This window comes from Martes martes (genome assembly GCF_963455335.1).
Source record: "Martes martes genome assembly, chromosome: 16".
Classification (NCBI taxonomy): domain Eukaryota; kingdom Metazoa; phylum Chordata; class Mammalia; order Carnivora; family Mustelidae; genus Martes; species Martes martes.
Genome location: NC_137904.1, coordinates 42,931,147 through 43,039,562, shown reverse-complemented (window position 1 = coordinate 43,039,562; position 108,416 = coordinate 42,931,147). Strand labels below are relative to the sequence as shown.

The 108,416-nt window shown below is 55.8% G+C and overlaps 6 protein-coding genes across 11 annotated transcripts; 2 read left to right on the top strand and 4 right to left on the bottom strand.

Moving 5' to 3' along the window:
- The first annotated feature begins 1,013 nt into the window (after window positions 1-1,013).
- On the top strand, window positions 1,014-15,855 carry PGAP3 (post-GPI attachment to proteins phospholipase 3). Of its 2 annotated transcripts, none has more exons than XM_080827252.1 (8): window positions 1,014-1,250; window positions 2,479-2,576; window positions 3,567-3,719; window positions 12,217-12,279; window positions 12,904-12,965; window positions 13,312-13,448; window positions 13,751-13,955; window positions 14,127-15,855. In XM_080827252.1, the coding sequence occupies exons 1-8, from the start codon at window positions 1,070-1,072 to the stop codon at window positions 14,188-14,190; spliced, it is 963 nt and encodes a 320-aa protein (XP_080683378.1). In that variant the 5' UTR covers window positions 1,014-1,069; the 3' UTR covers window positions 14,191-15,855. The 2 variants fall into 2 exon arrangements, with proteins under 2 accessions (XP_080683378.1, XP_080683377.1); XM_080827251.1 differs by having other exon boundaries at window positions 1,044-1,250; window positions 13,294-13,448; window positions 14,127-15,854.
- A 504-nt stretch (window positions 15,856-16,359) lies between these two features.
- On the bottom strand, window positions 16,360-18,342 carry PNMT (phenylethanolamine N-methyltransferase). 3 transcript variants are annotated; one of them, XM_080827250.1, is made up of 3 exons: window positions 18,198-18,342; window positions 16,961-17,168; window positions 16,360-16,872 (listed from the first exon to the last, which is right to left on the bottom strand). In XM_080827250.1, the coding sequence occupies exons 1-3, from the start codon at window positions 18,319-18,321 to the stop codon at window positions 16,431-16,433; spliced, it is 774 nt and encodes a 257-aa protein (XP_080683376.1). In that variant the 5' UTR covers window positions 18,322-18,342; the 3' UTR covers window positions 16,360-16,430. The 3 variants fall into 3 exon arrangements, with proteins under 3 accessions (XP_080683376.1, XP_080683375.1, XP_080683374.1); XM_080827249.1 differs by lacking the exon at window positions 18,198-18,342 and adding an exon at window positions 17,622-18,073; XM_080827248.1 differs by lacking the exon at window positions 18,198-18,342 and adding an exon at window positions 17,721-18,065.
- Window positions 18,343-19,741: 1,399 nt separating this feature from the next.
- On the bottom strand, window positions 19,742-21,503 carry TCAP (titin-cap). The gene is made up of 2 exons (XM_080825820.1): window positions 20,845-21,503; window positions 19,742-20,601 (listed from the first exon to the last, which is right to left on the bottom strand). Exons 1-2 carry the CDS (start codon window positions 20,952-20,954, stop codon window positions 20,208-20,210), a joined length of 504 nt encoding a protein of 167 aa, XP_080681946.1. The 5' UTR covers window positions 20,955-21,503; the 3' UTR covers window positions 19,742-20,207.
- Window positions 21,504-22,812: 1,309 nt separating this feature from the next.
- STARD3 (StAR related lipid transfer domain containing 3) lies at window positions 22,813-44,301 on the bottom strand. Of its 2 annotated transcripts, none has more exons than XM_080826824.1 (15): window positions 44,198-44,301; window positions 31,927-32,199; window positions 28,858-28,935; window positions 28,396-28,473; window positions 28,221-28,274; window positions 27,706-27,823; window positions 27,401-27,499; window positions 27,140-27,192; window positions 26,686-26,778; window positions 25,961-26,023; window positions 25,706-25,801; window positions 25,302-25,381; window positions 25,089-25,193; window positions 23,983-24,076; window positions 22,813-23,564 (listed from the first exon to the last, which is right to left on the bottom strand). In XM_080826824.1, the coding sequence occupies exons 2-15, from the start codon at window positions 32,146-32,148 to the stop codon at window positions 23,460-23,462; spliced, it is 1,338 nt and encodes a 445-aa protein (XP_080682950.1). In that variant the 5' UTR covers window positions 32,149-32,199; window positions 44,198-44,301; the 3' UTR covers window positions 22,813-23,459. The 2 variants fall into 2 exon arrangements, with proteins under 2 accessions (XP_080682950.1, XP_080682949.1); XM_080826823.1 differs by having other exon boundaries at window positions 28,217-28,274; window positions 28,409-28,473.
- A 518-nt stretch (window positions 44,302-44,819) lies between these two features.
- Window positions 44,820-53,668, bottom strand: PPP1R1B (protein phosphatase 1 regulatory inhibitor subunit 1B). 2 transcript variants are annotated; one of them, XM_080826763.1, is made up of 7 exons: window positions 53,649-53,668; window positions 53,115-53,303; window positions 51,364-51,438; window positions 50,575-50,653; window positions 47,144-47,350; window positions 45,721-45,840; window positions 44,820-45,632 (listed from the first exon to the last, which is right to left on the bottom strand). In XM_080826763.1, exons 2-7 carry the CDS (start codon window positions 53,193-53,195, stop codon window positions 45,583-45,585), a joined length of 612 nt encoding a protein of 203 aa, XP_080682889.1. In that variant the 5' UTR covers window positions 53,196-53,303; window positions 53,649-53,668; the 3' UTR covers window positions 44,820-45,582. The 2 variants fall into 2 exon arrangements, with proteins under 2 accessions (XP_080682889.1, XP_080682888.1); XM_080826762.1 differs by lacking the exon at window positions 53,649-53,668 and adding an exon at window positions 51,038-51,060 and having other exon boundaries at window positions 51,378-51,438; window positions 53,115-53,618.
- Window positions 53,669-73,110: 19,442 nt separating this feature from the next.
- NEUROD2 (neuronal differentiation 2) lies at window positions 73,111-74,531 on the top strand (the record flags this gene model as incomplete). The annotated part of the gene is made up of 1 exon (XM_080826580.1): window positions 73,111-74,531. Exon 1 carries the CDS (start codon window positions 73,380-73,382, stop codon window positions 74,529-74,531), a length of 1,152 nt encoding a protein of 383 aa, XP_080682706.1. The 5' UTR covers window positions 73,111-73,379.
- Window positions 74,532-108,416: the final 33,885 nt, after the last annotated feature.

Genomic DNA, 108,416 nt, shown 5'->3' with positions numbered 1-108,416 from the left:
GTCCTGGTGGTGATGTCAGGAGGAAGGGATGGATATTAGAGCAAGTATCCTATCCCCAAAGTCCTCTTCTTTTTTTTTTTTTTTTTTTGAAATTTTATATCTCAGTGTGGTCTGTATCATGTTGGTGATTTGACAGCCCTGGGTTTAGCACCCAAATTCTTATATTGAATTAACGTTGTTCATTCATTTAAAAAAAAAAAAAAAGGAAGAAGAAAAAGAAAGAAAGAAAAGAAATGAGTTCTCAGCGCCTACCAGAGCCAAATTCTGTCCTAGGGCTGGAAGTAGAGTGGTAAACAAGACTGCAGAGGTCCCCACCCCACTTGGGGAAAACATCCCACTTGTATCTTATATCACCCTGCAGGTGTTACCACCCTCAGAAATGGTGTTTAAATTGAGACTAGAAGAATAAATAGGCGTGAGAGTATGAATGATAGAGACGAAGCAAAACCAGGAGGGTTGACAAACATGGCCCCTTGGGTCTAGCGCAGGGGCCAGATCATGCAGGACTTGTGGAGTTATGATTTTTATCCTGAGGTAATTGGGAGCTAGTAAAGCATTTAAGAAGAAAAGTCACACGGTCAAATTTGAATTTGTTAACGGAACGCTGAGTCGATGGGGTCAAAAGGAGGGGGCAGGGAGACTCGTGATGGGGCCCTGCGACTGTCTCGGCGACAGATGATGATGTCTTTAAACCAGGGTGGTGCCGATGGAGAGAAGTGGACAGTTCCCGGTACATTAGGAAGCGAAATTCGACGGGGCTGGTGACGGAAAAATAACCGTACTTCATAGAAGAAAGCATAGAGAAGAAAAAGGACGCATGTTGATAAAAGACCAGTTTATTTTGCTCCTTAACCCACCTGGCGTCCCCCTTCCCTTAGCCCTGTCGCCTCGGTATATGGAGATGACAGCAAGACGAGGGGCGGGGCAGGCGCCCACAGAAATCCGGGCACTTTTATTTAAAGCGGGCGGACGTCACCCGAGAGCAGAATACAGAACACAAGGCACTTCCGGTTACTCCGGAAGTGAAGACTTCTAAGCTCCTCCGCCGGCGGAGGGCCAGGTTGAAGGGATGGCCGGGCGGACGGCGCGCCTGGTGCTGCTAGCTGGAGCAGCCGCGCTAGCAAGCGGCTCCCAGGGCGACCGCGAGCCGGTGTACCGCGACTGCGTGCACCAGTGCGAAGAGCGGAACTGCTCGGGGGGCGCACTGAGGCACTTCCGCTCCCGCCAGCCAATCTACATGAGTTTAGCAGGTAAGCCCCACCCCGCGGATAGCCCCGCCCCTCATTCTTGGCTCCGCCCCCTTGCGCCCCTAAACCACCTCTGAACCTTCGTTTACCCCTTCTCCGTTATGAGTGTGAATGGAGCCCCGGGGTGATCAGAGCAGCATCAGCCAGTCTTAGTTACTTTTTTATTTATTCAATTAGGTACTTACTTAATATTCCCGGGTACTAGCCCTAGAATGACACTGAAATTGGACCCAGGTTCCTGGCATTCGGGGTCATAGTCTTCACGGGAACATTAGCCTTCTCCAGCCCAAGGGAGAGGATGATTTGAGTCCTAAAAGACCCCTAAGTCAAGCAATAGCGGCATATGGAAGAGGAAGGAATCATTTCTGACTTTGAGACTGTGGGGGCAGTGATCATCCTTGGAACTTTCTGCGAGGGAAGGGCTTCAGGATAGATACATTAAATTTGGACCTGTGGCCATAGTGGTCAGCTGGTGTGTGACAGGAGTCACAGTAGGTCCGGTCATTTTCATAAGGTGGTTACCCTTCACCCAATTTTACAATGCGGAGACTTGGAGAGGTTAAGTGCCCTGCCTTAAGTCACATAGGCAGAAAGTGGTAAAGCGGAGTTTCCAGTTCTGGCCCGTCCGACTACGAGTTTGTGCTCTTTACTCTGCCTTTGCATTCCAGAGGGAACAGAGAGAATGGAGGCCCTGGGCAGATGTGAGCATCTCCGGTAGCTTGGTTTACTCAGGGAGCAGGGTGCCTGAAAAGAAGTATGGGAAATAAAGTTGGATAAGCAGTTTGGGGACTCAAAAGTTAGAGGGAAGAATCTGGACTTCATTTTCATGTGAGTGGGGTAAGATGGCAAGAGTTCCTCCCTGGTGAATGAGAGCAAAGCCTAAGTTCAGCAAGAACAAACATAAGCCCACCTATCCATTGATGAGTCTGTCAGATGCCAAAGTTTCCATCTTGGTGGAAGGAGAAGAGAAGAAACATCTCTGCTCGCAACAGACCCCCATCCCCTAAAACACACACACACACACACACACACACACACACACACACACAACTTTCCTTTATGTGTGTGGCCCACCATCTCTCATACAACCAAGTGGGAAGCTAGAATTTTGAGATATCTGATTCTCTCCAACCTGCAGGCCCTCTTAGCCTGGATTTGAGTTTGGGTCCCATTTGACCTCTCTGTACCTCCCATGTTGGGGAATTCACCAGGTCCCATTTCTGTGTTTCAGGCTGGACCTGTCAGGACGACTGTAAGTATGAGTGTATGTGGGTCACTGTTGGCCTCTACCTCAAGGAAGGTCACAAAGTGCCTCAGTTCCATGGCAAGGTGAGTTGGAGGGTCGGGGTAGGTATATGGTATATGGTGACAGTGCTGTAGGAGAAAGATACCCCTGGGTCAGGCAGTCTGAGCTGGGGGGTGATATGGGTTGGTGTTTAGGGCCAGTGCTTATTCTCAGAATCTCTGGTTTTCATATTATCAGATGGAACCAGTGAGTCTTGGCTCTGGATTTGAACTTAGAAGGTCTGGGAAGCTGTGTGACCTCAGAGAGTGATGGTGGACTTCTTAGGGTGGCTGAACGTCCACCTTGCTACAAGAACGAATTTCCTGACCCCCCTCCCCAGCATGCTTTCGTTTGCTTCTTCAGTAGTAGTCTGGGTTAAAATAGTAATACCGCCTCAGATTAATAATGCTTTTTCTTTTCTTCTTCTTCTTCTTTTTTTAAATTTAAACTCAGCCAATGTAGAATACATTTTTAGTTTCAGAGGTAGAGGTCAGTGATTCATCAGTCACATATAACACCCGGTGCTCATCATGTCATGTGCCCTACTTAATGCCCATCACCCCGTTTCCCCATCCCCTGACCCCCTCCCCTGCTAGTGCTTTGTCACCCAATATGACCTTGTTCTAGACTGTTGAGGTTGACAATAATTCTCCCCAGTTTGTCAGAGTAAGCTAAGGCTCAGAGGCCTGGGGTCAGTGGTAGAAGAGGAACAGAATAGGACCTCAGGTTTCTGGATGGCAAGTCTATGCTCTTTCCACCAGGCCATACTGAGCCACCTACACTGGCCCGCCTGGTCTTCCCAGAGGCCAGGCTTACAGTACTGTGAATGCTGGCCAGCCCAGAGGGAGGACCTTCAGCTGGGGACTGGAGGAGAGCGCAATGACCCAAACAGGGACTGGACCTGAGGCTTTGGCCAAGGTCCAGAGCTAAGGAACGAGCTGAAGACCTGGTGATGTGGCATGTCAAGGAAAAGCAGTTCGGGCTGCCTGGGGGTTGCTTGCCCCTCAGGCCCCCTCCATGTGCTCCCTTTTCAGTGGCCCTTCTCCCGGTTCCTGTTCTTCCAAGAGCCAGCTTCTGCCATGGCCTCTTTCCTCAACGGTTTGGCCAGCCTGGTGATGCTGTGCCGCTACCACACCTCCGTGCCAGCCTCCTCCCCCATGTATCCCACCTGCGTGGCCTTCGCCTGGGTAGGTAACTTGCCGGGACTCCTGCCCTACACCCTCATCTAGGAAGGAGGAACTCTTCGATCCCCGTTCTCACCCAACAGGGCTTGCCTTCCCCTGCCTTCCTCTGTGTTTTCCAGGTCAAAAACTGCAGCTGTGGATGCTTAGGTCGAGGGAGAAAGCACAGAGGTGCTGGATCAGACCTTACCTTTCTAGCAGAGTCCTAGACCAGGCTGTTTGTGGGGGAGGAAAGGAGGAAGGGAGGGAGGGAGGGAGGAGAGAATTTTGTCCTGAGGGCAGAAGCCACTAAGAGACCCAGTAGGGCAGTTTACAAGCACAGAAGGGACACGCGTGGTAGGGAGCATGCTTATAGGGACCCCTTTGGACGAGTCCAAACAACCCTCAGTCCCAGCCCAGGCCTGGAGGTACGGCAGCCACAGGACTCCACTCAGAGCTCAGCCTGGTCTTAGACCCTCCTGGGGAAACTGAAATATGTCCCATGTGAGTTTCCAGAGCAGTCATGGAGCTTCACAGTGCAACTGGGCAGAGGAGCCAGCATCAAGGGCCTGGAATCATGTGAGAAGCATGGACTAGGGTACAGCTCTGCACCATGACGACCTTGGGGAGGGTGTGAGAGTAAGAGGCTGCCCTCAGAACCCCCACTGTAAGCTTCTGCGCTCACTCACCTGCCTGCCACCAAAGCAGCCATTCATTTGTGTATCGAGCACCTCCCATGTGCCCAGCACTTCGCTGAGTGCTGGAGATCCAAAAGTATATAAAAAAAGGGGGCATCTGGCTGGCTCAGTCGGAGAGCATGCAACTCTTGATCTCAGGGTCCTGAATTCAAGTCCCACGTTGGGTGTAGAGCTTACTTAAAAAGACAAAACAAGAAAAGCAAAAACAGTTTCCTGCCCTCCAGTCATAACCACACAGGCACACAACTGAAGGTAAAAGTGTAAGTCTGGAAAAGTGTGGTGGAAGAGATGTGTGCTGTAGGGGCATATGAGGGGGCACTGGACCAGACCAGTACAGGGCAGTCAGGGAGGGCTTCCCGGAGGACAGGGCCTTGGAAGTAAGATCAGGATGATGAATGACTGTTAGCTAGGTGAATTCAGGGAGAGTTGGAGGAGTCATCTACACAGAAGATGCAGAATGTGCACACACAGAAGAGAGTGAGAACCTGAAAGGCCCGGAGGCCTGCCACACTGGAAGCCAGAGAGTGGGTGCGAGACAGGTGGCGGGTGGGCAGGGAGGGGGGCCAGCCCGTGAAGAGCCTGGGGGCACATTAACACTTTCGACCTTGACTCTCTCCAAGCCTCAGGAAGCCCTGAGGGTTGAAGAGGAGAGGTTTCTGGAGTAGATTTGCTTGGAAAGCTCATTTTCTGGCTATTGTGGTAGCAAATAGATTAGAGGGGTGGGAGTGGTTGCGGGGCCTAGTAAGTTTTAGCATAGGGCGCAGCAGCTAGACTGGGGTGGGGCATGGGTCTTAGGAAGGGAGATACTATTTTTTTTTTAAAGATTTTATTTATTTATTTGACAGACAGAGATCACAAGTATGCAGGCAGGCAGAGAGAGAGAGGAGGAAGCAGGCTCCCTGCTGAGCAGAGCACAACTCGACTCCGGGCTCTATCCCAGGACCCTGAGATCATGACCCAAGCCGAAGGCAGAGGCTTTAATCCACTGAGCCACCCAGGCGCCCCAAGAGGGGAGATATTAAAGAGAACTAGTTTGAGCTATGTTTTGAAGTGGTTAACTTTTTTTTTTTTAAGGATTTTATTTACTTGTGAGAGAGAGAGAGAGAGCGCGCCTCTGTGCGCGACTTAGGGGGAGGGGTAGATGCAGAAGCAGCCTCCCTGCTGAGCATGACCTGGGCTGAAGGCAGACGCTGCACGGACTGAGCCACCCAGGTGCCCAAACATTTTTTAAAATTTATTTCTGGGGCAACTGGGTGGCTTGGTTGTTAAGAATTTGCCTTCGGTTGAGGTCATGATCCCGGGCTCCTGGGATCGAGCCCACATTGCGTCTATCTCCCCCTGCTCAGCGGAGAGCCTGCTTCTCCCCCTGCCTCTCCACCCCCCACCCTTGTGTTCCGTTTCTCACTGTCTCTCTGTCAAGTAAAGAAATAAAACCTGTTTTAAAAAATGATTTACCAAACACATACGTAGCTCTTACTGTATGTCAGGTACCATTCTAGGCATTTTATAAATATTAATCTCCTTAACCCCATAATAAGCCTGTGAATAGGTGGTACTATTACCCCGAGTTTACAGCTGGAAAACCAAGGACTGAAAAAGTAAAGTAACCTGCCCCAGGAGCCGGGGTTTGAACCCAGGCTGAGTTTGCACTTGTGTCATCTTGGACAGGCAGATGCACCTCAGCAGGAGGGAGGAGAAGGGGTCTAGGATGGAGCCCCAAGGACCCCCAAAACATAAAGGTCAGACAAAGCAGCATGAGCCAGCAACAGAGACAGGAGTGGCTGGAGGGGCAGGTGGGGAAACTAGGATATTGTGTGGGAAGCCCTGGGACAGGAGCAGGTAGGAGCAGGTAGGCGGTTCTCTGGAATTCTGCTGGACAGTCAAGAGACCTGAAGGACACCCCTGCATCTGGCCACCCCAGGGTCTCTGAGGACCTCGGGAAAACTGGTGACACTGGGGTACTGAGAAGTCCAGGCTGAGCCTCAGACTTAGGAGACAGAGATTGGAAGGAGGGCAGGGCGGGGGGCTGTTAAGTTTCTGGGAAATGTCGACCCTCCCTAATATTTTCTATTTAACAAATATTCATAATAACTGTTATGAATTACATAATAGGCATTGTCCTAAGTACTTTACATATATTTTCTCATTCAATCCTCATATTACCACTGTGCGCTCTGAGCAAGGCTCAGATCTGGAAAACCTGGTCCAAAGTCAGCAGCTCACAAGTTAGTGACTGGGGGAGACAGGCTGCCATCCAGGACTGGCTCCAGGACCATAAGAGGGCTTAGCTCCTCTTCTGGGCTCTTTCCATATACCAATAAATGTCTGCTGAGCATTTGCTATGGATAGAGATCAGGGTTAGCACTGGTGGGAACTGAGGCCCCTGCCCCAAGAAGCTGAGCCCTGGGGGAGGTGCAGGTGTGGCTGGGCCTGGAGGGCAGAATGTGGGCAGAGCCCTGGCAGCAGTAAGGTCAGGAGGGAGACTACGTCCTTTAAGTGGAGAAGTCTGTCAGAGAAGCCCAGAAAGGGGACAGGCTCCATCCGGGACTCGCAGGCCTGATCAGGCTTAGACACATACACGTGAGGGGAGAGGAGCTTAAATTTCTGCGTCTCAGGCTGGAGGCACAGCAGGAGCAGAGGGGCGGAAGGTGGGGGAAGTGGGACAGCCACAGGCAGCCTTGGAAAGGTCAGCGGGGCACAGTGTGGCTGGGTAGAGAGGAGTGGAGGGAGGTAAGGTGGCACAGAGAGGCCCCGAGTGCTGGGGGGCAGGGATGCTTGTGTAGGCCGGGGCCTGGCATCCTCTTACTCTGTCCTGGCCATGGGTGGTCTGGAACCACCACTTCCTGTTTAGGCCTCTCTCAGAGGAGAGAGTTTGGTCCTGGCCAAGAAAGCAGGAAGAGCAGAGAAATTGAGGAGGGTATACCTGTCTCCTTTCCCTGGGAGTTCTTCCAGGGTCACTGCTGTCTGGGCCCACAGCCTGTACCCCCCCGCCCCCACCCCTACTAAAGAGCGCTGGACAGCCCTGCCTGACCTCTCTGAACAAAGCTGAGCACCACCTTGGATAGACCCATGGGTCTGGGGGGAACTCAGAGTGTCCCAGCCTTTGCCAGAGGTCACGTCACAACTCTTTTCTTGATCTCCCTGATTCTTGGGTCTTTGATCTCGCTGGTATCTGCTTCCTTCTCGGGGAGGGCCAGGCCTGCTGGTATCCCGCAGTCCAGTCTACTGAGGACCCTTAGGGACAGAGCAGGAGATGTTAGGTTGAGAGAGGGCAGATACCTGGGGATTGTGCCTGAGGACATCTTACAGGATATGGGGTTCTGGAACATGGAACCCCCACATGCTGGCACTAGGTCCTCGAGAGAACGAGTCTCGGTGCCCACACTCCCTTTGATTTTACGCTTGATCTTTACACTTGGATCTTTAGTCCCCTGTGCCTGTGTTTACGGGAGGGAGGGATCCTGAGCTGAATGGAGGGTGTGGTGGTGGACTTTGTCTAGGGCTGGGTCTTCTGGAGAGAGTGAGGCTCCTGATTGCTGTTGGGGTAGGATCGGAAGGCCTTTTCCAGGTTAAGTCTTGGGAGAGTCGTCTCTGTCTTTTCCCCTGGGAAATGAGGAGCTGCTCCCCCAGCAGGGCTGGCGAAGCTTTGGCACAAGGGAGTAATCGCTGCCTTGACATCTGGTCCTGGCTTGGGCTGGACATCAGCCAGGCTTTGGGAGAGCCTGCCAGAGCTCTTTGACTTCTGGAAACTAGGGGTGCCTGCTCTCTGCAAAGCCAGGAGGCCAAACCAGTTCCCCACCTTTCGTCTAGTAAGGAAAGGTCCTCAGAAGTAGAGGGGCGGGAGAGAATGAGGGGCCAGGAGAGCCCAGACTGTCCCTGCAGGTTGATGGATGGAGGTGGGGACTGACTGTGCTCTGCCTCTGCTGCAGAAACCATGAGAAGAGACAGGTTGAGCCTGCAGCAGAATGATGGTTAGACTTCAGGAAGGACTTCCCACTGGTCAAACAGGAGCCAGTGCAACAGACAAAGGCAGGAAATCAAGGAATCCTTTTTGATGGTGGAAAAAGCTATCTTCCTCCCATCTCATCCGGCTCTTCCCCTCTTCCCTCTAAAGAGGGAGGTGGGGCAGGGTTGCCCTGCCTGAGGCAGGGGGCAAGACACTGTGGCCTGTTGGAGGGGGGGGGGCCAGGATGGCAGCAGGCATCATATTTAACATTCTGCCTCCCCCACTTCTGAGACACCAAGCTATTTAAAGAGCCACATGTCCCCACCGTCACGGTGTCAGTGACAAGCCCCGAGCACTGGGGCTTAGCACTGGGGTCAAATTCCTGACAGATCTGGCTCATTTGGCATCCAACCAGTTTCACGGCTGTGATATATTTGTCTCAATTTTCTTATTTTCCGACAGACTGAAACAGCCTCCTGCTCTCCCTCCCGGAGCCTTCCTTGTCCCCCTCCATTCCCACCCTTGTTGGCACCCTGCCCCTGGCCTCCCCCTTTCCTCAGTGTTTACACAAAGCTCCTGGTGCCTGCTGGGCAGCCCAGCGCCTTCCCCGCCTGGCTGGTTGGCCAGTTACCATCGCCCCCCCCTCCACTTCTACCCAAGCTTGGCGGAGGAGTCCAGGAGCAGACACACACATGTGTCTCTCGGAGCCTCTCCCTTCCTTCCATGTCTGTCTGTCCTCTTCACTTGAGTCTTGATTACAAACTCCGCGTGAAAAGAAATAGTATCTCTTCCGTGAATCCTGGGGGAGACTGACATTTAGGGACCCACTGTGTGCCGGTGGCCACAGCAGCACCCGTCCAACGAGTGGCTTCTTGCTGCCAGGCATTCTGCAGACAGAATCTTCAGGACCCTCTCCTGCACTGGGTATTCTTATTAAGCCGCTCTGGTAGATGAGACAGCTGAAACTCAAGAGATTTTATTGGTTCAAGATCACAGAGCTATTTAGGGACTGGGGCAGAACTTGAACTCAGGGCCCATCTTATTATGGAGGCTATGGACATTCTGCCCCCAGCATGAACAGTTTTGGGGGAGGGGTCACCACGGGGAGACCACCTCTTTTCTTCACCTGGACTTCTCTGGCCTTTGGGGAGAGTGGAAGACAGACTTGGCCTTGTTGGCCTCAAGTCTGTGGAGAGATGTGAGGGTCCCATTCTGGTCAACAAATTGGGAAGAAACGCCCTGTCATGTTTGCCCTGTCCTGTGCTGTACACTGCACTTGTATTGTTCATTAAATCCTTGTGAACACTATGATCATTCCCATTTTACAGATGAGAAAACAGAGGCCCAGCAAGGCTAAATAACTTGCCCAAGGACACATGGGAAATGCAGGGCCAGGATTTGAACCCTGGCAGCCTAGCCCTGGGGGCTGCATTCTTTTTTTTTTTTTTTCAATATTTTATTTATTTATTTGATAGAGAGAGATCACAAGTAGGCAGAGAGGCAGGCAGAGGGGGAGGGGGAAGCAGGCCTGGGATTATGACCTGAGCTGAAGGCAGAGGCTTAACCCACTGAGCCACCCAGGCACCCCATGGGGGCTGCATTCTTTTTTTTTTTTTTTTTTGACTGACAGAGATCACAAGTAGGCAGAGAGGTAGGCAGAGACAGAGAGAGGGGGAAGCAGGCTCCCAGCTGAGCAGAGAGCCCGATGCGGGGCTCAATCCCAGGACCCTAGGATCACGACCTGAGCTGAAGGCAGAGGCTTTAACCTACTGAGCCACCCAGGTATCCCGGGGGGTTGCATTCTTCTTTTTTTTTTTTTTAAAGATTTTATTTATTTATTTGACAGAGAGAGATCACAAGTAGGCAGAGAGGCAGGCAGAGAGAGAGGAGGAAGCAGGCTCCCTGCCGAGCAGAGAGCCTGATGCAGGGCTCGATCCCAGGACCCTGAGATCATGACCTGAGCCGAAGGCAGAGCCTTAACCCACTGAGCCACCCAGGCACCCCAGGGGGTTGCATTCTTAATGACACTTCTCTCCCAAGTCTGAGAAGGTCAGAAGAGGAGTCCCTCATAATGGGACAGGGTCCAGGGGAGAGAGGACTTTTCAGGGGTGCAGAGTCCAGGCTTCAGGTGTGTGTCTGTAAGTGGAAGGCCCCCTGAAGAGACAGTTGAACAGGGCACCAGGCGGCTTTCACTCTGTCGGTGGAGCTAAGCCCTGGTCCCATGCTGTCCCCCAGCCCAAGAGCCACCACTTAGCTCAGTCCTCTTGTCACCTCTCCCTTTCTGCTGTGGGTGACAGGGAGGCCTGGTTGGTTGCCAGTCCCTACCACCTTCCCCTTCACCTCCCTCTCCTACTGGCTTCAAGGCCACTGTCCTCCCTGAGGGCGTCCCTATTTCTGGCCTGCCCTGGGGCCCTGCCTCCAGGCCCAAGTCTCCTCCTCTCCCCATGCTGACCCTGAGCCTCACAGACCTTTTGGGAGCAGTGTCTGAGAAGCCACCCCATGCTGTTCCTGCCTCCAGGCCTTGCATCCTATACCATCTGTGGGGATGGGATAGCACCAGCGATCGGGACTAGATGGCCATCTTCAAAAGAGCACGCAGCCTGGCATGGAATAGTCCCTTGATGTCAGGGCTGGAGAGGGAGGAAGGGTCACTTAAGTTAGGCCCTGATGAGTCACAGGAGGAAGCTCAGGCCGAGGGCAGGGCCTTTATCCAGGTCATGGGGAGCATAAGCTGAGAGAGACTCAGCCTAGGACCCAGGCCAGACAGGCTCGCATGGGGCTACCTGAACCTCCAGAGACTTCTACTACTGACTGCCTTTGCAGAGAGCCTGGCCTGCCTCCACCCCTTTGCTTTTCCCGTGCTCTCGTAAGCCCCTTTGGGCCTGCAGTAAGGGGCACATCCTGCCCCCTGGCCTTCCTGCTGTGGGACTGGGCGGAGAGGCTTCCTCCCTGCCAGTTTTCCTGCTGTCCTGGACCCAAACGAGCAGCTCCTGGCCTTCACCCATCTCAGGCAGGCTTGTTCCCCGCCTCAAGGGCACCCCTCCCTATCTCCAGTGCATCCCAGGCCAGACCTCTCGCTGCCTGTTTTTCCCTTTGACGGGCTGTCCCTGGTTTCCCAGTGTAGGAGCCTCCCCACCCACCTCCGAGCCCACCCTTCTCTCAGTGATCTGGGCATCCACCATGGGTACCGCCCCAGCTCCCACAAGATCTAGGACTCATTTGCAAGAGGTTTTGTGCTGTCTCCTTGCAGTTAATTTCCAGGGGAAAGGCCCCAGACGTGCTCCTGGGCCCGTGCCCACCACAGCCCCTCCAGCCTTCCGCTCCTCCCAGAGCTTGGGAGCAGCAGACACTGGTCTGGCGGGTTGGGCCGGCCCACCCAGGAGGAAGCTGGGCTCCCCGGGCCAGCTTCCTCCGTAGAGACTTGGCCCCAGTGGGATCAACTCGATCTCCCTGCCTTGCTTGCTTTGCTCCGGACACGCCCCAAGCTGGCTCGAGCCCCTCCACCCCACCCACTTCATTCCCGCCCCCAGAGGCTGAGGTCACCAGCTCCCCTGGCCCGGGCGGGGCTGTCATCACCTGCCAGTTGGGGGAGGAGGCGAGGCCCCCCGGGGGCTGTTGTCTTAGTGATTGAGTAAGCAGGGAACTTGGCTCTGCCAGAACTGGTTCCTAGGCCAGGCCGGAACCTGTGGAGGCCCCAGCCCCCGTGGCCTGGGGGTCAGGGTTGCAGCCGGCTGAGGGCACTCTTTGGTTCGGGGCGGGGGGGGGGGGCACTTTGGAGGCAGGGGGAAGCATGTTTCTGTGCTCCAAAGTGAGACCCATGTGGGTGCCCTAGGGCTTCTCCCCAGCTCAGGACACTGTGCTTACTAGCCCTTCCCTGCAGGTCTCCCTCAATGCTTGGTTCTGGTCCACAGTCTTCCACACCAAGGACACCGACCTCACAGAGGTGAGTGCCCCTCCTGCTCCCCCTCCTGTGTGGGGCAGTCCCAGAGGACCCCAGAGGGGTTGAGGTCTCTTAGGTTTCCTAGGGACTCCGATCACAGAGCCCTTGCTCCGTCCCAGGCCCTTTTAACCTCTTCGTGCACCTGAGCCTCCCTTGACCCTTGGGAGGCAGGTGTGAGGACTGGCTCTTAACTGATGAGGCAGCTGAACCTTGGAAAGGCCCAATCGCCTGCACAAGGTCCCCCAGCCAATGGGGGAACCACCGGGACCTGGGCCCACAGCTGTGGGACTCACCTATGCTCTGCTTTCTGTGGCGTCCTGGAGCCCTGGTGGGCACCTCCCTAATGCCCCCAAAGCCTTGCTGCTGCAGACATTTTAACAAGTTCTATAATGTGACTACAGGGGTCTGACCATTAAATTCAGGAGTGAAACAGCGACAGAGGGAGCCCGAGACATTGACACCACCCCCCAGCATCCCCGCCCCATCACGTAGGCCTAGGACTTCCAGACAGTGCCTCCGCCGCCCCACCTGGCCCCCTGCGCCCCATCCGTGCTGGGTCCTCTCGGGGCCCTGCCCACCTCCCCCTCCCTTCACCCTGGCTCCTCATCCAGCTCTCCCTGTCCTCAGAAAATGGATTACTTCTGTGCTTCCACCGTCATCCTACACTCCATCTATCTGTGCTGTGTCAGGTGAGCCCATCCTGGCCCCAGTAGGGGCAAAATCAGGCACTGGGGGCAGAACGGGTGGCCTCACCCATCCCTAGGGGTGTTCCCCCCGGGGCCTTGCAGCCCAGCACACACATGCACACGCACACGTGCACACGCACACACACCCTCCGGGCTGCTCTGGATGGGGACTCTGGGGTAGAGTGAGTGGCCCTGGCCCTTTCCAAGGAGCAGTTGCACTTGGTCCCAGGCCCCTGGAGGAGGAGGGCAGTGGCTTCCCCTTACTGACTCCGGGGTGAAAGGATGCTTAGGGAATGCTGCTCTGGGCACGGGCCGCCCTCCACCTGAGCAGCTCTGGATGGCTGGGCAGGACCGTGGGGCTGCAGCACCCGGCCGTGGTCAGCGCCTTCCGGGCCCTCCTGCTGCTGATGCTGACGGCGCATGTCTCCTACCTGAGCCTCGTCCGTTTCGACTATGGCTACAACCTGGCGGCTAATGTGGCTATTGGTGAGGCAGGAGGAGGGACTGAGGCCCCGAGGGGTTGTGGGGAAAGGGGGGCACTTGGACCATGTGTAAAACTGCTGGCCTGGGGTGCAGGTAGGTATTTGGTGGTGCTCCTAGAGAAGGTTCTAGAGAGGCTCTTAGAGTGGGGGAGGGGGAAAGAGCTTGGGGTGGGAGAGGGGAGGCTGGGAGGAGAGTTGAAAGATGGCCCTGGGGTCAAAGAGCATGAGGACAGGGGAGGCTTTGTGGGGGGCGGGGCAGAGGGAGGTGCAGGCAGTGAGCCTCTCCCCACCCCTACCTGTGCGCAGGCCTGGTGAACGTGGTATGGTGGCTGGCCTGGTGCCTGCGGAACCAGCATCGGCTGCCTCACGTCCGCAAGTGCATGGTGGTGGTCCTGCTGCTACAGGGCCTGTCCCTGCTCGAGCTGCTTGATTTCCCGCCTTTCCTCTGGGTCCTGGATGCCCACGCCATCTGGCACATCAGCACCATCCCCGTCCACGTCCTCTTCTTCAGGTGGGTGCTACTCGCTGCCCAGTGGGCCCCTTCTTTGTGTCCATCCTCACTGGCTTCTTGGAGGAGACTGAGGCCTCTGTGCACGGTTCACCCCCGGCTGGCTTGCCCATGCTCTCCCCCACGGGCTGCTTTCAAAGCCAGACCTCAGCGGGCTCCTCCCTCTGCCCACAGCTTTCTGAAAGATGACAGCCTGTATCTGCTGAAAGAATCGGAGGCCAAGTTCAAGCTGGACTGAAGGCCCTGGGAGTGGGTCTACCCCAGTGGGGATCCTGCCCTCTCCCTGCTGGCTCCCCTTCTCCCCTGAATCCCTGAGATGATTTTTTCCTTTTAGCATCTTGAACTTGGACATGAAGGGTATGGGCCCAGAATCATGTAACTGCCCATCACCTCGCTTGCCCCAGCATGGCCCTCACAGATCTCAGGTTCTGTTCAGGCTTGGCCTGTCAGCATCTGGGGTTGGAGCATGGGCAGTGCCTCTGGTTCCTGGAGAACTGGAGTGGAACTGTGTTCTTAGCTCCTCTGAGAGGGGAGCTGGCTCTGCTTCCCCATCAGCCTCTTCCTCACATCCCTCAATGCCTGGGTGCTTCCCACACCTGTCTGTCTAGCTGGGAGACAGGCCTTTGGGAACACAGCGGGGGTCCCCCCTCTCTCACCCCCTGCCCTCCTTCAGGGCACCACTAGGTGGCAATAGACTCTTGCTCTTTGGCTGCCCAAGTTTCCTGGCAGGTCTCCTCCCCATGGGATCTTGAGGGACCAAGCTGCTGAGATTGGCAAGTGGTCTCATCCCGACTGTTGCCTCAGCCAGACCCCCAGAAGACCTCACTGCATTCCACGTTCAGGGCCACAACCCCAGAGAGCTCAGGACAGGAGTCCCTCTGGCTCCTTGGCTGGTCTCCTGGTCAGAAGCCTGCACATGAGTGTGTAAGGGAGTGTGAGCTAGACTGAGCGCATGCATAGGTGACAGGGTGGCGGGCACAGGCCTGTGTGTGTGGGCTGCTAGGTGGGACAGTGGGTGTGAGCACGTGTGGAGAGTGGGGAGGGCTGTGAGTGGTTTGAAGGTGTGTGTTGCAGGACACGTGGGTGAGTGTGGGGCAGGGCAGTTTGCAGAGACTGGGTGTGAGGTGAGTGTGAGTGCCGTGAGTGTGCCACGTGGCAGGGGGAAGGTTGGAGGAAAACAGGTGCTCCAGTCACCACCAACTGTCTACTGCGTGCAGCTCTGCACGGGGCCCCAGGCCAAGCCGAGAGCCTGGACGTCCTCAGGGGCTGGCTCAGTGGGGTTCGGCTGTCCAGACTGCATGTGTGTCTTCCTATCTGTGGCCCCCACTTTACAGTCGCCCTCCAGATCTCAGAGGACCCACACACAACTCAAATCACCCTCCAGAACCAGCCTCTCGGGAGGCTGAGGGAGGAAGGGCCTCTCCAGCCTTCCTGTCTGTCTCCTCTCCTAGGCGTGGTTGGCCTCCACCTCTCCCCATGCCCTCCCTGCTAAGCCTCTCTGTCACAGCCTGGACCTTGGGGGGCAATCTGAGGGAGTAGTGGCGAAGGCTTGTGGCTGGGTCTGGTTTCTGGCCTTCCCAGAGGCAGGCAGGAGCCATGCTGTATCTGTACCCCAGTAAAGGTGACCCCTGCTAGCTGCCAGCAGCCTGAGTACATTCTTGCTCCGCAAGGATAGCATGTGGAGCTCCAGAAACTTTCCATCCAAAGGCAGTCTCTGTGATTGGAGCAGGGAATCTGGATTCTTGTTCTCTCCCTGCCCCCTTGTCCCTCCCTGGGGTGTAGAGGTGCTATGCTAGGACTCCAGCCGCAGACTTGGGTGGCCCGTGTTTCTTTTGATATTGAGAACTATTTTAAGATAGGAGGGTAGCAAGGGACATTCTTAATAAACCAATTCTCAGCCTCACCTACCCTTGTTTAGCTCCTTTGTGTGAATAGTGTGGGCCGGAGGGAAGGAGAAGACAGCTGGCTGGAGGCAGTAGGCAGGTGGGGTCTCTACCTAGGCACGTGGGGGGTGGGGATGGCGGGGAGCAGATGCAGAGCTGCGGGGAGTGCTCTGGGGGAGGGAACTGGTGCCTGGATTGTCACTCCCTCCCCCTGTACTCTCTACTCAGTCTCCTGATTATCCCTCTCTCCTCCCCTTCTGGTCTAAACTAGGCTCTGCTGCTCTTTGTTACTTAACCTTTCTTAGCTTCACCTGCAAACAAGACAACAGGACCTGCTGAGTGTGAGGACCAAGTGTGCCTGGCACACAGCAGATGCTGAATGAGCTCCCTCTGGCCTTGGCTTTCCTTAATTTGGGAAGAGTGAGTGGTAAAGAAACCTACTGTCATGGAAGCTTCTGGAAAAAAAGGCTAGGGTTGGTGGCTTCCATAGCCCCACAAGCCCAGAGAGAGCCACAGACAAAATTGACGCTCAGCAGGAGGAACTTCTTTATTACGTGCCACCTCACATCCCAGGGGATCTGTGTGCACTGGGCCATCACACCGCCACCTTCTTTTGGGCCCAGGCGAAGAAGATGCCCTTGACATCGTCTACCCCTGTCTGAAGGCAGGCAGGCATGACGTAGGTGCGCAGGTCCCGCACCTCATAGCCGCTGCGGACCAAGGCCTCCATGACCTCCTCCTTCCCCACGGGCACCACCACCAGCCTGGCCTCCCCGGCCAGGTACCATGACTCCTCCAGGGCCCCGATGAGGAGGAGGTGCCCCCCAGGCCTCAGCAGGGTGGTGATGTGGTCTAGGGCCCTCTGGAAACTGGCAAGGTCCGGGCTCACGGCCTCCAGGCAGAAGGTAGAGACCAGAGCATCGGCAGGCAGGGGCGCTGGGCTCCCAGCACCCAGAGGCTGGGGCTGGTGCACATCGATATGCAAGACCCGCTTCACCCTGGCTCGCAGCTGGAGCTCCTTCTCCTGCCAGGACTCCCTGTGCCGGGGCGGGACCAGGGCTCAGGGCCACCCCACACTCAGTCCTTGGTTGCCCCCCACCCGCGCTGCACGGGCAGTCCCCTTACCCCTTGCCTTCGATGAGACAGACGTGCCGACTATAGGTGCTCCAGTCGAAGGCGCCTGGCTCCTCCCGCAGCCAGAGCCCCAGCTCCTGGCGGTTCACCTCCAGAAAATCTGTCAGGGTGATGTCCTCAAAGTGGGCGCAGGCGCTGAGCAGCTGGTATATGGTGGGGCCCGAACCAATGTCGATGAGGCTGTGTCCTGACACCTCACCTGGAGTGGGGGGCAACGGAGGGGGGGTCCTGTGCCAGCCCTGTCCAGGCTCCCCCGCCTCAGTCCCTCCCTCCCTCACCGGCTTCTCCCAGTTGTTCTCCCTTCCTCCAGAAGTGTGCCTCTCTCTGGAAAAAGCATTATCTAACCTGGGTCTGAGTCCTGGCCCTGACGCCGACTGGCCGACCTTGGGAAAGGGACTGAACCTCTCTGAGATTCGGTTCCACATCTGTAGGACCGTCCCTACCTGTGAGGTTTAGGTGGGGAAGTCCTGAGGTCCCTGGCACTTCTACCAGGGGCCTCTCTTCCCTTGCCCATCTCCGCCTCCCTCTCTGTCTCTGGAGGTCTCTGGGGTCTCTTTCCTGCATCTGCTGTTTCACCTCCCAATGAGGGTCTCTCCTCTGTACCCTAAGAGATACTGCTTCTCTTCCTCTTCTATTTTCGCCTCTTAACTACCTGTCTCTGCTTCTTGGTTCCCACAGGGCTCGCGCACGTATCCCCGTTTAGCTCCCCGATGACTTCTTGTCCTCGGGGCCTCAGTTTCCCCGCGCTCACCCGTGGCGAAGGTCTGCGCTAAGCAGCGCAGCTTCCAAGGCCCGACGCCATCCGGGCGGCTCAGGTCCCCCCGAGGGGGCGCGTAGTTGTTGCGGAGGTAGGCGCGGGGCTCGAAGCGCTGGTAGGCCGAGGCGACGGCCGCCGGGCCCGGGTCTGAGTCCCGGGCCGTGCCCGCAGCGGGATTCGGGTCTGCTTTGCTCATGCCGCCGCCGTCGCCCGCGCTGTCCTCTCTCGCCTCGCCGCCCCTTTATCTGCTGCGCGACTCCCCGCCCGACCCTCCGCTGCGGGGGCGGTGGCCGCGCCAGGAGCCGCCCGGGGCTCCGCGCTGCATCTCCCCCACCCCATCCATCTCCCTTAGTGTCCGAGCAGCAGACACTCGGGGCGCGTGGGGGGCGGCCCGGGCCTGCCTGCCACACCCCCCACCCCCCAGCCCCGGCCCCGCAGCTGCTCCCGCAGCCCCCCTTTGCCTCACCGGACCTGGTCCAAGCCAGCTCCGTGCCCCCAGGATCCTTAGATCCCTGTCCCGCCGGTCCGCAGCTCCTCCCGTCGCTCTCCTCCGGCTCCCCAGCCATTCATTCACCCGCTTTCCCCACCACCCCATCCCTTCTCTCTGGCCAGGGTTCGAATCAGCCCCCTCCCCGCACTCTCCTCCCCGACCCCGGGCCCAGCCCCACCCCCGGGCTCTCCTTCCTCAGGGACATCCCGTCCAACATCCACACCTTTCCCTGGTTAGGTCACCTCAGCTGCCCCCCCCGTCGCCCCTCCTCCAGCCCTTTTCCGTCCTTTCCTACCAACCCCTGTCCCCCAGGGCCCTCCACCTCCACCCCCACCCCGGAAAGGACAGTCCGTTCTGGCCTCTGCCGCGGTCGCCCGGGGGCCCCAGAGCGGAGCTCCAGCCCCGCCTGTCCGATGGCACCGGCGATAGGGGATGTGAGCGGAGCTAATGCACTTAACCAGCGGAACAGCAGGGCCTCCCCGCGGCCCCTGCAGGCTCGGAGCCGCTTTTCTGGGGGCTTCCGAGAGCAGAAGGCTCTGGTGGTTCTGGCCACAGCCTTGTCGGGGTCGCATGACCGTGGGGAGGGCAGAGGGTGCAGGCATTCTCCTGGTGTCCCCGGGCCCCAGAGGATGCAGGCTGGGCTTTCTGCACCAAGGGATTTGGGGTTACATCAGTCTGGGGTCTCTGACCCCTCTCCTCCCCAGCCCACACTGCATTCCCCTCTTGGGGAGGGGGCCAGCCCAGGTCTGCAGGTCCTGCTTGGCATTCCAGGTCAAGATGCCAGGGTCTTCCCTCCTATTCCCCCAAATGGGAGGTGGATTCCATGGGGCCATCTCCGTGGTCTTCCTGGAGTTGGACTGCTCCAGGCCAGTCCACTGTCGCTCTGCCCTGGGGAGGCTACCAGCCCCTGTCCAGATGGGCCCCTAGCCTCTTCTGTGCCCTCACCCGTGTGCCTTCCCTGGCCCCCACCTTGTCCTAAGGGGAACGTGTCTCCTTGTTGAGCCAGCCGACCAGATTGGGACAGGAGTCACAGCAGCTGTGGGGGTCACAGACAATAACCTGCGCACAACCCGCCCTGGGCTCCCTGGGCAGGGAGGGTAGAGTGCCTGACCCCCGCCAAGGATTGATTCTATCTGGGTTCAGGTCTGAGACGTAGGTCAGCCTTGGGGTCAGTGACCCCATTCATACCCTTAGGTACAGCCAAGGACAGTCCTGGTGCCAGCCCCCTCCATCTACTCCATGAAATCATTTAAGCAGGCCCTGGATGCCAGCTGGCCTGCTGGGCACTGCTCAGTGCCAGGGGACTGAACACAGAGGCCAGGCACTGACAGCAGACCCATGCTGGACAGACACCCTGTTTACAGCTCTGTCCCGTCTCCCCCACCCCCAACCAGCATGGAGTGTACCCACTAGCTCTGCCATATTTAGCTCAGATGCAAGGCTTATTCCCAGAAGTGAGCAAGGGAGGGGGGCGCGGACACCAATGGGCTGGCCCCCACAAGGAAAGAGACTGGAACAAGAAAAGTCTGGAACACAACTGAGCGTTTATTGCAGCGCTAACAGAGGATGCTGGGGGCTCCACTCTGCCTCTGCCTTCTTCACATCCCCCTCACTCCAGTCTCCTCCAATCCTCCTTCCTAGAGCATTCCAGATCCCCTTTTCCTCGTCCTTCTCTGAAGCTGGAGCCTGGACCAGGGTTACTCCCCTCAGGGACCTCTGTCCTCACCAGCATCTTTCGTCCTTTCTCCTGGGGCTGGGGATGTTTGGCTGTGCCAGCCCCCAGCTCTCCAGCCTTTGTGCCCACTGTCTTTGCTCCCCTCCCTTTGGGAACTCAGGGGACCCAGGCATCCTGGCCTCTGGCTCCCTCCTCCCCTAGCCCCCAACTCTGGGCAAACTACAAAGCATCCATGGCCAGCAGCTCCCCTCCATGGTACTAGCCAGGAAGGGCCCAGCCCACGGCAGGCACATTAGAGCCGGAGTCACCATCCGTCTCAGCCTCTCTGTGCTTCCTGGGACATGGAGCGGGACAGGGAACGACGCAGGGCGCCGGGCTTGCTGACAGGCACCACAGGGGGCAGCTGCTTGGTGATCTCGGCCACGTCCTGGCGCTCCACACACTGGCCACCCAGGGCTGTCTCCAGTGCCAGCAGCTCCCGCAGCTGGATGGGGGTGTCCTCGCGCTCCTCCTTGGCGGCACCCATCTTGGCGGGGGTGAAGATGGGCAGTGGCAGCACGCGCTGGTAGGGCAGCAGATACTCCTGCAGCCCATGGCCGAGGAGGCCCATCCGCATCACCAACCAGGGAGAGCGCTGCACCAGTGCCCGGCACTGGCCCTGCCGGTGGTAGGTCTCATGCCGCTCAGTGTTCTCCTCATGCAGAGACCAACTGGGGAGGAGAGGGCAGGGTGGTACCGAGCTCCTGAGTTTTGCTACCCTCCAGTCCTGAGCGGGGCAGGGGGCATCCTGGGGCTTGCCGGGTCCTGGGGTGCAGAGTGACTCCACTCTCCCCACTGGGACCTCTCCTAGTCCCCACTCCCCAGAAACTTCTGCAGGGCTTTGTGCTCTGGTTTCCTGGGGCTCAGGAGGGGTGTTCTTGGGGAGAGGGGACTCCCAGCTGCGTGGCACTCACCCCTCCTCAGGCCGCGTGGACAGCGTCAGGTCCTTCCATTCAGCCCAGAAGGCTTCTCGCCGCTCACGGTCCTCCTCGGACACCTGGCAAATCAGCTCTGCAGTGGCCATGATCAGTGCTCACTGGCTCTCAGCTCTGCTCCTCCCAGGCCCTTTAAATAGCCCCCTCCTCCACCTCCTCCAGGGGCTATTTTCAGCCCCTCTGGCGTCAGATGCTATAAGCAGAGCCAAGGCTCACCGATGGGGGTGGGGGTCCCTGGGCTCCAGCCGCCGCCTGGGGTCAGCAGTCGGCTTCTAAAGAGATTAAGATGCTCCACTGGGGGCAGAGGTCCTCAGAGTGACACCTCCAGGTGTGTGACACTCCTTTGACACCATCTCAGACCAGGCACATGCCCAGCCTCGTGCAACCTTGGCATCTGCTCTCTGCCCCACCCCTTCCCTCTCGCCCAGGGAGGGCAGCGGCCTGTCTGTAAACAGAGTGGGCAGCGGCAGGAATTGAGGCCCTCTCTGGGCTCTGTACCAGGCCATCGGGGTCCTGCTCCCACAGCTCTCCTCTGCCTAGGACCAAGGGCAGAGCCCCCGGGATCTGCACCAAGACCTGGTCCTCAATGGCCACCATTGCACCGGCAGGAAATGACTTGGTTAGTTCCACACCTGGGACCCTGGGCATGAGCCTTTGCCAGATGCTTTCCTTTCCGGTGGCCAGCAGTCAGAGAAATAGCTTCCCAGTGGCCAGTCAGGGTGGAAAGAGATGTGGGAGGCGGCCCCTGGCTCTGTCCCCAGCGACACCCCAAGGCAGGTGCAATGCGAACCCAGGGGCTCTGATGAGTGGCAGAGTTAGATCTGGCTCTGCCCCCAAATCAGCCATGAATAAGCCTCATAGCCATGGGGCAACCTCTGCCCCTCTCTGAGCCCCATTTTCTGGCCACAAAGTCCTGAGCAGCTCTACTGGGCCATCTGGGAGGGGCCTGGCTCTCCAGGGGAGCAGGACAGCTGCTGGGAAAGCCAGCACCCAAGGGGGATAGCTCATGGTGCAGGAAGCTGGCACATGGGGCGCTGGGCATGGGGGGAGGAGGGACAGGGCATCACCGAGGAGACAGACACAGCAAAGGGCGCAGGAATAGGCCATATAGGAGTTGAGATGAGACCCTGCAGGAGGTGCAGAGCACCCAGCAGCTGGGAAGGCCCGCGGGTGCCAACCCGGGGCAGAACCACATCCTCTTGATTACTGAAGCACTAGCTCTGATTCTTGCTTTAATCTCAGGACAGTCCTCCGACATAACAAGTCTCGTCTTGACAAAGTAGGAAACAGAGGCCTAGAGAAGTAGATCTGTCCAGGGTCACGCACCTGGCCAGACTAAGCTAGGACGCCCTGCCCACGTCCTGGCTCCAAGCTAGCTGAGCTGCCCCCTCGGAAGCCTGCAGGCAGGGAGGGAGGAGGGAGAGAGGGAGAAAGGGCAGGGTGGCTGGGATGGCGGTGGCCTTGCACTGCTCTGGCCATTGCCTGCAATTCCACTGTGCTGCCCCTGGCGAGTGTGCTGGGGCAGAGGGGGCAGGCGAGTGGAGCCAGAAACAGAGATCCCAGAGGTGCCTCAGTGACCCAGAAGCCCAGGCCCCACTCCCAGACTGGCTGTGGGACCCCAAGGACAGTCAAGGCCTGCCACGGATGCTGCCGGGCCTCTCCCACCTCCCCCAAGTTCCTGGGCAGGAGACCTTCCACTGACCTTCCCTCCCAGGAGGCCTGGCTGAGGGCTGGGGCGTTTTCCTCTGACCAGTCATCTGTCCAGTTGGACCAGTCAGGAAAGCAGGGGGCTCCCAGAATGGGGACCCCCCTTGCTCTGCCCTCCCGCTGGCTCCAGAAGGGTGTGAGAGGGTGTGAGAGTGGTCTGGCTCTGTCACCCCCTCCACGGTGTTGCCCCCCTTCCCTCTAGAGGCCAGGAAGGAGGGGCTGCTTTTCTTTCCTTTTTTTGAGTTCATTTTTAATAATTGGCTCAAATTACAAAGGTCCCCAAGGAACCCTGGGGGAGGGAGAGAAACCGGGAGCGGCAGACATTCACTGCCGGCACCCGCCGACCCCACCTGCCACCCGTTCCCCGACAAGTGCATGGGGAAAAAGGTCCCAGACCCTTTAAATAATCCTAAAAAAGCATAACGAGAGAGCAGGCAGACGAAGGTGCTCCTGCACCTGAACATAGGTGACCAGGCCACCCTGACCTCCGTCCTGCTTGGGGCCCCGGTGCTCTCCCACCAGGTCTGCCCCTCCCATTCCAGATCCTGCCCCGGGCCAGGCAGGGCATCTTGCATCTAGTCCTCCTGGAGGCAAGGCCAGTCACTGTGTAAACATCAGCAGAGCAGACCCCACTGGCCTCGGCGGCAGAGCCCTGGCACCCGGGTGCCCGACTGCACAACTTGCTCACGGCATGGCTCCCAGGCACAGCAAAGCATGGAGGACAGTGGTAGCCAGGGGCCGAGGGGCTGCACCAAGAGGAAACATCTTCCTTCCTAGTGCTTGAGGCCAGGTCCTCTGTGGGTGCCGGGAAGCCCCGCTGGCCCTCTTTCTGGCTCTGAAGGCTGTGGTGACAGGACCCTGCCCTGCAGGGTGGTGAGGGGGCACAGTTACGCCCGGGCCCCCAGCTCTCCGACGCGCTGCCGCAGGTGAAAGGCAAATTCAAACATGGTGGCCGCGAGGCTCTGATGGATGAGGTACCGGGGCAGGCGGCCCTGCGGGAAGGTGGGAAGAAGTTTCGGGAAGGCCTGCCCTCAGCCAGCAGGGGTGGGGGGAGGGGGATCCCCTGGGTCAGAGCTGCAGGTGCAGGTGCAGCTCTGGAAGGCAGCCTGACCACCCCCCCACCTCCCCCCGCAGGAAGAACACACTGTGCCGGCTCCTGGCTCCGGCCACACAAACAGACCCAGGAGGGGCCGGCCTGGCAGCCAGCCACCACTCTGTGGGGCCCAAAGTGAGGGCATGTACAGGCCCTCCAGCAACTTGGGAGAGCATCTTGACCCAGCCCCCAATTTGAGCATAAGAGAGGAGGCAGAGTAGGCGAGGTCCTGAGTGTGACAGGTGACCGCCCCCAAGATCCCCCAGCAGAGTCCTCTCTACCACCCTGAGCCAGTCTTGCTGCCCCAGCACCCCCACCTTGAGATCTGTATTAAGGATCCAGATGAAGGTGCAGACTCGGGGGTTACTGGCTGACTTGAGCACAATGAAGCCCCCAGGACCGTTCTCTCCCCTATGAGAAAAGCACAATTAGGGGGGCACCTTGGAGCCAGGAAAGGCCTCCGACCTGACCCCACACCCCATTCCTGGCCCATCCTGGACTGGGGTGAAAGATGGAAGGGAGATACTCGTCTAGCCACTGCCATTCTGCCTGAGTAGGGCCCAGAACAGGTATCCCGGAGGCCACCCGCACCTTGTGAGGCCCAGTTCCCCCTTCTATAACCTGCGGATGTCTCGCACCCCTGGTGGCAGCCATCACCCTCTCTGTGCAGGGATTCTCAGTCCGCTAGAGCAGGGAGGGGTGGACCATGCAAGCATTTCTCAAATCGGCTTGCAGTACAGTGCTGGGGGGACCCAGGAGGGGGCGCCTTCCCAGGAGGAGGGCAGGGCACGACCCATCACCGGGCATTTCCCCCACAGCCCCACTGAGCACGCTCAAGCCCACTCCGCAGAAAGAGGCCCGCCAGTCACCCATGGGTCTTGTGTGTCGAATCTCATATTCATCGCCCAGTGCTCTCTGTGGAACCCCAGGAAGGACGGGGAGAGCGGGGAATCAGGAAGGAGGTCGGCTGAAGCACTGGGGTCTAGGCTGACAGCCGGAGACCTGGAGGATGCCCCGAGACATGGGACAGGAAGACTGAAATGCCTCTTCCTCCGTGGGGACTTATGAGCAGCCCGGGGGTAGGCAAGGCAGCGGCAGGGAGGTAAAGCTCCAGGACACAGAGCCTTCTGCTCAGATCCCCTGGACCAGCGCCACCTCGTGGCTCCCAGCCCCCTTTTCTGGACTGGTCCCTGGCCTTGGGCTGTCCCTGGAGCCGCCCAGGAAGGCTGTGCGTTTCCAGCCCTTAATCCCCCAGTCTCCAGGAGGTAGAGCAGATTAGCGGGCCTAGGGGCTGGGAGGGGCAGAGCCCAGCAGGACAGGGGGCTGGAAGGCGGCCTTGGCAGGACAAAGTGCCCAGAGGTCTACACTGTCCCCTACCCTGCCCTCAAAGCCACCAGGGGACAGGCCAGCCAGGATGGCTCACCTGACGTATTTGTGTGTAGGGGGCCTGGTGCAGTGGGTGGTGGCGATGCCCGAGGACAGGTAGCGGTCTCTGCGTCGCTCAATGCGCCGCACATTCACGAAGTCCCTGGGGGCGGGAGGGTTAGATGGGCAGGAGGGTTAGACGGGCGGGGAGCCAGGCTCAGGATGCAAGGGCAAGAGTCCTGCCTTATAGGAAGGGCTTGGTGGGGCTCACCTGGGGGAGACCACCCCACCCGCGGCCCCCGAAGAGACATCGTAGGAGATGAGAGTGTTGTCCTCTACTCGCTGCAGGATCTAAAGGCCATCAGGGGAGATGTGAGGTACAGCCCAGCCCAGGAACACCCCAAGCACAGGGTCCCAGCACCTCAGGGAACCCCCCAGACCAGCCTCCTCTCTGCCCAAGTCCCTTTACTAACAGCAAATCCCAGGCCCTGTGCTGGGCTCTGTCTGCGTGCTCCCTCTCCAAGAGGCGCCATTACCATCATCCCATTTTACAGACAGGGAAGCTGAGGCACAGGACAGTTCAAGGACATGGTCATGCTGAAGGATGACTGTACCTGCCCTGCCGTGTCGCTCTGCCCTGAGGGGTGGCCAGGCTGGGCCCCCCAGTTGGCTCACCTGGCAGGCGGTCACCGTCTTGTTCCACAGCACCATCCTCTCGGGCTGTAGGATCACCTCCTGGTACACCAGTTCAGCAGGGCAGGGCAGGAAGGTCTGGGACAGGGCGGGCAGAGGGCTGGGTGGGGCCAGATGTGCTTGGGCACAGCAGCCCTTCCCTCTTGGTGGGGAGAAACCTGCCGGAAGGCCCCTCAGCCCCCTGCTGAAACCTCAGACAGACCAGGAGCCTCCAGAACCCCTGCTTCCCTCCCTCACCTTCAGGATGAAGGTCTTGCCATGAAAGGGAATCTCAATGGTGTACACGGTGTCCCCGTATTCCTACGATAAAGACAGAAGGGGGACAGGGAGGTGGGCGGAGGGCAGGGGGAGGGCAGGCGGAGTGGGCCAGTGGTGAAGGGATGGGCGCCCCAACAGGGCAGCTTTGTAACAGCTCAGGGTGGAAAACTCCAGGAGTTCGGCGATATTCAGGCAGCCAGTAAAAAAAGTGGTTCTGACAAACATCCAGCAACAAGGAGAGAAAGGCTTTTGCTGTCACATTCAAGGACAGAAGCACAGCTGCAGTCACAACTGCGATGACCCGTGTCTCCAGGCCATCCTGGGCCGTCACATACAGGGACAGGGACGTGTCCGCTGTTCTCCAAGCTCACAGCCATCTCTTTAGAGAATGTGGTTCTGCTCATGAAACAAGACACCAGACCACGGCCAAAGCCTGGCTTCCCCTTCAAAGCCAGAGCTGAGTGAGGAGAGCAGTAGGGGGCCATGGATGGGCACGGGCAGGGCAGCAGTCAGGGGAAGGCGCAGTGGAAACATCCAGTCCGGCCCCACCTCCTGCTAAGCAGCGATCCCAGGGGCCCAACCCCCTCTCCTGGCACAGGAATAGGGTTCCAACCTGAGCCATCCCTGGGCTTCTCGGGCCTCAGAAAAGCAAGCAAAAACTCTCAACACACATGGGCAGGTCAGATGGGAGAGAATTTCCTTACATTGTTCTTCTCAAACTTCCAGTTCTCCTCCTGAGCCAAGATCTGGTCCACCACTGCCATGGCCTCCTTCCCCTGATGGATGTACTCCCGTTCCTGGCCCAGGAGGAGAGGCAGGAAGGGATCACCCTGGGGCTCGTCCGCCACCTGCTTTGTGGCCAGTTCCTTCTCCACATACTCCATACCCACAGAGTCTGGGTTGGTCTCTCGGGCCCCCCATGGGGGCCCCAGGTGCTGTGGTTGAACCGCTCCCCTCTGGGCCCCAGGTGTGAGCCGGCCCAGCGGGCCTGACTGACGGTGGGGCAGACACTCAGGGGCACGCTGACTGGAACTCGGGCTGCCTGAGGTCCACCCTCTTCGGGGAAGCCCCTTCCCACTTCGGCTTGAGCCCAGCACTGGCACCTTCTCCAGGGGGGTTGCCCACTCCAAAGACTGGGTGGGGCAGGGAGCCAAATACCTGGGCAGAGAAGCTTCTCTTCCCAATGTCTTCATCGGATTCGTTGTCAGACCCTTCGGAAAACAAGCACAGATGACAACAGGAAGGTGTGGGGACAGACTGTGAGGAGGTGGCGGGGTACAAGACTGCGGGGGGACAGATAGGGAGAGGGGTGCTCGCCTTCCCCAGGGACCTGAGAGAAGGAACAGAACGAACAGACCCAGCCAACCCGCTCCTGATGAAGACTCTCGCTGAAGGAGTTTCCCACCCACCGGCCCTCACCTGCAAAGGATTCTGGGGGTGAATAGAACTGGCCCTCGGACAGAGCACCAGGGAAGAGCAGGGGTCCACGGGCGACAGCAGCCTGGGCAGCAAGATACCCTGGGGGAGCAGACACAGGCAGCCATTGTCCCAGAACAAGGGCAGCCATGCCTTAGCAGCCTGGGGTCCCCCCACTCCAAGCTCACCCTCAGGCTCCGGGAGGCTGTTCAGAGTTGCCAAGATAGCTCCAAACTGGCTCTCATGCCCGAAACTCTCCTCTCTTGGGGCTGCGATGACCCTCCCTGCACCCCTTCCCCAGGACTCACATCGTTCCTCCTCGGCCTCCTGTGGCAGGACTTTGAAGTCAAGGAACCAGGTCTCCAGCCAGGCAAGGACAAAGGAGACGATAGGGAGCAGGTAGCCGAATGCCCCTTTGCTGAGCAGCTGTGGAGGGAGGGGGCTGAGCTCCACAGTAGGGGGTCACCCGAATGCAGAGTCCTCTCTTGGGGCTACCAACTGTGGCACACACCCCACTCCTGGGCCCAGCTGCTTGGGGACTCCATGTGGCACATGCCTCTGAGGTGGCTTAATGAATTCTGTAGCAGGATAAACTGAGTATAGGTTGGCAGAGGAACTTTTTGCTCTTGAGGTTGCAGAGGGACAGGTGGAGGAAGCCAGTGAAGATGCTCCCTTGGAAATATCAAGGACAGGATTCTCCCTCACCCCAACCTGACAGCAGGAACAGATGCCCCAAATCGGAGAACGGGTCCCCTCTTGGGAGAAGCCCATCCCTCCCTCCGGTGAGAGGCCCACCAGACCAGCCTGACCGTGAGCCACTGACCTCGGAGAGGATGACCTTGACGATGAGGAATGCGCTGGACACCAGCGTCGTGACCTGCCCAGGGGAGGGAAGGAAGAAGAGAGGGAAAACGGGCTGGGGAGTGAGTCCTCTGCTACGCTGCCCCTCGCACCAGCCCCGCCCGGACCCGCATGCTGGCAGGAGAGGGCCATCTTACCGCAATCACCCACCAGTGCCGAAGCCGCAGCACCGCGTAGCCCAGGAGCAGTCCCGAGAAGCGGAAGAATGCCAAGACCTGGTGGGGAGGCGGGCAGGGGACACACAAGCCATCACGGGCTAGCCAATGCCCCCTGCTCCTGCTGAAGATTGACCTCCCCGTCCTATCCCGCTCCTCCAGGTTCCCTCTACGTGGGGTGTGATGCCTCAGGAGAGAAGGACCGAGTCAGTGTTTCTTGGGGGATGACTCGGATGTGACCTTCTTGGACAGGGGTCTACTCTTCTCCCTCACCCTTGAGGCTCTCCGAAGGGAGGGCCTTATTTAGGGAAGAGCTCCCTGAGGGTGGGAGCCAAGTGTCCCCGATCAGACTAGGATGTGTGCTGCAGGAAGAAGAGAATCCAGCCAGAGGCACGTCCCTGCACCTCCGCTGCCCCCAATGGCCCCCTCCCTAGGTCCACTCACGAAGATGTCAAAGAAGGAAGTTTTGAAGTTGTAGTGGATGATCTCCTGCTCCAGGTTCTTCCGGATGCCTGTGTTGGTCTGGAAGAGGGAGATACGAGCAGCTCTGTAGGCAGAACCAAGTCCCCAAGGGTGCCCCACCTCTGGGAATGGCGAGCAGGCAGGGGGAGTGATAAGCCACTGCCCAAGGAGGGCCCTGAGACCCTCCAAGGGAGGACCTGAGACCCCAGCGCTAATCTCGTTCCTCCAAGCACCCGGGCAACCCAGACGGGCAACCCAGACGGGCAGGGCCCGGCTCCAGCATGGACACCTGTGGGCACGCTGCCCAGAGAGGGGGAGGCGTGGAGGGCCTCGGGGCTGCACAGGGGAGGCAACAGTCCCCGTGCGGGCAGGTAGGGCTGGCTGACTGGGTGCCGGGAGCCTGCCTCTCACATAATCTCATCTCCCCCCTCCACTATGGTGCTTCATCTTCCCAGCCAACCGTCCATCTGGGGTGATGGGGACCGGGGGTGGGCACTGGTGTCAGACAGAGCCCCAGGTGGCAAATCAATTGATTAGGTTTGTGCTTAATGGGCAAAATCCATCAGGCTGCTAGAAGGAACAGCTAGCAACAGAGACAGAGCGAGCAGACTCGTCCCTGCCCCAGCCACCTATATATTTTCGATGGGACTCTGGATGCCTTGGCTGGGGAGGGAGAGGATCTGGACAGATAGCGAGAGCCAGGCTGCAGCCTGATTTCTCAGGAGGGATGGGGTGGCAGGCCTCGGCTTCTGCCAGCTCCCTGCAGAAGGGAGGAAACAAGAGGACTCTGGGAAATGGAGCCCAGGAGCCTGCAAAGTGAAGACCCTTCGTGACCACCTAGACGAGAGTTTCTAATCCCCAGCAGGTGACCCAAACTGAGGTGTGCAGGGGGTGCTTACTGACATCCAGATGTCCAGAACCCTGAGTCTGAATCCCAGAGCGAGCTGAGCATCTGGAATCTTTGTGAAGCTCCCAGGTGATTGCAGTGCTTAGAGCAGAAGCCAGTAGCCCAGGCAGCCCCCTCATTGACACATGAACACCTCTGAACATCCCCACTGTGCGTCTTGACCTCAAGATCCCCCTGGGCCCCATGAAGTCTCACATGCCACCCCCCACACTGACATCCTCCCACCCCAGCTTGGCCCTCCTCTTGGGCTCCACAGCTCCTCTGAGCCCTAAGAGCTGCGTCCCCTCAGAGGTCTCCCCCTGCCTGGGCACGTGCAGGTGTTGATGGCAATGGTGTTCTGACTCAGGGGAGCCAAGCCCTGGCCCCTGCCAGTCTCTGGCCGTAAGACCCTTCTGGGGCCCTTGTAGCCACTGGGCAACCCCGGCCTGTTCAAGAACTAAAAACGTATATGCTCCAAAACATGAAAATAAAGCCACAAAACCAAAAATTAATCACATTTTAATTGAATGTCTATCAAGTGAAACATTATGGCTAACTCCATGAACGGCTAAGCCCAGCATTCTGAACTTTTCATTACATCTGAAAACAATGTGGAGATCAGACTTCTCGATTTGCAAGAATTCCCAAGTATGCACGAGGACTGCTGAGCAATTCTACCCAGTACATCCAGATAATTTCAAAAGTAAAATTATCAAAATTTTTTCAGCTGTCTGCTGGCAAGAAACTATATACTGAATGAGAGCTGTGGGTGACTTTTAGTGCTTGCTTTGATGCTGGCTGGAACCTTCAAAAGGAAGAATGCCTCCCGGGGCGCCGGGGAGGTGCAGTCGGTCGAGCATCTGACTCGTGGTTTCGGCTGGGGTCGTGCTCTCAGGGTTGTGGGATGGAGCCCCACGCTGGGCTCCACATGCAGGGTGGAGTCTGCTTGAGATTCTCTCTGCCCCTCCCCCAGGTCTCTGTGTGTCTCTCTCCAATAAATAAATAAGTAAGTAAATAAATAAATCTTAAAAAAAAAAAAAAGTTAAAAAGGAAGAATGCCCAAGACATCAGAAGCTCTTCAAATGGCCCTGGACCTTATGGGGCCGCAGCTTTCTCACTGGTAAAGAGGGTCTCCAGGGTCCCCCATGGCTCAATCTTGTTGAAGGCGCCAGTTCATCTATGTGCTCAAAGGACAGTCACCCCCAGAGCCCTCCATCTGAACACTTGTCACACCTCAAACTTGTCCTCTTCACCCTTAATCCAGCCCCTCCCCAAACTCCTCACTTCTGTCAACAAACTCATCGTTTTCCTGTCATCAGAGCTTGAGACCTGGAGGAAGGGCACTCTGACCCGCTCCACAGAAGGCAAACAAGGGAAGGCTCAGAGAAGCCGAGTCCCTCACTGACATGCCGCAGTGAATACAGAGGAGACGCTGACACCCACGGAGCCTGGGAGCTTTGTTCTCACGGCTCCTGCCTCTGTGGTCGGGTCCTACTCGGGGCCGTCAGAGCCTGGAGATCAGGTGCCATGGCCCGCTGGCCTGGCACCACGCACCGGGGAGGAGGGTGTGGACCCAGCACTGAGAGGCGGCCCCACCTCCAGGCTGCTGAGCCCAAACTGGGGGGCACTGGAGTTGTGCCCAAAACGGGGAGGGGGAGCTAGGAACCACCAGGAACTGGGAGTTTTTACTGGCTGGCCCTGCACCGTGCCCTCTGCGCCTCGGATGCAGCAGGGGTTTGAAAACTGCTGAGTGAGTGGATGAATGAAGGAATGACTGAATGGAGCTAGAGAGCAACAGAAGCCAGAAAGAAGACAAAGGTTTCAACCGGACAACCACCGTCCATGGGGCTCTCTCTGCCCTCCTCGAGAGTGTCCACTAGAGGGCAGTTTGGTGCAGAGGTCAAGGGTGTGAACCTTGCAGCCTGAGGGTCTGGGTTCAAACTCTGCCCTTCTTCACCTACTTGCTGAGGGACCTTCGACAATGACTCCAGCCCTCGGAGCTCCCTTTTCTTTGGAAGATGAGAACAGGTGTTCCTATCTTCCCACTCTTCATTTTACCGGGAAATCTAACCCCCGCCAGAGACCATCCTCCCGTGCGGCAGCTACAGCCGGAGGAAGGCCCAGGTGACACTCCCGCCCCCCCGCGCAGTCTGGGGTCCACTCACGTTCAGCTCGATGATCCAGAGCAGGGAGATGAAGAGCAGGTCGAAGGTGACAAAGAGACAGAAGGTGCGGCGGACATCAGAGATGGCGCGGCGCTTCTCCAGAGGGGGCGGGAGGAAGTGCGAGGAGAGGGCCTGGCTGTGGGACAGCGAGGAGCCGAGGGAGGCCACGGCTGGCAGGCTGCGCTCCAAGTCGCGGGCCAGCTCCCCAGACAGTTTGTTCATCCTGATGGGCCCCCACCTCACGGCGGGGAAGGCGGGGCCTCAGCTGCAAGGCTGCAGGGAGGCGGATGGCTGGTTAGGTGGCCTGGTGAGGGCCTAGAGGTCCTGTTAGTTAACCTCCTTCCCTCCGCGCCCCACCCCCAACGCCGTCTGCTCCCAAACGCATCTGCCCCCTCTCACATCCCAACCCCAGGGTGGCCCAGGGCCCTCTAAGCCCAAATTCTCCCCAGCAGCCCCACTTCTGAGCTGGAGGGGGTTAAGCACCCCACTCTCTCATTCCTCCTTACCAGCTTCTGCCCTGCAAAGCCCAGCAACCCACAGTTCACCCTTGGAGGGCTCTGGGGTCGTCCCTGCTGCTTGAGGGCACAGCTTGCTCCTGCCAGGCCTGCTGGAGGTTCAGCCTCTGGTCCTGTCAACAGCCTCTCGGGCCTGCCCCCACCCCCCCAGGAGAAGAGGGCCCCAAGCTCTGTTCTTTGTTTGCCAAGCACAAAGCCACATTCCCTCCCAGCAGCCAGCCCTACCCTCCCACCCCCTAATCCATGGCAACTGGGAGGGACTTCCTAGAGCAGCGTCTCTGAGTGCTCTGTGCCGGGACAGCGGTAGGAAGGAAGGACATCTTGGTCCCTTCTCTCCAGCTTCACCCCCACTGCCCCCATGTCAGGCCCATCTACCATCCTCTCCCCTGGTGTGACAACCAGCCCGGGGGCTGAGTCTGCCTCTCTCACCCTGCAACAACTCTTCTCGCAACAGGCAGAGGAAGGTCTGCCAAACACAGATCACAGCCCCCTTTTCAGAGCCCTCCAGCCCAGGCCCTGCCGTGGCGGCCCCACCCGCTCTTCCAGAAGCTCCTCTTACAAGGTAGATACGGCTCACCACCACCCCACCGCCACCCTGGCCTTCTTTTCGGTCCCTCAGTGTGGCAGCCAGGTCCTGCTTCGGGGCCTTGCACCTGGCTCTCCCCTCCCCAGTCCTTCCAACAAGCAGCTCCAAAGTCCTCTCATTTGGGGGCCTGGTCGTTGGGCATCTGCTTTCTGCTCGGGTCATGATCCGGGGGTCCTGGAATCGAGCCCTGAATTGGGCTCCTTGCTTGGCAGGAACCCTGCCTCTCCCTCTCCCACGCCCTGTTTGTGTTCCCTCTCTCCCTCTCTCTGTCAAGTAAATAAAATTCTTAAAAAAAAAAAAAAAAGTCCTCCCCTTCTCCTCAGAACCGCCCCACACGCACCCCCCAGGGACAGCAGTCTTGCTCTATGACAGGGACCCCGAGCCTGTCACGATCTGCCAGCGTCTTAGTCCTTGTTCTGCCAACTCTCCAGGTGCAGGGCTTCCCCCGGCCGGGTCATTGGCGTCTCCCAGCACCTAGCACAGGACCCGGCACCCAGGAAGGCTGCACGACTGCCTGCTGACGGCTACTGCAGCGGGTGTCCTGGTCCTCAGCTCCACGCCGTGCTGCCGAGACCTGGGTCGAACCTCGACAGAGAACCAGCCGCGGCCCGAGGCAAGGCCCGAGCCCCACTGCCCACAGAACCCTGTGCCCACAGTTGTGCTTCAGGCCCATGCAGGCCAGGATGGGGCCTTCTAGTTCACAGAGCAGGCAGCCAAGACTGAAGGGGCAATGGCCCGAACTACCCCTTGCCTGTGTGACCATGGGCCGAAACTCTTATGAACGCTAGGGCAGGGGCCTGGAGGACTCCCTGCCGGCCACACAGCCCCCAGACCCAAGGTCTCTGCTCCACCCATGGGCTGGCAAAGAGCCCGCAGCAGTCCTGTCCCCTGGGCTCAGCCCAGAGCCAGAGGAAGCTGGCTCAGTGTGGTGGTGTCCATGCTTCTGGGGCTCGGTCAGAGTCTCCCTGAATCTTCCCTCAGGCCAGAGACCCAGGCTTGGGGGCTGGTGGGAGGGGAACCGTGGATGTCGGTCTCTGGTCCTGGGAAGGCAAGACCTAACCAGTGCCCTCCTGCCCCGATCTGCTATCCCCTCATACCTTTGTCATGTCTACTACCTTCTGGGGCCCCTCAATCTATCAGGTCCTGAGCAAGCTCCCCATCTGTGACTGGCAGGGGATTCTGAGCAAGCCAGTGTGTCCACCCCTCTGCCTCCGTGCAAGCCCCAGTGGACAGGAGCAGGCTGTTCTCAGCACAGGCAGCCGCACAAGGCCACCCCCCAACAGCACACTCTTGGGGTTGCCATGCCCGGCTCATCTGGCGGGCACTGAAGGAAAGCTGGGCCCAGCTCTGGAAGGAGGCGGTCAGAGAGGAGATGTAACAGGCTGCCGGCAATGGGACCCCCCAACATCCGTCAGCTGGACCTGGTGCCAGACAGAACGCACAGCGCATCGCTCACTGTGACAGGCCGTGGCTCCGGGGCGGGTGACATTTCTGTGTCTTTAATGGCCCTCTTGTCTGCTGCCAGATCTGTTTCCATTTCTCTTCCTCCTTCCTGTCTCTCTCCCAAACCGCCTTTCTATCTTTGTGTCTCTGTATCCCGCTCCCGTGACCATCTTTATGGGTCTTCCTCCCCAAGTCTCTCCCATCTGTGAGTCTGTCTGCACCGCCATCAGCTCAGTCTCACGCTCCCTTCCTCCGTGTGTGTGTGTGCGCGCGCGCCTTCCTCCGTGTGTGTGTGTGTGTGTGTGTGTATGTGTGCGCACGTGTGCGTGTGTGTCATCTTCCCTATCCACTCCTCTCCCTCTTCTTGATCTCACTGCAGGGTGCTGTGGCTTCTCTCCTCCCAGGCTGCTCCTGAGTCTGTCTGGCGTTGTCCCCAGCTTCCTTCCTCCCTCCCTCCCCGGGGACAGGACTCGGATGGCAGCAGACTGGTGTGAGACCCCCCCTCCTCTGGGAGCGGCAGCAGCACTGACACTCACACATGCAGACGTCCTCGGTGAAGCGAGAGACGCAGATGAGGGCTGAGAGCAAAGGTGCTGGGGGAGCCCAGGAGAGCTGCAGACACAGGGGTGTGTGGAAACCAGGCAGGGCTGGGGACGGCAGGCCAAGAGGCGGGGGGGCGGGGGGGGCGGTTCTATATCACCCTCCACCATGAAAGCTGCTCAGAAACCAAAGAACATATACAGTAGAAGGAGTACTGGTCAGGGATGAAGACCTGAGCGCCAGTCCTGGGGAAGCCACTAACCCGAGTAACCAGGCAAGTCCTCACCAAGGCCCTGCTTTTTATCTGGGGGGAGAAGTGCTTTTTCAAACCCCTTTCTTCAAGCAAGAGAAACTTAGAGAAAGAGAGAGAGAGAGAGAAAGAAAGAAAGAGACAAAAGAAGAAAAGGGGAAAGGAAAAGAAAACCTGACTTAGAATCTTAAATAGAAAAAAGATAAAAATGGGACTGCTCTGGGTCTTGCCACAGAAGGTGGCCACAGACAGTCCCAGCGGGCAGACATTCCTCAAACTCCAGGGGCACTTCCTCAGGCCCAGTTTGAAAACTGCCCACTCAGATGACTTCAAAAGCTCTCTGGGCTCCACCAGGCCACCTGCCAGTCTAAGAGGCGGAAATCATCTCGGCCTGGAACTCCCTTGAGTGGTCCCCGAAGCACTTGTGCTCTGGTCCCCTGGCCCTGGGGGTGGAAGGTGGCAGCTGGCCTCCGCCCCACCGTGCCCACCATCCTGCTGAGAGGGAGGCAGGAATGAGTGCTGTGGGCGGGAGACAGCAGGGCTGCCACCAGGGAACCCCGGAAGCAGCTCCTCCTGCCCCGCCCAAGCCCCTGACCAGGCGTCAGGAGCAGAACAGCACGCGTGGGGTGAAGGAGTCCGCCCTGGGGTTAGCTGCAGACTTGACACTCACTGGACCTGTGTTTTAGGAGAAGCTTAGCTGCATTGGCTTAAGGAAGGGGGTGAGGAAATTGGAGGTTTTATCATCCCAGGTTGCAAGGGAAAGAGGGGTGGGGGGGGCAATCCACCCCAGATTACTCCAGTTCTTTCAGTTCCTGAGGCAAAAAGGAGGGGCAGGCATGGGCCCCCAGGGCCTGCCAGGCCTTCTCTTACCCCAGGAAATGCCACTGTTGGCCAGACTGCAAGAGGAGCTTTCGGGTAGGGTCCCAGACTCAGGGCAGACTACAGCAGGCAGCTGACACTGTTGAAAGAGAGCTGGACTCCGAGGTTGGGGTTCAAGTCTCAGTCTGCCCTTACGAGCTGGGCAATCTGGAGCAAACACAACCATTCTGAAACTCGGTTTCCTCAGATACATTAAATAAAGGCAACACTAATATAGTTAATGCCTTTGAACCATGCCCTTAAAAATGGTTAAAACGTGGGGCGCTTAGGTGGCTCAGTGGGTTGTGTCTGCCTTCAGCTCAAGTCATGATCCCAGGATCCTGGGATCAAGTTGCACATCAGGCCCCCTGCTCAGCAGGGAGTCTGCTTCTCCTTCGGCCTGCTGCCCATCCCCCCTTGCTTGTGCTCTCTCTCACTCACTCTCTCAAATAAATAAAATCTTTTAAAAAAGAAAGAAAAGAAAAAAGAATGGCCCAAGTCATTCCAGCTCCAGGCACAGGTGAATTCCCAGGGAGCAGGCAGTGGCAGGAAGCGGGGGCTGTCCTGGCTCCCCACACAGGCTCTAAGGGGCAGTGCCAGGGCTGACTGCCAACACTACGGCTTCCCACTGGTGCCCGGCCCCGCTGCAGGCACCCCCCGTTCCCCATTTCCACAGCTCTTAGGGCACAGATGGGGTCCTTGCCAGCTCTCAGTCACAGCCCAGACCAGAAGCTCCAGCCACCTCTGCCGCTCAACACCCGGAAGGCCTGCAGCTCCCAGCGGGGGTTCCCCGGCCGAGGCAAGTCTACAATTTAATAGTGCCACGTACTCACTGTACCAGCCTCAGAGGCTATACAGGACACTGGGGACACCTGTCTTGACCCCGCTATCTGGGGCATCAAAGGATGATGCATGTGAAGTGCCTGGAACAGTGCCTGGAACCACAGAGTAAAGGCTCAGCAGACGTTAGCCCCTGATGCCACAGTCCCCTCTGAGGCTCCCTGCCCTTTAACATGCCCCAACCTCCAACAGAGAACCAGCCAAACTATCCCAGGTCCAGCTAGAGCTTCCTCTGCAAAGCTAAGCTACCCTGGTCTCCGGGTACGGGAACCAAGCCTCATTTGTAGCCAGAAATGACACACACTTCTGAGACGTGTGGCTTCTCCAAACCTTCTCTTGAGGCCGACAGGACAGTGGACATAGGCTCTCAACATCTCGCTCACTCCGTACTCCTCATCAAATGTGAGCACTAGCCTCACACTGGCCATGGAGGCTTCCCAGTGCGGTCCATATCTCTGTACAAACCAGGAGGAATCAGTGAAGCCGAGAAAGAACTAGAGGCTAAGCCCGGAGAAGTTTCAAACCCTGGATTCCTGCTTTACTACGGCTGAACCTCTCTGTGCCTCAGTTCTCTCCTCTGTAAAGTGAGGATAACAGTGGCACCTGTTTCCTACAGGTGCTGTAAGGATTAAACGGCTTATTAAATGCACTGGCCTAGAACAGTTCCTGACACAGAGTGATCACCACCTAAGGATCAGCTAGGTTGACACTGCTGTCTCTTCTTTAGAGGAAGACACAGTCTTGAGCTCTGACTGCCTCAGTTGGATGGCTTCAGGCCAGGACTGGGGCTGTTCTGGGTCAAGTCACCCCTATAAGGCCCAGGTGAGTGGAGACTCCACAGATGGGCAGGAGGCCAAGGCTCTGGAAGATGGTGGCCCCTGCCTGTGTCCTGCCACTGGTCAGCCTGGGAAGGAGCTGGTTCAGGGAGGGCAAGACAGCAGATCAAACAGAACTACAGGGCAGCTGGGTGGCTCAGTCTGTTTAACGTCTGCCTTCCATACAGGTGGTGATCCCAGGGTCCTAGGATTGAGTCCCACCTCGGGCTCCCTGCTCAGCGTGGAGTCTGCTTCTCCCTCAGCATCTGCCTGTCACCCCCACCCCTGCTTGTACTCTCTGTTAAATAAATAAAAATCTTTAAAAACAAAAACAAAACATAGGACCACAGGCCATCCTGAGGAGCAAGCACAGAAGAAACAAATGCAGCCTAGCAGCGGCCTGCACTGGCCCCCTGCAGACACCTCTCCTTTACTCCTCATACCCCACCAGGAGCTGTGGAGGTGAGGGTGGGCTGGAGGAGACAGAAGGATGGAGAGGCCTGCCCACAGTCCCCCGGGGCAGGATGGGGCAGAGCTGACCCCGGGCCTCTGCTGGCCCCGGAGGCCCTACAGCCACCCGCTAAGAGCCTGTGGAGAGCCCAGCACCCTCCCCTTCACATCCAAACCATCAGCAAATCTTACTGGCTCTTCCTTCAAAATCCGGCCAGTGTATGTGCCCACTGTCACCGTGTCCAAACCATCACCTCTTACCTGCTACACCTTCCTGACTGCCTCCTTGTCTACATCCCAAGTCTTGTCTCAACACAGCAGCCAGAGGAATCCTGGTAAAAGTCAGACCACACTTCCCCAATGCTCCAAACCTCCAATGGCTTCCAGCTCACCCTGAGTAAAGGTCAAAGTCTCCATCCTGGCCTACAAGCCCGCTCTTCCCCAGCCTCTTCCCCTGGAACCCTCTGATCCAGCTATACTGGTCCTTCTCTGTTCCTTGGACATAACTAGCATGGCCACGCTCCCACCCCATGACACTTGCACCTGCTGTCCTGTCTGTCTGAAGTTTTCCCCCAGGTCTCTGCAGCACTCCCTTCATTCTGGTCTCTGTACATATCCCTTTGGAGAAGCCTTCCCTGAACTCCCTATTTAGCTCCCACCCTTCATCCCCTTACCTGCTTTAATCTTCACAGAGCTTACCACCCCAGACATATTATATGGTAACAGGTCTGCGTTTACTACCTGTCTTCTTCTGGAATGCAAACTTCACACGAGCAGGAACTCCCCCTGCTTTGCTCCATGCTGTGTGCTCAGCACTCAGAGAGGTACCGGGCTCTGGAAGATACTCAGGCAAAGTGTTAAGCAACTAGCCTGAGCACAGGTGTGCATGTACACAGCCCTGCCCAGCCCTGAAGGAGGAGCCCTCCCAGGCCAGACTGTCTCTCTGGGAGCTGGATTCCGCCCTCTGCTGGTATCTCTCCTCAGGTAGAGTCGAGGCACCAGCAGGCCAAGAGAACTGGTTTCCTGGGCAACCTGAGGCGTGGTGGATGCTCCCCTCCCTTTTCGTGGACACCAATTTGCAGGAAGAAGATGACATAAGCTAAGTTCCTTGGATAGCGAAGGTCCAGAAGAAAGAAGGACATGCTCCCCAGGAGAGATCCCAGAGCTCCTCTCCAGCTGTGGAGGCCGAGGCTCCTCCCCTTCCCAATACTCTCCTGACCACAGGCTGCTTCCAGAACACACCATGGCTGGCAGTCTCCCTTCTGAGCCTCCACTTCCCTCCACCTTCACATTCTAGAATGACCTCCTTCCCCTGGGGGAGAACTCCAGTTCTTCAGAGACGGTTCAAACCCCACTTCCTGGGCAAAGCTCTCCCTCACCATCCAAGGCTCCTCCAACCCCAGCTCTCTGGCTCAGCACTACTCTAGACTTGAGGTTCAAAGTCAAAGTCATCTTTCCTTGAAGACTTTAGGCCTGGGTCACAGTGCTTGGCCATGGTACCTGTTCAGCAAGTTAACTGGTCTGTGGGTCTGTAATGTCCACCCTGGAACAGGGGAAAGGGCATGAGTTTGGGGACTGGGCATCAGACCTGGAGTCAAAAGCTGAAGACCATTCATGACTAGGCTGTGAGCCCTTGACTGAATCACTGAGTCTCTCTGAACCTCAGTCTCCTTATCTATAAAATGGGGATGGTATAGTGACCACTTCACAGAGCTACTGAAAGGATTAAGAATAACACACACAGAGTGTCTGCTTAATTAACAGCAGCTATGACTACTGTGAGGGGCTACGGATCTCGTGTTAGGGGCGGGGCCTGGGCCAGGCGTGTGCAGCATAGACTCTGCCTAAACAGGGCCCCATATGCACTGCCAGATGCAGAGATGGGCCCTGGCCTCAGAGAGCTGACCCCGGACAGCACACAGCAGGCTCTATTATACTTCCAGGCTCAGGGGCCCGTGCCATCAGCCCTGGCACAGCTGGCTTACTGGCCCCTACCCTGTCTCACTGACAGAGAATTTGGGAAGTTCCCTAGAGGAGGACTTTAAGAAGAGGACACAAACCAGGCTCCATTTCTCCTTTCCTTCTGGAGAAGTGGAAAGGGGAAGAGTCAAGCCAAAACAGAAAGTACATTCATCGCTGTGCACTGCCCCCTCCGGCCGGGACGTTCTGAAAACACAGAAAAACCCTAACAGACCAAGGCTGACTCGGGTCCCCTGCGTCTTCCACACACCAGGCCCCATTAAATGTCCAGGAGGCCCCAGCTCTGTGCTGACAAGACCCCCGGCCTACTCAGGGGCTGGTGAGTCAGGCCCCACCCACCCTTAGTGCTACTGGATAAAACCTGGGAGCTAGCGAGGTCAAGTTCTCAAGGTCAGTCTTGAAAGGGCCAGTCATCTTCCGGGAGAGAGCTCAGTCAGGTCAGCTCATTCAAGGGAAGGCTCCACAGGCAGAAGGGAGTACAGTACGGACCCCCTGCCAGCACCAGCTCTAGCCAGGCAGAAGACAGGATCAGCCCCAGCCAGAAAAAGTTCGCAAGGATACACAACTGGTCAGAGGGGATGCCCTGCTTGTCCCTTGTCTTACAGATGTGGCAGCCACCCCTGGGGGAGGGGTACTGAGGCAGTTTCTCAGAGACAGCTGTGGACCTGGAGTCAAGAGACAGTTCTTGAAGGTCCTGCTGAGTGACACTGACCTTACTCCCCTGGAGTCCCAGCCTCCTCATCTGTAAAATGGAGCCAACAATCTCTACCACTCATGGGAACAAGTATGAGCTGACAAATGTACAGGCTTTTTGGTCTCACTCACACCCCGCCCCCCAACTCTAGGTGTGTGAGAGCTCGGTTTTTTGCTTTTTGTTTATTTATTTATTTGACAGAGATCACAAGCAGGTACAGAGGGAGGGAGGCAGAGAGAGCAAGGGAAGCAGGCCCCCTGCTGAGCAGAGAGCCGGAATTGGGGGGGGGCTCCATCCCGGGGCCCTGGGATCATGACCTGAGCCAAAGGCAGAGGCTTTAACCCACTGAGCCCTCAGGCGCCCTGAGAGCTCGGTTTAACACTGAGCCTGTGCTAGTCCCTGGGGCTATTCGGGGGCTTGGGGTCTGGTGAGGGAAGCTAACACATAATAAACAGTGTCTCACTGTAATCAGCACTTTCAGGGAGGAACAAACAACGGTCCGGTCCGTGGGCCCTCAGAGAAGGGACATCTGACCCAGGCTGCAGTGGGTGAGGTTGGGAAAGCCACAAAGAGGAGGAGCCCTCTGACCCAGGCCTTGAAGAATCCATATATATCAACCATAGGCAACGAAGACGAGCATTTCAGGCATGACCAAAGGCCCAGACTCTGGTCTAAAGCACAGGCCCAGAGCATAAGCTTGCAGGCTGAACACCCCAGGGGCTCTGCCCCTAAACACCAGGCGCCAGGCCTTCAGTCCCCTCCGGGCACGGTCCCCGCAGGCTCCTAAACCAAGGGGACACTTCCTTATGGCCAAGCAAGGAAAGGAATCCCCAAACTCAGCAAAGGAGGCTGCCTCTGCCCTCCTGCCCACCTTAGCCCTCCCCCTGCAAGAGCTCTGTTCAGAGGACCCAGCTGCCCACTCTCTGAGTCCACCCTGGTCTCTACCTCTCTGGTAAGTTCATCCTCTTGCCCCAAGGTCCCTCACTAATTGTCAGCTGCTCTGGGAAGCCATTCTTGGCCCTTCTTTCCCATGGGTTCCCAGAGCTCTGTGTACATTCCCACAGAATTAATGCTTGTCATGTAACCTTCATTCATTTCCAGAGTCATTTCTGAGCAGACTAACATCAGGTCTGGCTCTTTTTCATTCTTGAATCCTCACTCAATAAATCCCGACCCCGACCCCCATGCCCTCCACCTCAGCATTTTATTTATTGACAAAAAGCCAGGCTTTGGGGCTCTGGGACAGAATGAGAAGTCAGCCACATCAACATTCCTCAAGCAACTTATGAAATTAAAAATTACAACCACTGCTCTATAACATTTTTATATAAGCAGTAACAGCTCACATGTATTTACTGAGCATTCATGCGCTCACTGATTTAAACCCTACACACACATTATTTCATTGAATCCTTACAGTAACTCTATGAAGTAGATGCAGTGCTACCTCCATTTTACAAATGAGGAAACTGAGGCACTTTCTTCACCAAGGGGATAAAACAGTATCAGAACCCACAAAGTCTGAATCAGGAGCCTATATTCTCAACCACTGTTCTAGTATGGACAGGGTGTTGCAGGGACACAGGGGAGTAGTATTGTCTTGGGTGGGGGCAGGGGATGGGAGAAAGCCAACCCATAGGTCATATTGCCTGAGCTGAGCACTGAGAAAGACAAGTAGAAGGTAGCCCGGCAAATAAGAGAAGGGGCTTCCCAGGCAGAGGGGCTGGTGCGCAAAGACATGGAGACACAAAAGTACAAGGTGTGAGCAAGTTCATCCTGCGGAACCTTGTTACTGGACTTGAGGGTGCACTTAGGAGACTGGCAGGAAAGAAGCCAGAACCCAGACGGTGCTGCAAACTGTGCTGGGATCCAGCCTTTTTCCACAAGCAGTGGGAGGCCAACTTGTTTGCTTTTTCCACAAGCAAGAAAGTAATGCTATGAGACTTGTGTTTTAAAAAGATCACAAGGGGCACCTGGGTGGCTCAGTGGGTTAAAGCCTCTGCCTTCGGCTCAGGTCATGATCCCAGGGTCCTGGGATTGAGCCCCACATCAGGCTCTCTGCTCAGCCGGGAGCCTGCTTCTCCCTCTCTCTCTGCCTGCCTCTCTGCCTATCTGTCAAATAAATAAATAAAATCTTCAAAAAAAAAGGGGGGGCACGTGGCTGGCACAGTCAGAAGTTTAGTTTAAAAAAAAAAAAAAAAAGGATCCTAAGGCTTAGTGTGGAGACTGGGTTGCAGGCAGCCATGATTGGAAGCTGCTGGGAAGCCACTACAGTTATCCTAGTGAGAAACACATCAAGGTGGTACCAGAAGAGATGGAGGCCCACGACCAGGTGTACAGCATGTTCAGGAAGTCAGCTGGATCCGGGCACCCCACAGATATGGGAACTAAGGGAGAAGAGGAAGCGTAATACAATTTCCTGGTCTCGCGCTGGGATGCGATGGCACAGGAAGAATGTATTTGCAGGGGGCAAAGACCAGTCCAAGAGAGCTGCCGCTGAAGTGGAGCTGTCCACTGGTAGCTTGGACGCCCAAGTCTGGGGCTCCAGGGAGGGGCTGCGCTGAAGAAAGAGGTCGATGTGGGCGCCTTTCGGGTATCTAGGTGGTGTAAAGCTGAAGCTACAAGAGTGGATGAGACCATCAAAACTCAGTGTATAGTGCGGGGGCTTGGGCAGGAGACGAGACTGGGAAACGGTACTTCACTGTCAGGACAGGAGGAAGAAAATAAGGAGATGCAGACACCGAGGACGCCAGGGGGATGGGGCGTGTCAATTACATCAATTAGGAACGAGTGTCACTGGTGTAATGCACCTTTAAGAACTCGAGATTCTTTAAAGAGCCCTTTTGATGTCAGTTAGGGAAGTCATTCACTGCCGTTTTCAAAGGAAGTTGGGGGAGACCGGAAGACAGTGAGACGCAGACCTATCGGGACGTGTAGATGTTTTCCTCCTCTTTCAGAGACCCTGACCCCTGCCCATATCCAACTCCTGACCCCCACTACCCAGATTTCGTGCCTCGCCTTTCCCCTCAGAGTGAAGAGTGTGTCTCGGGAGGGCGATCCGGGACGCCCTTCCCAGGCGCTCTCGGGTGGGCGGGGCCGCGGAGGGTCGGCGTCGGAGCCCCCCAGAACCCCGCGCTGGGCGGAGCGAGGCCGAGCAGGGAAAGGGGGCGGAACCTGAGACGCGGCGGGTGCGCGAAGGGTCGGACGGAACCAACGACGGACACTGGGCAGGGAAGCGGAATCAGCTTACAAGACACAGACCTCGTACCACCCGGCCCCAGTGACCTCCCCCGGACCCACCTGCTCCATATCAGCCACCGCCCAGGCTCTTCCTGCCTCAGCCGCAGTCCGGCTCGGCAGCCCCCGGAGAGCCTCCGAACAAAACAGGATCTCCCGGCGGCGCCACTTCCGCCACTGAGCCCGCCCCCGAGAGCGACAGGGCCGTGCGTAGGGTGCAGCCCCGCCCCTTCGCCTCAGTCTCCGCCCCCAAGCGTCTGGGCCCCTCTTGGAGGGCCGGAAGTGGGGACTGCGTGAGAGGGTCTTACTAATGGTGGGGGGAATGGGAAAGAAGCCCAGGATCATCATCATTGTTGGGCCACAGAGGCCTGGCACTGTGGGGAAAAAGGGGGAACTAACCGAGGGGAAGCTTTTGGGACTGGCGGACAGGTCCCTTTAGAGAAACCCACTTACTCTTGAGAGTTCTTTTCCCTCCCTGCCTCGTTCAGCCACCCCTAGCAGGATCCTAGGGTACTTCTGTGGTCCTTCCAAAGAGTGCTCTGAACTTATCTGCAGGAAAGATCCAGACTAGAGGACCGGACACTAGGGTCGAGGTGGCTACCCACCAGGTCTTCCACATAGGGGAACCCGTTTCCCCCTCCTCCCTCTCCTTTTCCCTGAGAGAGAAGTCTCAGCACGGTTATTTACAAAGATTTATTTATTACGGCACAGGAGTGGTTCAGGCCTGGAGTCAGGGACGAGGGGAAGGGGGCAGAGCAGCTGGAGGACAAGGAGAACCTGACTTCCCCACCGTGCGCCCCCCTAAGGACATATACTAGGCGGCATTCCTGGCATCAAAGCACAAACAAAACGCAACAAAGCAGCCTCTGCTAGTCCATCTTCCAGGCACCCAGGCTGGGGAGCAGGGTGATAAAGGGAAGATTTCCAAAATGTTGAGGTTGAGGAGAAGGATGCCTGAATCCTGGGCCCTGGTAGAAGCCAGAGAGGGGTGGTAACTTGAAATCCCCCATAGGAGAGGGGATGGAGAAGGGTCTAAGGGCACCTACAGGTTCTCAGTACCCTCTTTCCCCAGATCTTAGGGTCCTGCCCTGTGGGTTTCCTGTGCCCAGGAGAAGGGTCTGGGGAGTAGAATTGTGAAGGATAAACCTTTGCCCCCCACCCTTACTGGATTATCCACTGCAAACTCTCTCACATCCCGCCTCCCTCTGGGTAAATGGGGGAATGACTGGCAGGGGTAGGCATCAGGCAGCAAGTGCCCAGGGACTCTGGGCATCAGCCAAAGGTGGGCAAACAAGCAAACACAGACCAGCCTTAAGTCTTCTAGAAATCAGAAGCCACAGCCCTAGCGAGTGAGGGGGAAGGATACCGAATAGGGTGGGGACAGAGCGGGTTTCTGGGGAACAGCAATGCCCCCTCCACTTCCTTCTGAGCGACGCGAGGACGGTTGCCTATGTGCCGGGCTCAGGGTGGGCGGGGCGCTGTGGCTCCTCCCCAGGCTCTGCAAGGCAAGCGGAGAGAGTCAGGGCTTGGCCACGCCCACAAAAAATCGCAGCCCCTCCTCCCCATCCGCCACCACCAAGCGTCACCATTTAGTGCCAGGTCTTCCACTTGTTCCTTGGAGCTTCCATCTCTCTGGGGCTCATCCAGAGGGGGTGGGCGCTCCCAGGGTCCTTCCAGACCCTGGCCACAAGCTGTCTTCTGCCCAGCTGGGAATGGGAATGAAGGGATTAAAAACACAGACTCTAAGTATCCTTTAGCAGCCCTTCTGGAGCCTGAGCTGAGCCTGTCTGATGGCTGAGGCTAAGCTTTCTGAGGGCATTCTGGTAAGATGGAGAGAACGCTGGACCAAGAATGCGGTCCCAGTGACTAGCTATGTGAGTTCGACAAGTCAGTTACTACCTCTCTGAAGGGGACGGTGAGAAGGAAATTGCGTAGATTATCTTAAATAAGAGGATAGTTAATATGCTGACCAGACCAAACCGGCACTCCGGGAGTGGTGGTGATCAATATCTCTCCTTGGTAATCTTGTCATTTGACCCTCTGCCCTGCTGCTTTTCCAGAGGAAAGCGTCTCCTCTTGCTTCCTCTCGACCTGTCCTAAGGGTCTCACGGGGGAGTTCACTCAACTTCTACCTGAAGCTTTTGCTCCAGTGTTGATCCCCCACTGCCAGAGATGCAGAGGAGGTCCAAGCCATTTTGTTTGGGTGCAAGGGCTGGACACTGCAAGCAGGGGTGGTCGACTGTTTCTCATCCCCATAAATAATGCACCGGGAGGGATAGATAGGGCACAGCTTTCCACAGCTAAGCATGGAAAACACAGCTATGGGAGGGGCAGAGATCTTTCTGTCTAGGAATTCTCTGGGCCTTGGGACCCTTGGTGGAGATTTCTGGGTCTGGGGCCTCTAACTCTGAGGTTTTTTGTGTAGGTCTTAGGTCCCTTCTGGACCCCTCTCTTGCCCCGCAGTTGGGAGTTGAAACGCAGAAGGCTAGGTTGTTCTTGAATCCCAGATTCTCCAACTAGACACTAGAGGGCACCCTCTCACCACCACCCCCACCCCCTCACCCTAGCCCAGGAAATAAAAGGGGGAGAAACAGCCTCCTGGGGAGGACTTAGGAACCCGCTCTTTGCCTCCCAGCAGAAACCACATCCTACGTTTAAAAATGCAGGAAATGGGGACATTGGACCCTCTTAGTTTTCTATCCCTGCATCTACTGTAGTCCCTCACGGCCATGGACGGGAAGTCTTTTCTTGGGTCTAGCCTCAAACCTCATGTGGCCTTGCCGTAATCCTTAGGGAAGAGAGGAATTACTGGGGACGACTTGATCAGGAGAGGGACTGGGTCAGGATGGGAGCAGCCCAGGTATCCGGTAGAGCACCTTGTGGGTGGGAGGATGGGGAGGCCCTTGCCGTGCGAAGGCGGTTTACATGTGTGAAAAGCTGTGAACTGGGAGGGGTGCCCCAGGACACTCAGGGAGGACCCCACCAGGCTTCCCCACCCCCTCAGCTTACCAGGCCCCCTGCTACTCTTCAGGATTTCAGCCTGGCTGTCCTCCTCCTCTTCCTCCTCTTCGTCATCATCCTCCTCCTCCTCCTCGTCTTCCTCTCTTGGGTAGCCCAGCTCCCGCAGCTCCCCCAGCTCATCTTCCTCCTCAGAGGCCTGGTTCTCGCCCAGGTTGCTGATGGACTGCAGGTGCGACTCAGCAATGCGCTGCACGGCTGGTACATGGGGCCCCGGGAAGGCAGGGGTGAGCCAGGCCGACCAGGGGCCCATGGCACTAGAGAGGCACGTGGCCTGGTGCATGGCTAACTCGCTCAGGGGTCTAGTTCAAAAGCTAAAGGTCACAGGTCAGTCTTGCTGGTGGCCAGACCGGACAGAAGCAGCAGGGGGTAGACCCTTAATTGCGCTTGGCTCCTAAGCTGTCCTGTGAGGCAGACCTCCTTGGAGGCTGGCACCAGGGGGCCCCCCCCAGAACCACAGGGTGCCAAGCCAGACAAGACCAGGCAGGTAGAGCAGCAGCTTAACATTCCGTGGCTGGGGTGCTTGCTTCTCCAAGGACCCGGTACTGGAGACTGTGTCCACTAGTTACAGCCCCGGCCGGAAGGCCCAGGACCTGTGGGCTTTGTCCCTCTCAGTTTCTAGTGGAGGGTCCAGACTGCCTAGGGCTCATTGCCTACCCCGATCCTGCTGGGCTTGGTCCCCACCTCCTGGCACTGCCCCTGTCAGAGGTGCCACTCCACACATCTCTGCCCCAGGTGCTGAGCTGGGAACAATTCGGAGACTGAGGACAGAACAGTCTACAGCCAGTCAAGTTAGTGCCTGGGGATGTGGCGTGCTCAGACGCAGCCCCCACAATCTTGACCCACATCCCCAAGCTTCCAGCTCCCTCTGTGGTGACCTAGAAATCAGCAAACACCACCCACCCCCCCAACACCACCAAGGCCTGCTGGGATAGGAAAGGAACAGTGTGGGCAGCTGAGGAGAAGTTTCCAAAAGATGTAAAGGCCCAGGGGCTTAGGAGAAAGGGGCCAGGGCTGGGGGATTCTGGGGGACTGGCAGGGGTTGAGGGGACGCTATGAGGAGTGGCTGGGGCAGAGGCAGCAGGGGGACTTGGGGGGGGGAACGGTAGGGGGAGACTTCAGAGCCCTTGGGTAGCAGACCTCACAGCTCACAGACAGTATGCTGACCAGCTAGGGGCTGGGGTTGCTACAGCTCATTCTCCGGTAGCAGGCAGCCCCTCCCCTCAGAAAGCCCAGAGCAGGAGGGCCAGGCTGGAAACCTCCGGTGCAATGAACAGGGCACCACACTCCTGCCAACTTGGGACAGGCACAGAGGGCGCATTGTGTGGGCCCGCTGCCCCACCCTGCCCCAGGCTCCCAGCCCAGTGCCTCCCGCGGGCTCTGGGCAAACTACCCAGGCAATAAAAATGCAATAGATCGCCCTGCCCTGGCCTTGGGGACGCGGCACAGCATCACCTTGAGCCAAGTGAGAGCCTGGCCTTGGAGAGTCCCCCTCAAGCCAAGACCTGGTGTTGTCCACCCTCCCCTGGAAACCCTCAGCTTCTCCCCTTACAAACCCCCAACACTGCCAGGAGCTTCCCCTTGCCTGGAAAGGAGCTAAAGCCTGCAAAATAGGGCCCTCCAGGTACAGAAGGGTCCTCTGAGGGTTGGGGGGAAGGGCGGAGAGGAGGTGGCTGCTCCAGCAACCGCCCTCTCCCCCAGTCGGGGGAGGAGAGTTTAGTTCCTGAGCCACAGTGACAATGGGTATGCGGAGCCCACCCGTGCTGGCGCCCCGTGAGCCTCCCTCGCACCTCGCCTCCCCTTGTGCCTCTCGGGGCTCTCTGAGGTCTCCCCCTTGCCCTCGGCTGTCTTCTTCTCTGTCTGTCCCCATTTCTGGGGCCCTGGACTCCAAGTCTGGGGCCCAACCCAAGCTCCCCTTTCAAAGCTAGACGGTCTCCAGCACAGCCCCCAGAATGCCCTGCCTCTCCCAACACAGACCCTGCTAAGGGGTGGCCCAAAGGAGCAGTGAGGGGGAGCCCATTTCTAGCCCTTGCAGGGTGCTCGGGAAGTCCATGGGCCCTATCCTCTTCACCCCAGCCTTCTGGCCCATGCTCATGACCAAGAGTCCAAGGCACAGTTCTCGCCCCTCACATCCACTCGGTCCTCCCCAGCCCAGAGTAGGGAGGAGAGAGAGACCTTCTTTTCTCTCCTGAGAAGATGCCACCACCTCCCTCATCCCTCCTTCAGGGGCTGGCCTTCCCCCACATCGCTCAGGTGGGAAGTCCTTCCTGGTGCTGTACCCACTGACCACATGCTGTCCCTTCCTCTTTCTGTCCTGGGGAAGAGAAAATGCCCTTGCCCCTCTCCCTTCTCCTCCCACCCTCTCTTCTCTGCTCCTAACCCTGGCAGACAGGAAGACGGGTAGGCTGACAGGTGCACCTGTTGACCTTGGCTGGTGCTGGGAACTCATTAAACCTACCCCAGAGGGAGCTCTCAGCACACCCTTCCGTTCTCCTCCCTCTGTGGAAGGAGGGGGCTGGCCAGGCAGGAAGAGCCTCAGGCCAGAGCTGAGATGGGGGTGGGAAGGCATTCTTTGGCTAAGTTAGGAAGACCTTCCCCAGGCCCCCAGCTCCAAGCCCTCTCCTCCAGGTATAGGTTCCCCGGTTTTCCTGTGAGAAGCCAAGTCTCCAGACGGACTCTAAAGACTCCCTGCGATTTCACACCGCCTCCCCTGTGCACATTTCCTTTCCTCTTCCTAGAATGCCTTTCCACGCCTTGACTGCCTGTGGAATCCCAACTCATCCTTCAAATCCAGGCTTAACCTTCCTCTCCTCTGTAACTCGCCCACCACCCTTTGAGGCGAAAAGCCCCAGGAGGGTGAGGGTCAAATCTGACTCCTCCCATTTTGCCCAGTGCCCACCTGTGAGGCCTGGCACACACTAGGTGTTCTCTAAGTGTGTGCTCTAGGAATGACTTGTGTTTTAATGTAGAAGGGAGAAGCAGGACCAAGAAGGAACCAGTCTGCTGACCTTGCAAATGCTCTTCCAGTGGGAGAGGGGAGCAAGGGCTGCACCTGGAAAAGGTCATGGTTGGGGGGGAGATCCGGGGTGGGGGCCCCCGACAGGTGGTCTGGCACACGTTTGCAAAGAGGAGGTAGAGAGCTGTATCTCTTTATGTTGATGATACTTGTTATTTCAGGCCAGTCCCCTCTTTTCTTTCAACCCCACAACCTGATTTGGAGGCCCTCAGCCACTCCTTCCAGACCCTGAGCCCCTTCTTTACAAGGTCGAGTTAAGAAAGATCTGGTCCCTGAGTAGCGGTTGGGGTACAAGACAATCCCTCCCCATTGACAAAAGCTCAACATTTCACCTCCCTCCCCCAGTGTCAGCCTGTTCCCGGGAGGGTGAAGGAGCCAACCGGACTGATGGATGGGGGGATAGTACCTTTCAGCGAGGGGGGTGTGTAGGCACATGGGTTGGGTCTCTTCGACTTGAGGTGGTGCCCCTCTCCTGAGGCTCTCTGCTGGGGTAAGTGCCAGGTTAAACAGGCTCACCAGAGGCCCCCTCCCTTTACTCCTCCTCCATTCCACCCCACCCTGGCAGCCCAGGCCACCCACAACTGCTCTGGTCCAGCCAGGCTGCCCTGTTGCTTTTGGGGAGGGGGGTGTCTTCCATAAGTTGTGGTCTGGCTCAGGGCAGAATCCAGGGTTCTGGAGGCCCAGCCCGAGTCTGAGCAGAGGAGAGACAAGGACTCGGAAGTCTGTACCAGTGGGACCCTGGCACCAGGCCCTCTTACCAAGGTGCCAGTGGATATGCTAATGTGTCCTCTGCGAGTCACCCTGTGTTAGTTGGGAGGAATCCTGTCCAGCCCACCACAAAGGGCCCCCGGGGGCCCCTGGAAACTCACCTGGTGAGGGGAGGCCTCCTCCTCTGAGGGAGGCCATGAATGAACCAAGGGATACCGAGGGAAGAAGAGAGAAGACGGGGAGGAAAGGGAAGAGAGAAAGAGAATCTGAATTACTTTCCCCAAAGGCTCAAGCTCTGGGGAAAGGGAAAGTGTGCCCTTTCCTTCTGGGTGTTGGAAGGTGCCTGGGCAATAAATGAACCCAGCAGAGTTGGGGTCCTAGACCTCACCCCCTCCCCCTCATCTTCTGCTCCGTCTCCTACTCTTGGGACTTTGGCAAGGGCCCTGAGAAGGTATCAGAGCTAGGGTGGGGCAAGGGCTGGGGCAGCGGGGAAGGGCCCACCTGGCGAGGAGTGCTCTGAGAGCCGGAACAGCATAGCAGGGGTTGGCCTCCTGCGCCGGATCTAAGGAGATGGAGAAAGAGGTGGGGCGAGGGGGAGGGGAGCAGGACAGACACCTGCACCCCCCCTCCACAGGCCGCAGGGAACAGTGCTTTGAAATCCCCAGGGTGCCTTTGAATCAAAGACTGTCAGAGCTTAAAGGAACTCTATAGTTCACCCAACCCCCTCATTTTAGAGGTGAAAACCCAGGGCTCCAAGAGCTAAGAGCTCAAGGCCACCCAGCTCGCAGTGGCAGAGAAAGAAGAAAAGCCCATTGCTGACTCCTAGTCCATGCTTGTCCCACTCCATGGCTCCTCCAGAATGGGCATCTCCCTTTCCACCTTCACTTTCAAGGAGGCCTGTCCTCTCCTGCTTTTCCAGATGTCAATCCTCAGGAACCAGAAGCTGGCTGTGGGAGATGCCCTGTGGGCTGTGGCACCCACCTGTCCCCACCCCCCTAAGGTCAGCTCAAGGGCTCCAAAGAAACCGGATCCCGCCACAGAGGGAGGCTGAGTCTGGGCAAGGCAGACACCTGCAACCCCACACTGAGGCTCAGGTGTGGGCCTGAACCCCAGACCCACCCGGTTGGGGAGGCGTCCCTGGAAGGCTGCGTCTGGGTCTCTCTAGCAGTGTCTCTCAGGCTGAAACTCTTGGCCCAGTGCTCATAAAAAAACAAAAAGTTGCCCTCCTTGGTACATGAGGCAAGCTGAAGAGTGAGAGGGTGCGGTGGGGGGGGGCACTGAGCACTCCCAGTACCTGCCCCCCCAGCTTGGCAATCAGACCAACTGTCAGTTAATTAGGTCCTCTCCAAGCTCCAGGGAAATGCACAAAGAGAACCAGGTGAATGAAGCTGAAACTGCCACCGCCCCCCCTGCCCAGCTCTCCAAACTGCCCTCCAGATCCAAAGCTGCTTAGACCCAGGACCCAGCCCTCCCCTTCCCCCTATGGCCTCCCCTCTCCCCCCAGAATGACTTGGCTCCACTCTCACTGCTCTGCTGGGTGTCAGTCGCAGCTCAGCAACAAGTGAACACGCTACTTTTTTCCGGGGGGGGGGGGAGCGGAGGCCCTCTTCTCCTCTGTCCACTCCCACCACTACTGCAGGCAGCTCGACCCCCAGGAAGGCTCTCCAGAGAACTCAGTACTCTGTGAAGGGGTCTGGCTTCTGTGATGACTGGTGCCCCCCAACCCCACGTTATGGCTCTGGGTAGGGCCCGACAGCAGAAGGAGGTCAGAACAAGGCTCTGGCGGCCCGGCCCAGGCATACACGGTGGGACCAGAGGGGCGGCAGAGCCCAGGACCTGCAAGGCGGAGGCCCGTTCTGTACCCTGGGTCAGGGCACCACGCGTCTCACTTCCGATCGACTCCGGCTGGGGCCAAGGCGCCGCGGTCCCCGGGGCAGCCTCGGTCAGGAGGACACCGTGCAGGGTCCAAAGAAAGCACAGTCTCCCCGCCCGGGGTTGGCCCGGAACCGCCAGGCCCCCCAACGCTCGCCGCCCAGCAGTCTGCGGCCGGGGGAAAAAGTTGCCGGAGTCCTCAGCGAACTTCACGCGCTGCCCCGCGCCCCCGCGTATCCGAGACGGCCCGAGCCGCTCCCGTCGCCTCCCACCCCCAAGCCGGTGCGGCCCCGGGAGCGCCCCGCCGCCAGAGGAGCCCGGGGTGTGTTGGGGGGCGCTGCCGGGGGTGGGGCCCGGTCCCCTTACCATCTCCACCTGGCGGGGGTCTAGCTGGCTGGGGGGCGCAGGCACCGAGAACTGGATCTTCTTGCGGTCCTTGGGGTCCATGGCGGGCGGGGTGGCCGGCGGGGCTGGGGGTCTCGGGGTCTCGGGGTCCCGGGCTGCGGTCCGGACTCGGCTTCCCCGCGCTGCTCCGGGCGCGGCGGCGAGCGCTGGCTGTGCGCGGCGAGGGGGAGGCGAGCGGCTCACGCTCAGATAAAAATACCGCGCGCGGCGAGGGGAGGGCGCGCGAGCGGGAGGGGGTCGCGCCGGCTCCGAGCGCCCCCGACTCTCGGCTCTCGGGCTCGCCAGCCGCGCCGGCCGCGCTGGTCCCCGGGCGCCTGCAGCCTGGGCTCCCGGCTAGCCCGCTCCGGGTCTCTGCCCCTCTCCCCGAGTCTCGCCTCTCCCTCCTTCCCTCGCTCTCCCCGAGGGTCTCCGTGGGTGTCTCCGCCTTCCTCTCTCTCCCTCCCTTCCTCTGCCTGCGCCTCTGTCTCAGCCTTGCTCTGTCCCTCCAGGTCTTACCCTCTGGCCCCAGCCTTGGGGTCCCCGGCCCGTCCCCTCCGCCTGGGACTGGCGCCCGGGGGCTGGGTGGGAGGGCTCAGCGGGAAGTGGCCAATGAGCGCCGAGAACCGTGTTCTCGGCGGGCTGGGAGGGGGGTGCGGAGTGTGAGCCAGGACCTGGGGAGCGGGCTGGGGGCCCCCTGCCGTCTCCCGAGAACTTGAAGCTGCATTATTGATGGAGTCCAGCGGGGAGGATAATGGGGGGGAGGCCGGGGCGGGCCGGGGGCGGGGCGGGGGGGGGCCGTTGGGGGGGGTAGAAGAGGGGTAGCGGGGAGACAGGACTCTGGCTTTAACCCCTTCGTGGCCTGGGTCCTTGGAGTTTCGCGAGGAGGCCTGGGAGGTCCTCGAGAAACTACCACCAGCATGTCACGCTGTGAATGGGGGTGTCCTAGAGAGCCAGAGAGTGTGAAAGAGCGGGTGTGTGTGGGAGGACACGTGTCAGTCATCATGCCAGGGAGTGTATAAGTGCCGGGGCCCTGTGGTGCCTGTAGCTAAGGAGCTTGTGTGTGTGTGGGGGGGGGGGTTCGTGTGGCATGAGTGTGTGTGAGTCTATGTGAGTAAGTGTGTCAGAGTGTCAAAGATGCGGGTGTGAGTGGCAGGGTGTGGGAAGGCTGTGTGCTGGGGGAGGGTGTGGGTGTGGGGGAGGATGTCAGAGGCTGTCAAGGTGATGGGCTGGCGTGTGGCAGCTTGCTGGTGGTGGGGGGTGGCGGGGCTGTATCCACAGCTCTAGCCCATGCAGAAGAGGGAGATGAGGTTGTGGTCCTGGGGGGCGAGGGAGAGGGAATGTGTCCCTGCCCTGATGTACCCTGGGGTCACGTGTCTCCTGCCTTTTCTCCCCAGATCTAAAGTGGGTGGGGGGAGCCGAGCCAGCCCAGGGGGACAGAGTTGGGGGGCTGCCTGTACCAGTACACGTGCCATCACGTGTGTGAGTTTGGTGCATTCGGGAACAGAGCTGGGGGGAGAGGTGCGTGTGCTCATTTCTGAGGTGTGAGCTTCTCTCTCTTTGCAGAGGTGTCTGTGTGTGTCTCTGGAGGAGGAGAAGGAGGAGCTGGCCCTGTGGGTTAGTGTCCCTGTTTATGTGTACAGGCCCTGGGTATCTCGGCAGGCCTATGGGAGAGCACAGAAACGCTTCTCCGTAGCTCTGAGAGGGAGCATGTGTAGATGTGTACATAAGAGTGCGTCTCCCTGGGGCTCTATTTGTGTTGGCTGTCTTCTCTGCTGGTCACACTCAGACCTGGAACAGTCGGGAGCACGCCCCCTGCCCCACCCCCTCCGGCCACTTTTCCACTCCTAGCCCCAGCATGCTGGGTCCTTGGCAGTAGGAAGCAAGAGACCAGAGAAGTCTCCTGGAAATGGGGTCAAGGGCATGAGGTTGTACCCCAGAGTCACCCAGAGGGAGGCAGGAGAGCAGAGCTTGGCTTATAGGAGCTGGGAGTCCTGGCCACTCGGTTCCACTTCCCCCAACCCCAGGCCTGGTTCAAATCCCACTGTGTTTATTGACGTATATGCTTGTCAGGGAAACAGCCAGAGGCCAGGTCGTGACACAGGGTTGTGGGCATCTCTGGCAGCCCTGGCTTGGGCTGGCCCCCTCTTCCCGGTGGGGTGTGTTGGGGAGTGGAAAAGAGCAGTTTGGAAGTGCCTTGAGAGGGTAAATAAGGAGGGCCTGAAACTCAAAAGGGGCACAGGAAAGGTACTCCACAGGCAGTATACCTGAGTGGCCCCTGGGCCAAGGTGAGGGTGAGGGGCCTGTGGCTTCCAGGGCTGGAGAAGTGGGAAAGTCCTGGAGCAGGGTGAAGGGGGGCAGAGGGTGGGTGACAAGAGGACAGGGACAGGGAGGCCTCACCACCAGTCACACCTGAATGAGAAGGTGTGCCTCAGAATGGGAAGGCCTTGGGGACCTTGGTGGCTAGGCTCATTTGACTAGGGAGGGCTCTGCTATGGAGCTTCTGGCCAAAGGATCGGCGCTCTGGGAGGCCATATTGGAAAAATTCCCCTGACCCAAGCTGGGGCAGCCGGGAAGGTAAACTCCCCCTGTGAGCCTAGGCCTGGAAGATAGGGTCTTCGGGGTGGAGGGGAGGATCTTTCCCCCAGTCTTCGCCCACACCCCCACAGCTCTGGCCACAAAACCTGGGCCAAGAGGGGTGGGGAAGCCTGACAGAAGAACAGGCACAGGGACAGAGGAAGGGGGAGGAAGGGAAGAAGGATGACAGGGACAAGAGGTGAGAGAGAGAGAAGGTGGGGAGGCAGGACAAAGTGAAAAGAGCCGGAGAAAACACATGTGAGAGATGGAGAGACAAAGGGAGAAAGAAAGCTTCACCATGGAGAGAGGCAGAAGACAGAGATGGAAAGAGAGTAAAAATAGCTCAGCATTAAGATAATTGCTGCTCACAGCTCTGCCCTCCGCTAGGAATTAAATGAGGTTTTATTACTTTGATTTTTCTCTCCTGGATCCTACGCGACTTCTCAAGAACTTGGGGAAAAGTTTTTCAGGTGGGCGGCCAGGTGGCGGGGGCTGTGTGGGTGACAGAGGAGGAAGGGAACAGGACTTCTGGGACCTGGGGGGATGCAGTCAGGGGCAAGGGGTGGGGTGGGCCTAAGTGAGGGTGGGGGAGCCCAGTGGGAGCTTCGAGATATGGCCAGGATCAGGCACATGGGGGAGGGGAACTAAGAAGCAAGGGGCCAGGGTGACCTCCATTCTCTTCGACTTAGAATTAATCATATGGAAATGAGATGTAAAAATAATGTGCCACTCCTCGGTTATTATTCTTGAGTTAGAAGCACAGGCGGTTGGGTCCAAGAAACAAAATCAAGACCTTGTTTGACTTAACTCTGATCTGGTCTTTCTGTGTGGACAGACAAAAATAAGAATTGTAGCGTGTCCTTTAATGTATGGTAGGTCTGAACCTACTGTTTGGAGACCTGTCCTTCTCACTTTGCCTGCTTACTGCCCCACTGCCCGGCATACAAGAAGCACAACATTCACCTTCTCTGGAAGGTGAATTTGGAAGGGAGGTGGGAAGCCCTGCAATTCCTTCTGGGAGTTGGGGAGAGTGGAAGATCAAGAATATTCCCTCCCTTCCCCCAAGCAAGATACTGTCAGGTGGACAGAACATACACTGGGGAGTTGCACAGACCTGGGTAGGAAACCTGGAATATATAATTTACTGTGATAAAATCTTACTATCTCTGTGCCTCAGTTTTCTCGTGTTTCAAAGTCCACCTCACATGGTAGCTGTGACGATTCAATAAGATAAAACGAGTAAAGCCCCCAGCCCAGTGCTGTACTCCTAGTAGGTTTGCAGTGGATTCCCCCTTCCCTGGAGTTCAGGGGTGCGGTTCCAAAAAGAGCCAGCAGGTGGCGGAGTCGGCCAGGGTTTGGACGACTGAGCTGCTGGCACTGCGGGTCTGTGGTTGGGCATCACACCCGTGACCTTGGCACCACGGAGCTGAGCAGAGCTGGCCGGGTTGGCATGTGGCAGCTGGAAGGGAGGCCCTGGAAGCCCTGGGAAGTAACCTTAGAGAAGCCGGGGAACGCTAGCTGGGCACACTGGGGCATCTTTCCCTGTCGAAGCTGCTGGTGGAGAGATGGAAGGAGGGGCAAATTCCAAGGCCCGCCTCTGGGGAAAACCAAGGACAAGAAGAGGAGAGGGCAAGGGCACTCTCGGCCAGGACAACAGTGATATCAGGACAGATGGGCAATCATCTGAAACATTCATTCAAAATATTAATTCATTCTTTCATTTATTCATCCATACCCATCCCTTTGACCACTGAAGTGGGTGCTTTTAAAAAAATCAACTTTAGGGGTACCTGGGTGGCTCAGTGGGTTAAAGCCTCTGCCTTCGGCTCAGGTCCTGAACTCAAGGTCCTGGGATAGAGCCCCGCATCTGGCTCTCTGCTCAGCAGGGAACCTGCTTCCCTTCCTATCTCTCTGCCTGCCTCTCTGCCTACCTGTGATCTCTGTCTGTCAAATAAATAAATAAAATCTTTTAAAAAAATCAACTTTAGGGGCGCCTGGGTGGTTCAGTGGGTTAAAGCCTCTGCCTTTGGCTCAGGTCATGATCCCAGGGTCCTGGGATTGAGTCCCGCGTTGGGCTCTCTCCTCAGCGAGAAGCCTGCTTCCTCCTCTCTCTCTGCCTGCCTCTCTGCCTGCTTGTGATCTCTGTCTGTCAAATAAATAAATAAAATCTTAAAAAAAATAAAAATAAAAAATCAACTTTAGCAGCTCTTTCCGTCCATGGGTCCTGTCCCCGTGCTTTAATAAACCACCATTTTGCACCACAAAAAAAAAAAACAAAAAACTTTATTGGGGGGCACCTGGGTAGCTCAGTTAGTTAAGCATCTGCCTTTGGATCAGGTCATGATCTCAGGGTCCTGGGATGGAGCCCCACATCACGCTCCCTGCTCAGCGGGGAGCCTGCTTCTCCCTCTTCCCACCCCAACCCCCTGCTCTTTCTCTCTCTCAAATAAATAAATAAAATCTTTTTTTAAAATCAACTTTATTGAATCAGAGCTTATATACAATAAAATGCATCATTTCAAAATCTACACTTAGGAGAACCTGGGTGGTACGTTCAGTCAGTTAAGCCTTGGACCTTTGGTTTCAGCTCAGGTGGTGATCTCAGTGTTGTGGGATGAAGCCCTGCTTCCAGCCCCATGCTCACTGAGGAGTCCGATTGAGTTTCTCTCTCCCTTTCTCTCTGCTCCTTCCCCCCATCAAATATAAATATAAATACACACATTTCTTTCTTCCTTCCTTTCTTCCTTTCCTTCTTTCTTAAGTAAGCTCAACTCCCAGTGCACAGCCCAATGCAGGGCTTAAACCGGGACCCAGAGATAAGACCTGAGGTCATAGTAAGAGTCAGGCACTTAACGAACTGAGCCACAGGTGCCCCTAAAATATACAATTCTATGAGTTTTTGAGAATTTTTTTAAAAGATTTTATTCATTTATTTGACAGACAGAGATCACAAGTAGGCAGAGAGGCAGGCCGAGAGAGAGAGGAGGAAGCAGGCTCCCTGCTGAGCAGAGAGCCCGATGCAAGACTTGATCCCAGGACCCTGGGATCATGACCTGAGCCAAAGGCAGAGGCTTTAACCCACTGAGCCACCTAGGTTCCCGAGCTTTTGAGAATTTTTAACAACATACAACTACTACCACAACACAGATATAGAACATTTCATCACCCCAAAACGTTCTCTTTTGCCCATCCAAGTCAATCTTCCCTCCCTGTTCAGTGTGTATGTCACGACTCTCTTTTTTTTTTTTTAAGGACTTTATTTGACACAGAGAGAGAGCGCGCACACAAGAAAACAGAGCGGCAGACAGAGGGAGAGAGAAAAGCAGGCTCTTTGCTGAGCAGGAAGCTCGATCTCAGGACCCCAGGATCATTACCTGAGCTGAAGGCAGCCACTTAACTGACTGAGCCACCCAGGCGTCCCTGTATCACAACTCTTTTTTTTTTTTAATATTGTAGAAGGCAGAGGCTTAACCCACTGAGCCACCCAGGCGCCCCCTGTGTCACAACTCTTAACACACTGTTTTGAGAAGTGTCCTTCCCACCATTTGTCTTTGCACCATCACCTGCCTGCCAGAGTGCCCAGAATACAGGAGACGCTGCGTGCAGGGGTTGGACTAAGGAATGAATGGATGGATGGATACACAAGTCATAGAAATTGTCAGCGGATGACATATATGGAGCATTTACTCTGTGTTGGGCACTGAACTAGGCCATTTATATGTATGATCTCATTTAAACCTCGTTAGTATCATTCCATTTTACAGATTAGGCAAATGAGGCTCAGAACTTTTGCCCAGAGGGTTCACCGGATTCGTGAGAAGACAGTCTGACTCCAGAGCTCTCACTCTTTACTGCTGCCTTTAATACATTCAAGATGGGTGAGTAGAAGATTGCTTGCTTGCACTGGACCAGCCCTCTCTGTTGTTGGCATTGGACCCGGTTTCTCTCCAGCCCAGTTTGGACTCACCCAGCAGGGCAGAGGATTGGTGAGCAGAAATCCGTGTGTGGAGGCTGCCCTCTGGTGGCAGACATGAGTACAGCGGTGTCTCTGCCCTCTGGCGCCCTCAGGTAGGATGGCTTTGAGAAGAGTGAGCAAGCAGGCAGCCCACGGTGGGGGCAGCCTCAGCCCCGGGCACCTGGAGACCCCCTGCTCTGGCCACTGCCTGGTGCCCCCCGAGGTGCCAGCTGAGGCTGCCCCCGAAGAATGCCAGCTGCCGGAGCCCACCGCCTCCTACCCCCTCCACCAGCCCTCACACACACTCCGATCCCGGTCCAGTCGGCTGCTTCCATTCCCTGAAGAAGAGGCCCTAAAGTTAAAACAGCTGTTAATTTATAAACCAATTTTTCCGTGACTGCTTAATAAATCGCCAGCAGCTGCTCTGCCCCCTCCTCCTGCCCAGGCACCCGGCCCCGAGGGCTGCGTGGAGAAGCTCAGAGCCTCCTGCCTCTTTCCCTCAACTCCCCAACTTGCCCCCATTCTCCTTGGAACTGAGCATGTGGGGGGGGGACCCTGATGAACCCAGCTTCTCTGGGCTTTGGTGGAGTAGAGGGGTGAGGATGGATTTTCTTTCCTAGAGGGCTGCAGCCCAAAGGCCATCCCTCCCAGGGCCCTACACCCCTCCTCCCCCAGGACTCCCAGGCTCAGAAGAGAGGTGTCCAAGGTTTTCTTGGGGCTGGGGAGTAAGGGTGTCCAGATTCCCTAAGGGAGTTCCTCTGAGACTCTAGGAGGTAAAAGGACCCTAGGCTCATCCCTGAGAGTGGGAATCTCGATTCCCTGAATCAGGGTGGTCTGCCTGACAGCAGCCAATGGACTCCCTGACCCTGCTGTTCTGTCCAGGGTGGGCTGAGAGGGGAGTGCTGGGATAGCATCCCACTCTGGGGCTGTCCATCCCCAGGATAATGAGAGGAGGGATCTGGGCTTCCTGAACATTCACCTTATCCAACTTCTGCCAGCATGTACAAGGTTCCATGAAAATTCGTTGGGGGCCATGGGAATGATAGGCGTGAGGCATGTTCTTTATCTTTGCATCTGCCAGTTTCAAAGGTACCCACCCAAAGCCCTGACCACTGGGCAAGAGGGTCAGCATGGCCATGCCCCTGTAGCCGCAGGAGCTCAGCAGGGAAGGGGGAGCAGGGTGGTAAAGCACACCAGGTCAGAAGTTCAAATTCTACTCTCCTGCTGGCAGGCTGTGTGACCTTGAGCAAGTAACTTAACCTCTCTTTTCTTCCACCCTGCCTCCATTAATAAAATAGGAATACTGACTATAAAATTGTGAAAATTGTAGTTGGTGCACTGGCACAGAGGAAGTGTGTACAGAGTGGCAGGCCTAGCTTCTCCTTCCCCCTGCTGGGAAGAGCAGAGACTGGATTTCTTGAGTCCCCTCAAGGAGCAAATCTTAGAGCGGAGGAGTTCAGATTTCCAGAGGAAGGGGCGGGGGCAAGTTGGAGTGCTGGAACCAAAATTAAGAAACAACAACAACAATAACTGGGATTCTGGAGTAATAGGTTGTGACTGGAGGATCTCCTTCAGTTCTGTTCTCCTCCCATCCCTCTACACGCCCCCCCCCCGCCCCCCCCAACACGCCTCCAATAGCCAGGGGCCTTCCGCAGCCTGCTTTTTGGGAAAGAAGGAAGAGCCTTCAGCCCACTCCACCCCCAGAGCCCCCACCTCTCTGGGAGAAAGTCCTCCCCCAAGTCTAACTGAAATCCCTTCCTTCTCTTGTTCTCTCCTCAGCAAGGGCTGCGGTGACCCCATCCTTCCTCACCCCCAGAGGGATGCGGGGAAGGGGGCATCAGAAAACCTGTTCAACTGTTGTCACACAGGCTGGAAGCAAACCTGGCCTTGCCCCATCCTCCCTGTGTGGCCAGAGCAACTTAGTCAACCTCTCTGAGCCATGGGTTCCCCGACCCTGGAATGGGGAAGATCCCAGAAGCTACCTCCCGGCCGGCTGGGAGGGTTAGCTAAGACACTGCCCGTGAAGTTCCCAGCCAGGGCCTGGCTCTCAGCAGGTGCTGAGGACATGGTGGTAGAGAGAGAGCTGGCAGAGTAGGGTGGAAAGAACCCAAATGCCAGGGCTGGATCACCTGCATTCAGATCCCACTCTGCTACTTGTCACTGAGTGACCTGGGGCAGGTCACTAAACCTTCCAGTGCCCCTGTTTGTCCATCCATAAAATGGACACTGTAACAGAACCTATGTCACTGGACAGTCGTGAGACACCTACAACTCTCAGAAAGCCTGATTTAATGGCATTGTTAGTTGCTGTTGTTATTATTATTGGCCCCCCTAGAGCACTGACCCACTTTGGGCTTCGCCCCAACCGGTGGGCTTGTTGATGGCAGAAGGTTGGAAGGTGAGCAGAACCAGACTGGAGACCCTGGTCCTGGGGTCCCTGGCTCAGGGCGGGCCTGCAGCCCCTACTTAGTGTTCTCTCTTCTGGCATTCTCTGGCTTGGGCACAATCAGGAGGCACAACCCAGCGTCAATGGTCTTGCAAAGCAGCCAGACCCCTCCCTGTGCCCAGGTCCTGACTACCTCCTGGAAATAAAGCAGGGTCCCGGGGGCCCACTCAGGCCCAGAACTGCTCTGCCAGGGTACCAGCTGGTGCCCACGGGGGCGGGGCAGCAGTTTGATCATGTGGAAAGGGAAAGCTGGAGGCTTTCCTGGGTGGCCCCCACCAGAGACATGGAAGGACTGGGGCACCCAAGCAGTCCCAGGAGCTCCCTTCCCCTGGGGACAGGCAAGGGTAAGAGCTAACCTTGGCCTGTCCAGTGCCTCAGTTTACTCAGTCATCCTCAGGAGGGAGTCTTCATTTCTGTCTCCCTGGGGCCCAAAAGGCCTTGGCATTGGCCTCTCACAGCTCCTTGCCCTCTTTTCTTTTCTTAAAGAAAACGAGCTCAGCCTCCTCCTTCCCGCCCGCCCAGATTCTCTCCTTAGAAGCCACCCAGGAGGATACTGAGCCCCAGAGGGGAGGAGAAAAGCCAACCCTAGGCCGGAGACCGCCTCTGCAGGGCGTGGGCTGCATCTCCAAGACCGCCCCGGGCACCAGCCCCGCCCGGGTCGCCCCGCGCTCCCCGCCCCTGCCCCTTTCCCGCCGCCACTGGCCCTTTAAGAGCCTCTCCGCGCGCTGCCGTCCCGGATCAGCCAGAGAGACCATTAAAATTTTATGCAGAATGAAAATGGGCCAGGTCTCCAGCTTCCTCGCTCCCATCCAATGATTTATTACTCGCAAATACCACAGAACTAATTAGTATAGTAATTAATTAATACGCATTTGCATATTTGCATGTGCAATTAGTGCAGTGGAGTGATTACTGGGAGAATGAGGGGCCCCGGATTGTCAGATGTGAGGGGGAAGTGGCCTGGAAAAGAGTTAGTGGGAATGAACTTTGTAGGGAGCGCGAAGGCGGGGAGGGAGGGGGAGGCGAGCGGGGGCGAGGCGGGGGGCGCCGGGGCGCAGGGGCGCCTCGCTGGGGCGCAGAGCCGCGGCGCAGGGGAGCGCCAGGCCTGGGCCCGCCCGCGGCCGCAGGACGCCGGTCGGGGGTCGCGACCCGGGCGCCCCCGCCCCGCCCGCGGCCCCGCCCCGCCCCCGCCGCGTGGCACGGCTCCAAGCGCGCGCCTGATTGTTATGCATTGTGTTTCTTGTAGCGAGCGGTGCCGGGCGGAATGGGGCTGGCACAAGCTGTTTCCCTGCCACGCGGCGGTGGCACCTTAAAGGGGCAGCGTCCCCTTCCCGCCGCCGCCGGCCCGCCTCCGCCCTCGCCGACCCCACCAGGGGGCCGCCCGCTGCACACCCATCGGGAGGCCCAGCGGCGGCCGGAGCCTGGCGGAGGACCACAGGGCGTGCGCGGGGCCGCTCCGGAGGTGGCGCTTCCCGGGGGCGGGTGGGGGGGGACCGCGGGGCACGTGCCGAGGGAGCCTGGCGGGCAGGAAGTCAGGCTGCGAGCAGGGATTGGGCGGCTGGGGCGCGCCGGGCCCTGTGCCAGGCGCCGGCCGGGGGCGATGAGGAGAGAACGGGGAGAAAGCCTGGAGGAGAAGGACAAGGAGGAGAAGGAGCGAGCGGCAGGGTCCCTCTGGGTGCCAGGGGCTTCCTCATAAGATGCCGCTTCGCTTCTCATCCTACAAAGATTCTGTGAGGTAGGGCTCCTTATTCCCATTTTGCAGACGGGAACAGAATGGTGTGACAGACGGCTGGTGATCAGGAGTAAAGCTGATCCAGCTGGTCCGTCCATCCCCACGTCCGCAACGTGGTGCCAAGGGCCAGGAGAGGGAGTGGCATGACATCAGGGTGGGCTTCCTGGTGGAAGAAGCGCCTCAACGAAATTGCAAGGGCAAGGAGGGCAACTTCTGAAAGAGCCGAGGGAAGAGGGAAGCATGTATAATGTGACAGCCTCTCCCTGTGCATGGAAGGAGCCCCCACGCACCAATGAGTAGAACCGTGGAGACACCCGCCAGGACACTGGCTCCTGTGGGGGACTAGACGAAGGGCAAACCCTGGGCACCAGTCCTTCCCAGGGCACCCTCCTTTTCCCTCTCTGTCACAGGGGCTGCTGGTCCCACAGTGTGGCGATGGTGGGACTTTCAGAGAATGCAGTAGTTTGTAATAGTGAAAGAGGGCACGGACAGAGTCAGAACTGGGTTCAAATCCCACACCTGCAACATACTAGCTGTGTGACATCGGCAAGGCGACCTCCATGCCAACCTCTCTGTGCTTCAGCATTCCCGTCTTTAGTGTTTAAGTGGGGTTAAAACAACAGTAGTCCTGCCTCAGAGGTCTGAGTGAGAATGGAGTAAGATAACGCATGGGAAGCCCAGTGCCTGGTACAGAGAACATTCAGTGCTGGGCTTACATTATTCTGGTTCCCATGTTACATTATTACAGGGGGCTCTGAGGCCCCAGGGACAGGAGGACCCCAAAGCAGGAATTGGGGTCCTAGTTTCTAGCTACAGCTCTGCCACTCATTTATTGTGACATCAGGCAAGTTACTCTTCCTGTCTGTACTGTGGTTTCCTTATCTGTCAAATGGGGTGTCGGTCCATGAGGCTCCTACCCCTACACCCTTCCCTCCCTGTGCCCACCCTACGGGGTAGTGAAGTAGGGAAGCAATGGCTAAGTCCTGGGCTCTAGTCTTCCAGGGGCTGAGCCAGAGGTATCTGGTTAAATAGAAACCTCCTGGCCATTTCCTCAATGTACACCCCACCCCCCCACCATGGCCCCTTGGGGCTGCCCTCCTGTGAACACCGGCAGGTGGGAGTCCCCTGTGCCCAGGGCCAGCCTCTGGTGCCCCATCCACCCACGCTGTGCTCAAGAGAGGCATCAGAGAACTGTCTAGTATCAGGTTTCCTGAAAGTCCCCCGCCCAGATGTCTGGCTCTGATTTCCAGGGGAGAAAACCAGGATATGCCCAGGTTGCAAGGAAGTTCTCCGCAGAGCCCACCTGGGGGAAAGAGAGGCCAAAACACATACACTGTCCTCAGCTCTTAGCAATGCCCTTCACTACCCCATGGGGGCTACCATCTCCCGTCAATCGGGACCTAACCGCTCCCAAGTACACTTCATAACTGGCTGTCTCTTCTGTCCTCCCAGGTCCTGAGGGAGGTAAGCAAGTGGGCAGGTGGCACTAGTCCCATTTTACAGATGATGAAGCAGAGAGTTGTGGGATCTGACCACGATCAAGACCCTGCTAAGACGGGTGCTCTTTTGACCACCTAGAGCTCCCTCTTCATCTGACTGCCTTCCTCTGTGGACCCCTGGAGGAGCAGGAGCAGGACGTCCCGACCGCTCATTTGGAACACCGAGGACCAGAGCTCCAGGAACAAAGATTTTGAAAAGGAGAGCTGACCAAGGGCTTGGGGGCAGAATCAGCCATATCTGGACAGGGCCGGGGACTGAGGCAGCGTTTTCACACCTGTTAGCCTGTTGGACACACAGTCCTGGCAGGCTGGTTTTATTGCCATTATCATGCCCATTGTACAGAGAGGAAGGCTGACATGCCATGTCAGTTCCAGGGTTGGTGGGGGAGGCTGAGGGCAAAGGAGGGAGGGTTTCAAGGAGGTGCTTCCTGTGGATGGGTGTTCTGCCCCCCTGCAGGCTTCAGTTTCTGGGCTCCAGCTGGAACCTGCTCCAACAGTAGCTGGCAGGCCTTTGGGACCACAACGTATTGAGGACATCGTGTGTGCCAGGCTCTGGGCCCACTTCCTGCCTTCAAGGAACAAATGCACCATCAGATGGGAGAGACCCTTAAGGCAAAGGTCAATACCTCTGCCTAGGGAGAAGTGTCCAGAAAGCATTAGAGAAGACTGGGTAGGGGCATCTAACCCAGAGAGACTTCCTGAAGGAAGTGATGCTTAGGCTTAAAAGGGTAGGAGAGGGCTGAGGGCGCTCCAGACCAGACCTAGGCAACAACCGGGACAAAGGCTCACAGGCACGGTACTTGTGAAAGCAGAAGCAGCTTTGAGCCGCTAAGAGGCAGGGTTGAAGGCAGAGACAAGTGTTGGTGAGAATTGGGCAGCAGCCCGGTCAGGGGTGTCCCTAAGGAGTGTGGCCTGCTTCTGGGGAGCATGGGAAGCCAGTGAAGATGCCTGCATACCACGTTTCAGAGAGGATGGGCAGGGATGGGCAGCCTCGGTCCTGTGCCAGAAGCCTGAGGACCAAGACCCCATGGACAGTAGGGGCTTCGTGGGGGAGGAGAGCCTGGACAGGGCCCATGAGACAGAAGGGGTCTGAGATATTGCTGGGTGGTGTTGGGGTGGCTTTGGGGAGTAGCATCAGCAAAGAGGAAAAGGCAGTGGGAGTGGGCCTCAGCCTTGTCCCTGGACCTCATCTCCCTGCCCCACACCCTCCGCCCTCCTCTCTGGGCAGTTGCAGTTACCCCCATGCAGGGTCAGGGTAGGACAGGGTGGACAGGGGAGGGGAGGGGCTCTGAGACTGCTGATAGGTATGGGGTATAAGGCTGGAGTAGGGGATCTATACTGGGCAGGGACCACTTGGGGGTGGGGCGGGCGCTGTGGGCCTCTGGGACCTCAGAACCAGAGCTTGGTGCCCAGTGAACTGAAGCCAAACACTCCTAGGCTCAGCCTCACCCCCCATGCCCTGTCTCTGAGAGCCACTTCAGGGGAAATCTATGACCCCCTATCTCAAGTCCAGCTCCCCAGACTGAAATGTGTGCAAAAGGCTGGAGGAAGGGCCAGGGAGTTCTGAGCTTTACCAGGGACCCTGGCCCTTACTGCTTGAGAAGATTCTCTGCAGAAAGGCTCCAGCACCCTCCCGCTCTCTCAGCCAGTCACTGATGTAACAAGCACATATCGACCGCCAACTCGGTACAGCCCGTGCGAAGCGCGAGACTGCTAGGATATAAAACAAGTAGCTACCACAGTCAAGTCAGGGAGACCTGAGTAAATGGATCCTCCCAACAGAGGGTGGGAAGTATTGAAGTGGCCCTGCCCAGGAAGTGTCTGGGAAGGCTCCCAGGAGGAGGTGTCCATCCAAGAACCAACCTTGTGAGGAATGGGGGAAAGTTTGATGAAAGGGAGAATCAGAGACCAGTGTCCGTCAAGGAAGCAGCTCTTAGGAGAACAGGGCTCAGAAGGCAGGAGTCAAAGGTTATGGGGCAAAGGCTGCTCTACTCTTGGAGCAAGGCAACAATCCTGAGTGGTCCGGCTTTTCAGGAGGATGAGAAGGTCTCCCACCCCATCACCCTTTGTTGAGGGCAGGGTGAGGAGGGGGGAGGGTGCAGCAGGGTTCAGCCCCGAGATTCTCAGCATCATGCCTTGCCCCTTGCGTGCGTGCCCACCCAGCTCTGGGTGCGGCCTAGGCCCGGAATGGGAGCCCAGGGCGCCGGCGAAGGAGAATCTGCTGGTGAGCTAGAGGTCAGGACAGGAGGTCAGCGCGGAGGAGGGGGGCTACACCTCACTGGTCCTCCCCTTCCCCCTCCCCCGTGGCACCACAAGGCACGCAGCCGCATATCACCCGTGCCAGCCCTCACCTCCCGGCAACGTCGCCGCATTCTCAGCCACGCCATCTGGCGTGCCCGCCGCTCCCCAGAACACTGCGGCGGGCGGGGGAGGGGGCAGCAGGGCAGGTGCCCACCCCAGAGCCAGGAAGAAGCGGCAGGTCCCCCTCCCCCAAAGCCCTTTTGGACTTGAGGTGGGGCAGGGAGCTGGGGAAGAGGGTGGCAGGTGCTCTTATGCTTCAGGAGGAAGCTTCGAGCATCCTAAGCTGATGGAACAGGCGCCGTCTGGGCAGTGCCAGCCTGCCCCCTCCTCTTCCTCCTCCCCCCACAGCACAGCTCATGCCAGCAGCACGGGTCCTCAGAGGATCTCCAAATTCCTGCCTGTCCCCTCAAACTGGAGGTGGGGGTGAGGGGAACAGGCTGCCCCCTCCTCACCATGCTCCCACCCTCATTCTCCACCTGCCTGCCCACCTCAGTGGAGGGCCGCCTTAGGACGTGGCTTTAGTTGGCTTCGGCCAGAAAAGGGACCCCTGGGTTCTAATCCGCCTGCTCCCTATGGCTTGGCACTCTGGTGGGAAATCAAGTCTCCTGCTCCAGCACACTTGCCCCCACCAGTCTTATTTGGGGCGTGGTGGTGGCGGCGGGGCGGCAGTGGCTGGCTAGGTGTCCTTCTGGGTGTCAGAATGGAGTGGAGCCTTTATAGGTCTGTGTGTATATCTTTACCTTGGTGGAGCAGGGGGTGTAATGAGAGCAGTTTTACAGAACATTCATCCTGTCCCCTGAGCCAGATTCCCCTAAACTGCTCAGGAATGACCTGTCCCCTCCCTCTCCCTCTCTCTGCCTGCCTCCCCCCTGCCCCCCATCAGGACCTAAGCCTGCACAAAATGGCCGCCACCCCTCTGAGGCAGCCATTTTAGGTGCCCAGACTGTGGCCTCCCTTGGGATGGGGCTATGTCTCCATGGGAACCTCAGACCCTCAGTTCCCAGCTCCCTCCATGGGGGTGGGTGGCAGAAAGGGAGTCTTATAGGTCTGGCTGAGGTACCCACCATTCCCCTTTCCCTCTCAGAGACCCAGAGGGGACTAGGCCCCTCACCAACTCCCTTCCCCCAATGCCAGGGGGAGGAACAGATGGCATCTCTGGGTGTCCTTCTCCTTCCGTCTCCTTCCTTCCATTTCTGGCTCTTTCTGTCTCTCCGTTACTGCATCTCCGCATCTCTGGGTGAACAGAGAGAAGCATGTATGTCCCTGTATGTTCATGCTTGCTCGTGTGGATGTGGACACGTGTGTGTTGTACCTCTTCCAAGCCTATGTCTGGGGCTGGCCCATCCCACACCTCCCTCTGTTCCAATTTTCCCCTGTTTTTTATTGTATCTTCTAAAAAAAAAGTTGAAACGTGTCGAGTGAGAAAAACTTGTTCCATTTTTCTGAAGGAAGAAAAGACAGGGGCAGGAAACAGACCTAGAGGGATGAAGTTGCCCCTACCCTCCAGTGTGCCCACCCCCCACCCCCAGACCTCCTCCTGTCGGGGGGCTGAGAGGGCCTTCTCTGACCCAGAGAGCTGAGGTCATTCTTGAGAGGAGACCGGGAGAGATGGAGAGACTTCCCAAAGGCCCCCTTATCCTGAGCAAGGTATGGCTTCCTGCCCCGAGCAGAAAGAAAAGGTGGCAGGGGTCTATGAGAACCCTGGTGGCTTAACCCCTCCCTCAGTGTCCAGAGGAGAAGGCAGAGGGGATCTCTCTCCCCCAAGGAAGTATTCATTCACTTACTCATCCGTTCATTCCCCCATTAATTCAACAAAACCTCAATTCCTGTATAGACAAAGCATTCTGAATGTGTGTGTGGGTATGTGTAAGAAATTAATACGGTTGAGCACGTTACAGTTTACAAAGGGCTTTAATAAAAATAAGAGATGTTGTTAATTGTTTATTTAATGCTCACGATATCGCTGGCCCTGTGCTACCTCATTGTGGGTATTATCCCACTTAGTACTGACAGCAGCTCTACGAGGTGCAGTATTATTATCCCCATTTTACAGATGGAGAAATCAAGACTGAGAGACAGTGTGCAACCTGCTCACGGTAGTTAGCATTCTTGGATGCTAGTAAGTGGGGTTGGGCAGAAATCAGAGCCCAAAGTGTGTGAATGTAACCAAAATATCGTATGGCTCGGGGGCCTTGAGGAGGACTCCATGTCAGGATTGAAGACCTCACTCTCGGTAAAGCGACAGCAAAGATTTTGAGGCTGTGCTCAAATTTGGAGAGGGACTGGGTGGCATTCCTGAGTCTCTGCCCCACCTGAGGCCTATCCTTTGGCCTCTCCCTCTGGCCATGACCAGAGCACCCTAGGCCATCAGCCAGAGGTGGGATTCTACCTTCCCAGACCTAAGATCCATGCGTGAATGGTGGAGGGAGAACTTAGCATTGGCTTCTCAGCCTTGGTCGACCACTGAGCCAGATTGTGAGGTTGTGGAAGGAGCACTTGGCTGGGAGTTAGGCCCCTACGTTCTAGGTCTGGTTCTGCTCTCCATTGGTGTGTTCCTGGGCAAGACAGTTCCCCTCTGGGCCACAGGAAAAAAACAAGTTGGGGCTATTCATTCTGAGGCTCTTTTCAGTTCCTGGCCAACTATCCCTGAGAGCCTCAGACCGCACCAGCCCCCCTTCTCCAAGGCCTTCTTAGCCATCTAAGTGCCTTTATCCAAAACCTAATTCATTCTACCAAGGACCAAATCCTTGTCTTACCAGCCCAAGGTCCCCTTTGGAGGCTCCCTGTGGGAGAAAAAACGGTCCCTGCCCAGACTGAGAGCAAAGCCGTGCCTTGCTCGTCATTGCACCACCACAGCGATTGGCATGCGGTCGACATCAAAGTGTGTGTGCCGAAGATAGAACTGAAGTTGTCTGTGTAAGCTAGAGGCTGGGGAGGGACAGGAAATGTGGGTCTGAAACACACAAATGCTGAATCGGGGTGTGGGCAAGGGTCTTTCTCACCTGGTTGTGATTACCTGCTCACACTCATGGATCTGTCTGAGTCAGGATGTCTCTCCACTTTCTGCACTGCGGGGTGAGGAACAGGGTGTGTGTGTGTGTGTGTGTGTGTGCGCGCGCGCGCGCGCGTGCACGCGCGTGTGTATCAAGCTACCTCCCTCAACTTGTGCCATTTGCATCTGTGTCTGGCCCACTGAGAGGGCTGAAAGGTGAGCTGGAAGAGAAAACAGTAATTGTCTACCCTTCTCTATCAAGACACCTGTCTGACCTACCTCCCCTTTGTCCCTCTCAAGCCTGCTGGAGTTGGCTTCAGTATTTTCAGTATTTTTTGTAGGGGGAAGAGAATGCTGAGTCTTCTCCAAGAACTTCAGGCAATTTCCAGCCCAGCCCCCTCCTCCTCCCTTCAATAAGTCAGAAGACCAGGAGAGGAAGCCACTGGTGGGATGGTTGCTTGTCTAGCAGGGGGAGGAGGTGGGGGGGGGAATGAGTGAGAGATTTCTGGTTAGGAATCCGGACTGAGACCCTCTCCCTCACTCCCAGTGGGGGGTGCACAGGCTTAGGGTTATTCCAGAGGCTCTTCTCCACCCCCACCTCAACATACATATGCCCCCAAACACCCAAGGAAATCTCTCCCATAGGCTGACTCCACAGATATACACACATGTCCCCACAGACACACACGCCCATGCAGAGGCACAGACATCCAGGCAAGTCTTTCCTTTTCTCTGTCTTTCCCTTGGTTTGAATTTCGTTCAGCCACATATGTTGTGTGTGCGTGAGGGTGGGTGGGGGAGGGGCAGACAGGGATGAGGGATGGCATGGTGCCAACATCTACCTATGGGGTTGGGCCAGGGACGCCCCCCACGCCCACCCTGGGAGGGGGCCTCAGCTGTCCCTTTGTGGCTGAGGGGATCCTCCTGGGGAGTGGGGGCAAGCATAGAGGTCCCTTCTCCAGACCTGAGGATTTGGTCCCTGACCCACCTTTGGGGGCCTGCAAGGGAGGAAATGGACAGAGGAGGACCCTGGAAGGAGCATAGAATTGGGGGCCACCACACCCCCCCAATTTCCAGCCTTGCCACCCCATTGTTCCCATGTGGGGGGCTCTACATCCGAGGGGGGGGCAACTCCTCCCACCTCCCTCTCAATCCCTGCTTTCCCTGCGTTGGGCGGGGAGGGGAGGGCGGCAGAGATATTTATTTATTTCCTTTATTTATTTAATTTTTTTTTTTTTTTTTTTTTTTTTTTTTTTGGAGTAGAGAGTGACAGATGGCGGCGGGTCCCGGGGGAGCCGGCTCTCCCCCAATGCAGACGCATGCCAATCACCGTCTCTCATGTGATAGCTGCTGCCCGTGACGTGCCAAGCCCATATGGCCTGGCATAGAGGCTGGTACCCCGCCTGGTAGAGATGCCACACTCGCTCCGCGGTTCGCATGGCGCTCTGAAGACGCCGGCGCCCGCCGCCTTGAGGAGCCGCTGCCCCCGCTCCCTGAAGATGGGGGAACAATGAAATAAGCGAGAAGATTCCTCTTCTCCCCCCTCTCTCTCTTGCCCCCCTCCCCCCCCTCCCCTCCCCTCTCCCCTTGACTCCTCTCCGAGGTAAGTTGTCCGAAAGGGAGCTGGATCTGACCCGCCGGGTGGGGGGGTGGGGGAGGGCGGCTGCTTCGGCCGACAAGCGGGTCCCCAAATCCCCCCTTCCTGGGAGGATGCCCCCTCATAGGGTGGGCATCAGAGGTGTCCTGGGTTCCCTCTCCCCTAGGGGCTGCAGCTCAGGGGGCTGCGGAGGGAGGCGTCTCTGCCTGCGATGGGTTTGGGGAGAAAAGCAGGATCATGGGGGGCCAATGAAGAGACTGAGATGGGGACCCCCCATGGTTGTCCCAGAGGAACCTGCGACCTTTCCTTACCACCAGAAAAAAAAAAAAAAAAGGAAAAGAAAAAAAAAAGCAAACAAATTTGATTCTCCTCCCTCATCAACCCCGAAATACAACGAGATCTGAAGAGTCGTGAAGGAGGGAGGCAGTTTGAAGGGGGGAAAGGGGTCCCTGACAGCAGGAGAGACGGACAGGGCTTGCTTCTCTCCGTCTCCTCCCCACGCCCGGGTTCCTCGGTCCTCGCCGCCCCGAGCCGGCTCGGGGAGCTGGGGACGCCACGGCTAGAAGAGACGATCCTCCCGCCTCTGGAATTGGGGCTGCGGGGGTGGGGGCCGAGCCGAGGGCGGCGCGCGGCCAAGTTGCAAATTGGATTAGGGAGCGTGGGGGTGAGAGCCGCGGGAGGGGTGGGGGAGCCGGGCCGAGGGGTCCGGGCCGCCAGAGCCGCCGAGCGGGGCAGCTGTCCCCACCCGCGGCCGCCCAGGCTTCCTCCACCGCCAGAGGAGAACCGGCGTTCAGAGCGAGCGTGCCGCCTCCCCCGGCGAAGATGCTTTCCTAAAGCCCCGACTCGGTCCCTGCCCTGACCCCGAGAAGCCCCGAGCGCGGGCAGCGGCCCCTCATTCAGGCAAGGGGCGGAGCCGGGGCCCAGCGCTGGGGAGAGGGCCTGGGCCGAGATCCCGGGCGGGCCGCCGGGGCAGGGCTGGGCCGGCTCTGGGCGGGGCAGGCGGAGGAGGTGGGCATCCCGGGCCCCCTGGGCAGGAACCCACACCGGACTCGGGGGTGGAGGCAGGTTGGGGGAGGGGGGCGGCGTGACCCCAGCGCGCCCCTCACTCAGTGCTGTCTCCCCTTCCCGCCCGCGGGGCGCCCTCAGGCACCATGCTGACCCGCCTGTTCAGCGAGCCCGGTCTCCTCTCGGACGTGCCCAAGTTCGCCAGCTGGGGCGACGGCGACGACGACGAGCCGAGGAGCGACAAGGGCGACGCGCCGCCGCCGCCGCCGCCGCCTCCGCCGGGGCCCGGGGCTCCGGGGCCCGCCCGGGCTGCCAAGCCAGTCCCTCTCCGTGCAGACGAGGTGCCGGAGGCCGCGCTGGCCGAGGTCAAGGAGGAAGGCGAGCTGGGGGGCGAGGAGGAGGAGGAAGAGGAGGAGGAGGAAGGGCTGGACGAGGCAGAGGGCGAGCGGCCCAAGAAGCGCGGGCCCAAGAAGCGCAAGATGACCAAGGCGCGCCTGGAGCGCTCCAAGCTGCGGCGGCAGAAGGCGAACGCGCGGGAGCGCAACCGCATGCACGACCTGAACGCGGCGCTGGACAACCTGCGGAAGGTGGTGCCCTGCTACTCCAAGACGCAGAAGCTGTCCAAGATCGAGACCTTGCGCCTGGCCAAGAACTACATCTGGGCGCTCTCGGAGATTCTGCGCTCCGGCAAGCGGCCCGACCTGGTGTCCTACGTGCAGACGCTGTGCAAGGGTCTGTCGCAGCCCACCACCAACCTGGTGGCCGGCTGCCTGCAGCTCAACTCGCGCAACTTCCTCACGGAGCAGGGCGCCGACGGCACGGGCCGCTTCCACGGCTCGGGTGGCCCGTTCGCCATGCACCCCTACCCGTACCCGTGCTCGCGCCTGGCGGGCGCACAGTGCCAGGCGGCGGGCGGCCTGGGCGGCGGAGCGGCGCACGCCCTGCGGACCCACGGCTACTGCGCCGCCTACGAGACGCTGTATGCGGCGGCGGGCGGCGGCGGCGCGAGCCCGGACTACAACAGCTCCGAGTACGAGGGCCCGCTCAGCCCCCCGCTCTGTCTCAATGGCAACTTCTCACTCAAGCAGGACTCGTCGCCCGACCACGAGAAGAGCTACCATTATTCTATGCACTACTCGGCGCTGCCCGGCTCGCGGCCCACGAGCCACGGGCTGGTCTTCGGCTCGTCGGCTGTGCGCGGGGGCGTCCACTCGGAGAATCTCTTGTCTTACGATATGCACCTTCACCACGACCGGGGCCCCATGTACGAGGAGCTCAATGCGTTTTTCCATAACTGAGACCTCGCGCCTGCCCCTTTCTTTTTCTTTTGCCTTTGCCCGCACCCCTGCTCCCAGCCCCCCCTCCCAGCGCAAGGGGACCCCCACCTATCCTGGCGCCGGGCGCGGGGAGCGGGCCGCCAGTACTGACCCTCTCCTGGGCAGTGCAGTCCTCTTACCTGTGGGTGGCCCGTCCCAGGGGCCTCGCTTCCCCCAGGGGACTCGCCTTCTCTCTCCCCAAGGGGTTTCCTTCTCTTTCCCAGGGGTGGTTCTCCAGGGACCCATCTTAGGTCACTCCCTGGAGACCACACCACATTTCCTAATCCCTACACTTAGGTTTCCTCCTCCCCTTCCCCCCTGCAGGCCCAAAAGCATTGGCAAGGGGGCAGCTGAGCTGTGGGATACTGTTTTCCCCCTATTGTTGTTGTCGTCGTTGTTGTTATTATTATTATCACCATCGTTATTATTATTATTATTATTATTATTATTATTATTATAACAGACGCCGAGCTGCCGAGGCAGAAAGGAGCCGGGCGCCCCCTCTTTCTTGAAGAGGGCATAAGTCAGGGCGCCCGAGTCTGGACCTGGAACGCCCTCTCCCCAACCCCTAGTCTCAGCGTTTTGTGAGTTTAATTTTGGCGGGAGGAAGTGTGGATTGAGAGGAAAGAGAGAGGCCAAGACAATTTGTAACTAGAATCCGTTTTTCCCTTTTCCTTTTTTTAAACAAACAAACATACAAAAAAAAAAAAAAAAAAAAAAAAGCTGAGAGGCGACGGAGGCCGAACGCAGAGTCCGGATCGGAGAGAAAACGCAGTAAGAACTTTTAGAAGCAATAAAAGGCAAAAAATACTACTACCAATAATAAAAAGACACAAATATCTATGCAAGGAGGTTCTGACAGAGCCTAGCGGCCCGGCCCGGCCCCGGGATGCCCCTCCCGGCCCGCGGGCCGCGCCGCCCAAGCGCGGATCTGTGCACTTTGGTGAAATGGGGGCCGGCGCCGCCCCCTCCCCTCCCCAGGTTCTTACAATCAGTGACTCGGAGATTTGGGGCCCCAGTGCCACTGCCCTCCCCCGCCCCGTCCCCATTGTGCGTCATGCTGTTTTTTAAAAACCTGTTTCCAAATTTGTATGGAATGGCAAACTGTTGGGGGGGTCGGTTTGGGGAGGGAGGGTTTGCATGAGAGACACACACACGCACACCACACCGCACGCACACGCAAGGCCCCGCGCGGGCGTCTGGGGGCAGAGGAAAGAGAGTTCGCCGAACCCTCGCTCCCCGCAGGCAATCCTCATCCCGGGTTGAGGGTGGAGACCAAGACCTAGGGCCAGCCCCGCCCCTGCCCAAATGTGCCTCGGTGGGCGCCAGGCGCCCGGCGATTTCCGGTGGCTGGAGAGGTTTTTTTGTTGTTTTTTGATTTTGTTTTTGTTTTTGTTTTTGTTTTGTCTGAGGCGTCCTCTTGGCTCTGGCTAGCAGGTGGGCAGGGAGAGGGCTGAGGGCTCTTTCTGGAAGTTTCCCAGAGAAAGGGGCAAAAGGAGAACCTCTCCCCACCGGAGGCTGGAGATCAGGCATCCAAACACACGATGCAAAAAATGCAAACCCACAGGCGACACACCCACACACTTACCCACACACTCACACGCAATTTTACCTTCCTCTTGTAGAGAAGATGAAACTCCCGTCGGACACCCGAAGTGCATTGCGTGTTTCTGTTCAGTTTAATGACGATTAATAAATATTTATGTAAATGAGATGCAAAGCCGGACCGGTTTCTCACGGTGGCCTCATTTCATTTGGGGGACTGAGCTGGGGCTCTGGGGTATGGAGACACAGAGTCGAGTAACTGTACATAGGCCAGGTACAGTTACCCTGGACATTGCCGGGTGGGATTTCCACCTTATAACCTCGCTCACACCCGACCACTGGGCACCAAAACAGCTACACTCACTGCCCCTCCCAGACCTTATAGACTCACACACGCTCCTAGCACAAAGCGTTACACTAATCTCCTTACACTCCTTCAGTTCCCAAACATGCACGTGCACCTCCTTTGAGAACAAAATATCTTTTCATCACTTAAAAAACGACCCAGTTGGGAGCAGCCAGTCTTTTTACAACCCTCTGTCCGCTGTTGCAAAAAATAAGTGCATAGAGATAAAGAGACAACCATTTGAGCCAGACAGGGGTATTTTTAAATAAAAAAAAATTATAAGGTTATGAGGATGAACTATTAAAGCAGGAAGTCTTTTTGGTTTTAAATTTGTGTTTCAGTGGACTCAGGGGAATCAGCCCTTTTTAGTCTCAGGAATGCTGAAATCTGTAGTAGTGTTGGCGAGGTTGCAGGTGTTCCCAGAGCTACAGGAGGGGTCAGAATCGAGGTGCCCACCTGGAAGAATGGAGCTTGATGTCGCCATGAGTTTCCCCTGACAGGACAGCAGGAAACCCCTGGTCCACACCTGGACAGCTTCCGTTCTGCCTGGTGCAGCTCCAGACAGAGGGACGCCTTCAGTCTAGGAAGGTAGAAGAAGGACACTGCAGAAGAGCTTGCTCTGCCCAGAATTCTCTTTCTCTGAGCCTCAGGGGCACAGGCATCTCTGAACTGACTTCCCTGAAAGGACCTTCCCTTAGACACCGGTGCCCACTGGACCCCTGGAATACTTGGAAGGGGGGGTCCTAAATCCCAAAGACCACCATCCCAAAGCCTGAACACGGTTAGGAATACTGAAACCGAGCTGTTACTGACACGGCTTACTTAAATTATTTTAAACATACACAAATACTGTTGCTTGTTTTAGGGCTGAAATGGGGGGAGGGTGTACTGTTGGGGCTGGAGCTTGTGGTCAGGCATGCTAAGGCTTTTAAAGATTGGATTCCAGGCCCCCAAATGAGAGCACCTTGACAAAAATCTGGAAAGGAGAAGGTAGTTGAAGAAGGAAGCCTTAAATGTGAAAGGGTAGATCGGATTATACTGTCTGACCTTCAGCTCAGCGTCCCCCTTAACTGACCACTTAAGTGGAGACGATGCCCTCTCTCCTCCACCGCAGGACTCCTGCTGGTGGACGGGGGCTGGGGCTTTGGAGCTGTCCGCTCCCAGGTGCTGACTCTCGTCCAGTCTCGAGCGTTCTGTCCGCAGAGGGACGCTGCTTAAGCCGCACAGAGAGAGGCCCTTTCCAACACCCGACCGAATTCTGAGCAGAATTCTTCCCTAGTTTTTGGAGAATTTCACTGGAATCTTCTCAAAATTTCATTCTAGAATTCTTATAGGATCATATCTCTAAAGTGAGATTAAGAACTGCCTCCTTCCGCCTAGGATTCACTTCTCTTGGTGGTCTAAGAGAATTTAATAAACCTCTGAATCATCCCTATTCTTGGGAGAAAAGACTTGACCCACCTTTCTCCCCCACTTCTCGAATGGTGTATGAAGCTAGGCGCAAATCCCAGACTCAAATCTGGAGTCTGGTCTGCTCATGGCATGGGACAGGCCTGGCAGGGACAACTAGAGAGAAAAGGCCTTATCCTGCCCTGGAAACAAGGTTAATTGGGCTTCTCTCCCACTCAGCCTGTTTCCTAGAACGCGTTCTGAAGTCCCGGGCTGGGTAGCATCCAGGTGGCTTGGGGCCGGAAGCAAAAGACCCCTCCACGTGGCTTCCCTGGCCAGATCACAGACTCCTACGTTTCCCTCTTCTGGGGCTGGATTCCAGATCCTTTGGAAAGATGTTGATGACTCTCGGGCCACCATGTCTGTGGTCACTTTGGGCTGGCGGGGGTCTGGGGGTGCCCGGTTTGGGGCGGGGATCATGAACACCTCCGCTTCCGGTGAATTCCAGCAGTGACCAGAGCTACCCCTTTCCCAATTCCTGACCCTTCCCCCATGCTCCCTGCACTCTGGCTGTGCTCTATCCTCCCATCACCCTCCTCTCCTACACTCAACTTCCCTGGTGAGATGGCGAGATGAGCAGGAGAAGAAGATGCGCGAGGACACCCGGCCCCAAGCTCCCCCTCACAGGTCATTTCCTCCCACTGGCTCTCCTGCTTGCACGCACACACAGAGAGAAGCTCCAGGAACAGGAGGTGTGGGGGGGGGGGGAGAAAGCTAAAAGGGGCCAGAGCAGTGGGAGGGAGGGGGCAAGGGGAAAAGTCAAAGAGAGGACGCCCTCCTTGCCCTAGGTTGACCAGCGGGATCTCCAAGCACGCACTAGCAGGCATAGCTCAACCCCTGGACTGCGGAACCTGAAGGCTGCCCCCAGGATCAATCTGGAAGGTGTCTTCCCCTTGATTTTCCCACTTTTATCCAAAGTCAAGCATTTGGAAATGACAGGGCAACAGAGAAGTTTCTGAGTGCAGGTCATTTGTCCATCGGAGGAAAGCGAGGAAAAGCCTCGTTGTTTTTCTCTTCTCTGTTTAAGCAGACATAATCCGGACCATGAGCCCCTGATGCCCAGTGAACCCCCAGCTCTCATTTTGTCACCTGGTGGGACAGTCCAATAAACCACTGAGTACAGTCAGGGGAAACTAAATCCCATGGGAGTCAACAACAGGGCACCCCTGACACCCCCTAGACTCCATCAGGTCATGTTTGTTTCTCTCTGTTTTATGTGGAAGTCCGTGGATGCAAGGATCTCCCACAGAGGTCAGAGATTTCATTCCCTCTTGGATGACCTTTGCTTTCTCCTCTTCCCCAGAATCTTAAATTTGAAGTTGCCTGCTCCTTGGAGAAATCTGTTGATCTGAGAGGACATTGAGACTGAGGGATAATTCTAGATTCCACAGTTTAGTTCTTAAGGGAGGTGGGAAGAAAGGGACAGCGTGGGCCGGGCCTGACCAGTATTGGTCTCCAGCTCCACTCCCAGACTCCTCATGTTACAGCAGGGGTCAAACCAGGACTCCACACTTGACCTGCTCCTATGTGTTCAAAGGAGAAAGCTGCTTTTTGTGAGATGTGGAAAGGGGCAGACGGGTCTCAGCTGTCACAACAGGCTTCCCAGCTCACAGCCCAAGACATTGTCACTTTTCTTTCTTTAGGGCTGGGGCATGAAGGCACTGGCCACAGACCAGAAAGGAGGTGAAGATCTCTACCTTAAGAAACTTGGAAACCCGGCTTCTCTCCCAAATCCTGAATCAGCCTCTTTCCTCTCTGTCCTGCATCTTGAAAAATTCTGGACAAAGTTGTGCTGGGTGGGAAGTGGTAAGAAAGGCACAGACCTGGGAAGGGCTGGGCTGCCCTCTGAAACTTTCTCCATCTTAAAGCACTGAGATAGGAGCAGCCTGCCCAGCGAGGGCCAACAGGAGAACGCTGAGAGGAAGTCTGGGTTCGCAGGCAGGAAGGCAACCAGTTTCTCAGGGGGACATGCCAGGGACTGGGGGGGACTTAGACCCCCCACTCCGTGTGAGGAGAACCTGGGGTGCTCACGGGGGAAAGAACAAGGGAACCCCTAGACACTGGCTGTGCCAAGAAAGCTGGGGTACTGCTTTGGGTGGAGCTGCTGCCCAGATGTGCACCGGGGTGTGGCTCTGGCGCTGGAAACTCTGACCGCCTGTTCCCGCACAGGAGCAGGGTTCCATACACCGAGTGTTTGCCCGGTGTGCTGTTACTCAAACCTTTCTCTCCGCTTCTCTCCACCTCGGTATTCGTCTCATTCCTTTTTTTGGAATTAATTGAATTAGAAACCGGTCTTTCCGGGGCGCTTCCGCCTCCCGCCTGAGGCTGCGCTGGCCAGGAGGCCAAGGCTGCCAGGTCAGGTCCCGCCGGGACGAAGGAGCCCCCAAGCCCCTTTGGGGACCCGCGTGCCAGTTCCTACCCTCAGCCAAGTCTTAGCCAAGGGCACAGCTGGGCGGGGTCTGGGCAGTCCGCCCGGCTTGGGACATCTGTTCTCGCCAGAGTCGCATTAAAGGCAAGGGGTGGGGGTGGGGGGCTCAGAACCAACCTCTCAATTGAGCCGATGCCTGCTTTCTGGACCGCAGGCGGAGGCAGTGGGGAACACCGGACTCGCGTAGTTTTCTCTTTCCCCTCGGGAAAAGCGAGAGAATTGGTATGGGGGAAAGTGGGGGCTTTCTCCCTTGCCTCCGTCTCTCCTGCGTAACAATCAGATGCCACATCCGACCTCACTCCTGGAGGGCAACGGGGTCCTCCTGTCCCGCGGGAGCTGCCCCGGAGCCTCCGGAGGCGCCGGCGCCCAGGATACCTCGGAGGCTTCGGGCCGGCGGGAAGCGGTATGGATCCCGCTTGCAGCGAACTCGCGCTCGGCTGGGCTCGGAGGCCGAGGCGGGGGCGCCGCGCAGGGGAAGGGTTAAACACAACTCAATTAAAACTTCGAAAACATTTGGATTTATATTGGGGGGAGGGCGGTGCTTTTTAAAAAACCTGAGAAGGACCACAAAGCCCTTAAGCAAAAACAAACCAAAATCCTTAACTACTGATCATTTTGTAGAAAAAGAAACATCCCTCAGACACTTCTCCTTTGGTGCCACCACGGAAAAGCTCCCGCCTGGCCAAACCCAGCGCCTGGACACCCCTTCACCACCCCAGTGCCCTGGCGCTGAGCCCAGGTCGCCCCCTGCCCACCCTTTGCTCCCGTGTTGGTGCCAGTCTGTGCCACTCAGCCGGTGCCCGGTGCCCGGTGCCAGGCGCGGGGGGAAGGCGGGGCGGAGCCGAGGCTCCAGCTTAAATTCCATGGCATCTGTTCATTATTATACAGTGAGGATTTTTATATGGACAGCTAAATTAAAGACAGATTTTTGCCAGAATTGCAGATCCCATAAAAATGATGACACAGGATGGGGGCTTTTTCTTTTTTAAAAAAAAGAAAGAAAGATTTAAAAAACACAACCCAACAAACCACAACCCGAATCCCTCTGTGCCCCTCTCCCCTGATGTCAGTGAGTTACTCTGGCCCCTTTGCTTCCCCTTCTTCCACCAGCATGGGCTGCCCAGGGAGAACCAAACCCCAGCGGCTCTTCAAGCCCAGCCTGCTCACAGATGCCCAGTGACCAACCAGCTCTCTCCCACAGCTGCTGGGGCGGGCAGAGGCAGAAAGGCCGGATCAGGTGTGGAGGGTCAGGATGGAAACTGGAGCTGGGAGGGAGTGCCAGAAAGGGGTAGGAGTCAGGGGGCTCGACCTTTCCGCATTCCTAATTCAAAGGGCAGGCTGTGTTTTTGGCTGGTTGCCAAGGCTGGGGACAGCTGGTGAGGACCAGGCGATGTGGGGGCCTCCCACTCTTGTACATGGGACAGCACCCACTTCCCCCTCTCTTATGGAGAGGGTGATACAGTCATTGGTCCCTGGGTACAATTTGCCCAGCAGCAGGAGTTCTGGAATTTCTACTTTCAGAGATTCTAGAATGCTGGAACCTGCACCAGGTTGGTGGTATTCTAGAACTTGCAGGGATTCGGGAATTCTGGGTCCTATACGAGGAAGGAGACCTCCCAGACTTCCGTGGTTCTGGTTGCAAAGACTTGAATTTGAAGTTCAGAGATGATTTCTGGAGCCCTGGGGAAGACTGGAAAAGTGTGGGCATGCAACTGGGGGGAGGATCGAGAAAGTGAGGGCCACTCTCAGGAGCTCAGTGGGTCCCCCCCCCCAAATTAGTGAGTGTCTTTCTTAATTTTCTTTAATTTTTTTTTCAGAGAAGAAAAAATAAATAAATATCTGTGCAGTTCTGTGTCCTCCAGACAATTGCTCTGTCTGTAACTCTGTCTGTGGGGCTGTCTGCTCATCTCCCTCAGATTCGGAGCTGACAGAATTCATATCAGAAGAGCGAACGCAGGGACATCTGTGTGCGGAATGACTGTGCCTACTCGAACCTGCCAATCGCTCCTGGCACGAGCTGGGTAACAAATGCCTGTTACCTCGGAATGCTGGCGGGTGGGGGGAGGGTGGGGGAGGGTGCCTGGCACCACCCTGGGCTGCCAAGCCCTGCCAAGGCCCCCTCCTGCCCTCAGCGGGTCCCGCCCCCTTCCCGGAATTGGGGGTCCACGGAATTGGATTGTTCCTTAATTAGCAGTGATTAGAAAATTTGGGTGTCTCTCAAACCCCGGCCAAGCCGGGTATCCTTGGCCTCCCTAATCTCGATCCCCACTCCCCTCCTGCCCTCCCTCCTGTTTTCCGGATTAACTCTGGGTTTCCACCGAGGGCAGGCAGGCGGCCAGTTGGGGGTGGGGTGGCTCACGGAATGCAGGGAAAGGGGTCTCTGGAGGAAAGAATTCCGCCGAAGTTGCCAGGAGGAGTTTCTGTCGCGAAGTGTGAGGCTCTGTGTGGAGGGTTTGCGTAGACGCGGTTGACGGGATGATGTGAGGGTTTTGAGGTGGGGCAGAGAGCGAGAGGGACAGAGAGACGGGGATCGCAGAAGGAGAGATAGGGCTGAGGAAATGCGGAAGATGGCAAGGAAGGAGAGAAGAAGGCAAGAGGCGGGGGCAGCGCCGACCCTGTTCTCTCCGCACCAGGAGTCTCCAGAATTCGGCCCTGCCCGTTGCCGCGACCCGGTCGGCTTCCCCCGCCTCTTGGCCTGAGCCTCCGGCCGTGCTCCCTGATCCATCAGCCGGTTCTGCTATCGGAGGTGGGGGAGGGGAGGGCGCTACGCCACAGCCAGTGCCAGCTGGGGGTGGGGGTAGTTATTGCGAGGAGGGGCGGAGAGCACATCTAAAATTCCGAGACATCTGTTCACCCAGGGAGGAGACACTGGGCGCAAGAAGGCTGGGCGCCCCCACCCCGCCCGCTCTGCCCGCCGTTCCAGGGGCGGGACTCCCTCGCTCCCCATGCCCCTACCCCCCAACCACCAACGGTGGCCTGCAGAAGGGGGTGTTTAGCAAGGGGTCGGGCTGGGGGGAGTGGGATTCAGGAGCTGCTGTCTTACTGGGTCCTCAGAAAGGGAGAAACAGGGCTCAGGGGAGGGCTGAAAGGGAGGGTGTGGAGGGGTGTCTGTCAGAACAGATCTCCCCAGAGCACCCACAGACACCCCCCATATATACACACATAGACTTGGCCATCATACATGCTTGGATATAAACCCTCACGTTCCTGTGAACGCACATAACTGGCCCCCTTCGAACATGATCATTTATTCATTCAAGCCATCTTACTAGATGATTGGTCTTTGCTGGGCTTGGGCTAGATATCGGGGAGATAGCTTCCTACCCATCAGGAGCAGTAAGCACATTGAATACCCAAGTGCACATGCCCACACACTGCCCTCACACTCACAGAGACTCTATTCTAAATGGGAGGGGGATCTGGAGGGAGGGAGCTCCAGTAACAACACCATCCTCCAAGTCTATGGACAGTTTCCCCAGGGGAGACCAGGACAGGGTCTAGGAGCCCAACAGGAGGCTCTGGACCCACTGCCAGCCACTTGTCACCTTCTTACATACTCCCTTTTGGCAGGAGACCCTGCCCTCAGACGTTGCCTGAACAAGCTCCTACCCCACTTCCCACCAAGCCTTGATGACCACCTCTCTCTTTCCTATGCCCTGGCCTGGCACCTGCCCCTCCACCAGGGCTGCCCTAGCTGGGCCGACGGAGGCCAGACCTCTCAGCTGGGAAATGTCCATGTGGTTGCTACTTAAAAACTGATTTATGAGGCCGTGGCGGCTGCGGAGGCTTGGCCTGCGGTCCTGGTAGTAATCAAGGGCATATGCCCATCTCGCCTGGCACTGCCCAGCTTGTGAGCCCAGCCTTGGCCTCTGCTCTCCTGCTGGGAAGAGAGAGGCATAAAAGGTACCAAGTCCCTTTCTCTTCAAGCTATCTCTCTCCTCCTCCACTCTTCTCCTTTTCCTCCTCCTTCTCTTCTTCCCTTTCTCCTCTCCCTCCTCCCTCCATTCCTCCTCCTTCCCTCCCTCCCTTTCTCTTCCTTCTCTCCCAAGTGGCACGGACCAGCCTGTGTGCCGGGCTGGCGCTCACAGCTGCAGCCCATCTGCTATGATTGAATGGTGACAGTGATGAGACAGGAGCTGGGGGGAATGGGAGGACATGGGGGCTGCCCTGCCACCCCTCACCCCTCCTTGTGCCAGTCCCCACATGTTTCCTTGACCTCCAGAATGAGACCATCTATTTTGCCTGTGCAGGGTGGGGAAATCCCAACCCTCTAAGTAGTAAGGGAATTTCTTTCCTCCTACCTAGATTCCTTAGAAGAAAAGAGCAGAAGGTTGGGTAAAAAAGGGAGAAGGGATTGGGGTTGGAAGAGCAATCTGGAAGAAATGACCCATATGTTCACACCTGTACAGGCTTGAGTGGGGGGGGGCACTAGCTCTAAATAAGGTAGAGTGTTGAGACGCCGGTCTGGGCGGGGAGACACTGATGTAAGCCCAGGGTCCAGCTTTTTCAGGAATCCAGAAAAACATCCTTGACGGTCCTTGGTGTGTACCTTGTTCCCTAGACCCTGTCATTTCCTTACCATGGGGGTCCTCCTCTGTATCCCCAGAAAATCTGTTGACTCTGTTTGTCTTCAGGAGTAAATTTGAAGAGCTGGAAATCACAGTTCTCCATGGTGCTCAAAAGGAGACCCACAGGTTGGACCCGAATTTGTAGCAGGAAGGTCTAGTTAAACATGAAGAAAAATTTCCCTGATTCCAGTGCAAAACCAAGATCTAACAACAATAACAATGGAAACTAACATATATGTAGATCTTATTATGTATCCATAACTGACTTAAATTAAGCATTATACACAAGCTAATAATTATCTCAACCACTCTTTGAGGTTGGGATGGTTGTCATATCCATACTACAGAAAAGGACACTGGGGCACATACATCCAATTTGTATCCTATTCCTGGCTTCTCTCTTGGTAGGAATAAGAGAATAATTAGGAGGTCCACAAGTTTTTAGGAACATTATCCTTTCTTTTTCACTCACTCCTCTCCTTCTGCCTCTCTTCTTCCTCTGCCTGCTCCTTACCTTCAGTCAACCCAATACCTTCTCTCCTGTGAACTCCCATACATGTGGCTCTCTTTCTGCCACTGCTCACATGCAAATAGGTGGAAATGCCCCCAAGAAGGCACTCACTGTCCCCATCCCACACATGAGGAAGCCTAAACACAGACCTGACTGCATTTGATCCCACTTTCTGTGTTAGGGCAGTTTCTCCTCACATCTGTACTCCTGGCCCATGGGGTCTCTCTGCCCGAAGCTCAGGGTGGAGAACGCCATTGTGAACAGCTGCAGGACCAGCCTGGACTTCCAGTCTAATCTGGGCCCCTGGGGAGCTATTTGCTCCACCTGGCATATTTCCCCTGTCCTTTCTCTGGACACTGGAGTCTGTCTGAGTGACTCATGCCCTCTCTCATTTTTGCCATCTGCACCTCTATCCTCTCCCTTTCCTTTTCCTCCAATCTCTTTCTTCTTCCCTTTCTTCTTTCATCCATCTTTACACATCCTTTCTCCCCCCCTTTCCTCTTCCATCCTTCCTCATCTTCTTCTTCATCTCCTCTTGCCTAGTTATTAAATAATAAAGCCCTTTCATTCTTGAAAATCCTCCTCCACCATCAGGAAAGTGGGCATTCTTTATATTCCATATATTTCACAACGAGGGGGCTGCTGGTGGGGGAGAATCCCTACTAGGCAATCCCACCAGAGAAAAGTTTTTATCTCAAGAGGGAGGTAGGAACCCATAATCCAATCTTACGGATAAGCATTCAGCAGTCACTAAATCCCTACAATCCTCAGAACAAATCCAGATCAACATTGCTGTCCACTTGCCCAACACAAATTGAGATAAGAAATCAGGTGGGAAGATTTTTGTGGGGTTATGATAGAACTTTCTTGGTATCTGTCTCCTTCCCCTAGTATTTTAAGGTCTTCCAAGGCAAGGAGGTACCTGGAAAAGGACACCTGGAGGCCACAGGAACCACACATCGAGGATCCCTCACCTGTCACAATACCCTTACCAAACTCTTCCCATAATTGGCCCTGAAGGGCAAAGATGGCTAAATCCTTGAACCCAAGTCTGCACTTAAGCAGCAATGGGGTCTGAGATCGACTTCCATCATCACCCGCCTCTCCCAGGCCCAGTGTTTGGACACAGCTTGGTTCCCCTGGTATCCTTTCAACTCTCTCTCTCTCTCTCTCTCTCTCTCTCATTCCTTTATCTGTGAGTTTCTCCCTTTTGTCTCTTTTCTCTCCTCCATTTCTGTGTCTTCTACCACCCATTCCAGGTCTCCTCTCCTCTCTTCCCTGTCTTGCCCTTCTGTAAGGAGAAAAGTCAGCTTTCAGCACCATGGCCAGAGACACAGCGCGCTTTTACGGAGTTAAACTCAAATGGACAGGAGGGTTTACTTCAGGTCGAGATCTGTGCAAGTGGTGAGTGCCTACGAGTTTCTTTGGGTGTCTGTGAATGCGCATGTGTGAGTGTGCCCAAGGCTGTGTGAACGCCTGTGCCTCTCTGGGGCACACGCCTGTGGGCGTCTCTGGGTGCATCTGTATGTTCGTATCTGTCTGTGCCGTGTCCCCGCCTGCTCCCCAAGTCCCTGGCTGAGAAAGGGGACAGGATGGGGACGCTCCGTTCTGAAGATGGGGGAGGCAGCGGGTGGCTTAGTATCCCAGCCGGGCCTGGGGGCGTCATCCTTGCCCAGACGCGCGCCAGGCACCATGTGGCATGTGTGCCAGCCGGCACAGGCTAAGGGCATTCTGCCCAGCATGAGGGGAGGTGGGGAAGAAGCAGGGAGCTAGGGACTGGCAAGAAGAGGTGGGGAGCTGAGCTCCGAACTAACTCTAGGGCAGGCCTTTTCTATACTGCGTGTACTCCAACCACAGGCCCATACATGAAAAAAATGTACGAGTTACTTGCCTTCATGAGGGCCCAGACAACCAGAAAACCATCGTGCCACACACATATTCAGAGGGAAATGCATAGGAGACAGGACTGTTCTGGCTTGCACACACATATGCACACCAGTTCCTGCACAAATGCACACACATCTATACAACAAAACCCTTCCTCAGAGGATGGGGGATAAAAGAATCACCTCTCTGGATCACGGAGCAGGACTCCTCATTACAAGGTTAGGCACTCACCCCTATGACATCAGGCAACGCCTCTTAGGACCTGGTAGCTCCTACCACAACTGTTCCCTCCCCAACAAATGTGCAGATTTGCCCAACACAGTGCATGCCTGGGAGTTGTCATCAGGGGTGCCTGCCCTCTGCACCCAGGGAAGGAAGTCTGAGAGAATAATGTTACCTCTGTGCTTCATCTGGGAAAGAATGAGGGAGGGGGAGAGGAAAGGCAGCCAAATGGTTCCTTCCTTTCATCACCCATGCAGTTCTTATGTCCCCAGAGAGTCTGGTGTACTGGAGACAGTCCTAGATTTCTCATCTCATTTTCAATACTAACTGGCTGTGTGACCCTGGGCAGGTTATTTCTCAGTGAGATTTAAATATGATTCATGTAGGGGCACCTGGCTGGCTCAGAGGAGTGTGCACCTCTTGGTCCTGAGGTTGTGAGTTAGAGCCCCACATGGGGTGGGGAGATTACTTAAGTAAATAAAATTTTGTCTTAAATTTTAAATATAATTCATGTAAAGGGCTTAGCTCAAGAGAGTTGCCATTAAATGGTCACTATTATTATTGTTATATGTTTTTTAAAAGATTTTTATTTATTAATTTGAGAGAGAGAGAGAGTGAGAGACAGAGAGAGAGCACAGAGGCAGAGGCAGAGGGAGAAGCAGACCCCCGCTGAGCATAGAGCCTGATGTGAGGCTCTATCCCAGGACCCTGAGACTATGACCTGAGTCGAAGGCAGATGCCTAAACAACCCAGTCACCCAGGCGCCCCTTGTTATTGTTATATTAATACCATGGAAGGAGTGGTTAGCAGGATTGGATGGAAATACTGTAGCCAATGCTTACAGCATGTTGTCTGACCCATAGTGGGTTCTCAGTGAATACGAGTACAATACAAACTCAGTGGTAGAATTTCAGGAATTTAGGCAGTTAAAGGGAGCTGAGAATGACAGAATTCGCTCTCCAAAGAGAGAAGCATGGACTCGCAAGTGCAAAAGGAGGAATGGAAGTTAGACATACAAAAAAGCTGAAGGACAATGCAGGGAGAAATAGAATAAGGTGATAAGAGTGGACCCCCTTGGGGTGAAGCATCCAGACTTCCAGCATTCAGGGCCAGGGAAGTCCCTAGAGGGTCTCCATTCCAAATCTGAACTCTCTCTTTTTTATTTTAATAAAGATTTCAGGGCATCTGTATGGTTCAGTCAGTTAAGCTTCTCCTTCGGGTCAAGTCATGATACCAGGGTCCTGGGATCGAGCCCCATATCAGGCTTCCTGCTTAGCAGGAAACCTGTTTCTCCCTCTCCCTCTGCTGCTCCCTCTGCTTGTGCTTTCTCTCTCACTCTCTCTCTGTCAAATAAATAAATAAAAATCTAAAAAAAAAAAAGATTTCGTTCATTCATTTGACAGAGAGAGAGAGAGCAGAAGCAGGGGGAGCAGCAGGCAGAGGGAGAGGGAGAAGCAGACTACCCACTGAGCAGGGATCCTGATTTGGGGCTTGATCCCAAGACCCTGAGATTATGACCTGAACAGAAGGTAGATGCTTATCAGACTGAACCATCGTGGCACCCCCCAAATCTGAACTCTTTATCCACATTCTTCCCACCTATTTCTTCTCTGGGCTTCCTCATTTCAGTAAAGGGCAGCATCCAGTTGGTTGTTCAAGCCATAAACTGGACTCATCCTTGAGTTCCCCCTTCCTCTCATTCTCCAAACAGACTCTCAGCAGGAGCCACTGATCCTTGCTCCAATAGACCCCTGAGTCCCTCTCTTCTCTCCTTCCTCACTGCTTCCCTCTACACAAGGGCACATCACCTCTCCTCTGGCTTCCCACCTTGCCCCAATCTGATCCATTCTCCCTGAGCAGCTAGGGTAATCTTTAAAAGATATAAGCTTTTCACTCTCTGGCTTAAAATTTCCCCATGGCTTCCTCAGCATGTAGAATAAAATCCTAACTCCTTATCAGCTGGATCTGGTCCCTCCCTCCTTTCCCAGAGTCCCACACTGGCCCCTGCCTCTTGATCTCCATGCCCCAGCCTCACTGGCCTTTCTTTCCACTCTACACACACTAAGATCACCTTCTCACCCTAGGAACTGGACGGCTTTCTTGGTCCAATCAGTCTTCTCACTCTCTCCCACTCTTCATGGCTGGCTCCATTTCATGCTTCAAGTCTCACTTTGTCCACCCCCACGTCCACCCGAGAAACCTTTTCTGATGCCTTTTCTACTATTTCCTTTGCAGTATTTAACAGTTGCTTTGCCTTTTTTTTTTTTTGGTCCGCCCATCCTGCTGGTCCATAAGCTCTCTGAAGACAGGGACCATAGTATTTGTTCTGTCCCCCTGGTAAACTCTGAGCCCAGCATGGCATAGACACTGAGTCAGTGTGTTTGAATGGCAGGATTGATTAATGTTTTGACGTCTTGCAGGGTGGGGGTGGGATGAGCGGGTCCTATAGCTTGGGCTCCAACCTGCCCCATTAAGGGTCTCTCTCATCTCTCTTCCTCCCAGGAAGTCTGTCTGCTGGCAGCCTCCTAATTATATTTTACTTCACTATAAATCTTTTCGTTAAATATAATTGAAAAATACACCTTTCGAATCATCACATTAACCTAGCATCCACTCTGAGGCAGTAATTAAAAGCTTCCTAGAATCTCTCACCAGCTTGGGGAGAACTGACTCAGAGGATGATCTCTGAGCCCAGATGTGTAGGCCCAGCCTCCCTGCCCCTAGAGAGGGTGGAGTCACAGGACCCAGACTGCCCACCCTTCAGGCTGGGGGTGGGGGTGAGCATGTTCTCCCTGTTCTCTCTCCATTACAGGATTCAAACAGCTGGGAGCAATGCCCAAACTCCAACCAGCTCTCCCTCAGGGGCCTAAGGTCTGCAATATACCCCTCTTGGTTCTCTCCTGAGCTCCTGGCTCAGAGCTGTCTCAGGTCCATGGAAGGAAGGGGAAAGAGAAGGAACAAATGCTCTCCCAGCACCTTAAATGAGTCGGATCTGTCCTAATCAGTCTTAGTAGATCCTAGCCTGCGGCCCCGAGGCTGGGAGAGGTTCTGTAATGTGGTAGGATTAGAATTCAAAGTCAAAGGCCAGGGTCTGCCAATTTAAGAATTATATTGCCTCCTTTCAGAGTCCCTTTCAGGAGCCCTTGGTGACTGGTATCCTCAGGACAGCCCCTCTCCCTTCCCAGGCCTCTACTTCCTTAGCTCTTGTGGTTTCCTAGGCACGAAATTCTGCAGTCATCTTTGACAATGCTCTTTTACACCTCATACTTGATCCAAAAGCAAATCTGTCTGTTGTGCCTTCAAAATCAATCCAGACTCTGAGCACTTCTCATCACCCCACTGCTACCATCCCGGTTCACGCTGCCGTCCCCTCTCTCCTGGATGACCACAGTCTCGGCCCTGGGTCCCTTCAGTCTGTTTGTGGTGCAGCAGGCGGAGTGATTTTTTTTTTCTTTTTAAAGATTTTATTTACTTATTTGACAGACAGAGATCACAAGTAGGCAGAGAGGCAGGCAGAGAGAGAGAGGGAGAAGCAGGGATCATGACCCAAGCTGAAAGCAGAGGCTTTAACCCACTGAGCCACCCAGGCGCCCCCCTTTTTCTTCTTTTAATAACAGCTTTGCTAAGTTATAATTCACTCATTTAAAGTGTACAATTTGGAGTGCCAGAGTGGCTCAGTCGGTTAAGTGTCTGACTCTTGATTTTGACTCAGGTGGTGGTCTCTGCATTGGGCTCAATGCCCAGTAGGGCATCTGCTTGAGATTCTCTCTCCCTCTTTTGTCCCTCTGTGCTCCTCATGCACTCTCTCTCTCAAATAAATAAATAGATTTTTTAAAAAGATTTTATTTATTTATTTGAGAGTAAGAGAGCAAGAGCACAAGGAGGGGGAGTGGCAGGCTGAGGGAGAAGGAGAACCAGGTTCCCCATAGAGCAGAGAGCCCGACGTGGGTTGTGATCCCAGGACCCTGGGATCGTGACCTGAGACGAGGGCCGATGCTTAACCAACTGAGTCATCCAGGTGCCACAGATAAATTCTTTTTTTAAAAAGTGTACAATTCGGGGCACCTGGGTGGCTCAGTTGTTAGACATCTGCCTTTGGCTCAGGTCATGATCGCGGGGTCCTGGGATGGAGCCCCTACATCGGGCTCTCCGCTCGGTGGGAAGCCTGCTTCTCCCTCTCCCACTCCCCCTGCTTGTTTTCCCTCTCTTGCTGTCCCTCTCTGTCAAATAAATAAATAAAATCTTTTTGTTATTGTTGTTAAAGATTTTATTTATTTATTTGAAAGAGAGAGAGACAGAGTGAGACAGCATAAGAGGGGAGGTCAGAGGGAGAAGCAGACTCCCCATGGAGCTAGGAGCCCGATGTGGGACTCCATCCCAGGACTCCAGGATCATGACCCAAGCCAAAGGCAGTTGCCTAACCAACTGAGCCACACATGCGCCCCTAAATAAGATCTTAAAAAAGAAAAAAATGTACAATTCAATGGTTTCTTAGTATATTCATGGGGTTGTGTGACCTTTACCACAATTTTGAGCATTTCATCACCCCTTTGTCAGTCCTTCCCCATTCTTCTCAATCCCCACAGCTCTAGGCAACCAAAATAAACCACCACCTTCTCTAAGAAACTTTCCTGACTACCCCCATCAAAAACTGCACCCTCTTTCCCTCTCCTTCTTTGCTTTATTTTTCTCTTTAGTACATATCACCATCTAACATGCTATGTATGTTACACATGGCTTATGTTCCTCCTCTAGTTTTCCCACCCCATATCCACACACAAGCTCCCTGTGGATGGGGCCTTTTTTTAATAGTAGCCCTCCCAGCATGTAGGACAGGACCAGGTACATAATAGGTGTTCAATGAACACATGCAGTATGAATGAACTCAATAATACAGATACTGAGATTGAAGATCTCAAAAGTTGGGGTGCCTGGGTGGCTCAGTGCGTTAAAGCCTCTGCCTTTGGCTCAGGTCATGATCCCAGGGTCCTGGGATCAAGCCCAGCATCGGGCTCTCTGCTCCATGGGCAGCCTGCTTCCTCCTCTCTCTCCACCTGCCTCTCTGCCTACTTGTGATCTCTGTCTGTCAAATAAATAAAATCTTAAAAAAAAAAAAAAGGATCTCAAAAGTTGCATTCCTGGGGACCAGCTCTTGGATGCCTGAATTTCTCTCTCTCTCTTCTTTTTTCTCTTTTTGGCTTCTTTATTTCCCTGCACCCGACACAGTGTTCCACTCACTGCCACCCCCCAGGCAATCCTTAGTGCCAACTCTTTTGGTGTTGTCCAAGGCACTTGTTCTTCCTCCTTCTCTCCTTCTGCCCTGACCAGCCCCTGACTCTTCCCTGATCTTCATCTTTAGACTCAACCCTGGAGAACATCAAATGGATAGCCTCTGGCAAACTATTAGAAGAATAATTAGTCTCACTGCCTGAGTCCTCCAAGAATGGTAGCATTCCTGGGCTTACGACTTGGGCCAGGCTAAGTTGAGTGCTTCGGACCAGCACTGTCAGAACTTTCTGCAAGGATAGAAATGTCCTATTTCTGTTCTGTTCAGTATGGTAGTCACTAGCCAATATGAGGTTATTAAGCATTTGAAATATGGCTAACTGTGACTGAGGAAGTGAATTTTAAATTCTATTTAATTTCAATTAATTTAAATTTAAATAGCTACATGTGGCTAGTGGCTTCCAATTGGGCAATGCAGATTGGCACACATTATTTTATTTAATCTTTACAATTATCCTGGGGAATAGATAATATTATCCCCATTTTACAGATGAAGAAGAGTGGTTAATCAGGATGAGAATCCACGTTTGTTGGTTTCTAGAACCTTCCAAGGAGCTGTTTCTGGGCTTAGGATAGGAGTTATGTAAGTGAGGAGGGCATGGAAAGGTAACCATTCATTCTTTCACTAAATGAGACTTTGTTGAACCACATCTGCTAAAGGCTGGGGATATACACACAAATTTTTTTTTGATTTTTTTTTTAATTTATTTGACAGATAGAGATCACAAGTAGGCAGAGAGGCAGGCAGAGAGAGGAGGAAGCAGGCTCCCCGCTGAGCAGAGAGCCCGACTCCTCCATCTCAGGACCCTGGGATCATGACCTGAGCCGAAGGCAGAGGCTTTAACCCACTGAGCCACCCAGGCGCCCCACGCACAAATCTTTTATGGCCTATCTTCTGGAACACTTTTTTATTCCCATTTGACAAATGAGAACATTGAGACTCAGCTAGATTAAGCAACTACGGGATTTCCCTGTTCCCTGCTTCTTCCTTCACGTCTCCCCTACTCCCCTCCCCCAGCCCCAGTCTATACTCTCTATAGGAGCAACAGTGATCCTTTGAAACATTTGTCTGATCATGTTTTCTCTCGCTGGAAATTTGGCCAGGTTCCCCATTTTATTCCTGGAGAAAACCAAAGCCTATACAAAGAAAAACAAAGCCTATACAAATAGGGCCCCTGTGCAGTCTGTGCCTTTCTCCATTCCAGCTCAGGCCTCACCTGCTCCTGCTCTCCCTGGATCCCTCCAGTCCACTGGCCCCCTTGGGCGCTTCAGGCCCTGGCTCACCTGTTTGCTGGCTGCTCCCTGATACCCACACTGTGGATTTCTTCATCCCCTGCAGGTCTTAGTTCAAATGCTGCTCTTCCAGATGAGGTCTACCCTGATCCCCCTCCCCAATCTAGATCACCTTTTGTGAACTTCCCCCCCATAACTCTTACTACCTTCTAACATATAGTTTACTGATGTATGATGCCTGTCTCCCAGCTAGGATATAAGTTCCTCAAAGGTAAGGATCTTCAGTGCCTGGCACAGGGTGGGATTTCAATGAACATGTGTCGAATAAGTGAACAAGTCTGCCCAGGTAGCTTACCTTTTACAGCGGGTGGGCTCAGATTCTAACTTGCGGTCTTTTGTTTCTGAAACCTGAATTCTGGGCACCTCAGTGGCTCAGTCAGTCAAGTGCCTGCCTTCGGTTCAGGTCATGATCCCAGGGACCCAGGATTGAGTCCGGCATCGGCACAGGCATGGGCATTGGGCTCTCTGCTCAGTGGGGAGTCAGCTTCTCCCTCTATCCCTTCCCCCCTTGCTCGTGTTCTCTCTCTCTCAAATAAATAAATAAAAATTAAGCCCAAATTCTTTCCCTCAAAGTCATTTTTTCTTAAGTATTCTCTCCAGTCTCCTCCCCAAGTTCTCTCCCCTAAGGGCAGCCCTGGGCTCATGCAATTTCTAGCCTAGGCAGGGATATGAATTCCTTTATATACTCTTGGCTGTGATACCCAGCAAGTGAAGCAATTTTACCCAGACTCAGAGAGCTCCTCTCTTCAAGGCAGGAGCCCTGGGTCTGTTTTTCAGGCTGTGGTCGCAGCAGGTACTCCCCCTCCCTCACCCCAGATACTGCTGGTCCTTCTCCTCTCTGCTGAGGAGAGGCTGGACCAATCATTTCCTTCTTCCAGTGGGATAACTTGGGAACACAGTCCCTCCACCGCCCCCGCCCCCACCTCTGGGTGTGCAGTGACAGAAAGCTAAGGAGGCACAATATCCCTCCACCCCTTGACTTTTTTTTTTTAAATTTAATTTAATTTTTAAAATTTTTTTATTTTAATAAACATCCACCCCTTGACTCTTTACTGCATGAGGGAGGTGACAAGATATTTCCTCACGGTGGGGTCCATGGGCCCTTCCATGGAACTGGCAACTGGGATTGTTTGTGGGTCCATTAGGAGGGATGGGAGTTAGGTAACAGGAAGGACTTCCCGAAAGTTAGAAAATGAGGCAAAGGCATGAAGTCTCTTTTCCACTTTTAAGGCTAGGATAACTGAGTGCATTCATCTTCCTCTAACCATGCCCTGGACATCTTCCTGAGTGGTCAGAAACAGGAAAAATGACTGACGGCTCTCCCCTCAGAGCTCCTCTCTCTCCAACTTCGCTTCTCCTCCCCTCTTCCTCATCCCCTTTCCATCTCCCTTAGCTCAAAGCCATTTGCTGGGGCCCAAATGGGGAGACAGCACCGTAGGTACCTCAGGGAAAATTAAGCCACGTCAAGAGGGAAGAGCTGGCATCTGGTGTGTAGCCCAGCCACCTTCTGGTGGTGAGATATGAGGGAAGGCCAGGGCTTTGGGCCAGTACCAGCTCTGCCAGATCACAATCGTGTGGCCCAGAGAAATTGGTGAAGCTCTCTAAGCCTTAGCTTTCTCATCTGTAAAATGGGGCTAACAGTATTTGCCCTACAACACTATGTGAGTTGGAGATGGTGGGAAGGTCCAGGCACAGGGTAGAGGCTGCTGAAGAGTTGGTATTGTTATGATTATTACTACTTAGGCTTTGGGAGGCCCTCTCTTCCATCCTCATGGATGGGGAGGGCCTTTCCCCCCATCCTTCCCCAGTGCTTTGGTCCAGATGAAAATTCCAGATGGAAGGGCGCCTGGGTGGCAGTGGGTTCTGTCTTCAGCTCAGGTCATGGTCTCAAGGTCTTGGGATTGAGCCCCACATCAGGCTCTCTGGTGAGCAGGGAGTCTGCTTCCCCCTCTCTCTCTGCCTGTCTCTCTGCCTACTTGTGATCTCTCTCTCTCTGTCAAATAAATAAAATCTTTTAAAAAAGAAAAAGAAAATTCCAGATGGAGCCTCCAATCACACTCTGGTCCAATTGAACCTCTTCTTTTCCTATAACTCAATCCAACCCATCACTCCCTGCCAAAATCCCTCCCCAGTTCCCCACTGCCTCCCAGGACCCAGCAACCACAGTGATTATGAGTTTGGGTTTGGGGGTTATACATGGGTCGAATGGTCACTTCTCTCAATTTTTTTTTTTTTTCACAAGTAGGCAGAGAGGCATGCAGAGAGAGAGGTGGGGGGAAGCAGGCTCCCCGCTGAGCAGCACTTCTCTCAATTTTCAGCTGTATCTCTTAGGCAAGTAACTCAGTATTTCTGAGCCTCAGTTTACTCATCTGAAAAACAGGATAACAGTGTTTGCTCTGTGGGGTTATTGTAATGAAGAAACAAAGCAATTGCTATAAAGCATTTGGCACATGGAAAAATGCTACCTCTATTGTTACAACATGAAAAACTCATAACTCCTGAGCATGACATGCAAGGTTAGCCATAGAAGTTAGAATTCCCAATTTCTAGAGCAGGATTGTCAGAATGAAGCACCTGGCCTGCCTATCCCCCCTGTTTCCTGCCATCCTCCACATGAACCCCATGTTTTGGTTGGCACGGTGCGTCACTCACCATCCCCATGCTGAGACTTCCTTCGGTGCCTTGGCACATGCTGTTCTCACTACCTAGAACATTCTTTCTCTCCTTGCCCACCTGGTAGACTCCTACTCATCAGTTAAAATCCAAGTCAAGCCTACAGTCCTCCGTGAAGCCTTTCCAGACCCAGGGTCTAGGATCACATCCTGGGCCTCCACCATCCCAGTCCTTTACCTCTGCTTCGCCTTGGGTAGAGAGCTATAGGCCTTAGGACTAGGCTGCCTGGGTTGGAATTCTAGCTCTGTCCCTTGCTAGCACTTTAGTTGTTACTTCACTTGTCTGTGCCTCGGTCTCCTGACCTGGAAAGTGAGATGATGATACTAGTATCTGATAAAGGTCTGAGGAGTAAATGAGCTTGGTTCCCATTCTCGGCATAAAATAAGTGCCCAGTAAGGGGAAGCTGTCATAATCATTATTCTGGCCTCTTTTGCTTTCCAGGACAGAGCTCAGTCTACAGGCTGGTCTTCCAGATCAGGCTGTGAGACTGGAGGGGGTGCACTGGAGCTGATTCAGGAAGCTCCTGCAGAGTGGATACCTGACTTTCTCCTTGACTTTGGCCTTCAGGATAACACTCTGCACTGGGGATCAAGGTCCCTTCCATTTTACAGACAGGGAAATTGAGGCCCAGAGGAAAGGCCTAAGGGCCCTAGTAAGCAAGCAAGTAGCAAAGCCAAGTTTTACCCTTGGACCCAGCTGATTCTAATCGCCTCTCCCAGCCTCGGTTTTCCCATCTGTAGAATGGGATGGTAACTGTTCTTCTTCATCTCTCAGGTTTACCTTGTACACTAATACATGAAAATGTAAAAGGCAGAATGGGTTTTGTGTCTCCTCTCATGAACCGGGTAATGCTTTGTCTAGAACAAAAATAAGAACTTTTCTGGGGGAGAAACTGGGGAGTAGCTGAGATACAAACAGTCCCAAAGCCCCAGTTCACCCCTCTCCCTAGGGTTTGTCTGCAGCCTGGGGCCAATTCAGCAACCTCCCTCCTTTCCTGGGCCCACTGCCAGCCCCTCCGCCCCTTCCCCCCACCCATCGCCACTGGAAGACAATGGTGGGCAGGCCCGGCCTTTGTCAGAGGGGTCAGGCCAGTTAATCTCAGGCTGGGCCAGGGAGGGGCGTGTGGAAGGGCTAGGGGAAGGGAGAGGGGGCTGCATGTGGCGAGAGAGGACAGAGGGCTTGTGAGGGTCGGGAGGATACTGGAAGCTGGGGGGCCCGAGGAGTAAAAGCTTGAAACAGGCTTTGGGGAGCATTTCCTCCGAATGTAGATTTGAGCTCCTATTAAACTTGCCAAAAATTTGTGTTAGCTAATGGATTCTTAATTCTGTCTAAAATGAGAGAGGGAAAATTATGCCATTCATCTTGTATTGGTTTGAAATTACATCTGACACCTAATCGATCATACTGTGGAACATTAACTCTTTGGAAGAGACCCAACTTTTCCTCTCTCCCTTGCTTTCCAGCGCGTCGACCCCCCCCCATTCCTTCTTTTGTATTTCATTAACTAAGCAAAGCTCTGACTGTCTCTGGGGGTGAGGGGTGGGAGTTAGGGAAAGGGTTCATTTGAATCAAGGAGATAACTGGGCCCCCCAATCCTTTGCCCAAGACCAGAGCCCCTGCTTCCAACCTTCAAGTGACCTCTCTCTTCCTGCGTTTTCCTCTGTGTTCTGAGATCTGGAAATGCAGAATGAAAGGCATTGGGGTGTGGGGTGACCTCAGAGCCACCTTGGGGGCACCAGAGAGAGGCCGGGAGCCAGGCAAAGCTGAGCTAGCACCTGGGGCTGGGGCAGGGGCCGTGGCGGGGGGCTCACCTGCGACTTGCTTGGCAGATGGGTGAGGAGGAGGAGGGCAGATGACAATAGATTTACCTCTGGGGATCCTGATGAGCTCTGACTGAAAACCCCAACCCCAGACCTGCTTTCCAGGAGGAGGACTTTCTGGCAGCAGAGAGAACCCAGTGGAGGCTGACAGACCTGGGCTGGGATCCTGGCTTCACTCCTGACAAGCTGTGTGACCTTGGGCAAGTTACATAATGCTTTTGAGTCTCAGTTTCCTTCTCTGTCAGAGCAGAGTAATAACACTGGCACAGGGCTCAAGTGAGGACTGGAGAAGATAATCCAGGTAAAACTGGGACAGAGCCTGTCACCTGGCACACAGTAGGTGCCCAATAAAGGTGCCAGTCAGAATCCAGACCAACACTCCTCCTGCCTACTACCTCCACTTCCTGACCTTCCTTCCCACCCTCCTTCTTCCCTTCTACCTCAACTGCCTGGCCCCCAGGCAGATGTGGGCTAAGAAGCCACAAGGCCAGGTCTGTGAGAGACAATGTCTTCTCCTAAGAGGACACCAAAGGAGGCCTAGGCTCCCTGGGTCTTTACAGGGATCCCAGCCCTCCTCCTAAAGTTATGGGGGGTTATCTCCTGCTTGGAGAGCTCTCCCTGCACCTCCCACCCTGCCTGGGTCTCTAGAAGAAAGGGAGCTCTCAGAGGTGAGGCCAGGAAGAAGGGCACTCCAGCTAGGAGAGCGCCACTGGCTTTTACTCAGGCATCTCTGACCTCTGCATTTGGTTTCCCAAGGGCACCTGTCTCCAGTCTGATCATCCTGCATTTTACGGGGGGGGGGTTGGGCTGAGAGTGGGGGCTTGTCCCTCAAGAGCAAGGGAGGGCAAAGAGAACTAGAGAGGTGTGAAAGAGGGGAGGGGGCAGGGACATCACGCCCATCCCTACTTCCCACAGCTTCTCCCTCTGATTGGCTTTGAGCACGATGGGAAGAGAAGCTTCCAGGGCCCTCCGGCTCCATGTGAAGGGGGTCCTCGTGGAAGGAATGTGCCATGTAGCTGGCCTGGGGCACAGGACAGCGTGGAGGGGCTGAGGGCCTCTTTCCTGTCAATCAGGATGGTCTCTATCTTCTCCTAGGTCTCAATAAGCACCAGTGAATGTGCAGGGGGCAGGGACCCCGCTGATTTAAGGGACAAGTCAAGGTCACACAAGGAATAATTAACTCTCAGGTGTCTGCTCCAAGTGCCAGAAAGAATGGCCTAGAATGCCCCAACTGTATTCTTGGGCCTTATGCAGGAGGCCAGTATGAAGACTAAGACTAATGGGGCAATCTCACGCAGTACCCTCACTTCACAGAGGAAAGCGGGACTCAGGAAGATGGTCTGATGGACCAGGGCCACAGGGCGAGGCAGGGCAGCTGAGGACGTGGGTTTCTGGCTCTCAGTCCAGCGCTCTTCCCCACCCACATCATGAATCTGAAGGTACATTTCTAGGCCTCTTGTCTGCTCCCAGAAGACCCTACATGGTTTCTGGGGAATGGGCTGGAGTTGGAAGTGGGAGTCCGGAGAGCTGCTGGAAGAGGCTTTCCCTGAGAGAGAAAAGCAGAAGAGGCCGGTGAGGTTTCTTAACTCCCTCTCCCGCCCCAGCACACATACAAACACACAGCGGCAGGAATTTTATTTCCAAATGTCCCTTCTCTGGGGAGCTTGCTGTTTCCCAGGAGACGCCTGGTGGAGATGCCCCTTCCTGCCAGCCTCCCTGGCAGCCACTAGGCGGCTGTGGCTCCCTTTTCTGCCTAGAGACGCCACAGCAAGGGTGCCACGTGGTTTGTATTAATAGGAAGTGGAGCTCAGGCCTATAGATGCTGAGGATGGAGCAGGCCAGCCAGGAGGGGGTGAGGAGCCAGGCCAGTGGGTAGACTGAGGCAGCCTCTCCCAGAACCACATTGATCAAGGGCCCTGGGCAGCCTGGCATGCCTAGATCTGTGTGCTGACCTGCCTCTGGTCACCAGAGGGGGGACCCCCCCCCCAAAAAATCCTCCCTGACATCTTTTTCCCCAAACTGGGAATGTTTTTGTGTTTTTTTTATCTTGAATATAAAAGTAATGCATGATTGTTACAAAAATAGATAATTCCAACAAAACCAAATGAACAAAAGCTCCAGACTCAAATTTTAGGATCTTTTTCCATAGGAAAGCAATTAGCCTCTGGCTGAAGAGTCCAAGGCAATGTCTGCTCTGCTCAGGAAGGGCGGGGGGGGGGGCGGTGTGTGTGCAGAGGTAGCATGACACTGTGGAAAGTTCTAGAATTTTGGAGGTCCTCCTGAAGAAAATAGCCTTGTATTGGAGAGATCTATATGTGTGTCTGTTTTCCCTCAGAAGATCAGCAGCTTCAGAGTGGAGTTCTTCCCACTCTGTTATTTCCCCACTTCTACCTTCCGGGTGCACCATGCTGCCCCAGTGTGGTCACCCAGGAAATATGGGTTGGAAGAATAAATTAATGAACTTACAGAAAAGGAAACAGAGATAGACACTGAGTAGCCAGAGTGGCCCAGATCATGTTCACAAATACGATTGCCACGGCTCTGGAAAAAAATTGGCTTCACATTCTCCACCCCCTCTTTCCAGGGCTAAAGGGGAGCTAAGGATTGGAGTTAGCCAAAAGGCCCAAAGATAACAGAAGAAATTTCTCAGGTCTGGCCCTTGGACAGAACAACATTAAGGCACTAGAGGGAGACTGTCAAGTCTTGTAGAAAGATAGGCCCCACCCAGAGAGGGATAGGGGTGGTAGAGAGCCTGATGTGAATTTAGAAATTAAACCCATGCCATACCAATGAGATGGGAGAGCAGTTTTGCCCTTCTACACTGACAAGGAAGCAGATCCAATTGGAAGGTTCCAGGTCATCTTCCAGTTAAGGGATTTAAGCATATGGAGGAGACTTACCTCCTTCAAGGAGAGAGGAGGGTTTCATCCAACACAGCAGCAGGGATGGAAGCCAGCCCCCCATTTCCCTTTCTACCCCTTGCCGGAGAATTTAGGGTCCTGCCATCAACATATTATCCCATTTAGCCATTGATAACTCTCAGGGAGGTCTTAACCCCATTTTACAGATTAATAAACAAAGGCTAAAAAAGGTAGCTACTTGCCCAAGTCACAAACCAAGTGGCAGAACTAGGAAGATCCTCCAACCTCAGGTGTGGCCCCAGATACTCCTTCCACTGAGGCCTCACCTCAACACTCGGCTTTTTAGGGGGGGGCCACGATTTTGTGGCCCGACCACCTGCTGCTACATTTGGGCACAGGTTCTCTAACTCACAGAGGCCCCTGACCTTCCTTCGAGCACAGATCCTTGCCGTGTCCTGTGCTGTTTGGGCAGACCCTGTCCCTGCTGCCCCTGAGAACTGCAGTTAAGGCATCCAGGGAGGCATGGGATAAGACAGGAATCACCCGGGCTTGGTCGACGTGATCACTGCTCCTCGAAGATGTCACCTTTCCCATTTTGCCAAAGCTCATTCTCCTGAAAGTTCTCAGTCCATCACTGTATTCCCTCCTCACCCCAAATCCTGCATTCCCTTTTGGGGAAGGCGCAAAACCTTTGCTGAGGGCAGACCCCGAGACCTGCAGCGTTCATGGCCCAGGGCGGGCTCCTTTGGCCACTGCATCGAACCCAGCTGGACACAGCTCCGTTCCTCCTCGGGGCTCCCCCCGCCCACCAGGGAGGCATAGGCTGGCCCGGCCCTCCCTCCTTGGCCTGGCCGCAGCAGGGCTCCGAGGTGACGGCAGCCCGAAGAGCGGCTGGGGGCGAGGGCCGGCGAAGGGGCCCGCAGATGCCGCCTCGGCCCCCCTTCCCTGGCCGGGGCCCCCACGGTGTCGGGGAGCAGGAGGAATCAATCAGGATAATGAAGCCGCAGCCTGCCACGCACCGCGGGGGCACTGAGGAGCCGGGGCCGGTGCCAAGTCCGCCAGACGGTTCGGAGGAGCCGAGCCCGGCGCGGCCCGGCGCGGCCCGGCGGCGGCGGCGGCGGCGGCGGAGGAAACCCGAGGCCCGCGCGCGGAGGCCGGACGCAGCTCCGCGCAGGTCCTTGGCAACCGCGCCTTGGCAACCGGGACGCCCGAGAGGAATCTTAAAGCTGCAGCGCCTCCTTTCCTCGCCGCCGCCGCCTCCTGGACCTGGGGCCGCGGCTGGGGTGGCGGGGGGGGGGGGGGAGGGGGGAGGGATGCGGCGGCGCGGGGGGAAGGGTCGTCCCCAAAGGGTCAGTGGTGGGAGTCTGGCCCTGTGCCTCTCGGGACTTGGGTGTGCAACTCATACCCTCACTTCTTTATTTATGAAATGTAGATTGAACCTACGTACCCAAGCACGGGCTAGACACTGGGGAGGATAATGGGCTGTGATAAAAAATGAAAAGTCTTGCCAAGAGGAGTTCACAGTCTAGCGCGCAAGGCAGACCAGACTGGCTGAGGTGAGCAAAACCCTGTACTACCCAGGATGAAGGGGCTTCGTCTGGAGGGCCAAGGGACTGTTACAAAATAATCCCGTGGCACCTGTTTTCCTCTAGGCCTGGACTGTGCTATTATCCCAACAGCCCTGGAAGACGGTTATTATTACGGGTATTACTGCCATTACCATTATTCTCAATCCCATTTTATTTCTAAAAAATATTTATTTATTTATTTATTTATTTAAGAGAGGTAGGGAGAGAGAGTCAGAGATAGCAAGAGAGAGCCCTGAGCTGGGTGGAGAGGGAGAAGCAGGCTCTCTGGGAGCAGGGAGCTCTGGGCTTCATCCTAGGACCCTGGGATCATGACGTGAGCTGAAGGCAGGCACTTAACTGACTGAGCCACTGAGGGGCACCCTCAATCCCATTTTAAAGATGAAGAGTCGGAGGCTCAGAGCGGTAAAGGGACTTATCCAAAATCCAATTTTATGTTTTGGACAATCTAGGACTTCTGACTCTGGCCAGCTTACGTTACAGCATGGTATCTGGAAGGTTAGACCCGTAAGGACTTCCCAAAACAAATCATGTAGGAAGTGAGCAGAAAGGGTACCTGAAGGAAGAGATGGCTACTTTCCCCTTCTGCTGCCCACTAGTCGGACCCTGTCTGCCTTGTCCTCACAGGCAGACATATATATGAGCAGAGACAGCCAGAAGAGGTGACCTCCAGAGGCCCCTCTGGTTCTGCAATTTGATGTCTCCTGTCTGAAGTTCAGGCACTGTGCCACCCTTCTGGGCAGCTGTAGTTGGCAGGGGGCTGCAAACTGGGGGAGATTCCAGGCTTCTGAAACAAGGGGTCAGGGGTGATGGGGAGGATTAAAGGAGTGGGAAGGGGCTTTGGCAAAAGAAATCTTGAGTCAATATCTTTAGGAAGACTAGGTTTCATCTTTCCTTCTTTTGTCCACCTCTTTTCTGCACGATTCAGGTGAGAAATTTGTGCTAGGACCTGGGATGGGCTCGGAGACCATTGGGAAGGCAAAAATCATGCTGGCTTATAGCTAGACCCATCTGGTTTCAAATCCTGGCTCTGTCATTTCTCAGCTATGTGAGCTTGGGCAAGTGATTCAATCTCCTTGAGCCTCATTCAGTTTCCTCATCTGTAGAGTAGAGGCATTGATAACTACATTTCAGGGCACCTGGGAGGCTCAGTAGGTTAAGCATCCAACTCTTGGTTTCGGCTCAGGTCCTGACCTCATGGATCATGAGACTGAGCCCCCCGCCAGGCTCTGTACTCAGTGGAAGTCTGTTTGGATATTCTCTCCCTCTGCCCTTTCTCCACTCGCTCCCTCTCTCTCTCTCTCAAACAAACAAATAAAAAAATATTTAAGTAAATGAGTTTTTTTTAGAAAATCGACTTTTCAGGGTTATTGAAGATTGAGAAAAATTTATGTATGATATCTAGCACGTGGTAGATGCTTAACAAATGGTAATTTTAAAGATGTCTTCATTTATCTTGATAGTCTGATAGTGGCTCCCAAAGATATGTCCACCTCTTAATCCCTGGAACCTGTGAATTTTACCTTATCTGGAAAAAAAAAAAAAGATCTTTGTGGATGTGATTAAAAATCTTGAGATTCAGAGATTATCCTGGACCATCTGGGTGGGCTTTCAATGCTACCACAAGTGTCCTTTTAAGAGAGAGGTCAAGGCAGATAATACAGACAAGAGAAGAATAGAAGTTGATGTGAAGACAGAGGTAGAAATTGGAGTGAGGCAGTTACAAGCAAAAAAAAAAAAAAAAAAAGGCCAACAGCCACTAGAAGCTGAAAGAACAAATTCTCCTTTAGGGCCTGAGAGAGAGCACAGTCCTGTTGACACCTTGATTTTCACCCACTGAAAATGATGTTGAACTCCTGGCTTCCAGAAATGTAAGAGAATAAATTTCTTTTCTTTTTTTTTTAAACAACCAAGTTTGTGATGATTTGTTACAGCAGCCTTGGAAAACTAATACATTTACACTGGAGATTCCGTCTTGAACTAAACCCAGGACCTTCCCTCTATGAGTTCACAGTCTAATGGGAAATGAGAGAAGTAAACAGTGCATAGGGATGCCCAGAAGGTGGAAGAGGAAGGTAGGTACGGCTGTTAGAGTTGGAGAAGGGGCTAGCCAGGGTAGGGGCTAAAGCAGGAAGGCCGTTCCAAGGAGAGGAAACCCTGTGGGAGAGAATATTGTCTTCAGGAGACTGTCCATGTTTGGGATGGCAGGTGCATGGGCATGAGGGGCATGGCATTGCAGGACTGGTGAGGTAAGTGGCACAGGCAAGAGGGCCAAGTAGTTTCCACCCCAGAATGGAATGAACCCTCCAACTCATGCAGCACTGGGCCGCAAATCAGAAAACTCGAGACTGTCAGTACTGGTCAGAGGCCTTAGGACCATCCAGGCCAGTCCTCCCATTTCACACACAGGGAAATTGAGGCCCATAGAAAATGAGTGCATCCAGGGAATAAGCTACAAGATGGCTGCACTCTGGCCTCTCTTTTGAGCCTGGATATTCCATGTCTTTGGGTCTCAGAGATGCTGCCTGGTGGCCCCTCTGTAGCCCACATCCAAAAACACAGTGGTCTCTAAACAAAGAGGGGGTGATTTGCATATTATTTGCATGTTGCTAATTAGATGAGAGAGGCAGACTCACTTAGCCTCCTCCCTTCATGTCCCCATGTCCTATGTCACTCTCATTGAGTTCTTCTTCCTCATCCATCTCTCTCTCTTTTTTAAAGTAGGTTTCATGCCTAGCATGGATCCCAGTGGGGAGCTTGAACTCACGACCCTGAGATCAAGACCTGAGCTGAGATCAAGAGTCAGATATTCAACCAACAGAGCCACCCAGGTGCCCCAGGGCTTTTTTGTCCATCTCTTGACCTCAGCAATTTCTCCCATAATTTTAGCCCAAGCCTCACCCTTCAAGGCCTCTTACCCAGCCCCCATACAACTCCTATTGTATTAAGTGTTTGATCCAGACTAGAAGTACCTGGTGGGTCTTTGGTATATCTAGTCTGGGTGGGGGATCTGGGAGCAGGTTATGGTGGAAAGGGAGGTGGTCGGTGCTCCAGCTTGAAGTGGGGAGCAGGGAGCCCTGTCTCCCTGTAGCCCAGGGGCCATCTGAATGGGGCTATGAGGTGGGGGAGGAGGTCCTCCTTGGGGATCTGGTGGGCAGGTGCCAGCTGCATGCCCTAGGCCTGCCCCAAGCCTCTTGGCTGGCAGCCACACCAGTCCGTGAAGGAGCTGGCTTCTTTGAGAGAGGGGGATTCCTGGGGAAGGTCAGAAAGCATCCCTTGGCCTGGCAGTCTAACATGGGTAAGGCTGAGGTTACCATGAGAATTATTGTGGATCCTCCAATGGGGATAGCACATCCAGATTCTTGCATCTGTCATCAGCCCAGCTCAGAAAATTGTGAGGCACTGTGCTAAACAGTGTCTCCTTGAGGGTAGGCACTTGACAAATGTTTTCTTTATAACGAGGGGCCACTTGTCTCCTGGAAACAGGTAAGAAGGAAAGGGGGGTCACAGAGAGGCACAGATTCTGCCTCTCTCACCTCCCATTAGCCTCCTCTTCCCTCTGAAATCAAGTCTGTGCCCAGTGCTTCTCCCAAATGAGATGTCTGAGCCTGTCATCTGATGGCCACCAGAGAAGGGACCACACTGCAGCCAGGACAGGTGCATAGGATGAGCACAGGTATCCCCAGCCTCTCTCCTGGAGGAGTCACTATGAGGCTCTGTCATCACTGTGGCTGACTCAAGGTAGCTGCCAGGAGCTGGGGAACATTGGTGCATTACGATTCATGGAAAAAGCTGGGGCACAGCTCAGGCTAACAACCTGCAGGTCAGTGGTCTGGATGTGGGAAGACTGCCCTGCATATGTGAATCATTCTTCTCCATGCATGGGTGATAAGTGAGCATGTGTGCACGTGCTCCAGGGGGCCTCAGCAAGCATCCTGACCTGCACACACAGCTGTATGCACATATCCGGTGTGTGCAATTTTGTATGCTTGCGCGTGAGTGTCCTTATGGAGTCCCACCTTCTCTCTTCTGTGCTCTGGGTCTTCTCTTCTTGTTTCCTGGTAAAATGGGAAGAGGGGTAGGAATGTCAGTTTCACCATCCCCAGCCCTGCTCCCTTGTGTTGAAGGTCCCAGCCTCCATTTGCCCATGACAGCAACTGGTGGATTTCTTGGTCCGAGCTGAGGGATCGCAGCTCCTTATTGGCTTAGATGGCCATCTTGCATCAATTCCTCTGCCCTGGTAACTCCCTCATCCCCTAGTGTGTCCCATGCTTCTCCCTCATCTAGTGTCCAAGTCCAGGGGAGAGGAAAGAAGAGGTAGGGTGATGCTACAGGAGTGGGAGTAGGAAGGGTGCATCAGATACTGCTCGATTTTGCCTGGGTCCCTCCGGAGCACTGCTGCTCATTTAAAATTCCGATTTAAAGCCGAGCGGCTCTTTAAATTTCCACATTAGCATGCCGCCCTGATGCCAGGCCAAGATGTTGGGATGGATTTGGCAGGAACGCCTCCAACAGCGGCAAGCAGCAGCATTTGCCAGCAATAAAACAACGCATGAATAAAAGAAGGCCGGCTTGGCAGCAGCAGCAGCCCAGGTAGCCGGGTGAGCCCAGGAGGGGCCCTCATATTTGGGGGCTCAGAGGCATAAAGATCTGTGCAGGGGCATGCGTGAGAGTAGGCCTCTGTGGCTGTCTTGACCCCCTCACCCTCAATCTGTGCCTGCAGTGGAATCTGGGGTGAGGGCCCAGACAGGATTGGGGTTTCTCCCCTGTGCCTGTCTCACCTCCCTCCCTCCAGGCTTATCTTCTTCGAGGAGACAGATGTTGCCTTTGATGAGGACATAGGGACTTGGCCCAGAGCCTGAGTTGTCCTACTTCATTAGGGGCCCAAAGAACAGGTGGGGTCAGAGAGAGCAATGCTGCCTAAAGTGGCTTCCAGATCCATGACCCCAAGTACCTGGGTGCTGAGGGGTACTGTCAGGACAAGGTACTGGGTGAGGACCGGGTACTGATGCTGAGCTGGGAGGGAGAGATGCTCTGGGATGGGCTGTTGGCTAGAGTGGGAAACGGCCAGGGAGAGCAAGGGGCTGCCACCCATGGCCTAACATTAACTTCTTGCAGATTTGGGTATTTTGTTTGAGGTCAGATGGCAAGGGCAGCAAAGAGGTCAGATAAAGCCCCTGGGGTGAACACTGGGCACCTCCCAGAGGTCATTCTGTCCACTCCCTGTTTCCCAGGGTCCAGAGTACAGCCTCAAAGGACTTTAGGCTGCTGGCTCCTGTGTTCCTCTGATCTGATCACCTGTCTGAGGCTCATCAACATCACCCCAGACGTTTCAAGGAACAAGCAGATTGTCTTGCTCTCATCATCTATCCTTCCCCCTTGGTCAAATGAT

Excerpts from the sequence above, each read along its gene's own strand:
- PGAP3 (XM_080827251.1), top strand. The coding sequence starts at position 1,070 with ATGGCCGGGCGGACGGCGCGCCTGGTGCTGCTAGCTGGAGCAGCCGCG. Across the intron at positions 3,720-12,216 it reads CCTGCGTGGCCTTCGCCTGG|GTCTCCCTCAATGCTTGGTT; the intron begins GTAGGTAACTTG and ends CCTTCCCTGCAG. Across the intron at positions 12,966-13,293 it reads ATCTATCTGTGCTGTGTCAG|CTCTGGATGGCTGGGCAGGA; the intron begins GTGAGCCCATCC and ends CCACCTGAGCAG.
- PNMT (XM_080827249.1), bottom strand. The coding sequence starts at position 17,922 with ATGAGCAAAGCAGACCCGAATCCCGCTGCGGGCACGGCCCGGGACTCA. Across the intron at positions 17,169-17,621 it reads GAACCAAGAAGCAGAGACAG|GTGAGGTGTCAGGACACAGC; the intron begins GTAGTTAAGAGG and ends CCCCCACTCCAG. Across the intron at positions 16,873-16,960 it reads TGTCTCATCGAAGGCAAGGG|GGAGTCCTGGCAGGAGAAGG; the intron begins GTAAGGGGACTG and ends GCCCCGGCACAG.
- TCAP (XM_080825820.1), bottom strand. The coding sequence starts at position 20,954 with ATGGCCACTGCAGAGCTGATTTGCCAGGTGTCCGAGGAGGACCGTGAG. Across the intron at positions 20,602-20,844 it reads TCCACGCGGCCTGAGGAGGG|TTGGTCTCTGCATGAGGAGA; the intron begins GTGAGTGCCACG and ends TCTCCTCCCCAG.
- STARD3 (XM_080826824.1), bottom strand. The coding sequence starts at position 32,148 with ATGAACAAACTGTCTGGGGAGCTGGCCCGCGACTTGGAGCGCAGCCTG. Across the intron at positions 28,936-31,926 it reads TCTGGATCATCGAGCTGAAC|ACCAACACAGGCATCCGGAA; the intron begins GTGAGTGGACCC and ends TCCCTCTTCCAG. Across the intron at positions 25,802-25,960 it reads GCAAGACCTTCATCCTGAAG|ACCTTCCTGCCCTGCCCTGC; the intron begins GTGAGGGAGGGA and ends GCCCTGTCCCAG.
- PPP1R1B (XM_080826762.1), bottom strand. The coding sequence starts at position 53,195 with ATGGACCCCAAGGACCGCAAGAAGATCCAGTTCTCGGTGCCTGCGCCC. Across the intron at positions 51,439-53,114 it reads ACCCCCGCCAGGTGGAGATG|ATCCGGCGCAGGAGGCCAAC; the intron begins GTAAGGGGACCG and ends CCATCTCCTTAG. Across the intron at positions 47,351-50,574 it reads CACACCCCCCTCGCTGAAAG|CCGTGCAGCGCATTGCTGAG; the intron begins GTACTATCCCCC and ends CCCATGTACCAG.